The 144,179-nt window shown below is 37.9% G+C and overlaps 1 protein-coding gene across 1 annotated transcript; it reads right to left on the bottom strand.

The window, feature by feature from the left end:
* Positions 1 to 52,111: 52,111 nt before the first annotated feature.
* On the bottom strand, positions 52,112 to 54,528 carry LOC145012758 (transcription factor BHLH094-like). The gene is made up of 6 exons (XM_078971547.1): positions 53,851 to 54,528; positions 53,349 to 53,543; positions 53,134 to 53,199; positions 52,990 to 53,058; positions 52,837 to 52,908; positions 52,112 to 52,582 (listed from the first exon to the last, which is right to left on the bottom strand). Exons 1-6 carry the CDS (start codon positions 54,196 to 54,198, stop codon positions 52,454 to 52,456), a joined length of 879 nt encoding a protein of 292 aa, XP_078827673.1. The 5' UTR covers positions 54,199 to 54,528; the 3' UTR covers positions 52,112 to 52,453.
* Positions 54,529 to 144,179: the final 89,651 nt, after the last annotated feature.

Consider the following 144,179-nt stretch of genomic DNA (forward strand, 5'->3'; position numbering starts at 1 on the left):
ACTGATATCTAGAACAGAGGATTATATGATCACTTATCTTAAATGGCGTACCATCATCTTCTCAAGTTTCGAGAAACCTTGTAAAGAGCTACGATTGCCGATCGGTTCCTGAAGTCATACTTGCAGTAATAGTTACTAGACTTATCCAAGTGGGAGACTGTTGGATAAGGTGTCTAAGTCCATAACTATTTCTGGTATGTACTTGACCCGACCCGGCATGGTCCATTTGGGTTGCATGGCACCATGCAATTGGATAGACTAAATGAGAGAAATAACGCTTGGAGATTATTAATATATTATAAGTTCTAATATATTAATAATATTATTTGATTAGTTTGATCAAGAATTAATTTAGAATTAATTAAGTGATCAAAAGATAACTAATTAAATATATGGGTTGATTAAGTAAATCATCCGTATCTTGTATAGTGGGCTAAAAGGCTCCATGGATCATCAAGTTGGGTTCCACCCATAGGATGCTCCATGGATGCTCCATGGGAGTTACAAACCCATGGGTCATGGAAATGAAGAGTCATGACACATTAGGGTTTAACCCTAGATGTGTCAACACTATATAAGTAATATGATCTCCTCCCAAATCGGTTACACACATGCACACTAAGTAATAGAGGGCTTGGCCGATTTTTGAAGAGTGTGTATTCTCTCATAAGTTCTTCCAAGAGCATTTGGTGTTGTGTGAAGCATTTGAGGCATCACCACTTGGGGTGCTAGGCTCACAAGGTTTCAAGGAACACAAGCAACAACAAGGTAAGTTATTCTATCTATACTTTATGTTTAAATTGTTCCCCATATATGCTAGATAGGAATATAACCTTGGAAATCAACTTTGCATGACAAATTAGACAAACATAGATCCAAGGTTATTAGGGTTGCATGTACACTTAGGAAGTGTTAGAATGCTCAAAACCCATCAAGAATATGTAGCAGCCACAACATCGGGCGTTGTGCGGACCTCCTCCGCTATCAAATGGAAGGCTCTCCTGCGAGCCTTCGATAATTCGGCCTTCACTAGCTGACTCTCAGTAGTTCATGCAGCAGCAAGGGGAAAACCGTGTGTTGATCCATGTAACATTTGCGGGAACACGGCCTTCCGATGGCCTGTCTGGTTGCAATGAAAGCAAACCATAAACCCATTGGGGAAGTCCTTGGGTATATGCCCCTCCTTGCCAAATTTGTATCAAGCACCGAACAGACAGACTCCATCATTTCCCTTGCCACACTTCCCGCACGTGCGGCCCTTCTTGCCTCCGGATCTAGTATCAGTGGGCTTACCCCACTTGGCTATTGACTGAGACTGTATCAGCCGCCTATCCTTCCCCTGAGACTCAGCCTCCTCCTTGGCTTGAGTGTCTAGCTCAATCTGTCTCTTCCGAGCATTTTTTGGAGCTCAGCAAATGTCCGGTAAGTCGAGTTCGCCATGAACTACCGGATGTCCCTCCTCAGAATGCTCAAATACAGTCTTATGCGTGCCTGCTCAGATGACACGTGCTCAGGTCAAAACAATGCCCTCTCGTGGAACATCCGTGTAAACACAGTCACGTACTCCGTCCCTTGCTTGAGGGACAAAAACTCATGTGCCAACTGTTCCCTCTCCATGGAGGGAACATACTCGTCTCCGAACATGGTGGTGAACCTCTCCCAGGTCACCTCTGAAATCTCTGTAAGAGTGAAGTTCTTCATCAAAAACTTCCACCAGTCCTTCACTCCCAAGCGAAGATGGTTCAGTGCAAACCGAACCCTCAGATGCTCCAGACATGAACAAGTGTAGAAGCATCCCTCGATATCAAAAATCCATCTCATCGCAACAATCGGATCCTGCGTCTTATCAAACTTTGGTGGCTTCGTGTTGTTGAACTCTTAGAACAGCATCGAGTCACCCCCCTGAGGTCTAGCAGCATCCACAGCCTCAGTAACCGCTGCATATCTGTCGTCAAATGTCTCAATCAAAGTTGTCTTGATAGACCCAAAAATCACCGGTATCTCTGCTCTGATGGCCACAGCCACCTCATCGTCGACCATCTGACGAAGCTCCTCGTCACTCACGCTGCTGGTCTCTGGTTTGTGGCGTTTCCTAACCATGATGTCTCTGAAACACAACATAAAAATATCAGAGAATTGCTCAAGCATACATATGCTCCATAACTCAACCTGACTTGCCCCTTAGTACCCAAGTATTTTTACTTTGACTACTTACTGGTCCGGTTTTTTCAGTAGTACGGCCCCTATACTACCGTCCACACTGCATCAGTATTCACCCCAAGTCCTCGTCCTTGGATCCCAAATCATAAGTACTCTACTTCTTATCACAGATAGGCTACTTTCCAGTAGACCTCTTGCAAGCTCCTTACCGCTACCTACTCACTCTCGAAGTATCTCCTAGTAACAATAATTTCCTAGGCTAAGGCTTCCCAATCAGGCCACTCTAGTCCTAGATATGAATACCTAGCCTACTCTAGCATGCATATCATATCACAATATAACTCATAACACATAATGTAAGGGTATTTTGGGAAATCACCGTTCGGGCGCTGGCTGATCGTACACACTGCTCCGTTCTGCCTTTCTCAAAATCTTTTACTCTTTTAGAAAATTTGTTTCTTTTCTGAAAATTTTCCTCAAATCCTTAGTTTGTGTTTAGATACGCATGAAGGTGCATCTGAATCCCTCAAACCAAGGCTTTGTTACCAACTTGTAACGTCGTAAAAGTTAAATCAATTTTTCATTTTTCAAACAACATAAAACTCATTCAATATTCTCAATCTCATGTTTAACAAATGTCATCATGATAAAAACATATCCCAAGATCATAAAATAAATCCTCTGGCAGTGTGTAGGGATCATGTCGGCACCTTCCCGCGATCCTCGCTAGTACCTGAAACACATAACACATAACATGGTAAGCAAAATGCTTAGTGAGTTCCCTAAAATACCACATACAACACATACGCCACTCAAGGCCATAGCTCTATGGGACCTTCCGAACCATGTGTCTCAGGGTACTTTTTTCCGAACCCTAGTAGACCTTCTGGTCCTACACGTAATGACCTTCCAATCCATACAGTATTGACCTTCCGGTCCATAACATGATGACCTTCCGGTCCAAATACATACTACTCATAACATAACATAACACACACATATCGCATATCACTTATCAACATATATCACATACTCTTCATAGCACATAGGACCTTCCAGTCAAACATAATTACCACTCCGATAACGTATAGTGAGAAGACTCACCTTGTATGTTGTCTAGTAACTCACGTCCTTGGTATCCCTGGACCTCGTAACAACGACCTAGCCCCACCTAAACACATAAAAAATAATCTCAAATCAATAACGGCTTTCCAGGCTAGACTAGTCCTTTCCAATGTTCTCTCTGGAGGCTAAAAGACAATTACCCTTCTAATGGTCCAAAAGTCCAAGTGTTGACCAAACCCTAAAAGTCAACGAAAGTCAACTGTAGTCAATGGTCAAACTTTGACCAGACTAGTTGAGTGCACTCTTGTAACTCCATAAGTCCATGTGTGTCCCTATAATCCTCATAAATCCTCATTAGGCTCGTCGAGTTAACCTTTCACTTGACGGGTTAACACTGGACATGAATCGTGGGGCAACCCGACTCGACTCGTCGAGTCTCCTTATGGACTCGACGATTTTCTTCTATGGCAACACCCAAACGACCATCTAAGGTTAGATCTGTTTCTCTAACCTACATATCTGACTTCCCAAGGCTCAATAACTATGTAAAGGTTCAACCTTTACACTCATGCAACACATATAAGACTCCTTTTGGTGAAATAGCTTCTAAAATGCAACCTAGGTTCATATCTCCAATGGAACAACATAAAGCAGGGAGGTTGGGGCTCTTTGGAGCCCTTAAGGTCTAGATCCAGAGCTTAACACTCAAAGGGACATCATCAGCATCATATGCAAGCCAATAAAGGGTAGAGATGTGACAACCCGGAATTTTCATTCGTACAAACTCTAAAGTCAATCACTTCAATTAAAAGTCAATTACATTTCTAATAATTTTTAGCCAATTTAAAAGTTTGTTTGAGCATTTTTTGTGACAAACCAAAATTTTCCATCCAGTACAGTCAAACACTTCAATTAAAAGTTAAATGCTTTTCTGCTAATTTTTAGCCAGTTTAAAGTTCATTTGAGTATTTTAATTAATTATTCACGAATCGGACAGATAAAAGGAAGTGATTTCTAGTTAATCGGGAATGTAATGGAACAAGCAATACCTTGATTTGGTGTTCACGGCCAAACTAAGATTTTTGGGCCGTGAACTCTATTAGGCCAAAAACTCATGCGTTAGGCATGAGTTCACTCTCCGTTATTTCATCTCCTCATTTCCAAACTTAAGAACCAAAGCCATTCTCTCTCATGTAGCATACAGTTCTTCACCCGATTTTACGAGAATGTAAGTATTACTTGACTTGATTTGTTATTACAACCTATCTCCTAGTCATTATACATCATTTCATCCATTCAATTGTTGATTTTCATTAGATCTTCAAAACACCAAGAACACACACTAGTGTTCTTGGACCTTAAACACCCAAACGACCTCCGAACTTGTAAGTGCACTTGCCATAGCTTCTTGTATGCTTAGTATGAATGTTATAACACTTGAAAATCATCAAGAAACCATATAACCAAGGAGTTTACAGCGAAGGATGATCTAGGGCCGTAAACCCCTTTCAAGGTGGTAAATTGGACATTAGCTCGTTCCTATGCCTTGGATGCCAACCTTGAACCATCCTAGAAGTCTTGAAGACTTTAAACAAAAATCAAAACTTGTACCTAAGAGATTTTACAACCATGAACACATAAGTATATAGTCATTTGGCCATAAACTCCACAAGTTGGTCTTATTATGCCCCTAATGCTTTCCCAAGGATTAGACTTGATCATTTGTTGCCCAATCATGACTTGTAAGACCTCAAATCACAATTTGGTACTTATCACCATGAGTTTACGGCCATAAACTCATGGGGAAACGGTCATGGACTGCAAACTCCATAAAGGGGTGGTTTATGGGCCATAAACTCCAATGCCATGTCATACAACCCTTAGGTGCAACCCTTTCGTACCTGTAACACTTTAATCAAAGTGCTTCTATGATCTAGGGTGTATTAACTTGATTAATTAGTTATTAATTAACTAATTAAATACATATATGTTTGATTATATGTTAGCTAGGACCATTGTGTGTGTTCAAGTCCTCACTTGACACCTAGCACCTTGTCCGACACTTCCATCCGATCCGCTCACTACAGGTGAGTTCATACCCCTTAGTTAACCATTTTAAATGTTTTTAAATGATTTATGGGGGGATACAAGTTGAAAAAAGCTAGTTATTGAATCAATCACATGTGATTAATAACTAGCATGAAAATAGATTTACAACACTTTTAGCGGTTTTACCAAACAGATTACTTCAAATGACTTTCCAAAACATTTTTACTAGTTTACAACTCTTTATCAAACTGTCTTACATACTAAATTTTTCTTTTCAAAACTCTATTATAATTGTGTTTCCAAAATAAAGGATTCATTATACTTTAAACTGTTCTTAGCAAATAAACTATTTTCAAACTTACATCAAGTCACCTTTTCTTAGTTCTTAAACTCTTCAAAGGTTTTTACAAAACCTCTTTTATACTTTTATATTATCAATTGCATGCCTAGATATGTATAGTTATACAATTAATGTTTGAAGGACTTAGGAAGGCTAACCCACCTTATTTCCTTTTCCTCATTCGGATGTGGTCTGGTAGGGTATCGGTATCCGTCCGAAGGTCGTTTAACTATTAATTATATATCATGTGTACATATATAGTCATAAAGGTTCTTCCCGTCAATTCAATACCCTTGGGTAGCAAGGGTATACTTCCATGTTCATACATACAAGTTATATTACTAGTAAGCTATAATAGGCATAGTTTAGGGTTTTACTAATATTAATACTAGAACAATGAATTATACAAAAAGTCAGTTCATACATGAGTCATAACTTATAGTCATGAGAAACAAACATAATAGATAGTGATGAGAAACAACCATAATACTTAGTGATGAGAAACAAACATAATACATAGTGATGATAAACAAACATAATACTTAGTGATGAGAAACAAACATAATACTTAGTGATGAGAAACAAACATAATACATAGTGATGAGAAACAAACATAATACATAGTGATGAGAAACAAGCATACAGGATAGACAGAGGAAGAACACACAATACAGCTAGCCCATACATTACATATACATTACATTCAGTTATGTGAGCTATTAAACGGGTCATGTCACTACCTGCCATGACCGTTTTTGTATCCAGAATCTCCTTAAATGGGGAGCGTATGAGTTTGCGTATAGATCTATACTAGATTGACTGTCCTACACCTTGCTGCTCGCTACAGTGGGACTTGCAAGTCTACGGGTGCCAAATGTCATTTCTTACAGCATCTTACATCGCCGTTTTACTATTGAGTTGGTAGGCCTATCACATGTTACATAAAAATTCATTTGGTTTATGGTAGTTAGTACAGCAGTAGTCACTTATTATAAAACTACAGTACATTATTATTTCCCCATTATATTTACTTCGTGAACATTCACACGATGCACGGTAATGTAAATACTATATTTTTGGTTAATGATAGTTAGATTTGGGAAAATACACACTCTTATAAGAGACACAGTCAGATACGAGATGCCTTGGTAGAAGGCTACTTTCAGTAGGAAGCATAGGGTTTTCTAGGTTATTCAAAACTTTTACATACCCATACTTACAAATACAGTCTTACAAATATATTATTACAAATACAGACACTAAAATACTTATGATCTCACCACCTTTAAAGTTGATACTCTCTTTCAAGATAACTTGTATCCTCAGGTCAACAGTAGACAGGATACCGATGCAAGGTTTAGAGACGATGGAGCTCGTTCAAGACTCATCTTTTATTTTTGATTCATACTTTAGTGTCTATTAAACATGTCAGAACACTTAATTTAAAATTACATTATTAATGCAATGGATAATGTTGTTGCTTGTTATTCACTGTTGTGATATTGTACATGACGTCCTCCGCCCCAAAACGTTTCCGCCGTTTCAGGTTTTGGGGTGTGACAGATTGGTATCAGAGCATTGTTTATAGTGAATTAAGTATATCAAGCTATAAAATATATTCTAAATCTAAATACAATGGGATTAAAAATATTATGACCAAGAGTTTATACTTTAAATAATAAAATATTTAACAAAGTATACGTACCTGCATTCATACTAAAATCAGTGTCACTAGGACAGTACAAAAGAATTACAATTGTTGGGCAACACAAGTGGACTTAGAGACATATAGTCAAAACTGGGAAGATATTGCGTGATCAACTATATTATCCGAAGGTTGCAAAAAGTCTAAAATCTTACCAGCAATACCACAATGAGAACAATAGAACATAAACCTAAAATACTATGGGGGTATTTGGTGTTACTATAAGTACTTTATACTTGAGAACTAAAAAGGATCTTCATTACTAAGTTGATAGTTGCTAAGTGGATACACTAAGTCTATATGTAACTAGGACGTTATAGACTTAGAATCTGTGAAAATTTTGCTTTACCCCTATTCTTTGTGAATTTGGAGTTAAGGTCAATTATTCGAAGGCCTATCCTATTGTGATTACATATAACTGGTATGCTCTTCACAAATAGTGATGTAACTAATGAATATTTTCTAAATAATTATCTAGATAATTCATCTAATAGTTATTTTCTTACCCCAATTGTCGCGTAGATAACATGGTTGGACTCCATCCCCAAGGCAACCTGTACCTTCTGAATGAAGTCATTGCTGGATGGTTTGGGGAAGAACCAGAGAATGATCATCCGATCACCATGGTGAAGACCTTTCGGATGGTGCTAACTCCGAACCCGAGGTTGCGAACCTACCCCAGGCAGCTCCCTTTCCAAATCCTGACCCTCGTTTGGCTTTTCATGGCCCGACGCCTCCTTGGGTCGAATGTTTGGAAGCATGGAGCGAAGATCAAGATCAACGTATGGTTTTTAATGGAGACCGAAGCTTCTACAACATAAATGAATGGAGCACAACGGGCAGAATTCTACCAATCCTGATCCGTAGAGTTACCCGAAACAAAATTTAGGGTAGGGCAGCTCTACGTAGTATCGCGGATGTTGACACCAATGGAGGGATGTATATCCTTCGCACCAACCACCTTGAACATGCTCGTGAGAGATCTGAGAGAGACCACTAGTTGAAACCCTGCTGCAAGCACTAGCTGAAACCCGAGCCGAATTCATAGAGCTCCGAGTACGTCAGAGCGTATACGAAAGACACGGGCTTGATATGGAACGTCAACTAGCTAAACTAAGGGTTCACCATAGGGGTGACCGTCGCAAGTAGGAGATACTTTATTTCCTTTCTTTGTTTTTAAGAACCATGTTCCTATCCATGTTCTATGTAGCACTTATCTATGTGACTACCTTGTATTGTAAGTACTTTAGTTAGGTCTTTATGCTGTCAAATACTTTTCCACTCCAGATGTGATCTAAGACCTACTACCAGGTCAATTTTTCCCAAAGTTACTACATCTTAAACATAGAAGATATTGACAGTCGACTAACTCCTGTGTCACTCTTTGTTCAAAAACTTTCGTCATACCTTCATTTGGATTCTATCTGAAACTTGCTTTAGTCAAGTCTTTGGAATATAGTGATTTAACTCCGGGATCATCTTCAAGCCTCTTTCAAAGGTTGGATCATATTATCTACCAACAATTAATACCTTGTCTTGAACGAAAAAACATCTTGAGACCATTCTACGAACTTACTTCCATTCCATACTAGGACCGCATCATAGGGATGTAGGTCAAACCTTCAAGAGCATACTCTTACTCATCTCATGAGCGATCGAACTACATCTAGGTTCAACCATAATAGATCATGAACTCCGTTTCTTCGTGTTACAGAATCACATTGTCATCCGGAAGTATTCAGCCGAACAACAAAACCCCTGCCTTTCCTATGGACGTCGCTACTTTCCAAGTCGTAGTTACAGCTGCCGTGATGGCTGCCGTGACAGCTGTCCTTGCGAACCGTAGCGCTATCAACGCAAATATGACTAATAAAGGAGTTAACAGTTCCGATCGTTGTAACAATCTGAGGAATCAACAAATATTAGCAGTCGCCAACATCTAAAACAACAACTCAGAATTCAAGAAACGAAAACGTCAAGCCCAAGTGGAACGCAAGCGATTTCAGAGGATTGTCATGCAACAGCAACCAGTGGCAACCACTGTCATCACAACGTCGATCAAACAATATGAGGGAACACTCTCGAAGTGTGACTGGTGCCACGATCACCATACAGGAATCTTCCAAGCAAGGCAATGTAACAATTGCAACAAGATAGGGCACATTGCTCGTTTCTATAGAACTACCTCCACCACTGGAGCTAGCCTAGTTTGCTATAGTTGTGGTAAGGTAGGGCAATATTACAGAAATTGCCCAAAAGAGAAGATTGACGAAAGAAACCGTGTCCCCATAACTCCTACTCGACACCACTTCCACCACCAATGTTGTTGTTATCCACGTATGTCACCAATGCGGTGAAATTGGGCACCTCAAGAAGGATTTTCCAATAACAAAGAACTCGGGCGCAGATGGGAAGATTCTCAGGATCACAGCTGCAGGGGAAACTATATCGGAACTTCGTTAGAGTATCTAAGGAGTTCATTGTAACAGACTTATAAACTGTTTAAAACTAGTGCAACTAGAGTCTTATCTTTTGCGAGATCTCGTCAGTAAAGGGGCCCTCATGCTGCGTATACTTGTCTTTTGTAGTATACCTTATTCGCAGCAATATTCTAGTGGTAAATCTAAAGTACTGCAACTTTGTTCAAGGTTGCACTCGGGTGTTTTGTCTGTAACGTCGTATGTTCAAATCTAATGTTTTTAATTCCCATATGATTCCGACATTATCGTACGATTTGAGCCAATTCGATCCTCGCAATACCAGTTTCGTACGCACATCTCTTTTTCCAAAATCGCCTTTCTAGAGAAGCCGTCATATCAGAACACCGAAATACTCATGCATGCAGTACCTCATCTTTCTTTTCCTTTCCGAAGAAATCCTCAAAGTACCACTCGTACAGTACGGCAAGTTCAATCCAAAGACCCATACGGTTTATCTATCACTGAAGAATGCATACAAAAGGGTGGTATATAATCAAGGTTCTACAGGTTAAGAATTGATGATTCAACTTTAACTTCTTTTCCTCATTGGAATGTGAACGTAAAGAAGAATCATTTATTCGACTATCTTTTCAATCTTAATTATATACGACTCATATGCACAAGATTGTGATCGTTAAACCATGTATGAATTCTAATATGAACTTTAGGATGGAGACTGCCCAAGACTACGCGTAATTGCATCGTCATGTGAACAAACTTAGAACCCAGTACGACTCCTGTAACTAGATCACCCTACAGTCTAATCACCCACTGAAATCCAAGAACGATCTGGAAAACTTAGCGAACTACCCAATAGTAGAATTGGAAGACCAGACATCTCACCCTAGAGGGCTCTGGTCTTATTCTTCGATAGTTTCACACCCCCAAACCAGAATGGCGGAATCATTCGGGGGTGGATGACTTCACGTAGTATCACAACAATTGAATATTGTAAAGAAAGTAACACAACCATCATATATATAAAATGAAAACGTATATTGTTGCGTTATACATGTTATCAAAAGAATATTACAATATGATGATAAATGTTCAATAATGAAACATCCTTTGTGTTCCTTCTTCCAAAAGCTGGTAGTTACCCGTATTACTGATTTCCTGAGAAATACAAGTGGTTTTGAAAAGTGTCAACAATTAAGTTGGTGAGTTCATGAGTGTTTTGAGTTGAAAAGTTTATCCTTTTTGGTAGTAAATTGGTAAATGGGGTTTTTAGAAAGTCCAATATTTTCTTGTAAGATGATTCAACCGTTTCCAAAGTTGGAATGCATTAGTATATTTTGTACTCGAATGATAAAAACAACTTAGTATAAAAAAAAATATGTAGAAAACTGCAATGCACATATGAATCTCCTAAATCAAACTTGTTTTATACTTTTTATGTGAGTTTTATAACCATACTATTGACATTGATGGCCTGTAACAACATTCTTCAAGTGTTGCAGTGTTATGACATTTGTCACCCCAGACCTGCCGGTCTAACTATAGCTAGTAGTTTAGGTGCGGGATTGTCAATCCCGTATAGATCTATACAAAAGTATCACGCTCTCCCTCCAAGAGATTATGGTATATAATACAGGACTTGAAATGCATACAAAAATGTACGTTGAAGTTTAAATATCTCACATTGCCTAGTATAAGTAGATTTACATTGAAATGACCTTACTTCTTTTGAAAGTGTTTCGTTTTTTCAAGATGTATAAAAAATGTAGGATTGACTTGCTAACTATTCCCATTATAGTTTTTCAGATAGTATGTTCCATTTAGTAGAAATAACTTAGTGACATAATCGCTCTTGTATACATAAGATGTTTGTATCGATATTCGAAGATAGAAATTTCATTTATGTTTATAAAACGATACTTTTAACGTGTAATGTACTTGTATTCCCCCCCCCCCTAAAACATGAAAAAGAATTGAAAAGTAGGGGTATGAACTCACTTGTTAAGTTTGAAGAGAGAGGTTAGAGTTTGAGTAGAACTTCGATCGCGGATAGTTCCGTCGTCGGGCTCTTCGGGGATCTCTGCAACGTAAATCTTTTGTCGGGGGCTCGAGTACGGAAACCGAGGTGAGGGGAGGGTCTCTGGAGCTTAGAAGTATGAGAGAATGGCTGGGGGATTGTGATTTTTGTGCAAAAACTCGAGTTTAAGCCTTCTATTTATAGGGCTGGAAATCCTCGTACGCGGCGCGTACCTCCGGAGTACGCGGGGCGTAGTCAGTACGCGGGGCGTACTTCGGTTACGCGGGGCGTAATAATGCGTCATGGCTTACGACTCCTGGCTAGCTAGGCGTAGCTTGGGCGGGCCGATGGGACTCGACTCTGGGTCTAGTACGCGGGGCGTAATCTGGCCTGCCCTCTTCTAAATTCCGTAACTTTCGCGTACGAGCTCCGTTTTTTGCGTTCTTTATATCCACGGGTAGGTGAGATTATGTTCTACAACTTTCATTTAGACTCCGTCGGCTAGTTTGGAATTTATTTTTAATGATATAATTTTAATAGGCCGGGCCTCCTAAAGGTCGTTAAAAATTCATAGGTTCTTTATTCGACGTCGGTTTTCGTTTGTCTTTTTATTGTTTTATTACCACTGAGGAGATCTTCAACATCCGTTTAGGTGGCGATAGTTAAATTACACTCGATCTTCAATCCGAGTTTTTAGCCCTCCACTACTGTTGCGAAACTTTGAAAATTCGTAACTTCTTCATACGAGGTCCAATTTGGGCGATCTTTTTATACACGCTCATCTTTCAACGAGATATACGACTTTTGTTTAGATACTTTAAGGCTAAAATGTATTTTATTGAGATTCTACTTTTTACGTCAAATAATGTTTTAACGTCGTGTCGTAAATATACGAGTGGTTATAATTTCTTAAATATATCTCGGTTTTGAGCGCTCTTTATGTTTTTGGAAACCTGGGCATGATATCTAATATTCGATGCATCCCAACTTAGATACTTGAACACTTTATTTTCGAGGTTAATTTCGTTGTTTTTAGCTTTCGAGTGTTTACAATGCTTTTGGGAAAAATAGGGTTGTCACATCATCCCCCTGTTAAGGGAATTTCATCCCGAAATTTAATCTAAGATAGATATTTACAATTTAGGAAAAAGATGCGGGTACTTTTGTTTCATTTGATCCTCTCGTTCCCAGGTGTATTCAGGTCCTAGCTTGGCGTTCCAGCGGACCTTTATGATAGGTATGCGGCTTTGTTTAGTCCTTTTGACTTCCCGATCCATGATCTCTACTGGTTCCTCTACAAATTGGAGGTTTTCATTTATTGCAATTTCGTCTAGAGGGACGACAAGGGTCTCGTCGGATAAGCATTTCTTTAGGTTTGATACGTGAAAGGTAGGGTGTACGTTGTGGAGTTCCTGAGGTAGTCTAAGTTTGTAAGCCATTGGACCGATCCTGGCAAGGATCTCGAATGGTCCGATGTATCTGGGGTTCAGTTTCCCACGTTTTCCGAAGCGTATCAATCCTTTCCAAGGCGAGACTTTTAGTAGGACACGGTCTCCAACCTGGAATTCCAAGGGTTTTCGTCTCTTCACTGCATAACTCTTTTGTCTATCCCTTGATGCCTTTAGACGTTCTCGGATTTGAACAATCTTCTCCGTAGTTTCTCGTATGATTTCTGGCCCAGTAAGTGTGTTGTCAGTCGCTTGTCCTTTTGCTAGTTGTGTGTCCCCTACTTCGGCCCAGCATAAAGGTGACCTGCACTTGCGGCCATAGAGGGCTTCGAACGGGGCAGCTTTGATACTGGTGTGGTAGCTATTGTTGTACGAGAACTCGACCAAGGGTAGATGTGTGTCCCATGCTTTGCCAAAATCAATTACGCAGGCTCTCAGCATGTCTTCTAGGGTTTGTATGGTTCTCTCGCTCTGGCCGTCGGTTTGAGGGTGATAGGCGGTACTCATGTCTAGTCTTGTCCCCAAAGCTTTTTGTAGCGACTGCCAGAACCTTGAGGTGAATCTACTATCTCGGTCTGAGATAATGGATACGGGCACACCGTGCAGTCGTACAATTTCTCTGAGGTATGTCCTTGTTAACTTCTCCAATTTATCCGTCTCTTTGATCGGTAGGAAATGCGCTGATTTAGTTAACCTGTCGACAATTACCCAAATGGTGTCGAGTCCGTTTGTCGTTTTGGGTAACTTGGTTATGAAATCCATAGTTATCCGCTCCCACTTCCATTCGAGTATTTCTGGTTGTTGTAATAAACCTGAAGGCTTTTGGTATTCTATCTTGACCTTAGCGCACGTCAGACATTTACTCACATAGGTAGCAATTTCGGCTTTCATGTTCGGCCACCAGTACAACTTCTTGAGGTCGAGATACATCTTGTCGGAGCCGGGATGTATGGAGTATCGTGTTTTATGGGCTTCGTCCATGACGATTTCTCTGAATCCACCAAACTTTGGTGTCCATATTCGATCCATGAAATAACGAACTCCGTCGTTCTTGGTTTCAAGGTTCTTATCCATTCCTCTTAAGGCTTCTCCTACCACATTTTCAGATTTCAAGGCTTCTATTTGGGCTTCCTTGATTTGCGTGGACAGGTGGGAATGGATCGTCATAGTTAGGGACTTCACTCGGCGACCTGAGTATTCCTTCCGACTGAGTGCATCAGCCACTACATTAGCCTTTCCGGGGTGATATCGAATTTCGCATTCGTAATCACTTAGTAGTTCTACCCACTGTCTTTGTCTCATGTTGAGTTCTTTCTGGTTGAGGATGTGTTGAAGGCTTTTATGGTCAGTGAAGATCGTGCATTTCGTGCCGTAGAGGTAGTGTCTCCATATCTTTAGAGCGAAGACGACTGCTCCTAGCTCAAGATCGTGCGTTGTGTAGTTCACTTCATGCGTCTTTAGTTGTCTTGAGGCATAGGCGATGACCTTCCCTCGTTGCATCAGGACACACCCGAGTCCTTGGTTTGATGCATCACAATAGACCACAAAGTCCTCCGTCCCTTCTGGCAGGGTTAGGATGGGCGCACTAATAATGCTCGTTTTAGCGTGTGAAACGCGACATCTTGTTTTTCTCCCCAGTCGAATGTCACATTCTTCTGAGTTAGTGTGGTGAGTGGTTTGGCAATCTTGGAAAAATTTTGTATGAACCTTCGGTAGTACCCGACGAGTCCTAAAAATTGCCGGATCTCTGTAGGGGTTCTTGGAATCGTCCAATTCTCTATTGCCTTGATCTTCGAGGGATCCACATGTATTCCCTCCTTGCTTACTACGTGTCCTAGGAAATCCACCTCTCGAATCCAAAATTCGCACTTGGAAAATTTTGCGTAAAGTTTCTCTGCCCTTAATGTTTCCAGAACCTGGCGGAGATGTTGGTTGTGTTCTTCCTGGTTTCTAGAATAGATGAGTATATCATCTATGAACACGATCACGAATTTGTCCAGGAAGGGACGACATACTCGGTTCATCAAATCCATGAACACTGCTGGAGCGTTTGTCAATCTGAAGGGCATTACTACAAACTCGTAGTGACCATATCGTGTTCGGAAAGCCGTTTTGGGGATGTCTCCTTCCAGTACTCGTAGTTGGTGATAACCGGATCTTAGGTCGATTTTTGAGAAGTAGCTCGCTCCTTGTAGTTGGTCAAAAAGATCGTCTATACGTGGAAGGGGATATCGGTTCTTGATTGTCAGTTTGTTCAGTTCTCGATAATCGATGCACATGCGAAAAGACCCGTCCTTCTTTTTCACGAATAGGACTGGTGCTCCCCATGGTGAGAAGCTTGGTCTGATGAATCCCTTGCTCAACAGCTCGTTCAATTGACTGGACAATTCCTGAATCTTGGCTGGAGCTAAACGGTAAGGTGAGTTTGCTACTGGGGTTGCTCCGGGAATTAAGTCGATTCTGAATTCGACTTGACGTTCCGGTGGGATTCCTGGAAGATCTTCTGGGAAAATGTCTGGGAAGTTGCAGACTTCTGGAATATCTTTAATGTTCTTTGGTTCTTTCTTCTGGTCTACTAAGTGGGCTAGAAAGGCATGGTATTCCTTGCGAAGATATTTCCGTGCTTTAACACAGGAGATGATTTGCAATTTTGTACTAGGCTTGTCTCCATATATGATAAGATTTTCATCGTTGGGAAGATTGAGACGAACGGCCTTTTCATGGCAAAGAATGTCGGCATGGTGAAGACTCAACCAGTCCATACCGATGATTATATCAAAACTTCTTATCGAAATGGGCATAAGGTTGATTTGAAATAAGTGTTCGTTTAAATTTAATGTGCACCTGACGTACATATCACTTGTGCTTTCTATTTTTCCATTAGCCATTTCTACAGTGAATATTTTATTAAGTGGTTGGGCTCTTTGGTTAAGTAGATGTTTGAATTTATGACTCACAAAACTTCTCTCCGCCCCGCAATCAAAGAGTATGCATGCATAAATGTTGTCGAGGAGAAACGTACCCGTAACTACTGTTGGACCAGTTATTGCTTCATTTTGACCTATCGCCAGCACTCTCCCAATACCACCAACATTCCTTGTCTTGGGGCAGTCCCTCTTGAAATGCCCGGTTTCTCCACATCCAGAACATGCTTGGCTTACCCCAGTACCAGGAACTTGAGTGACTGGCCGCGCTGGCGCTTTACAGAAACGGGTAGTGTGCCCTTTCCTGTCGTAGTTCTTACAATACATCTCGCGGCAATTACCGTAGTAATGGTAGTTGCATTTGCTGCACTTTGGCAAGTTCCCTGCATATTTTTTTGTTGACGTCGGGGTTGTAGGAGTTGTGATGGGAGCAGTAGTAGCATGAACCGCCACCATTTGTTTCTTTAAAGGTTCTTGCGAGGTTTGCCCCTTTCTCTTGTTCCAGAATTTCTTCTTACTGTTGTTGGCATTGTTATTGTTGTCTTTGTTCCCTTTGGTTAGTTCAGCTACGATAGTCGTGACTCCTTGGCAGACACCATGATCAACGAGAGATTGTGCCAGTTCTTTGGCACTGTCGAAGGTCATAGGCTTGGAAGCTAGCACACTTCCTCGCAGTTGGGGTGATAATCCCCAGATGTACCTCTCCACTTTTTGGCTTTCTAGAATCAACATCCCAGGACAAAGTGTTATCAAATCGCTGAACCTATTGGTGTAGCCTGCGATGTCCGACCCTTTCATCGAAAGGTTCCACAATTCTTGTTCCAGCTTCTGAATCTCTCCCCTTGGGCAGTATTCCCGTAGCAGCATTCGCTTCAAATTTTCCCAACCCATGGAGTTCGCCACTACCAGGGTTAGTGTCTTGACGTGGCCGTTCCACCATGTCAAGGCGCGTTCAGAGAATGTACAGGCAGCAAATTTTACTTTGCTTTCTTCCGGGCATGCGCAAATTTCAAATACGGCTTCCGTTTTCTCTATCCATTGGGACAGAGCCAATACTCCTCCAGTTCCATAAAAGGGAATAAGTTTTCCATTGGTGAAGTCTTTGTAAGTGCAGACTCCAGTACGGCCTTGGCTTGGGCCGTTGGTAAAGCTATTTATTCCACCTCCTGACCCATTGTTGCTCATTTGAGCCATCGCCGCGGTTACAGCGGCCGTTACAGCAGTTTGGAACATAGTTGCATCCATAGTTGGAGGAGGTGGTGGATGTGGTGTTGGAGTTGAGTTTCTGCGTGTTGATCTACGAGGAGGCATGTTCTGGTACAGAAAATAAGAACGAATACTATAAGTTTCTAATGTTTTGACAATCGTGTAGTTGAGGGTTAGTCGCATCTTGTAATTTGTTTTGACTTTAGTTTTTGGTTTCAAATTAAATACAACAATTTAATTAATTTCGAGAGGTATATAAAGAAGTACTGCATATTTATATATATGTCACACCTAAGGTGTGTTACATTATGCTTCTAGTTTTAGGAAAATTTGACCTATCTAGAGGTCTCCGTTTACAGATACAAAAGAAAATAAGAGAAAAACTTTATCCGAGGTCCTAGTCTATATCAAAATTGTTGGAGCTTGAACAAACTCTACTTGTGGCGTTTGGAGCTGGATTCGGCATCTGACCGTTTGACTCCCATCAGTCGCCTCTCGAAATCTGCTTGTTGTTCTTTCATCTCTCTTATTTCGTCTAGAGCTGTTATCATTTGGTTCTGAAGTGTCCCCGTGTAGATTTGGATATTCTCATGTAGTCCTTCCAAACGGCTGATGTCAGAGGCGTTACCTTGGGTAGCAGCATTGATCTCTCGAATTCTGGCTGCTTGTTGGTCTGCCTGGTAGTTCTGGTTAGCTATAGCGTTCACGACAACAGGAAGTGCTCGATCAGCTGAGCCTCCCCCACTAACATTGTAAAAATCCCGACACATGCCGAATGGAGGGCGTACACCTTGCTGACGGCTCTAGTAGTAGAGGTGGCTTCCCCAGATGGGAATGGGTCCCGGTTGATGTGGCCTGATCACGGGAGGATGGGGGATGGGAGGGTCGATTACTTCAGGTTCGGAATCTATTCCGCTAGAAATTTCCACGATCTCCTCGTCGACTTCGTATTCTTCTCCGACTTCGATTTCGAATTCTTCTTCGACTTCTTCTTCGATTTCCTCTGGGTCTTCTTCTATCCAGCCGTCGTTACCTTGATTTAGGTAGTAGGGGTCTCCCGGTAAAGGAAATCCGGCCATTTGTCTGTACTGGGATAGTGGTATGAGATTTTTATAAGAAAAGAAATTTCTAATTAACGACTTCCTAAGCCTATTTATATCTTTACTGAGCGCAATGTTTTATCGTTCAATTATTTTTAATAATAGACTTATAGTATTTCAATTTAGCGAATCTAGATTTTATAAGTTTTTGGCTTGTTGACTACTACGACCATTCCTCGACGTACATTGGTCAAATCCAGGATAAATATAGTTGATCAGGCTATATTTATTCTTGATTTGATTACATACCCCAAGGCTCGATCGTGGTATTGCAACTTGCCATACTACTTTTTAGAAAAACTTGTCATGATACGAGGCTGATACGTGCGGGTAAAAATGTATATATTTAAAAGAAAATATATTTCTATGAAAATGTTTTTATCAGAGGGTTTTTGGTTCCCGTTGTATTTATAGTTTGTATATCTTATGTGGTTTGATATACTTAGTTCACTATAAACAATGCTGTGATACAAATATTTCACACCCCCAAACCAGAATGGCGGAATCATTCGGGGGTGGATGACTTCACGTAGCATCACAACAATTGAATATTGTAAAGAAAGTAACACAACCATCATATATATAAAATGAAAACGTATATTGTTGCGTTATACATGTTATCAAAGGAATATTACAATATGATGATAAATGTTCAATAATGAAACATCCTTTGTGTTCCTTCTTCCAAAAGCTGGTAGTTACCTGTATTACTGATTTCCTGAGAAATACAAGTGGTTTTGAAAAGTGTCAACAATTAAGTTGGTGAGTTCATGAGTGTTTTGAGTTGAAAAGTTTATCCTTTTTTGTAATAAATTGGTAAACGGGGTTTTTAGAAAGTCCAATATTTTCTTGTAAGATGATTCAACCGTTTCCAAAGTTGGAATGTATTAGTATATTTTGTACTCGAATGATAAAAACAACTTAGTATAAAAAAAATATGTAGAAAACTGCAATGCACATATGAATCTCGTAAATCAAACTTGTTTCATACTTTTTATGTGAGTTTTATAACCATACTATTGACATTGACGGCCTGTAACAACATTCTTCAAGTGTTGCAGTGTTATGACATTTGTCACCCCAGACCTGCCGGTCTAACTATAAGTAGTAGTTTAGGTGCGGGATTGTCAATCCCGTATAGATCTATACACAAGTATCACGCTCTCCCTCCAAGAGATTATGTTATATAATACAGGACTTGAAATGCATACAAAAATGTACGTTGAAGTTTAAATATCTCACATTGCCTAGTATAAGTAGATTTACAATGAAATGACCTTACTTCTTTTGAAAGTGTTTAGTTTTTTCAAGATGTATAAAAAATGTAGGATTGACTTGCTAACTATACCCATTATAGTTTTTCAGATAGTATGTTCCATTTAGTAGAAATAACTTAGTGACATAATCGCTCTTGTATACATAAGATGTTTGTATCGATATTCGACGATAGAAATTTCATTTATGTTTATAAAACGATACTTTTAACGTGTAATGTACTTGTATTCCCCCCCCCCTAAAACATGAAAAAGAATTGAAAATTAGGGGTATGAACTCACTCGTTAAGTTTGAAGAGAGAGGTTAGAGTTTGAGTAGAACTTCGATCGCGGATAGTTGCGTCGTCGGGCTCTTCGGGGATCTCTGCAACGTAAATCTTTCGTGGGGGCTCGAGTGCGGAAACCGAGGTGAGGGGAGGGTCTCTGGAGCTTAGAAGTATGAGAGAATGGCTGGGGGATTGTGATTTGTGTGCAAAAACTCGAGTTTAAGCCTTCTATTTATAGGGCTGGAAATCCTCGTACGCGGCGCGTACCTCCGGAGTACGCGGGGCGTAGTCAGTACGCGGGGCGTAATAATGCGTCATGGCTTAAGACTCCTGGCTAGCTAGGCGTAGCTTTGGCGGGCCGATGGGACTCGACTCTGGGTCAAGTACGCGGGGCGTACTCCCAGAGTACGCGGGGCGTAATCTGGCCTACCCTCTTCTAAATTCCGTAACTTTCGCGTACGAGATCCGTTTTTCGCGTTCTTTATATCCACGCGTAGGTGAGATTATGCTCTACAACATTCATTTAGACTCCGTCGGCTAGTTTTGATTTTATTTTTCATGATATAATTTTAATAGGCCGGGCCTCCTAAAGTTCGTTAAAAATTCATAGGTTCTTTATTCGACGTCGGTTTTCGTTTGTCTTTTTATTGTTTTATTACCACTGAGGAGATCTTCAACATCCGTTTAGGTGGCGATAGCTAAATTACACTCGATCTTCACACCGAGTTTTTAGCCCTCCACTACTGTTGCGAAACTTTGAAAATTCGTAACTTCTTCATACGAGGTCCAATTTGGGCGATCTTTTTATACACGCTCATCTTTCAACGAGATCTACGACTTTTGTTTAGATACTTTAAGGCTAAAATGTATTTTATTGAGATTCTACTTTTTACATCAAATAATGTTTTAACGTCGTGTCGTAAATATACGAGTGGTTATAATTTCTTCAATATATCTCGGTTTTGAGCGCTCTTTATGTTTTTGGAAACCTGGGCATGATATTTAATATTCGATGCATCCCAACTTAGATACTTGAACACTTTATTGTCGAGGTTAATTTCGTTGTTTTTAGCTTTCGAGTGTTTACAATGCTTTTGGGAAAAATAGGGTTGTCACAGATAGGTAGACGGATTCTATCTTATGTACCTCGACTATCGGGGACTCGTCAAGATTTGAATTGGAAATCATTATCTTTGCCTCTCACGAATGTGTGGGCTAAGAAAACGCAAGGAACGATTTACCTTTCAGAAATGGACCGAGATCCGAATATCATCAATTTCGAGTGTTAGAGAAGGATGTCCCGAAGACTACCTTCCGAACTCGATGCGGACACTTCGTATCCATAGTGATGCCCCTCGGATAGGACCAATACGCCCATAGAATTCATGATCTTAATGGATAGAGTACGCCATTCTTACTTAGATCAGTTCGTCATTAACCTTGTAGATAACTTACTTATCTACCCTTGTAGTAAGAAGGAAATCATAAAGATCACCTACAACAAACCATGGAACCAATACGATCAGAGAAGCGTTACGCAAAGTTCTCTAAATACGAGTTTTGGGATTGAAGAGTCAAAATTTCCAAAGACACACTATTAGTGATGTGGAAATTCATGAGGACCCTTGCAATTTATCGAAACCGTTGAGAATTTGTCAGCACCGAAGACGCCGTCAGGAATTCATCAAATTTTTGGTCTTGCCGACCTACTATTGTAGTCCATTCAGAACTCCTCGTGAATTTCAGAAACCGTTACCACTTTGACCCAGCAAAGGGTGGCCCCTGACTGGGAAGATAAGCAAGGAAAAGAAACCTTGGAATTCCATGTGAGAGACCAAATTCTTTAGGAAGTCTCACTCTGGGAATGGCTTAATACACTTCGTAAAGCGTGGAAAGCTAAATTCAAGATAGTTAGGACCTTCGAGATTCTTGCCAGAATCGGCCCAGTAACTCACAAACCCAACCTACACCGCGAGCTCTATAACATACATTTTACCCTTCACGTCTCGAACTTGAAAACGTACCTTTCCGTCAGGACTCTTGTAATCACAAACGACGAGATCGAGATCAACGAGATCCCCACCTTCGTGGAAGAACCGTAGTGACCATCGATCGAGAGGTCTAGAGGACGAAGCAACGCTGCCTCCCATTAATGAAGGTTCGTTGGGATACCAATCGAGGACCCGAATTCACTTATGAGCGCGAGAACCAATCGATTTGGAAGTTTCCCCACCTCCTTGCTCGATTTTTCATACCTACTCCTCTACCTAAATTGTAATTTCGGGATGAAATTCCCTCTAACGAGAGGGGGGATGATATAACAACCCGAAATTTTCCATCCAGTACAATCAAACACTTCAATTAAAAGTTAAATGATTTTCTACTAATTTTTAGCCAGTTTGAAGTCCGTTTGAGTATTTTAATTAATTATTCACGAATCGGAAAGATAAAAGGAAGTGATTTCTAGTTAATTGGGAATGTAATGGAACGAGCAATACCTTGATTTGGTGTTCATGGCCAAACTAAGAGTTTTGAGCCGTGAACTCTCTTAGGGCCGAAAACTCATGCCTTAGGCATGAGTTTACTCTCCATTCTTTCATTTCCTCATTTAGAAACTCAAGAACCAAAGCCATTCTCTCTCAAGTAGCATACTATCTTCACCCGATTTTACGAGAATGTAAGTATTACTTTACTTGATTTGTTATTATATGTCACACCCCGAAAACCTAAGGCGGAAATGTCTCCGGGGTTGACTACCATGTTGTGTATCAAATCCAATGTACATAGTAATCACAGTAAACAAACATTACATTACATATGTATGAAAGTTTACATTTGTTTCAAAAGTAAAGTTATACAAGATATACATAAGCATCATATTAACAAAAGTTGAGACGAGTCTTCTACGCACTCTGTCTTCACCAAAAGAGATCACCGGGTACCTGTCTAACTTGGACCTGAGAATACAAGCGGTTTGAAAATCAGCATAAAGCTGGTGAGTTCATAAGCGGTTTTGTTTTATGAAAATGTATCAGTTTCCTTTAGTTTCCGAAAAGATTTGTTATCCAAGAAAATCCCATATTTTCTTATGTGAAGTTGTTTTGGTTATCATATGTTACCAATTCGATTATGTTCTGTATTTTACCCCAGGAAAATCCCATATTTTCCTAACTGTAAGATCGGTTGTATAATACGAGTTTAGTTTAACACACAAAACTATATAATGAAAATCTTGGGATCACTATCCCGAAAGACATATAAGATAGTTTGACACATCTGAAAGTACAGGTTTAAGATCATCGGACTATCATCCCGGACTAGACACGAGATAATTTGATGTATATATATAAATATAGATTCAAACCATGGGATCACTATCCCGAATAAGATACAGATTTAGAAAACCATGGGATCACTATCCCATATAAGATATAGATTTAGAAAACCATGGGATCACTATCCCGTATAAGATATAGTTAAAGACACAAAACCTTGGGATCATTATCCCGTATAAGATATAGATTTAGAAAGCCATGGGATCACTATCCCGTATAAGTTATAGTTACAAAACCATGGGATCATTATCCCGTATAAGATATAGTTTAAGACCATGGGGAAAGACATCTCGTACAAGTTGTAAATACAAACCATGGGATCACTATCCCGAACTAGATACAAAATAGTTTGATTAATACCATGGGATCACTATCCCGAAAGAGATATAGAAATAAACCATGGGATCACTATCCCGTATAGGAATTGGATATAAAATAGTTTGATGATACCATGGGATCACTATCCCGAAAGAGATCTAAAAATAACATCATGGGATCACAATCCCGAAAGAGATATAAAATATAGATACAAAACCATGGGATCACTATCCCGAACGAGACGTAGTTTCTGAACCCAAACTATAAATAAGTTGGTATTAATACATATTGTGAGTCGGGTAACCATACTAATACGACAATGTGACCTCCTTGACGTTTGTCAGACGTCGAATGATATCCAGAAATTTGTCACCCTAGGCGTGCCCGCCTAACTGTAGCTAGCAGTTAAGGTGTGGGATTGTCAGTCCCGAATAGATCTATTCACAAATTCCGCGCTCTCCCTCCAGGAGACTCTGGTTACACTTTCGGGGAGGATTTACTGATCATCCATAAAGGGTAGTGACTATCTCACAAACTAGTACTAAACTATTCACAGGGTTCTTGTAAGATATCGACATACAGAAGATTATGAAACATAGTACAGTAAAGTATAGATACATACATGAAATTATCAAATAATACATTCAAATGATACGGAGATAAACTGAAACAGACAAAGTTTCTCTAATAACTTGGTATAGATATCAGTATACGATAGAAAGAACAGTAAAGACCCCCAAATTATTCCCATAATAATTTGATTAGTTTGATTGTTTCCTTAACTAAAATCCATTTAGTTGAAATCGAATAGTCATTCCTTATGCTCAACATAATACATAAGGAGTAAAAGAGTTTATAGGTTTGTCAAAGATTGTTTGAAATACATCAATGCTGTGATTGGAAAACAATTATAGTTTGCTTGTATCCCCCCCCCCCCTGAAAACATTGAAAACAGTGAAAAAGACATAGGGGTATGAACTCACCGGACGAGGTATGAGACGGTTTGGATGCTAAGAGTTGATCCGGAACTTGTAAACGCACGAGGTTCCTAATTATGATGTAAATATACACATTTGTATCTAATTAGGACTTAGATCGATTGTTGGATAGGGACAATTGCTTCAAGTCGCGATAACACTCCGATACAAGTGTTTGGTGGGACCCGGGTGGTGTTTAGAGACATGAATGACACAAGGGACTTAGGAAATGAGTTGGGACATCAAAGGAACACTCCCCTTATGGGATTTTACGGCCTAAACACCCATCCCCATGAGTTTACGGCCGTAAACTCATGATGGGTGGTTTATGGTGCCATTTGGACTTCCAACACTTAGGGGATACTTTCTAGACTTGCTTTAAGGACTTGGACTGATTACAAAACATCAATTTGACCCCCTTTTAGGGATTTTACGGCCTAGCATGGCTCCAAGGCCATAAACCCTTATTTACCCAAGAAAATGATGTTAAATGGTGCTAGAACAAATCACATGTGATTGGTAGAATTAATCCAAGGCCTAACATGAGTTTGCATGGGAATTTTGAGGGATTTATGGAGTTTACGGCCCATGAAACCCCCTTCATGGCCGTAAACTCTAGTATATGGTGTTCCAAGGTGTTTCAAGGTCTAAAACTTGCATGAAAGTACTTCTAAAATTCATCCAAGGGCCTTACGGGTGTGTAGTTTGCATTCTAACACCAATAATTTTGGAGTTTACGGCCTAAGAACAAGTCTTGGCTGTAAACCCTTAGAAACCCCAAGAATGATGTGTTTTTGGCCCTCAAAGTATTTTTGGTTGGTCCCTTGATTTATTCCAAGGCTTTTGGTGGTGTTGGATGGCTTTCTAACACCTTAGATTTGGATTTATGCCATGTTTTGGGGAGTTTACGGCCCAAGAACTCTCCTTGGCCGTAAACTCATCTAAATCCCCCAAAGTTCATGTTTCAAGTGTCCAAATGCTAGAATCAAGGTCCTATAATTCATATCTAAGCCATAGGAGTGATTTGGAAGGGTTTAAGGGCATGAAAACCCTAATTATATGAGTTTACGGCCCAAGAATGATCCTTGGCCGTAAACTCCTCCAAACATCACAAAATTCAAGTTTTACATGTTTAGAATCCATATTTTAAAGTCCCATAGCCATATCCAAGGTCCAAACTAGTCAAGGAAGGGTTTAAAGGCTCAAAACCCACCATCTTTGGTGTTTACGGCCTAGGCATCTTCTTAGGCCATAAACTCATGCATTTTGTCCAATTTCATGTTTAAATCTCGAATTTGAAAGCCAAACATGCTATAGATTAAGGCTAGGAAGGTACCTTAAGGATTTGAAGCCTTAAAATTGAGTTTTGGACACTTAATCTTTGGATTTTGGAGAGAGGTTAGAGAGAGAGAGTAGTGAGAGAAAGAAAAGCTTCAAATGAAAGCTGAAACTCGTTTATATAGTCCCTAAAATTTGCACGCGGTGGAATTCTACCCGATACCGACGCTAAACGCGGCTTTTGGTCGCACCCGATTGAGTTTCCGTCACCCGACGGGAACATTTTTAAAACTTATGAAATAATTGTTTTTGGGCAGATAACATAAGTTCCTGAGTGATTTAGACACTCATTAGAATAAAATAAACATATAAGTTTATATAATTAACTCGAAAGAGAGAACGGAACGAATCCGATAATGGCGACCTTTCGGGTAAAACGGGTTTTGGCGACGGACAATTTCGGGTTGTTACATTATCCCCCCGTTAGAGGGAATTTCATCCCGAAATTCAAAGAATAGGATATAGATCGTGAGTTTGAAATGAAACTTGAATGAATTTGATATTTTGGATCATCACTTTCTCAAGTGGAATCGGGTCTCTACGAAGTTTTCAAAACATACGATGTGGAATTAAACTTTAGACGTTCGAATGAAATTCCCGGAAACTCTTCGGGATAGACCTTTAGTAGAAAGAGCTACTAACTTCTTGTTTCCAAATGATCACAGAAACGAGGAACGTGGTAATTCGTACTAGGAAAACTCTTGGGTTTTAAAGCATGACACAATACGAAAGTTGATGCCGAAGATCATGAGAATTAGGTCGAGGAAGAGATATAGACAGGCGACCCTCTCGAAACGAGGATAACAACATGAATGAGACTCCGTAATTCCATGTTAAACGTAGCATCAAGGTATTATCGCGAAAGGTTTCCCATTTAACAGAATAGAACAGACTAATCCTCTGGATCGAGGATTCAATCTATAGGCACGAAGTTAGTGTTCTCAATCTCATTGGTTAGTCGTCTCGATGATGCACATCTCGATCACACACGAGGAATCGGGCTTAGAAAACGTTCGAATAGATAGATAATAGGTTTCCCTCCAAACATGGGAATCGAAAAGAGTTGCAGGTATATGAGGTATCAAAGAGAAGTATACCTGCGGCGACAGAGGGATCAGTGGTGGTAGTTGCCTTGGGGCAATTCCTTTTGAAATGCCCTGCTTCACCACAATTGTAGCAGGCTGGACTGATTCCTGCTCCCGATGATTGGTTTGTTGACTTGGCCGGTTTTCTGCAGGTTCGAGACAGATGGCCCTTCTTGCCACAGTTGTCGCAACTCCTTTCGCGACATGGACCAGGGATGCGGTGATGGTAGTTGCACTTACCACACCAAGGAAGACTGCCAGTGTATCCACTGGTGGGAGTTTGGGCTGTAGATCCAACAACTGATACAGTAACAGGGGTAGTAGCAGCATGGACTGCTACCGTTTGTTGTTTCTTTGAAGACCCTCTCGTACTCTGGGCCTTTCGCTTGTTCCGAGATTTCTTTTTACTTTCACCTCCACTTGTGTCCGACTCGGGAGTGGTAGTTTCCTCATCATAGTTGTCTTCGTGATCGATCAAGATTTTCGCAAGGCATTTAGCGCTGTCGTACGTGTCTGGCTTCGCAGCCAAGACATTCCCCTTGGTTGGCTGGGTCAATCCCCAGATGAATCTTTCGATCTTTTTACTCTCCTGGGTAACCATTCCCGGACAGAGTAAAGCCAGGTCATTGAATCTTGAAGTATAAGCAGCTATGTTGGAACCCTTCATCTTAAGGTTCCAAAGTTCGTGTTCTAGTTTTTGAATTTCGCCCCGAGGGCAGTACTCTGCAAGTAGAAGCTCCTTCATAGCGTCCCAACCCATGGCATTCGCTACAGGTAGAGTTAAGGATTTGACTCGGCCGTTCCACCAAGTCAGGGCTTTGTCAAGGAAGGTACAGGCAGTAAACTTGACTTTTTCAGACTCCGAACAGGCACATATTTCGAAGATTGACTCGATCTTCTCAAACCATCGAGTCAGGGAAATGACACCTCCAGTGCCATCAAAGGTCGTGGGTTTCGCGTTCATGAAGTCTTTGTAGGAACCCCCTCTTCGGTGTTCCTGGCTGCCTTCTGGGTTTTGAGGTTGGGAACCACCTCCGGAGCCACCGGGATTCATTTGAGACATAGCTGCCACCATTGTAGCAGTCAAAACTGTTTGAAGTGATGCGAGATCAAATTGAGGAGGAGGTGGTGGCGGAGGAGGATTATCGTTGTTCTTTGAACTGGGTCTCTTTCTCGGAGGCATCTTAATCTAAAAAGATCAGGAAAGAGAGGATTATAAGTCCTCTGAATTGAATCAAGAGATATTGAACAGGGGATATCTCATCAAGACAGATATAACATCATACTAAGCGATAAAGCAGGGAAGAGTTATCAAGACAGAACATTTTATCGCTAGTGGAATGATCAAGTAACATCGCATATACGAGGATTTTCTACGAAGGATTGGCTCGAGAAATACTCCCATAGTATTTCATGGTTGCGCTGCAGCGACGATTCGTTGTTTGGGATGTTAGGTAAGTTTTAGGCATGCTGCGTACCACAGTTACTCCCAATCACATGTTGGCCGTGTCTCGAATGAATATAGTTGGCCAGGCTATATTGACCCTAGACACGACTACATAACTGCTCAGGTTTAACCGCAGTGTACAACACCCATTTACTTATGTTGTGTTCTACTTGAAATTACGGATTTCGACGGTTCGGTATACTTGTATACTTTTGAAAATACTTATAGTTTTGAAGATACTTTTAATTCAGAGCACTGAGGCCCTTTAGTGTTTATAGTTTTATACCATGCAAGGTTTGGTATACTCTGTTCACTATAAACAAGGGCTCTGATACCAATCTGTCACACCCCGAAAACCAAAGGCGGAAACGTCTCCGAGGTTGACTACCATGTTGTGTATTAAATCCAATGTACATAGTAATCACAGTAAACAAACATTACATTACATATGTATGAAAGTTTACATTTGTTTCAAAAGTAAAGTTATACAAGATATACATAAGCATCATATTAACAAAAGTTGAGACGAGTCTTCTACGCACTCCGTCTTCACCAAAAGAGATCACCGGGTACCTGTCTAACTTGGACCTGAGAATACAAGCGGTTTGAAAATCAGCATAAAGCTGGTGAGTTCATAAGCGGTTTTGTTTTATGAAAATGTATCAGTTTCCTTTAGTTTCCGAAAAGATTTGTTATCCAAGAAAATCCCATATTTTCTTATGTGAAGTTGTTTTGGTTATAATATGTTACCAATTCGATTATGTTCTGTATTTTACCCTAGGAAAATCCCATATTTTCCTAATTGTAAGATCGGTTGTATAATACGAGTATAGTTTAACACACAAAACTATATAATGAAAATCTTGGGATCACTATCCCGAAAGACATATAAGATAGTTTGACACATCTGAATGTACAGGTTTAAGATCATGGGACTATCATCCCGGACTAGACACGAGATAAGTTGATGTATATATATAAATATAGATTGAAACCATGGGATCACTATCCCGAATAAGATACAGATTTAGAAAACCATGGGATCACTATCCCGTATAAGATATAGATTTAGAAAACCATGGGATCACTATCCCGTATAAGATATAGTTAAAGACACAAAACCTTGGGATCATTATCCCGTATAAGATATAGATTTAGAAAGCCATGGGATCACTATCCCGTATAAGTTATAGTTACAAAACCATGGGATCATTATCCCGTATAAGATATAGTTTAAGACCATGGGGAAAGACATCCCGTACAAGTTGTAAATACAAACCATGGGATCACTATCCCGAACTAGATACAAAATAGTTTGATTAATACCATGGGATCACTATCCCGAAAGAGATATAGAAATAAACCATGGGATCACTATCCCGTATAGGACATGGATATAAAATAGTTTGATGATACCATGGGATCACTATCCCGAAAGAGATCTAAAAATAACATCATGGGATCACAATCCCGAAAGAGATATAAAATATAGATACAAAACCATGGGATCACTATCCCGAACGAGACGTAGTTTCTGAACCCAAACTGTGAATAAGTTGGTATTAATACATATTGTGAGTCGGGTAACCATACTAATACGACAACGTGACCTCCTTGACGTTTGTCAGACGTCGAACGATATCCAGAAATTTGTCACCCTAGGCGTGCCCGCCTAACTGTAGCTAGCAGTTAAGGTGTGGGATTGTCAGTCCCGAATAGATCTATTCACAAATTCCGCGCTCTCCCTCCAGGAGACTCTGGTTACACTTCCGGGGAGGATTTACTGATCATCCATAAAGGGTAGTGACTATCTCACAAACTAGTACTAAACTATTCACAGGGTTCTTGTAAGATATCGACATACAGAAGATTATGAAACATAGTACAGTAAAGTATAGATACATACATGAAATTATCAGATAATACATTCAAATGATACGGAGATAAACTGAAACAGACATAGTTTATCTAATAACTTGGTATAGATATCAGTATACGATAGAAAGAATAGTAAAGACCCCCAAATTATTCCCATAATAATTTGATTAGTTTGATTGTTTCCTTAACTAAAATCCATTTAGTTGAAATCGAATAGTCATTCCTTATGCTCAACATAATACATAAGGAGTAAAAGAGTTTATAGGTTTGTCAAACATTGTTTGAAATACATCAATGTTGTGATTGGAAAACAATTATAGTTTGCTTGTATTCCCCCCCTGAAAACATTGAAAACAGTGAAAAAGCCGTAGGGGTATGAACTCACCGGACGAGGTATGAGACGGTTTGGATGCTAAGAGTTGATCCGGAACTTATAAACGCACGAGGTTCCTAATTATGATGTAAAAATACACATTTGTATCTAATTAGGACTTAGATCGATTGTTGGATAGGGACAATTGCTTCAAGTCGCGATAACACTCCGATACAAGTGTTTGGTGGGACCCGGGTGGCGTTTAGAGACATGAATGACACAAGGGACTTGGGAAATGAGTTGGGACATCAGAGGAACACTCCCCTTATGGGAGTTTATGGCCTAAACACCCATCCCCATGAGTTTACGGCCGTAAACTCATGATGGGTGGTTTATGGTGCCATTTGGACTTCCAACACTTAGGGGATACTTTCTAGACTTGCTTTAAGGACTTGGACTGATTACAAAACATCAATTTGACCCCCTTTAAGGGATTTTACGGCCTAGCATGGCTCCAAGGCCGTAAACCCTTATTTACCCAAGAAAATGATGTTAAATGGTGCTAGAACAAATCACATGTGATTGGTAGAATTAATCCAAGGCCTAACATGAGTTTGCATGGGACTTTTGAGGGATTTATGGAGTTTACGGCCCATGAAACCCCCTTCATGGCCGTAAACTCTAGTATATGGTGTTCCAAGGTGTTTCAAGGTCTAAAACTTGCATGAAAGTACTTCTAAAATTCATCCAAGGGCCTTAGGGGTGTGTAGTTTGCATTCTAACACCAATAATTTTGGAGTTTACGGCCCAAGAATAAGTCTTGGCCGTAAACCCTTAGAAACCCCAAGAATGATGTGTTTTTGGCCCTCAAAGTATTTTTGGTTGGTCCCTTGATTTATTCCAAGGCTTTTGGTGGTGTTGGATGGCTTTCTAACACCTTAGATTTGGATTTATGTCATGTTTTGGGGAGTTTACGGCCCAAGAACTCTCCTTGGCTGTAAACTCATCTAAATCCCCCAAAGTTCATGTTTCAAGTGTCCAAATGCTAGAATCAAGGTCCTATAATTCATATCTAAGCCATAGGAGTGATTTGGAAGGGTTTAAGGGCATGAAAACCCTAATTATATGAGTTTACGGCCCAAGAATGATCCTTGGCCGTAAAATCCTCCAAACATCACAAAATTCAAGTTTTACATGTTTAGAATCCATATTTTAAAGTCCCATAGCCATATCCAAGGTCCAAAATAGTCAAGGAAGGGTTTAAAGGCTCAAAACCTACCATCTTTGGTGTTTACGGCCTAGGCATATTCTTAGGCCGTAAACTCATGCATTTTGTCCAATTTCATGTTTAAATCTCGAATTTCGAAGCTAAACATGCTATAGATTAAGGCTAGGAAGGTACCTTAAGGATTTGAAGCCTTAAAATTGAGTTTTGGACAATTAATCTTTGGATTTTGGAGAGAGGTTAGAGAGAGAGTAGTGAGAGAAAGAAAAGCTTCAAATGAAAGCTGAAACTCGTTTATATAGTCCCTAAAATTTGCACGCGGTGGAATTCTACCCGATACCGACGCTAAACGCGGCTTTTGGTCGCACCCGATTGAGTTTCCGTCACCCGACGGGAACATTTTTAAAACTTATGAAATAATTGTTTTTGGGCAGATAACATAAGTTCCTGAGTGATTTAGACACTCATTAGAATAAAATAAACATATAAGTTTATATAATTAACTCCAAAGAGAGAACGGAATGAATCCGATAACGGCGACCTTTCCGGTAAAACGGGTTTTGGCGACGGACAATTTCGGGTTGTTACATTATAACCTATCTCTTAGTCATTATACATCATTTCATCCATTCAATTGTTGAGTTTCATTAGATCTTCAAAACACAAAGAACACACACTAGTGTTCTTGGACCTTAAACACCCAACCGAGCTCCAATATTTTAAGTGCACTTGCTATAGCTTCTTGTATGCTTAGTATGGCCCTTATAACACTTGAAAATCATCAAGAACCATAGAATCAAGGAGTTTATGGCCAAGGATGATCTTGGGCCATAAACCCCTTTCAAGGTGGTAAATTGGACCTTAGCTCCTTCCTATGCCTTTGATGCCAACCTTGAACCTTCCTAGAAGTGTTTAACACTTTAAAAAACAATCAAAACATGTCCCTAAGAGAGTTTACAACCGTAAACACATAAGAATATGGTCATTTGGTCGTAAACTCCACAAGGTGCTCTTATTATGCCCCTAATGCTTTCCTAAGGCTTGGACTTGATCATTTGATGCCCAATCATGACTTGTAAGACCTCAAAACACAGTTTGGCACTTAGTACCATGAGTTTACGGCCTTAAACTCATGATGAAATTTTTTTGGGCCGAAAACTCCATAAAGCAGTGGTTCATGGGCCATAAACTCCAATGCCATGTCATATAACCCTTAGGTGCACCCCTTTCGTACCTGTAACACTTGAATCAAAGTGTTTCTATGATCTAGGGTGTATTAACTTGATTAATTAGTTATTAATTAACTAATTAGATACATATATGTTTGATTATATGTTAACTAGGACCATTGTGTGTGTTCAAGTCCTCACTTGACACCTAACACCTTGTCTGACACTTCCATCCGATCCGCTCACTACAGGTGAGTTCATACCCCTTAATTAACATTTTTAAATGTTTTTAAATCAATCACATGTGATTAATAACTATCATGCGAATAGATTTACTACACTTTTAGCGGTTTTACCAAACAGATTACTTCAAATGACTTTGCAAAACATTTTCACTAGTTTACAACTATTTATCAAACTGTCTTACATACAAAATGTTTCTTTTCAAAACTCTGTTACAATTGTGTTTCCAACACAAAAGGATTCATTATACTTTAAATTGTTATTATCAAATAAACTGTTTTCAAACTGTTTTACAAACTGACATCAAGTCACCTTTTCTTAGTTCTTAAACTCTTCAAAGGTTTTTACAAAACTTCTTTTATACTTTTATATTGTCAATTGCATGCCTAGATATTTATAGTTATATAATTAATGTTTGAAGGACTTAGGAAGGCTAAACCGCCTCATTTCCTTTCCCTCGTTGGGATGCGGTCTAGTAAGGTATCGGGTATCCGTCCGAAGGTCGTTTAACTATTAATTAAATATCATGTGTACATATATATTCATAAAGCTTCATCCAGTCAATTCAATACCCTTGGGTAGCAAGGGTATATTTCCATGTTCATACATAGAAGTTATATTACTAGTAAGCTACAATAGCCATAGTTTAGGGTTTTATTAATACTAATACTATAACAATGAATCATACAAAGAGTTAGATCATACATGAGTCATAACTTATAGTGATGAGAAACAAACATAATATATAGTGATGAGAAACAAATATAATACATAGTGATGAGAAACAAACATAATACTTAGTGATAAGAAACAAACATAATACATAGTGATGAGAAACAAACATAATATATAGTGATGAGAAACAAACAGACAGGCTAGACAGAGGAAGAACACACAATACAGCTAGCCCATACATTACATATACATTACATTCAGTTATGAGAGCTATTAAATGGGTCATGGCACTACCTGCTATGACTATTTTTGTATCCAGAATCTCCTTAAATGGGGAGCGTATGAGTTTGCGTATAGATCTATACTGGATTGACTATCCTACACCTTGCTGCTCGCTACAGTGGGACTTGCAAGTCTACGGGTGGCAAATGTAATTTCTTACGGCATCTTACATCGTCATTTTACTATTGAGTCGGTTGTCAGATATAGGCCGATCACATGTTACTTAAAAATTCCTTTTGTTTAAGGTAGTTAGTACAGCAGTAGTCACTTATTACAAAACTACAGTACATTATTATTTCCCTATTACATTCACTTCGTGAACATTCACACGATGCACGGTAATGTAAATACTATATTTTTGGTAATGATAGTTAGATTTGGGAAAATACACACTCTTACAAGAGACACAGTCAGATACGAGATGCCTTGGTAGAAGGCTACTTTCAGTAGGAAGCATAGGGTTTTCTAGGTTATTCAAAACTTTTACATACTTATACTTACAAATACAGTCTTACAAATACATTCTTACTTGTGTGCTTAATATGAACTTTATAACACTTGAAAATCATCAAATAACATAAGAACAAGGGAGTTTACGGCTAAGGATGTTCTTATGCCGTAAACCCCTTTTAAAGTGGTAAAATGGACATTAGTCCCTTCCTAAGCCTTGGATGCCAACCTTGATCCTTCCTAGAAGTGGTTAAGACCTTAAACAACAATCAAAACATGTCCCTAAGAGAGTTTATGGCCGTGAACACCAAATTATATGGTCCTTTGGCCGTAAACTCCACAAAGGAGACTTAATGTGCCCCTAATGCTTTCCTAAGGCTTGGACTTGATCTTTAGATGTGAAATGATGACTTTTAAGGCCTTAAAAAACAATTTGGCACTTAGTACCATGAGTTTACGGCCATAAACTCATGGGGAAATGGTCATGGGTTGTAAACTCCATAAGGGGGTGGTTCATGGGCCATAAACTCCAATGCCATGCCATACAACCCTTAGATGCAACCCTTTGGTACCTATACCACTTGAATCAAAGTGTTTCCATGACCTAGGGTGTCTTAACATGATTAATTAGTTGTTAATTGACTAATACATATATGTTTATTATATGATAACTAGGATCATTTTGTGTGTTTAAGTCCTCACTTAACACCTAGCACCATGTCCGACACTTCCAAACAAACCACTCACTGCAGGTGAGTTCATACCCCTTAATTAACCTTAGAAATGCTTTTAAATGTTTTTAAATGCTTTATGGGGGGAATACAATTTGAACATGTTAGTTATTAGATCAATCACATGTGATTAATAACTAACATGCAAATGGATTTTCCATGCTTTAAACTGTTTTACCAAACAAATGACTTCAAACTGTTTATCAAACTATTTTACACATCAAACTCTTTATCAAATTTACTTTTGTATACTAAATTTTTCTATTACAGTTTTCAAACTTATATATTGTTAAAACCATGTCTACTAAATATATAGTTGTATAAATAAGGCTTGAAGGACTTAGGAGAGATAACTCACTTTACTTCCTGTCCTTGTTTGGTTGTGGTCTTAAAGTGCCCAGTTGTTTGTCCGAGTGTCATTGAATCCTTAGTGATATATTATGTATATATGTATAGATATAAAGACTTTCATCTCAGTTCAGTACATTCAATCATTCAAACAAGTTTACTAATAAACTATAATAGGTATAGTTTAGAGTTATACTACTTACTACTTCTAGTCCAATGAAGCAAACAAGAGTCAGTTCATTCATTAGTCATTACTTATTACTATGAGAACATATACAACTATACTAAGGATTAGAACATATACAACTATACTAGGATGAGAACATATACAACTATACTAGAATGAGAACATATACAATGATACTATGATGAGTAACAATACATTACATATACTAGAAAACGCTAACATAAATTTGATCCACTATATCGGAGCATGCCTTCATTGTCATGGCCCGAGTTGTAACCCGAATCTCCTGGAAGGAGCGCATGAGTTTGCATATAGATCTATACTAGATCGACTAACCTACACCTTGCTACTAGCTACATCTGGACCTACAGGTCTGCGGGTGCTAAACATCATACCTTTTGACGACTTACGTTATTGTGTTTTCCGTCAATAGTATGGTACAATTAATCATATAATACCTTGATATAAATATGTTTTAAGGTAGTTAGTACAACAGTAGTTCTTATAATATGAAACTGCAGTACTACATTAATTTACCCTTTACATTTATTTTGGTGATTACTTCACTTAAACATTAATGTACAAACTATATTTTGATAATGATAGTTACACTTGGGATAACTTACATACTTTTACATGGAATAAACATACAAAATAGTTGTGCCTTGGTAGAAGGCTACTTTTAGTAGAAAATATAGCATTTTCTAGGAGTTTCAAACTTTTACAAATACTTATAAACATTCACATACTTTTACTACAAACGTTTACAAACTCGTACTTCAAACATTGTTTCAAACATTTTGATACAAACATAGACACTAAATACCTATGAACTCACCAGCTTTAATCCTAATAAACTCTTTCAAAAATAACTTGTATTCTCAGGTCATTAATAGACAAGTACCGATGCTAGCTTTTGAGAATATGGAGCGCATACAAGACTCCTCTTATATTTTGATTAATTTTTTGGTGTCTTATATACTACAGAACACACTTGTATTAAAATTATATATTTAATGCAATGGATGATGTTGTTTACTTGTTACTATTATACTGTGTTGTGATACTTTACATGACGTCCTCCGCCCCATAACGTTTCCGTTGTTCTCGGTTTTGGGGTGTGACAAGAGAAAACCCTAGATTCAAGGGTTCTTCACCAAAATAGAAGAATGTTCGATTTAATACCACAACTATGGAGTTCCTTGCTTGAAACCACATAATAACAATCCTCTTGACCTTCTTTTGCTGGAATCTCCTTCTTCATTGCAAAAACCACACCAACAAGGATCGAAATAGCCCTTCTTCTCACACCACACGCTCAAGCTCACTAGGGTTTCTCTCTTTAGATTGTTAGCCGCAAATGAGGTCCACAGGGTCCTTCAAATAGGGCACATGCTCGAGGATTTATGGTTTCCACCCACAATACGGAATCGTCGAGTCCATCCATCGACTCATTGAGTCCATTCATTAATCCAATCAGCAAATTGTGATCCTACTCAACGAGTCTAGGCGTAAACTCATTGAGTCACTCCTCATATATGAAAATAAACAATTTAAATATGGTACCGAGAAATCCGAATGTTACACTCGGCGAGTCAGCTCTCTGACTCGTCGAGTCCAATCATTAAATCCCACACGGCACCCAACCCTACCCGGCGAGTTGGACTCCAAACTCATCGAGTCGCTCCATAAACTTCAAAAATTCAATGATAAAATAATCTACATGCAATTCCAGATGTTACACTAGCATCTACATCAAGTTGAGTCATTGTTGGTGTCTCAAAGGTTCCATGTTCTTCATCAACTTCCAAGCCCCCCAAGAGGATCCAAAGAACAACACAGGTTGTTATTTCTTAATTCTTTGGAGATCCTTGGTGGATATAAAATATTATGTTATGTTCAAATTGTTAAGTCTTCCGTTGACACATTTTTAAAGTTTATGAAACCTTTCTAAACTAAAACCCAACACGAGTACGCCCCGTGTTCAGCTAGGAATGCTCAACATACTTAACTGGTTGACTCAGTTGGGTTGTTGACTTTGACCTTTGACCAATTTTGACCAAAGGGTATTTTGGGTAATTTAATAATAAAATTAATGTGTGCATTGATTTGAATAAAAGGAGGTGATGGGTAGACCTGGTATTCGGAGAAGATATTTATTTAGCTTATGTTCGTAATAAGCATTGAGTTTTCCTCACTGCACTTACGGGTCAAAGGCACCAAGGTCGGCCCATTGGTTGATAACCTGTTTCATACTGTTTGTTAATGTTGAGCATGTGGTAGATAACATGTTTCATACTGTTTGTTAATGTTGAGCACGTCGTAGATCTGTATGACTATATGATAGATGTTATATATGTTATACTGGTAGACCTGTAGGACTACTTGTGATTATTGGTTGTATGATTATCTATTTGGTGAGTATGCTTGTTGTCTATTATATGTCGACATGTTATGTGGGTTGAGACTACTCTTTGTGTTGTCAGTTAATAGACTGGGGCAATCCAACCTGGAGGTTGTGGGCCAGGGTTTTCCAACCGGGAGGTTGTGGGCAAGGGTAATCCAACTAGGAGGTTGTGGACCCAGTATATGGTATACAAGGGAATCCAACCATGAGGTTGTCGGTCATGGTAATCCAACCGAGAGGTTATGGGTCCAGCATGCTAAATTTTAGGTATATTATATGTTGTGTGGTGGTACTTTGGGGGAACTCACTAAGCTTTGGCTTGTAGTTGCATTTTATTATTTCAAGTACTTCTAATTATCGTGGAAAGAGAAATTATGTCTGTGCGCATCCTCCTATTTTCATAATATTTTATTTTGGGGACACTGAGCTATGACTTTACTTTTGAAACAATGGTTCCTTTTTGTAAACAATTATGGATAATGTATGTTTTTGAAAATTTTAAATTTTTATGATTTTTGGAGTGTTACATCAAGTGGATATGAAGTAACGTGAACAGATTTTTTGTAAGGTAACTGATGGCTTTTAGAACATTGGCAACCATCACACACTGAATGTTTATTATTATAGAACATCCTAATTTATTTGACTTTAAAATGGATTTAACTACTTTAGAAGTTTGATGGAATAGATGTTGTAGCCATTGAGATTGAGACACTCGATAACTTCAGCACACCTGATGAGGAATGACTGATTAGTACCGAGTAAAGGCCTCACTTTCTTTTACCGAGGATGAGGGTTTTCTTCATGACCTTGTCCTTAACAAAGAAAGCATTTTAGTGAATTTCAATGAATAAATCATTATCAGAAACAAGTTTACAAGCAGAAAGAAGATGTTTATTAATTTAAGGAACACACAAAAACTTTTTAAAAATGAGAGGTTTGCCTAAGCCAAGGATTTTACAATGAGTACTATGATAAATTTGCGAATATGCTTCATTGGCTACCTCTAGCTGATCTTTTCCTTAATATCGTTTCTAGACCGTTAGACAATCAAGATAATTTGTGAGATGATCCATTGCACCAGTGTCAAGGTACCAATTTTGACCATTGAAGTAGCTTCCGATAGTAGGATTGTTTCCCCCATGATAGTCCTTAGCCCAATGGGCATGGTTGTAAGAACCTGAAATTGTCTATCTTGTACAAACCCTACAGTCAATCTAGTCAAACATACTTCTGCTAACTTTTAGCATAATTTAGAGTCTATTTGAGCATTCTGAGCTTATATTCATCAAAAGAATAAGTGAAAGGAAGTGCCAATTGAAGATGTAAACTATCAAACAAGCCCTAGCCATCATTGTGTGGAGTTTATGGCTACAGCATGTGGGTTTACAACCATCAACACATGGTGGCTGTAAACCCCTAGTATATATATGACATTTAGTCATTTTCACTCATTCTTCACCTTCCAAGCTAGAGAAATCAGATTCTCTCCCAAGGATCTTCAAGATTTTCTTCAAATCTTCACTAACGTAAGCCAACCCTTCCACCTATGTGTTATTACATCAGTTATTCTTGATTCGTCTTTGAATCCATCCACAAATTCCATCTTTTGATCTAGATCTTCAAGATCCTCAAGAACACCAAGAACACAAAGGTGTTTTAGGCCGAATACTCCCATCTTTAGCATTCAAATGGTAAGTCCTTATATCCTTTACATGTTTATTAGTTAGGATAATGAAATAGGGACTTGAAAACACCAAGAATCCAACAACCAAGGGAGTTTACGGCCAATGAAATCTCCCTTGGTCGTAAACCCTAATGATGGATGCAATGTTGCCCTAAACTCCTTCCTAAGGCTTAGAACTTGGTCTAGAACACTTCCATCTTGAACTAAGGACCTTAAACATCAAATGGTAGAAGCCACCATGGGTTTACGGTCATAAACACATAAGGGCCGCAAACCCAGGCCGTAAACTCATGGAGAGTTGGCTCTATGGCCGTGAACTCAAGGGTACACCTCTACAACCCTTAGATGCAATCCTTTAGTACTTATAACACTTGAATCAAAGTGTTTTCTATGTTCTAGAGTGCCTTTACTTGCTTAATTAGTGTTATAATCACTAATTAGATACATATATGTGTCTTTATATGTTAAATAGGATTAGTGTGTGTGTGTGTGTGTGTTCAAGTCTTCACTTGACACCTAGCATCTAATCCAACACTTTCATCCAAACCACTCACTACAAGTGAGTTCATACCCCTTAATCAACCTTTTTAAATGATTTTAAATGCTTTTATGTTGGGGGGGGGGGGGGGGGAATACAAGTTGAAACTTATAGTTATTATATCAATCAAATGTGATTAATAACTATCAAACAATGGATTTACTATGCTTTTAATTGTTTTATCAACCAACTACTTCAAACTAGTTATCAAACTCTTTTACATGTTAAACTCTTTACTAAACTCACTTTTATATGCCAAACCTTGACTTTTACTACTTTCAAACTTATATTTTGTCAAAATCATGTCTAAGACATATATAGTTATATAAGTAAGGATTGAAGGACTTAGGACTGACAACTCACTTTATTTCATATTCCTTGTTTTGTTGTGGACTTAGAGTACCATGTTGTTTGTCCAAGTGTCATTGGATCCTTAGTTATATATATATATATATATATATATATATATATATATATATATATGTATGTATGTATGTATAGATATAAATACTTTCATCTCATTTCAATACATTCATTCATACAAACAATTCTACTAGTAAACTATAATAGGTGTAATTTAGGGATATACTACTCATTACTTCTAGTTCACTGAAGCATACAACGAGTTAGTTCATTCATGAGTCAATACTTACTATTATGATAAACTATACAACTATACTATGATGAGAAACTAAGAGAACTTACTATTATGAGAAACTATACAACTATATTATGATGAGAAACTAAGAGAACTTACTATTATGAGAAACTACACAACCATACTATGATGAGAAACTAAGAGAACTTACAATTATGAGAAACATTACATATACTACATACTAGACAGAGAGAACATACAATACATCTAGTACATACAATACATATACAAGTATACTATAACATAAATATGACCCACTGTTTCGGGGCATGTCATCACTACCATGGCCTGACTTGTAGCCTGAGTCTCCTGGAGGGAAAGCGTGAATTTACGTATAGATCTATACTAGATTGACGATCCTACACCTTGCTGCTATCTATAATAGGACCTGCATGTCTTCGGGTGCCAAATGTCATTACTTCAGACGTCTTTCATCATCGTGTTTATAGCCGATAGTATGGTACAATCAAATCACATTATACCTTGATAATAATCCGGTTTTAAGGTAGTTAGTACAACAGTAGTTACTATAATACAACACTACAATACTACATTATTTTCCCTTTTGCATTCACTTTGTGATCATTTCACATAAATGATAATATATAAACTATGTTTTCTTAATGATAGTTACACTTGGGAAAGTTACACACTTTTACAAGAAACGAGCATACAAAACAGTCGGGCCTTGGTAGAAGGCTACTTTTAGTAGAAAATATAGGATTTTATATGAGTTACAAACATTTACAAACATTCACATACTTTTAATACAACAGTTACAACTCATACTTCAAACATTGTTACAAACATTTTAATACAGACAATGACACTAAAATACTTATGAACTTACCATCTTTAAAGCTGATAAACTCTTTCAAAATAACTTGTATTCTCAGGTCATTAGTAGATAGGTACCGATGCCAGCTTTTGAGAAGATGGAGCGCATTTAAGACACATCTTGTATTTTGATTCATATTTTGGTGTCTTATAAACTATACAGAACACACTTGTATTAAATTATTTTATTAATGCAATGAATGATGATCTTTACTTGTTTACTATTATTCAGTGTTGTGATACTTTACATGACGTCCTCTACCCCCGAACGTTTCCGTCGTTCCGGTTTTGGGGTGTGATAATGGTTGAACCTGTTTCGACAATTTAACATTGTATGACGAGGGATGTCACATACCTAACATTGGGGACCTCCATTAACCTTGCCTTGGCCTTGTCTATGGCCATAATTGTTCCTTCCACCTCTGTTGTTTCCACATTAATCGTTGTAAGAAGCATTGTTGTTATAATTCCCACGTGAAGGATTTTGCGATTGACGTGTCACATTGTTGGCAGAGGTAGAGAATTTTGTTACATTATTTATGGTTCTGACATGCGGTTCATTAGCATTCAAATGCGAATAGAAATTAGGAAGGGTTAGAGCTTGTTGGTTACTTAGCACAGTGATGACGGTGAAGAGATCGTCATGTCTTGGTCCCAAACCTACCAGGATGTATCCTTTAACCTCTTCATCAATCATGGGGTGGCCTATATTAGCCATAGTATCAGTGAGAGTGGTCATCTTTCGATAGTATTATGATGCAGTGATATCTCTTTTCTTTATAGTGGAAAGTTGAGTGCATAATTGGATGGAGTTGCCACGATGTTGAGCAGAAAACATTATGTGAAGGGAAGTATATAACTTGTTGGATGTGTTTCTGTTGGATTAGTGTCTAAGTCCATAACTGTTTTGGTATGTACTTGACCCGATTATGAGCATGGTCCTTTTGGGTTGCCTTCACCATAGCAATATGTAGGATGATTTAAGAAGAGAAAGGTTTAAATATGATTTATTAATATATTATGAGAATAATATATTAAAGGAGAAATCATATTGTTTAATTAATATTGGTCAAGAATTAATTAAGAATTAATTATGTGGCTAAAAGAGATTAATTAAACTTAGGGGACTGAAGTTGTAATTATAAGATAATTATAATTAGGCTATGGATCACCTAATAATATATAGGTTGAACGAATTCTATGGGAAGCCCATTAGAAATCGTCCAAGGGATATGTTTAAGGAGTCCATGGGCTGCTTAGGCCCTAAGCAGTCAGATTAGGGTTTCCCAGTTGTAAACCCTAATAGCCTACATGTATAAAAGGGACCCTTAAGCCCCAAAAACGTGAACAACACTTCCATTAGGGTTTCCAGCCGTTTTTGGTGCCTCCTTTTCTTCTCTTCTTCTCCTCTTCATCCAAGTTGCATATGGTGTTTGTGACTCCATTAGAGGTACTACACTTGTGGTACTTGCTTTCAAGAGCTAAGGAAATTCAAGGAACTAGTTGTTATTGCTATATAATAACAAAAGGTATGTATTCTACCATTATATATGAATTTCGAAAATTATAGTAGCATGCCAGGTTTCTTTTTGTGTTCATAAAGTTGTATAACTAATAGTGAAAACATAGATCCAATACTAGGGTTTCATGCACACATAGGATTGTTTGTATAAGACCCATCAGTGGTATCAGAGCCATTGGTTTTTGTTTTCAATTAGATTTTATTCAAATTTGTGAACTTGACATATTAGGGTTTATGGCTAATAAACCCTAAAGGCTAGGTAATTTTCGCAATTAGGGTTGCAAAACCCTAGATGGCGATTTTTGCTAGGGTTTCCCAAATCCTTTCCTTAGCCTCCAAGATTTTGAAATCTAGGGTTATCCAACCCTTGGATTTCGAAATTACCTCCTTCCCCAAGGTTAGATCCTAAATTTTAGGGATTTGGATAATCCCATATCTTGTAATTATCTTTTAATTGTTAAATATGGTAATTAAAGATCATGAATTTTCCCATCCCTTATTTTCGAGATTTAGAGAGGGATTCAAGGGATTAGGATATCTTAGATGTATAATTGGTAATTATCCTCATGATCTAGATAATCCCTTGTGATTTAATAATTTAAATTAATTGGTTAATTTATGGTAATTATTAAATCAAGAGTTTTAATATTTAAAATTTTGATTTAAATGTCTTAAATTCGAAAATTTTAAGTGAGATTAAAACCTAATTGTTTTGAAGAGTTTCAAAACTTGCCCTCAAGTTTTGGAATTTAAATTGTTGATTAAAAGTTAATTTTGAAAGTCTAAATTCCAAAACCCTGATTTTGAAAAGTTCAAATTAAACCCTTATGGTTTTATTAAATTAAATAAGTGTATAATTAAAAGAGAGTTAATAAATCCATAATGATTTTGGTTAATTAAAAGTATAATTTAAGCCACCTAGTATTTTAAAAGTGTAAAATACACCCTTATACTATATATAACATTAAAAGTTTAATATTATATATGTATAACCAAAAAGTCAGTCTTACCGTTAGTAGGCCTCATTCACGAAGCTAGTCTATAAGGGGTGTTTAAGGAAATTGCCTATAAAATGGCGATTGAATGGGTATCCACTCTTACCCACCGCACTCTTGACTAGTGGAGGGTCGTTAGCCGAACGGGTAGGATAGGACAGAAACCTTCCATTATAAGTATAATGAAGTACAAAGTAACTAAATGCTTTTTCAAATTCCCAAATCATAGTTACTTTAGGCAAAATGTGAAATTGTATGCTAACCCATGGAGTTACACTTCGTACCCTTGTCAAACGTTAGTGGAGCGTGTGTGGTTAACCGGCACACTAATTTGGGGATGACATTGGTGGCAAAGGGTGGCTCGATGCTTATCATAGATCAATGGAGCGTGTGTGGCTAACCGGCACATTGATTAGGTGATAGTAGCATTGGGTGCACCACGTGATTCGTATGGTTATTTACACCTTGTTTGTGATCCTCGGCTTCCCAGTCACGAATAGTAGGGCATAATCGAGATTAAACATACCATTGAAGGGTTCAATGAGTCTCAAAAGATCTAGGAGTTTCAATTCATTTAAAACTTAAACTTCTTTTTCGTTTTTCATGGTGGAAATTGGTAAATCGTCATTTACCTACCTTCAAATATTCTGCAACTAGATTACGGCATCCTTCTTCTAGGTTGTAGAGTATTGTGTTGGATCCTAGCTTGATGTTTCATTTGGGTGTTACATCAAGAATTCTAATCAACTTATCTTGAATTTTCTCCCGTTTTGTAGATGTCTGAATCTTACAATGGTCTTCCCAAATCCTTTGGAACAAGCTTTCCAAATGAAGATGACGTTCCGAGATACGATCAAGGAAATGAGAGTCATGCTTCACTTCCTCCACCTCCTCCAATTATTCTCCCTGACCCACAAGTTCAAAGGCTTGAAAAGTTCAAGCTCACTCAATCCCTTTTGGCAAGTAAACACGAAGATGGGAAACCTGTGTGTGCGCACGTCTTAGAGATGAAGTCATACATTCATAGGTTAAACATGTTGGGTGTCGAGATTTCAAGTGAGTTGGCTGTTGACTGGGTTCTTCAGTCACTTCCTGAATCATATAGTGAGTTCGTTAGAGAGTACTATATGATGGACCACGACGTGACCCTAATTGATCTCACTTATTTGCTTATAGCTGCTGAATCAGCAATGATTTGGCGTGCTGGTCAAGCAAATTTGTCTAGTGAATCAAACTCCCAAACTTTAATGCACACTGGCAACATTGGAAGTCCAGAAAGAACTAAGTCTGTGATTGTCCGATGTGTTGTGCCAAAGGAGTCTATTTGCTTTTATTTCCAAGAGAAGGGGCATTGGAGACGAAGCTGCCCTAATTACCTGAGAGATCTAAGAGATGGGAGAGTCAAGACGTATGGCTCTGCTTCAGGTAAAATCCATTAACTAACTCTTTTAAGTTCCTATTCTAGATTCTTAATACATGATGTGATAAGATTACATTTTGATGTTTTGAAGGATCGAGGAAAAGAGAGGAAGCTTGAGAAAAGAAGTGAGCTGAATCTAATCATGAAGAAATGGATGTCGATCGCATTACTTGAAGAATGGATTCTTGAGCTACTACTTGGAGTTAGAATAGATTGTTAAGAAATATGTAATAACATAGTTTTTCAATTGAATTACATTGTAAGGACAAATTTTTCCGCAATAAAATAAATTTTGATTTTATCTTATTTGTTTATCCTTGCGATGGCATGTATGAAAAAATTGATGTTTGAATGTTTCTATTATTAGAAATAATGGATTTGATTCTTAATTGTATTATTTGTGGAAGTGTCAAGAGTTTACCAAGTAAGGAGAGTTTCTCATCGCCCAAGTTTCAATTGGACAGAAACTTGGAATCATGCAATGTGTATTGTATGATGAATGGAAAAACTTTCACATTTGGGAAACTTAGACTAATTCTTTGGCAAAATGTCAGTTGAAGGACTAGGAGATCAAGTACACTAGGTTGTGCGTTGATCAAGTCCACCACAAGAGTGACAAAGATATTCGTCATGATTTACTAAAGTTTAGTAAATGTGATTATACTTATAAGATTAAGTGTAATTCTGAGATTGATTGAAAGAGTTTCAATGAATAGTAGAACGAATAAAGAAGAATCGAGTAGGCAGAAAGATAAAAGTTTCTCTTTTCTAGGAAGAAGGGAGAGTACCTTTTATTGTGTTTTATGATAAGTCTTAAAGATTAAGAACCATGTCTCAATAGATCCTCTAAGTGAGTCTTAGTGCAATTGCATGTCTAAGAAGAGGAATCAAGTATTGTAGAAATGGTTAAATCAAGAAGTCAATCATACTTCGTTCCAATATCAAGTCTTAAAGTCAAGATTGTGACATTGAGTGAAAAGCCTTAAGTAGGTTTATAACACTCATCAAATGTGGAATTTGGAAAAGTTTTTCTTATTCTTGCACATTTGAAATTGGTAAGTTGTGCTGTCTTGGATAAGACAAAGACCAACTAGGACCAATTGTGTGAAGTGTTTTGTCTTGATAAATGCTTCACTAACTCTTGAATATTTGTTTGTCAAGAAATGTTTCTTGACAAGAGAATCTTATATATCAAGAAGTCAGTGGGAGTCTTATTGGTCTTGAAAAGTTTCAAGAACAAATCAAGAATAAACCTTATCGATCATCACTAGCACACGACTTGAGGTTTACAACCTATCGTGTTGATATTGTTTTGTTTCTGTGCCATTCCAATTGAGTTAATTGTGTATATGAGTTCTATGAGTTCTCATTTGAATACACACTAAAGCCTTAGTCGATGGAAAGTAAATTGATATGTAAGGACAAGTTACTAAACTACTTGGAAGGCATGGTGGGCACTCGTGTTACCATAGGGCAAGAAATCAAGATTAAGAAAGTTCAGTCCATATGAGTTTGGATTTGTCGCAAACCTTATTTTTGGCAAATTCACATGGATAGGAACTCATACACCATAAAATCTAAGTGTCATAAGATTCCCTCCTTCATGAAAATGACTGTGAGGAAATGCTTCCACTAAGAGAGATTTTAATAAGATAGCAATTGTGAAAATTGTATTCTCAAATCGATTATGGTTACAGCATCCCTTTCCATAGTTCGAATTGTGAGATTTGGCAATTAGTTTCAACATTTGGAACTTAGTAACATAAGTTATGAATTGTTTAAACACACATATGAGCTATCTAAGGCAAAGGTGTATAAGGTTAAGAAGCTTAGATAAAGGCTTATCGAAGCATCTGGTATTAGAAATATGAATTTTAGAAATTCAATAGGCATTGTTTTCTGGAAGTTCATTTGTTTTCTGAATACATGTCAAAGCTAGTGGGAGCATAAATGTTATGCTTATATGATAATCATCATGATAGTGGGAGCATAAGTGTTATGCTTGTATGATTGTTATAGCGAGTATTGCAAGTTAGCAATATTAATTATAGAAAAACAAAGATTCCATTTGCAAAGTTGCATGGGTTGAAAAGTTGTTTGCTATAATTAAGGGAGAGAATATTATACTCCATTTCAAAATCTAAAGCTTAGATTAAGAAATTTTAATATTTTCAGTCAAAGGATACATTGTGTGTTCTTAAAATTCGATTATGATTACGGCATCCCTCTTCATAGTTCGAATTGTGAGAACATGACACATAAAATATTATGGCAAAAGATTAGTAAAGTATCATATCTTTATGTAAGACATTATGCATCGTGTCCCATACGCTTCGGGTATAGGATCGATTGTAAATGCTATAGTATTTTACCATTCTAAAATTTTCCAAATGTCTAGCGCATTAAGAGGGAAAAAGGAATAGAATTGGTTTTGACTGAAAGAATTTAACAACTATCAAAGGACGATCCAAAGTTCGCTGAGGATTGATCGCTTGTAAGTAGTTGGAAGTATGGTATTGGATGGACCATATCGACATTATTATGAATAGATAAGATTCTATTAAGAATGAGTTGTCATATGGCAAATGTGGAAATGTTTCCATATTGGGAGTTGGATATTGAGAGTCTATGCCTAGATTAGAAACTTTTATGCAAGAAGGATGTTCAAAGGAATGTACTTTGAATGTGAGACTTCACATCTATGGAATTGTCTTGTAACAATTTCTAAGAAAGTACTTTGTAATTTCATTAGCTACGTCTTGGTGACTTTTGTGCTATGATTTTGCAAAGGGATCGTTACATAAAATGTTAGAATCTAGCATATTCTAGTAGTGGCAAGAACCTTGTGTTCTTACACTAATAATTAGGATTAAGGAATTGTGAAATGAGCATCATTGGAAAAGTTTTCAGGTGATCTATTTCGCAAAGCATGGACCATAGGAAACAAAGTGTGCATGTTTAGAGCATGGGACAATTGTTGGTATAATTCAAGTAATGAGTTGATTATCCGAAACATTAAATGATAAATAATGAGTAATCAATATGGTGGATAAATAGAAGGGTTTTATTTACTCTCACAAGTTTGGGGCCATATAGGATTAAGTATTGTTTTCATGTTTCAATTTGCATGTTTTGACTTCCTGAATAACTAGGTTATTCAAACATCCATAGTTGGTCATACGTTGGGAGTAAGTATGAATAAAGACTGTCATGAATCTGTCTGTAGATTGTCTGAAGTGTTTAGACATGGCACAAGTTTGCTGCAGAGTTCGTGAGTGCTTTGATAAGATTAAAGTATTGGATTAAACCCACGCTCACTTGGATCACTTCACGGTTTTATCACGAGTGATTAGTGAGACGATAATATTGTATATTCTTGAAACCGAGACGTGTGAGTTGTTATTTGTTGGTCAGTTACACATTGATAATAAGTAAACGCACCAGTAACTTGGTGTTATAAAACTTATTGTTGTGTGTGATTCAATCAGTAAATGCAAGCGAGCATTTGAGTCGAAGTTTATCCATTCCTTTTACCCAAAGTGGGATAAAAGCGATATATGTGGGCCTCTCGATGATTTAGTGATGGCACCTAAGCGCTTGGCCAAGCCGGGACTAAGTTGATGTGTTCAATTGTAGTCTGTTATCAGTCGTCATGAATCGGAAGTCGGGAAATAGTATAGAGAGAATGATTGAAATTCTTGTCTTTTGTCTATACGATATCTTGAGAATGGAGGAATATATAATCCCTTATCTAGAGGACACACTATCTGATAAGATCAGAGTTGACAGCGGCTTTTGAAAGCTACGATTGCTGATCAGGTTCTGAAGTCATACGGAAAATAGTTATTAGACTTATCCAAGTGGGAGACTGTTGGATTAGTGTCTAAGTCCATAACTGTTTTGGTATGTACTTGACCCGATTATGAGCATGGTCCTTTTGGGTTGCCTTCACCATAGCAATATGTAGGATGATTTAAGAAGAGAAAGGTTTAAATATGATTTATTAATATATTTTGAGAATAATATATTAAAGGAGAAATCATATTGTTTAATTAATATTGGTCAAGAATTAATTAAGAATTAATTATGTGGCTAAAAGAGATTAATTAAACTTAGGGGACTGAAGTTGTAATTATAAGATAATTATAATTGGGCTATGGATCACCTAATAATATATAGGTTGAACGAATTCTATGGGAAGCCCATTAGAAATCGTCCAAGGGATATGTTTAAGGAGTCCATGGGCTGCTTAGGCCCTAAGCAGTCAGATTAGGGTTTCCCAGTTGTAAACCCTAATAGCCTACATGTATAAAAGGGACCCTTAAGCCCCAAAAACGTGAACAACACTTCCATTAGGGTTTCCAGCCGTTTTTGGTGCCTCCTTTTCTTCTCTTCTTCTCCTCTTCATCCAAGTTGCATATGGTGTTTGTGACTCCATTAGAGGTACTACACTTGTGGTACTTGCTTTCAAGAGCTAAGGAAATTCAAGGAACTAGTTGTTATTGCTATATAACAACAAAAGGTATGTATTCTACCATTATATATGAATTTCGAAAATTATAGTAGCATGCCAGGTTTCTTTTTGTGTTCATAAAGTTGTATAACTAATAGTGAAAACATAGATCCAATACTAGGGTTGCATGCACACATAGGATTGTTTGTATAAGACCCATCAGTTTCTGCATCTCATGAGTTGATAAAGCACATCTTCTGTCATGGAGGACATAAGAGCCCTGATAACTGCTTAATCTTGAATAAACCATGTACTATATAGAGGATTATCTATTTCTTTGACTTCTATGCACGTTCCAGAAGTTATTTTTGCACTAGGTTTTGGTATGGTGCCATCGAGGTATTCATAGAGTTGGACACCTCCTAGTATTGGTATGACTTGGGTCTTCTCCAGTGGTGATTTTAGAGGAAGTAATGGCAGACATGGATTTGACGAATCTAAGATAGAGGATCAGAAGGCAGAAATAGGTAGAGAAAAGTCGTAGCCCTAGGATAGCTCTAATACCAAGTTGAAATTGAGTCAATTGTCGTAAATCATCCATAGGTTTTGGTATACATTATGTAGATACATATTACATGAAAGAGACAAACACTAGGGGTGTGTTCGGCATAATTAGCTAGTAGCTAATAACTTGTATGAGTAGCAGGAGCTTATAGCTTATTGCTGGTAGCGTTTAGTTAAAAGCTACGTGAAGTAGCATTTGGATTTGGATCATTTTTTTAAATTAAATGCTAGAAGCATGTAGTGTCAAACAATGTTTTCTATTCAAAACAAAACATTTTGTCAAATGCTAGAAGCTCTAAGCTCTCTAACGTTCCCAAACGCTCTGTTCCCAACACGTCCTAGATCCTAAATACATGGATCTTATGATCACAATAATACATTTGAATTGTATCCTATCTCTATTTCTTATCTATACCTTTACACTCTCATCTTCGATTTCCATTCCGGTCGGTTTTTAAAATATTTAATGTCATAGGTATGTCAATCGTAAATCTAACAAGAGTATCACTATTTCAATAAATCTATTCATTTAGTAGTATGCTAACGATCCATTTGTATAGTCTCTACTTTGTTTTAGTGAAATACACTACCCTTCTCACCTTTTGTTTGAACGTAATCTATCACATCAATAGTAAAACCACACAAATCCTGTGTGCTTGATTTACTTGTTCATAATTGTTGAACTCGTCTCGACCTATTTGTTACGCATTACTACTCACCACACCCGTAAAAACATATATTTACGAATTACAGATGTAAAAGAAGCAAAACGACATGGAATAAACAAATCGAAATACGATTACGAGTAGTGCCAATTGTGAATATTATTATTCATGACAATAATACACATTATCACTTATATGTAAACAAACAACATTAACCAATATGACTAATATTTTTCTTTTTATTTCAAAAAAGAAAAGAAGATTATGTTCTAAACCACAGAAAGGCTTGTGTCTGTTGTCTAACACGTCATATTCTTTTATCAACATTTCTACTAGATACTTTTAAGGACCACATAACCAAGTACAAAAAAGTAAACACAAAAAGTAAAAGTATATTGGAGTTTACTTTATACGATGAATCTTTATTTTCTTAGTACAAACCCTAATTCTTATTACACAAATTATATGATTTCTGTTTTAAAAAATCTCACATACTTTATAGATAGAGGTATACAATATGAAAACAACTATACCACATGGTGTGCATGTAAAGAAATTGTGCCTAAATATTTTAACACACAAACTAAATGAAGATATATTTAGTTTCAAGATTTTTTCTTCAAGTTTTTGTAGTAGTAACTAAGCTATTCACCCATAATTTTATGGATTCCTTTAAATGGGTCTTATTGTTGTTGATAATGGATTATATTCAAACTATGTTGTTCTTTCGAAGTTGCCACCAATTTGCATGTGTAACCATTCCGGTGATGATCCCCTATTAAACTCTCTTGTTGGTTGTGAAACGAACGGCATGCTAACCATGTCATACGTTTGGTGACCATACTGCAAACACCAACCATCGACTCATAAGACAAAATATATAGATAAAGATACACGTACATGTACAGTTTTACAATTACAGTTCCAGGTTCAGATTCAGGTTAAGGTTAAGGTTAAGGTCTTTGAGGTCGCCCACAGACTCATTTTATCTTTTGTTTGTGAGAAAGGTGTATCATTATCGAAAATAGTTTTAGAAAGTCAGTCTAGTCTTGTCCTGTCTAGTTTGATGTAATAGTATTCCTGGAAGTAGGACTCACGTCTTTTGAAGGGAATTGTTCGGAGTTGTGGTGTGATTTTGAAGTGACAGCTTCAAGCTTCATCGATAAGAACTATGAAAAGCAAAAACAAGTTAATTAGCGTATAATTCAACATTTTGAGTATTGGAAAATTAAGTCATGATGCAATAATACCTCAACTTGTCGTTGTAATGCTTGGATGTAATTGATTATTTCATCTAGGACCATTGCTTTCCCAATAACCTAAAATCATATAACTTATTCTTTAGTTTTAGGAATATTCTTATCTTTTGGAATAAGAAAAATGATAAATCATACCTTATTACAGCCGGGAACCAGATCTTGAAGAATTTTCATCCGCTCGCTTATCTTTTCTCTTCTAGCCTGTGTCCATCAATATAGATCAAAAGATCAACAAAAACTTTATGTAGAAAACCTTTTGGATTTGATATTTAAAAGTAATTATTACATCATTCGAATGAAGCTTTATATAAAAAACCCAATTTTAATGAAAAAGTTAGAAGCAAATTTACTCTTTCTGCTAGACTGTGGCTATCAGTGGCTTGACCTCTTCGAGCTCTCACATGGATGTAATCTTGTTTAGGTGGCTCAGATGATTTCATGTTGTTCTCTGTTTGTTTTCCAGAACTTCTATCGGCTTTGACATTAGCTTCGAATATTTCATATTCAGTCCCCATGGATTTAAGGCGTTTACCTTCACAATCACTCTATTAAAAATTAAGAACATGAACCTAGTTCAGATTACCGATTACAATCAGAATACTAGCATTGATCAAATCCGCAGTTGAAGAAAGAAACGAAATTCAAGTAATTGACGAAATAAGAAAAAATTATGAGTTCCTGTTGAACTTTTTGTGATTTTGTAATGAGAGTGAGAGATTACGACAGCAATTGCAGCTACACAAATTCAAAATCAATAACGGTTGATCATCTATTCATCTACAAACGATATCTATTATCGTTTCTCAGAATATGATCAAAACGATAATTAAAAGGTTTGAGTAAATTGATTACCTTGCAATTGCCATTGTTATTGCTAGGGCTATTGATTGAAACTCGTTTAGACGAATCATCTTCTTCACGTCGTTTCTTACTGTGAAAATTACTCCCTCTCTGATCCAAATCCATCGGATCATCAACAGAAACATGACCTCCAGTCTTCATAAACGCATCAACACTACTACCGCTATTATTATCATCGTCGCTGTTCCCAATCAAATGTCCCAAACCAAATGACGCCACATTACCGACGCCACCACCGAAATTGACATGGTACGGCAGGATCTCCGTCATACTACAAAACGACGACGCGGTGTTACTTGATCGGAAATCACCTCCGTTCATCATCACCGGCGGATCCATCTCACAAACATAACAAAAGCAGTGAATTTCAAACTGCAACAACGATACGAATGAAGAATCTCAATCCTCCAACCTCTTCAACCAAATTCATGTGAATTAATAGTGTCCCATTGTCAGAGAATGATACCGTCAACTAAAAGTCTCGAAACTAGATTTTATAAGTTGATAACTCTATCCCCGGGGACCATGGAGAGTACTTTAATGGATGGATACGGATATAGATAGAGATAGAGAATCTGTATGTAGAGAGAGAGAGAGAGAGAGAGAGAGAGAGAGATCTGTTTGTGTGTGTGAATTGGGATCTCCTTCGACAATGGAGGGTGGTGGTTTGGTGCGTAATGCGCCCCTACCATTATATGATTCGGCGTACGTTAGTGAAGGATATATTGGGATTTGAAAGAAGTGACTTTTGAGTGAGGTATTCTTGGAGTGTCCATCGTTTCTTTGTCGAGGGTCTTTCTAAAACCCAGCCTTTCTTTTCCACAACTCAAATTATAGAATTCACAACAATACATGCATTTCACTAATTTTCCTAACCTTAGGCATCGTATATTTCTCTAACTTTAGCAATTTTAGCTTGGGAAAACACATTATAAAATGTGATATATTGACTTATTTAGGGTTCACGATCAATAATAATAATAATAATAATAATAATAATAATAATAATAAATAAATAAATAAATAAATAAAACACTGTGATAAATTTTGCAATTATGATATCACCCGTATGACTTTTTTAAGACTTAGACTAAACCTGGATACGTAGTGACGGAGATAGATGGATCGTTGGGGTATTTCAGTACCCTTAAAAAATTGTTTTATATATATATAAAAAATATATTATTTGTAAACTTGTTTCATGTTATTTTACTTCCAACTAAAGAGATTATAACATATTTTTTAATATCTGATATTAGATAATTACATATAACATATATTTACAATGTTTGTACCCCTATATTAAATTTAATGTTTGTACCCCTATATTAAAATTTCTAGTTCCGCCACTATCATACAAACAAAAGTGCAATTTACTCCTATTAATTAGATTTTTTATGAGTCATGATATAAGTACTTTCTTAACCAAATTTATGGGTTTTAAACTCAAACTAATCATTTTAAAAAAAAAAAAAAAACACAATATAATCAATTTTTTGACATTTGATTTGACATATTTTTATTATTTTTTTTAAAAACTTAATTTGACATCATTAAACTTTATATATATATATATATATATATATATATATATATATATATATATATAATGCTGCCCGATTTTAAACACCAATTTATAAGATGTAAAATAAAAAACAATTAAAAACCGATTTTATATAGCCGCTAGAATTTTATAACGTCGTCCGAGTTATAAATATTTTTTTCGGAATTTATAATAATAATAATAATAATAATAATAATAATAATAATAACAAAAAAAAAAACAACAACAACAAAAGACAAAAAATCAAATTAGGAATGGTGGAATTGAAAAATAGAAGGGTACTTATAGAAAACCTTTTTTTAGTTACATATAAATATATTGTTAAACTATCTAAACTTTAACAAAATGTTCAATTTTTTTTATAATTTTTGAAGTTTTTTAACCAAGTATCAAGCACTTCTATTATTTTATATATTAAATCATATAAGATAGTTTTTATGATTTTTTATGGACATGGAAAATCACAAATCTATTATTGAGTTATTTATGTTTAAATTATATTAAATTAAGCATATATATATATATATATATATATATATATATATATATATATATATATATATATATATACGTTACGTAAAGTTAATATAACAATTAACAAGGTAGAGAATTTGTATTTCGAAAGAGACTTATATTGAAAATATGACATATCAGTGACTTCTAATTTATTATTTCTTTGAAAAACACAAAACAAATAATCGTATATCAAAAGGTCCTATGTACCTTGGGTTCAACTTCACGCGCTTTCTAAAGCGTAGCATGCCTTTCCAGGGCGAGAACTTGTATCCCCCCATAAAAGCATTTAAAATAATTTAAAAGATAGATTAAGGGGTATGAACTCACCTGTAGTGAGTGGTACGGATGAATTGAAGTTGTTGGATTGTTAGGTGTCAAGTGAAGTCTTGAACACACTCTATGATCCTAGTTAACATATAATATTACATATATGTATCAAATTAGCCTTTTAACAACTAATAAACAATTTTAAGACACCCTAGGACATGCTAATCACTTTATACAAGTGTTATAAGTCCCAAGGATTACATCTAAGTGTTGTAGGGCAAGGCTAATGTGTTTGAGGTTTAAGGAAAACTCCATTAGGGAGTTTACGGTTTTGTGGTCACAAACCAAAGAGTTTATGGTCATAAACTCTTGAGTTTACTACAGTAAGCTCACACACTTTTGACTATTTGTTGTTTGAAGCCTTAAAAGTCCTTAGAAGCTTTTCTACTTGAAGTATGTGACTAAGGAAGGAACTAGGGAACCATTTCATTCCTATTTGGAGTTTACGGTTTCTAAACCATTTTCCTTTGAGTTTACTACCGTAAACTCATAAGGTTTATGGTATTTTGGGGGTTTTCAAGTCCTTAATTCATCAAAGAATGGATCCATGTTAGTTACTAAGGGATAGGAAGGAAATATGGGTCATTTATACCCACATTGGGGTGTTATTGTTTTGGGAGCTCCCCAAACCATAAACACATATAAATGGGATATTTTTGTGCATTTTCATGTGATCAACAGATCAAGGAAGGATCTAGATGTATCACCAAGGCATTATCAAGGACTAAGGCACCTTAGGGCAACCTTTGGCACCTTACTTGGTGTTTATGGTTTTGGGAGCTTCGAAAACCGTGAACACCTTCTTATTGGTGTTATTGGGACATTTCCTTGATGTAAAGTTGTATATCAAGCTTTATAAGACTCTAGGATAGAGGTACTTACTAATAGTCCAAGAACACTAGTGTATGTTCCTGGTGTTTTGGAAATCTAATCAAAACATGAAATTCGATAGATTAAAAGATGTATAATCACTACTTGTTATGATATAACAACAAATCAAGCCAAGAAGTACTTACGTTCTCAGGAAATCGGGTGAAAGACAGGATGGTAGTTGAGAGTGTTTGGAGTTTTCTCTTGAGGTTGCAAGTAAGAAGTGTGGTAATTTGGGGAGTAAACTCATGCTTATGGCATGAGTTTACTATTTTTGGAATAATTTTCGGTCCAAACATAAAAGTTTGGCCTTGAATTCCTTAAATTCGTGGTACCTGCAGTTTTGAAATATCAAAACTCGAGACGACACTTCCTTTCACCCGTTCGTTTAAAGATTAATTACTAAAATAATCACACGAACTTTAAATTTGCTAAAAACAAATAAAAATGATCTTGACTTATAATTTGGAATGATTGACTTTAGGGTTTGACCGAATGAAAATTTCAGGTTGTCACATCATCCCCCTGTTAAAGGGAATTTTGTCTCGAAATTAAAGTTTAAGCAATTAAGTTATTACAAATAACTAAGTAAAAAGATGAGGATATTTCAGTTTCATCTGATCCTCTCGCTCCGAAGTAAATTCAGCTCCCCGCTTGGTGTTCCAGCGAACCTTCACTATCGGGATACGACTTTGTTTCGTTTGATTGACCTCTCGGTCCATGATCTCTACTGGTTCTTCCACGAATTTGAGGCTCTCATTGATCTCGATCTTGTTGAGTGGGATTACAAGAGTCTCATCGGACAGACAGTTTTTCAAGTTCGATACGTGGAAGGTAGAATGTACATTACTAAGTTCGCGTGGTAAGTTAAGTTTGTAAGCTACAAGGCCGATTCTTGCGAGAATCTCGAAAGGCCCAATGTAACTTGGATTTAGCTTTCCATGCTTTTCAAAGCGCATCAAGCCATTCCCAGAGTGAGACTCCCTATAGAATTTGGTCTCTCACTTGGAATTCCAAGGTTTCTTTTCCTTGCTTATCTTCCCAGTCAGGGGCCACCCCTTGCTCGGTCAAAGTCGTAAGGGTTTTTGAAATTCACGATGAGTTCTGAATGGACTACGATAGTAGGTCTAGAAGAACTAAAATTTGACAAATTACTGACGGCGTCTTCGGTGCTGACAAATTCTCAACGGTTTTGATAAATTGCAAGGATCCTCCAGAATTTCCAAACCACTAATAATGTGTCTTAGGAAAATTTTGACTCTTCAATTCCAAACCTCATATTCAGAGGACTTTATGTAACGCTCCTCTGATCGTATTGGTTCCATGGTTTGTTGTAGGTGCTCTTGATGATTTCCTTCTTACTACGAGGGTAGATAAGTAAGTCATTTACAAGGAGAATGACAAACTGATCCAAGCAAGAATGGCGTACTCTATCCATTAAATTCATGAGTACTACGAGCATATTGGTCCTATCCGAGGGGTATCACTACGGACTCGTAGTGTCCGTATCGAGTTTTTGAAGGTCGTCTTCGGGACATCCGTCTCTAATGCTCAAAACTGGTGATATTCGGATCTCAGGTCCATTTCTGAAAAGTAATTCGTTTCTTGCGTTTGCTCAACCAACTCATCCATGCGAGGCAGAGATAATGATTTCCAATGAGGAAAAGAAGTTAAAGTGGAATCATCAATTCTAAACCTATAGAACCTTGATTATATACCACCCCTATTTATACATTCTTCAGCGATAGATCAACCGTATGGATCCTTGGATTGTACTTGACGTATCGTACGGGTGGTACTTCGGGGAGGTTTGTTGGGATTTCTTTGGAAGGGCTAAGAAACATGAGGTACTCCATGCATGAGTACTTTGGTGACCTATTATGACGGCTTCGCTGGAAAGGCGATTTCGGAGGAAGTGATGTACGTAAGGAGCTGGTATTGTATGGATCAAATTGAATGTAGTTGTATGATAACGTTGGAATCATATGGCAACTAAAGACATTAGATTTGAACATCAAGCGTTACAGACAAAACACAACCGTGCAACCATCAACAGAGTTACAGTACCTTAGACTTACTACAAGACTATTGCTGCAAACAAGGTATACTACAAAAGACAAGTATATGCAGCACGGGGGTCGCTTAACTGATGGGCTTACGCAAAAGGTAAGACTCGAGTCGCACAAATTTAAAATGATTTATAAGTCTGTTACATTGAAATGCCTTAATTACTTTTGCGTGGGTTCGAAGTAGTCTACCCTGCGACAGTGGTCCTCAGAATTCTGCCGTCTGCGCCGGAGTTCTTTGTTATAGGACAATCCTTCTTGAAGTGCTTTATCTCACTGCATTGGTGGCATGACTGTCTAGTACTGGCATTGGTGGTGGGAGTGAGGTGTTTAGTCAGAGTTACGTGGACACGAGTGCCTTCCTCATTAGTCCACTTCGAAAATTTCCTTTTAAAGAGTCCGACCTTATCACTACTTTTGTGTGTAGGGTTGGTCCCGATGCCAGGGAATGGAGGAATGGGTTGTGCCGATGTTGAAGGGGTAGGAGTTGCCACTTGCTGCTGTTGCATGGCAAGTATTTGGAATCACTTTCGCTCACTTCTGGCTTAGCGATATCGTCTCCTCTTTTTGGTCTTATGGCTTCACAATTCCGCGACTGTTGTCATTTGTTGACTTCCCAGATTGGTACTACAATCGGAACTCTCGACTCCTTTATCAGTCTTGTTTGTGTTGTCGGAGTTGATGTGTGTAAGGAAAGTTGTCACAACAGTTTCTACTGCAGCTTGTAACGTAGCGGTGTCTATATGGAGGATAGGGGTTTCGTTGCTTGACTGATTGTTTTCGGAGGACGACATGATTCTATAACATGAAAGATAAGGATTTTGTGAGCGATTTTGGTTGACCCTAAATTGTGATAACCCGATATTTTGAGACAATGAAATGTAACACCAGCCAAGCATAGGTAAAAGTTTAACTTTCCTAATACCTTATTTGGGTTAAATAAAGTGGTAGGAATCGTATAAAGGTTTTCGTGCATATAAAGAACACTAAAATCCGAGTTATAATGAAGAAATTATGACCAATCTAAGATTCGCAGCAAAAATCGGCAATACTGATAGACGTAAAATGCGAAGTTTCAATACAATAATTTTTATCGTTAGGTATCTAAATGAAAGTTTTAGATATCGGAAAACCGTAAGCATACATAAAAAGAATGCCCAAATCTGACTTCATATGAGGAAGTTATGATTTTTCGAAGTTTCAGACATAGCAGTAGATAGCTAAAAACTTGAAATCAAGATCGAGTGGCTTTTTGCCAACATGACCTAAACGAGAATCGAAGATCTCATCAATGGTATTACAATAGTAAAAAGTCTGGCAAAAAAATACATCGGATGAAGGAGTTATGGAATTTTAACGGACTTTTCCTGTCCCAGCCTATTAAAAATATAATATTAAAAATAAATTCAAAATTAGCTGACGGTAGAAAGCTGTAGATCGTAGTCTCACCTACGCATGGATATAAAGAACGTCGAAAACGGAGTTAGTATGAGGAAGATATGAATTTTTGAAGTTTATTAAATAATTAAAATATTTAATTTAATTATAAATACCGATATTATCCGTAGGAGGAGGAGTCACCGGTCTGATCCGGATTACGCCCAGCGTAATTCGATGATTCAGACCCTATATAAAGGGTGCGAGGGCTCCGGGGTTATTTGCTCATTTCTTCTCTTTCTCATGCCGAAGCTCTGTGTTTAAGCCCTCGGAGCCATCCCGAAGTCCCGATTGTCATATCCAAGTTTGGAAGGAAGTTTTATGCTCCCGAGATTCTCGAGAATCCCGAGAAATCCGCTTTCTCGAGTACAAGTTCTGCTCGGTTTTCATCTCGCTTTCTTCAATCTATCAAGTGAGTTCATACCCCTACAATTATATTTTTCAAATACTTTATAAATGCTTTTATACACTTTTAAGGGGGGGGGGGGGAATACACGTAAACATACGATTAATATCGTACGAAAAACATCAATCTTTTTCTATACTTGCTATTAATTAATCAATCATATGGGATTTATAACTAGTTTACACATGGATTTACTACATGTTTAGCAGTTTTACCAAACATATTACTTCAAACGACCTTCTTAAACATTTCTACATGTTTAAAACTCTTTATCAAACTGTCTTATAGACTGTAAGTTCCTTTCAAACTTTGTTACAAAGGTGTTTTCAAACAAAGGTTTTCCTTATACTTGAACTGTCTTATCAAACAAAATACTTTCAATCGTTTTATAAACTGACATCAAGTCGATCTTTTCTTAGATATTAATATTTTTCAAAGGTTCTACAAAACTTCTTTTATGCTTTTATATTATCAAATGAATGCCCATATATGTATAGTTATATATGTAATGTTTAAAGGACTTAGGGAGGCTAACTCACTCTATTTCCTTTTCCTTGTTGGGATGTGGTTATGGGATACCGGTTAACCGTCCAAATGTCGTCTAAATATTTGTTATATATCATGTGTACATATGTAGACATAAAAGACTTCCTCAGTCAGTTTAGTACCTTTGCGTAGCAAAGGCATACTTCAGGTTATACACGTACATTACTAGTAACTATAATAGGTATAGTTAGGGGATACTATTTACTATTCCAAGTACAAGGAATCACACAAGAGTCAGTTCATTCATGAGTCTATACAATAAATTACATGCTACATGAATATGTTTACATAGATACGCTTAGATGAATCCTCTTACATGGATACTTTTACGTAGATACTATATGATGAGATACTATTACATATTATACATGTAGATTAGATCTATCTATCCTAGTAAAAATGGATACTTTGTGGGGCTAACCATTCCTATAACCTCTGTTAGATACAGAGGTAAATGCACATCTACGGATGTCTACGGTTGATACCATTATAGGTACACCTTAAGGGACTAACAATTCCTACACCCAGCTGTTAGCAACAGAGGTAAATGTACATCTTCGGATGACTACAGTTAATACCATTCGATAATTCCTATGCCGTGCTTATCCTAGTACCAAAGGATAATATTTAAGTTATTAGTTCATTTCCTTTACTTTGTGATACATTCGCACAAACGACGAGGTAGAATAACACTTATATAATTATATTACTACCATTATTTTGAGACACATTTACATAATCGATGAGGTAGACTATAGTTTTATAACAATAGTTAAACAGGGAAAAACCGTCACATTTACAGTGATGCGTACTTTCAAAATAGTTAGGACTTGGTAGAACACTACTCTTTATACTAATAGAAATCATTAGGATTTGCTAGGGTGTTCAAACGTTTTCAACTACTTTCAAACAGTTCATACTTATACATACATTTTCCAAATGTTTACAAGTCTTTACTTTCTAGTTTTACAAATCAAAGACACATTAATACTTATGAATTTACCAGCTTTATTGCTGATACTTGCTTTCAAAATACTTGTATTCTCAGGTCACAAATAGACAGGTACGATGACCAGGTTCTATGAAGACGGAGAAATCAAGACTCCTCTTTTATATTGATTGTTCATTATGTTGTCTTATACTATGAAAGAACACACTTGTAATTAAAATTATCCTATTAATGCAATGGATGTTGTTGTTGCTTGTTTACTACTTTGCATTGTTGTGATACATTACATGACGTCCTCCGCCCCATAACGTTTCCGGCGTTCTCGGTTTTGGGGTGTGACATAAATGTACTTCGATTGCTTTAGTAAAGTGTAAGAGTATGTTCTCGAAAGTTTGACCTACATCCCTATGATGCAGTCCTAGTACGGAATTGAAGTATGTTCATGCAGGTTTGACCTACATCTCTATGATGTAGTCCTAGAAAGAGCAGAAGTAAGTTCGTAGAATGGTCTCAAGACGTTTGTCATTCAACCCGAGGTACTAATGGTTGGAAGATAATATGATCCAATCCTTTAAAAGAGGCTTGAAGACGATCCCAGATTTAAATTACTATAGTCCAAAGACTTGACTAAACCAAATTTCAGATAGACTCAAATGAAGGTATGATAAAATTATTTGAACATAGAATAACTCAGGAGTTAGTCGACTGTCAATATCATCGATGTTTAAGATGTAATAAATTCGGGAAAAAAAATGACCTTGTAGTAGGTCTTACATCACATATGGGGTAGAGAAGACTTTGACAGCATAAAGACCTAACTAAAGTACATACAGTACAAGGTAATCACATAGATAAGTGCTACACAAAACATAGATATGAACATGGTTCTTAAAAACAAAGGAAGGAAGTAAAGTATCTTCTACTGGCAACGGTCACCCCTATGGTGAACCCTTAGTTCAACTAGTTGATGTTCCATATCAAGCAGGTATCTTTCTTATACCCTCGGACGTACTCGGAGCTCTATGACTTCAGCTTGGGTTTCAGCTAGTGCTTGCAGCAGGGTTTTGTGGTCTCTCTTAGATCTCTCTTGGGCATGTTCAAGGTGGTTGGTGCGAAGGACATGCATTCCTTCATTGGTGTCAACTTCTACGATACGATGTAGAGCGGTCTTGCCGTGAATTTTGTTTCGGGCAACTCTACGGATCAGGATTGGTAGAACTCTGAAGGTAAAGTCCAGCCATGTTACCTACGCGAGAATTGGGGTAAGAAAATAATTAATAGACGAGGTAACTAGATAATTATAAGGTGATATTTATCAGTTACCCAATACTTGTCTAGGACATACCAATAAAGACCTTTAGTTCTCAGATAAGTAATTATAGTAGACAAAATACTCCTATAGTATCTTAAGTTTAATGTTATGTTCTAATGTTCTCATTGTGGTAGTGTTGGTAGGTTTTTACACTTGTTGTAAACTCACAACCATCCTTAGGCACATGCTAGTCACCCGTCGGATAATGTAGTTGATCAGGCTAAATCTACCCAAGGTTGACCATATGTCTCTAAATCTACTTGTGCTGTCTAACAATCATAATACTTTTGTTCTGTCCTAGTGACACTGATTTAATATGAATGCAGGTATGTATACTTGGTTAAATATTTTATTATTTAAAAGTATAAACTCTTAATCAGAGTATTTTAATCCCATTTGTGTTTATAGTTTGTATATCTTTTATGGGTTGATACACTCAATTCACTATAAACAATGCTCTGATACCAATCTGTCACGCCCCAGAACCGAGAACGGCGGAAACGTTCTGGGGCAGAGGACGTCATGTACAATATCACAACAATGAATAGTTGTAAACAAGCAACAACATCATCCATTGCATTAATAATATAATTTTAATACAAGTGTTCTGACATGTTTAATACACACTAAATTATGAATCAAAAATGAAAGATGAGTCTTGAACGAGCTCCATCTTCTCTAAACCTTGCATCGGTACCTGTCTACTGTTTACCTGAGGATACAAGTTATTTTGAAAGAGAGTATCTGCTTTAAAGTTGGTGAGATCATAAGTATTTTAGTGTCTGTATTGGTAATAATGTATTTGTAGGATTGTTTTTGAAGAATGTATTTGTAAGACTATATATGTAAAAGTTTTGAATAACCTAGAAAACCCTATGCTTCCTACTAAAAGTAGCCTTCTACACAGGCATCTAGTATCTGACTGTGTCTCTTGTAAGAGTGTGTATTTTCCCAAATCTAACTATCATTAACCAAAAATATAGTATTTACATTACCGTGCATCGTATGAATGTTCACGAAGTGAATGTAATGCGGAAATGATAATGTACTCTAGTTTTATAATAAGTGACTACTGTTGTACTAACTACCTTAAACCAATTGAAATTTAAAGTAACATGTGATCGGCATGTATCCTACTACCGAGTCAATAGTAAAACGATGATGTAAGACGCCGTAAGAAATGACATTTGGCACCCGTAGACTTGCAAGTCCCACTGTAGCGAGCAGCAAGGTGTACGATAGTCAATCCAGTATAGATCTATATGCAAACTCATACGCTCCCCAATTAAGGAGATTCTGGATACAAAAACGGTCGTGGCAGGTAGTGTCATGACCCGTTTAATGGCTCACATAACTGAATGTAATGTATATGTAATGTATGTGCTAGCTGTATTGTGTGTTCTTCCTCTGTCTAGCCTGTATGTTTGTTTCTCATCACTATGTATTATGTTTGTTTCTCATCACTAAGTATTATGTTTGTTTCTCATCACTATGTATTATGTTTGTTTCCCATCACTATGTATTATGTTTGTTTCTTATCACTATGTATTATGTTTGTTTCTCATCACTATAAGTTATGATTCATGTATGAATGGACTCTTTGTATGATTCATTGTTCTAGTATTAGTATTAGTAAAAGCCTAAACTACGCCTATTGTAGTTTACTAGTAATATAACTTGTACATATGAACATGGGAGTATACCCCTGCTACCCAGGGTATTGAATTTGTAATAACCCGAGATTTTTCCATCGCCGAAAACCCGTTCTACCCGTAAAACTTGCTGTTTATCGATTCATTTCGATTTCATTTTTGGGCTAAATTATTTAAACTTATATGTTTATTTAATACTAATGAGTGTGCAAACCCTTTAGGAACTCACAAAATTAGCCCAACATGTTTATTTTAGAAATTTTAGAAACGTCGCCGCCGAGTAACGGCAACTTAATCGGGTGCGACCAAAAGCCCCGTTTAATGCCGGTATCGGGTAAAATTCTACCGTGTCCAAGTTTTGGGACCTATTTAAACGTGTTTAAACATTCATTTGAAGCTTTTGCTTCCTCTCTCTACTCTCCCTCTAACCTCTCTCCTAAATCCAAGTTTAAGGGTCTAAATCTCAAATTTAAGGCTTCTAATCACCAAGGTACCTTCTCTAGCTTATTATGCAACCCCTCTAGCCTTCAAATTCGAGTTCAAATCATGGAATAGGACCACATTCATGAGTTTACAGCCCTGGAACAGTCCTAGGCCTTGAACTCATATAAAATGGGTTTTGGAGCCCAAAAACCCTTCCAATCGACCTTTGGAGCTTAGATATGGCTTAATGGCTTAATGGACTGGACTTAGAATGCATTTAACATGGATTTTTAAGATTAAACATGAGTTTACTGCCCAAGAACATACTTGGGCCGTAAACTCATATAAATGGGGTTTTTATGCTCTTAAACCCTTCCAAAACACCAACAAGGCTTAGATACGACTTGTAGAATTATGGAATTGGCCTTGGAACACCTTGAACATCAATTTAGAGGAGTAAACTTGAGTTTACTGCCCAAGAACATGCTTGGGCCGTAAACTCATTGTTCTTGGAGAGTAAACTCCTCTAAATGTGTTAAAATGCCACTTTAACACACCTAAAGGCTTGGGATAAATTCTAGAAGTGTTTACAAACAAGTATTGGACCTTAAAACAGATAAAATCACCCTTTCATAAGAGTTCACGGCCATGAGGGTGTTCATGGGTAAGCCTGGCAATCGTGTCGTGTTCGGGTTGGCGTGTCGCGGGTTGGCGGGTCAAAATATGTCAACCCAAACATGACCCATTTGAATATACAGGTCACGGGTTGGCGGGTCACGTGTTGGCGGGTTTGGAACATAAACCCATATATGACCCGCCAACCCATTTATCTATACGGGTTCGTAGGTTGGCTAGTTTGTGGGTCAAATTTGCGTTCGTGGGTCCGAATTTTAGACATTTAAGTCTTAAACATCCAAATGAAAATTATAAGCATTCATAGAAACATGTTACAGACTTAGCCTTATAGGTTACGACTTACGACCTTAGACCATTCACCACGACTTAAAATGTCAAAACAGTCAAATTGTCTATGAATCAATGGTATATATTATATAGTACTTATTAAATATTTATACTTGATACATAAATACATTTAAAAATAAAATAATTTTTTTTATTAAGAATATAAACGGGTTGGCGGGTCAACCCATTTATTTTTTTAGAAACCCATATATGACCCGTTTAATAAACAGGTTGGCGGGTTGACGGGTTAGCGGGTTGGCGGGTTGAAAAACTCAACCCAAACCCATTTATTTCGTGTCGTGTCGCGGGTCGTGTCGCGTGTCGTGTTGAGAATTGCCAGCCCTATTCATGGGCCGTAAACTCCTAAAAGTATGCCAAAAGTCCCTTAAAAATTCATACAAGGCTTGGGAAAAATCATTAGAATCACATATGATTGTTTAAGGACGAAAACATTAAGGATTTGAAGTGAGGGGGATTTTACGGCCGTAAACTCCATGTTTACAGCCGTAAACTCCAGTAAATGGTCCCTATGTGTGTTATAATCCATTCCAAAGCCAAAAACCCAAGTCTAACAATTATTCCCGAGTGTTATGAAGCCATTTTGCACCCAAAATCAACCTCCATGAGTTCACGGCCGTTAACTCATATGGATGAGGTGTTTAGGGTAGTAAACTCCCTAAAACGTCTACTCTTGAAGAGTAAACTAAATTCCCACGTCCCACGCATCAATACACATCCGTAGATGTCACCTGGGTGACTCCAAACACTTGTTTTGAAGTGTTTTCGCTGATTGGAGTGTAATATCCTATCTAAATAGAATTTATAAATCTAATTAGATATATTTTTATACCACTTCGTATTACATAGGAATCTTGTGCGTTTCCAAACCCAGAACCGACGTTTAGGATCCAAACCGACACGCTCTTCAACCGGTGAGTTCATACCCCTACCCTTTTTCAATGGTTTTCAAATGTTTTCAAGGGGGGAATACAAGAAAAAGTACAAGGACATCTTGTACTTAAATTCATTACTTAATTTTAAATGGTTTCATAATTCACATGCTTTTAAGAATTGAAAACCCACTAACAAACTGTTTTAACTTGTAGAGTTGTTTGTTCAAACGATTTCAATTCTTGTTATATACTGTTATGTTTTATAATCACAATTGATTGTTCACATTTATACTAATAGAGATTATAAAACATTTGTAATGTTTGTAATAAAACACCTAGGCTCGAGTGTAAGGGACAGACACCATTAGAAAACATAAAACAATCGTAATGTCCTTAATAAAACACCTAGGCTCGAGTGTAAAGGACAGGATGCATTAGAACTTAGATAGTCATAGATACTACTTCCCTAGGCACGAGAAGTAAAGGGAAATCTTAAAGATTGGAGACACGTGGTCTATAACACTTCCTTGGCATGAGAGAGTGGAGGACTACCCCTGAAACCAGAATCTCCGAACGTAGGAGAGCGTGGCTTGAGTGTATAGATCTATATGGGACTGACAATCCCACACCTGGCTGCTAGCTACAGTCGAACCGAAAGGTTCAAGGGTGACGAAAATCATAAAAAGGATACTGGCCCTGGCCGGAGTCATATCTAGTCTGAAGTATGGTTAACACTTTACACTTATGTATTAGTTTTATGTACATAATAAAACTAATGTACATTTAAGGATAATCGGAATCGGTAACAGTTCACACACCCACACATTCAGGAAAACATGGGGTTTTCCTGGGGATAACATTGAACATAATCGGAATCGATAACAGTTCGCACACACAGAATCGGTAATAGTACACACACATGTAGGAAAATATGGGATTTTCCTGAGTAACAATAGTACGTAACCAGAAAAGTATAACATGTTAGATAACTAAACTTTACAATTCATGAGAACAATTACGATTTCAGTGTACATCTTTTACATTACAATTTGGATTTGGTAAACATTACTTTTAAGAAAATATGGGATTTTCTTGGATAACCGCTTTTTCAGGAAACCAAAGGAATTCGTAAAACTTTCAGAAAACTAACCACTTATGAACTCACCAGCTTTATGCTGATTTTCAAACCGCTTGTATTCTCAGGTCTGCATTAGACAGGTAGCTGACGATCACTTTTGGCGAAGACGGAGTGCGTACAAGACTCGTATCATTTTGTTCATATATGTTATGTATCACACTTGTACAATTTACTTTTGAGACAAATGTAAACTTTTATATATGTAATGTAATGGTTGTCTACTTTGCTTATTATGTGCATTGGTTTGATACTCAACGTGTAGTCCGCCCCAGAAATGTTTCCGCCTTTGGTTTTCGGGGTGTGACAGAATTGACTGGATGAACCTTTATGACTATATATGTACACATGATATATAATTAATAGTTAAACGACCTTCGGACGGATACCCAATATCCTACCAGACCACATCCCAACGGGGAAAAGGAAATAAGGCGGGTTAGCCTTCCTAAGCCCTTCGAACATTACTTATATAACTATACATATTTAGGCATGATATTGACAAAATAAAAGTATAAAAGAAGTTTTGTAAAATCTTTGAAAAGTTTTATAACTAGGAAAAGATGACTTGATGTCAGTTTGTAAAACAGTTTGAAAACAGTTTATTTGATAAGAAAAGTTTCATGTATAATGAATCCTTTGTTTTGGAAACCCAATTGTAACAGAGTTTTGAAAAGAATCATTCAGTATGTAAGACAATTTGTGACAACCCGAAATTTTCAATCGGTGAAACCCTAAACGTCAATCACTTCAATTTATAGGTCAATTACTTTATTACTTATTTTTAGCAAATTTAAAGTTTGTTTGATTATTTTAATATTATTCTTTAAACGAACGGGTGAAAGGAAGTGTCGTCTCGTGTCTTGAAATTGCTAAACCGCAAACACCTCGTATCTTAGAACTTCGCGGCCAAACTTTTATGTTTGGGCCGAAAAATCTTCCTAAAAACCATGAACTCAAGCTTTAAGCATGAGTTTACTCCTCAAACTATTCATTTTATGTTTACTCCCCAATCATCAAAAAGAGTAAAGTCAAAAACACTCTAAAGTATCATCTAAGATTTAATTCAAGATCTTCAAACTTGTAAGTGTTCTAGCCATTTCAAGTTGATATAACACTTAATCTAGTGATTGTACACCTTTTCATCCATCCGTTTTTGTGTTTTGATTAGATTTCCAAAAACACCAAGAACACCAACAACACACACTAAGTGTTCTTGGACTTTTAGCTCAATTCAAGCTTCCTTATAGTAAGTACTTCCATCCTTGAGTCTTATTAAGCTTGTATTACATGTTAGCATAAAAAAGTCCCAAGAACACCAAGATAAACGTGTTCACGGTTTTGGGACATCCCAAAACCGTAAACACCAAGATTAGGTGCAAAGTGGTGCCTTAGGGTGCCTAGATGCTTCACAATGCCTTAGGGACTTGTCTAGATTCATCCTTGATGAGTTTATCACACAAAAAGCACCAAAACCTTACATTTTTATGTGGTTACGGTTTGGGGATCTCCCAAAGCCGTACACACCTGAAAAGTGTATAAATGTCCCATAAAAGTCCCATGGTTATTCCTTATGTCTAAATCTAGCCTAGACTATCGCTATGATTGAGCGAAGGACTTGAAAAACCCAAATACCATAAACTTATGAGTTTAAGGTAGAAGACTCATGAGTTTAAGGTAGTAAACTCATGGGGAAATCGTCCTTAGACAGTAAACACCATTTAGAAGTCTTCAAAGCAACAAATGGTCAAAAGTTTAGGAGTTTACTGTCATAAACTCAAGAGTTTACGACCATAAACTCAAGGGGTGTTGGTCTTTAGGGAGTAAACTCATTTTAGGAGTGTTCCTCGAACCCCAAACACACTAGCTCTTCCCTACAAACATTTGGATGCAACCCTTGTGATCTTTAAACAATTAAATCAAAGTGTTACCATGTTCTAGAGTGTCTTAACTTATATTACTAGAGATAAAGTGCCTAATTAGTTATATATGTTGATTATATGATAACTAGGCTCGTTGTGTATGTACAAGTCTCCACTTGTCACCTGACATCGTGTCCGACACTTCAATCTAATCCACTCACTACAGGTGAGTTCATACCCCTAAATTAACCTTTTAAATGTTTTTAAATGTTTATAAATACTTTTATAGGGGGGAATACAAGTAAGTTACGATGGTTATTATCTCAATCACATGTGATTAATAACTATCGACAAGTGAATCTCTTACTTTCAAACCGTTCTACCAAATTGTTTTACTTCAAATTGTCTTAAAAACTCTTTTACATATCAAATGCTTTTACGAAACTTCTTTTATACTTTTATATTATCAATTGCATGTCTATGCATGTATAGTTATATAATCAATGTTTAAAAGGCTTAGGAAGGCCTATCCGCCCTATTTCCTTTTCGTGCTTGAGATGTGGTCTGGTAGGATATCGGGTACCCCTCCGAAGGCCGTTTAAATATTAGTTATATATCATGTGTACATATATAGTAATAAAGGTTCTTCCAGTTCATTCAGTACCCTTGGGTAGCAAGGGTATACTCTCATGTTCATAGGTACAAGTTATATTACTAGTAAACTACAATAGGCGTAGTTTAGGGTTTTTCTAATACTAATACTAGAACAATGAATCATACAAAGAGTCAGTTCATACATGAGTCATAACTTATAGTAATAAGATACAAACATAGAACAGAGTGATGAGAAACAAACATAATACATAGTGATGAGAAACAAACATAATACATAATGATGAGAAACAAACATAATACATAGTGATGAGAAACAAACATACATGCTAGACAGAGAAAGAACACGCAATACAGCTAGCACATACATTACATATACGTTACATTCAGTTCTGTGAGCCATTAAACGGATCATGGCACTACCTACCATGACCATTTTTATATCCAGAATCTCCTTAATTGGGCAGCGTATGAGTTTCGGTATAGATCTATACTGGATTGGCTATCCTACACCTTGTTGCTTGCTACAGTGGGACTTGCAAGTCTACAGGTGCCAAATGTCATTTCTTACGGCGTCTTACATCGTCGTCTTACTATTGAGTCAGTAGTAGGGTATAGGCCGATTACAAGTTACTTTAAATAACAATTGGTTTAAGGTAGTCAGTACAACAGTAGTTACTTAATACAACACTACGGTACTATAATATTTTTCCTATTACATTCACTTCATGAATATTCACACGATGCACGGTAATTTAAAAACTATATTTTTGGTTATGATAGTCGGATTTGGGAAAATACACACTCTTACAAGAAAAAGACACAATTACTAGATGCCTTGGTAGAAGGCTACTTTTAGTAGGAAACATAGGGTTTTCTAGGATAGTTCGAACTAAATCAAAATTTACAAAACTTATACATTACATCTTACAAGCATCTTACAAATGCTTTCATACAAACACATACACTAATATACTTATGATCTCACCAGCATTAAGCTGATGCTCACTTTCAAAATAACTTGTATTCTCAGGGCACCACTAGATAGGTACGGGTGCCGGGCTTTTAAGAAGATGGAGTTCGTTCAAGACTCATCTTTTATTTTGATATGTATATTTTTGGTGTCTATAACTCTGATAGAGCACACATGTATGAAATTATATTATTAATGCAATGGATGATGTTGTTGCTTGTTTACCACTATTCATTGTTGTGATACTGTACACGACGTCCTCCACCCCGAACGATTCCGCTGTTCAGGTTTTGGGGTGTGACAGATTGGTATCAGAGCACTGTTTATAGTGAATTGAGTGTATCAACCCATAAAAGATATACGAACTATAAACACAAGCGGGATTAAAATACTCTGATAAAGAGTTTATACTTTTAAATAATAAATGTATTACAATTGTTGGACAGCACAAGTAGACTTAAAAACATATGGTCAACCATGGGAAGATGTAGCCTGATCAACTACATTATCCGTGGAGTGACTTGCATGTTCCTAAGGATGGTTGTGAAGTTGCAACAAGTCTAAAAACATACCAACACTACCACAATAAGAATAGTAGAACATAACATGAAACTTAAAATACTATAGGAGTATTTGTGTTACTATAGTTACTTATCTAAGAATTAAAAGTCTTTATTGGTATTCTCTAGACAAGTATTGGACTAACTGATAAAGATCACCTTATAATTACCTAGTTAGTCCGTCTATTAATTATTTCCTTACCCCTTTTCTCGCATAGATATCATGGTTGGATTCCATCATCATGACAACTCGTACTTTCCATCCAATGGTAATGCTGGATGGCTTGAAGCAGAGTTTGATGATGAGCATCAAATCCCTTTGGATGATCATCAAGCAGAAGGCTTCTCGGATGAATCTTACTCCGAGCCCGAAGTCAACAACCTACCTCAAGTAGGTCAAGCCTCGAATAACAACCCCCGACCCACATTTCAAGGACCCACACCTCTGTGGGCAACAAACTTGAATACATGGAGCCAGGAACAGGGTCAACCCATTCCCTATAATGGGGACAAAAGTTTCTACAACCTCACTGAAGGAGGTTCTGCAAACAGGGTCCTACCTGTCATGGTTCATAGGATTTCCCGGAACACGATACTGGGTCAATCCACTATCAATCGAGTCTTGGAGATTGACGCCAACTATGGTGTTAACACCATCCGCATTCGCCAACTAGAGTTTTCTCACGAAAGGGCTCTGGTTTACAACACAGCTCTTCGGAAGGAACTCGCTGAAACCCGAGCTGGAGTCAGAAATTTCGAGCTCAGCAAGCAAGAGCTGATAGGCACATGAGGGACATAGAACATCTCCTGTCGGGATCAAGAACTCACTCTGGCAGTTCTCGTCGCCAATAGATTCTCAACAACTTCTCTCTTTTAGATATAACCTAGTTATGTAAAACTTTGGTCTAATTCCTTATCTTGTAAATCATAGGCTCGTTAGGTCTTGGTTAGGTTGTAATGTTGTCATAATTTTCCATTTTGGTTAATGTAAGGCCCCTTACTATAGGCCGTTTTTCCCGAACTTGTTACATCTGTAATCCCATTAATATTGACAGGTACCTAATCTTATGGGAATTATTATCCAAATGTGATCATCTATTATTTTTAAGATCTACATTCAATCGTATTGTTGGGCTATGAGGAGTTAGTCCATGAGTCATTCTTATAAATTCTTCCATTAAATTCTTATCAATGCTTTCATCTTCATAAACTTATAGATCAAAGATGCGCCTCGCAGAAATCCACGGAGAAACCCTAATAACGAAACACCACCTCCTCCACCTCCTCAACCACCTACTCCTTAGTTTGACACAATAGCTCTAAATGTTGTCGTAGCTGCGGTTGTGGCTACAACCATGGCTCAATATCAACCATCTGGTTCCACTGAAGGAGGAACCCCTGTTCAGTCTGTTCACGTTGAAGCTCCTGCGCACTCGAGAGCGTGCTCCTATAAGGACTTCACGAACTGCAAGCCATTGTCCTTCAAAGGGACTGGCGGAGTTATTGCCCTCTCGCAATGGTTCGAGAAAACCGAATCGGTTTTCGAAATCTGCTCTTGTCCCTAGGAGAGCAAGGTGAAATACGTTGCTTGCACCTTCGAAACTAAAGCCGTAACATGGTGGAATAGCCATGTTAAGTCACTATCTCTTATAGTGGCTAATGCTATGGGCTGGGATACCTTGAAGGACCTCATGATTGAGGAGTACTGCCTGAGGGTCAAGATCCAGAAGCTACATTTGATAGTCCCAAGCGATTGGCACAGCGACACATAGACCATGGGGTTCGTACCCCATCCGCAACAACTACCCTGGCCATCTCAGAACCTGCAAAAACCGTTGATTCCAAGCAGAAGTTATGGGATGACAAGAAGAAAGCTAAGGCTACCAAAAAGCAGCAGGTCGTGGCAGTGCATGCTGCGATAGCACCTGCCGGTGCTGCTCCAGTAAAGCAGTATTCTGGAAGTTTGCCCAAGTGCAACAAATGCAACTTCCATCACCTCGGCGCCTTCCGGGAAATGCAGTGTATGAACTATAACAGGAAGGGGCACACTGCCCGTTTCTGTAAAGCTCCGATGAAGCCAATCAACCAAGTCCCTGGTGTAGGAGTGGGCCAAGCTTGCTACGGATGTGGTGAGGTAGGCCACTACAAAAGGAACTGCCCGAAGGCAGGGTTTGCCGGTGGAGCGGCAAGAGTTTTGGCCCTAGGCCATGAGGAAGTGGTTGCCGACCCCACAGTGGTTATTGGTACGTTTCTCCTCGATAACGCTTATGCATGTATAATATTTGATAGTGGAGCGGAGAGAAGTTTCGTGAACCAAAAATTTGCTCAATTACTTAAGCAAAAATCATGAGCACTTAAAGAACCGTTCACTGTAGAAATGGCTAATGGCAAGACAGAGAGCACTAAGAGTATATTCATAGGGTGTACCCTAACATTGGATAACCATTCATTTTCGATCGATGTCATGTCGATCTCAATTAAAAATTTCGACATCATTATCAACATGGATTGGTTGAGTCTTCATCGTGCCGATATCATGTGTTACGAAAAGGTTGTTCGCCTAAATCTGCTGTCTGGCGAAACCTTAATAGTATACGGCGACAAACCTGGCACGAACCTTCGTATTATCTCGAGCATTCAAGATTAGAAATTCTTGCAAAAGGAATGTCGAGCATTCCTTGCTCATGTGGTTGATGTGAGCCAAGAAACGAAGGACATTCAGAACATTCCAGTAGTACGCGACTTTCCTGACATTTTTCCAGAAGAACTCCCACGATTACCTCCGCAACGTCAAGTCGAGTTCCGAATCGACTTAGTTCGAGGGGCTACCCTCGTAGCCAAATCGCCCTATCGTTTAGCACCTGCAGAGATGCAAGAACTATCCGGTAAACTTAACGAACCGCTCAGTAAGGGCTTTATAAGACCAAGCTTCTCACCCTGCGGAGCTCCAATCTTGTTCGTCAAGAAGAAAGACAGATCGTTTCATATGTGCATCGACTACAGGGAGCTGGACAAGCTGACGGTCAAAAATCGTTATCCTTTGCCTCAGATCGACGACTTGTTTAACCAACTTCAAGGGGCGAACTTATTTTCAAAAATAGGCTTGAGATCCGGATATCACCAACTACGAGTGCTAGGGGAGGATGTTCCAAAGACAGCCTTCTGAACTCGTTATGGACACTACGAATTCATAGTGATGCCGTTCGGATTGACAAACGCGCCCGCAGTATTCATGGACTTAATGAATTGGGTGTGTCGTCCTTACTTGAATCAGTTGGTCATCGTCTTCATCGATCAAATACTTATCTACTCTCGTAGTAAGGAGGAGCACGGTCAACATCTGCAACAAGTACTCGAAACATTACGTCCAGAAAAGCTCTACGTGAAGTTCTCGAAATGTGAATTTTGGATTCGACGAGTTGAATTTTTAGGGCACGTGGTTAGCGAGGAAGGAATACACGTGGACCCTTCCAAAATCAAAGCCATTGAGAACTGGTCAGCACTGAAGACGCCTACAGAAATTCGTCAATTTCTAGGCCTTGATGGCTACTACCTCAGGTTCATTCAGAACTTCTCCCGCATAGCGAAACCTCTTACATCACTGAACCAGAAGGGCATGGCCTTTGACAGGGAAGAGCAGCAACAAAGAGCGTTCCAAAAGCTCAAACGAGCCTTGTGCACCGCACCAGTACTATCCCTCCCTGAAGGGATAGAAGACTTCGTAGTCAATTGCGATGCATCTAATCAAGGGCTCGGATGTAATCTGATGCAATGAGGTAAGGTCATCGCCTATGCCTCGAGGCAGCTGAGGACACATGAGGTAAATTACACGACCCACAATCTTGAACTTGGAGCAGTTGTGTTTGCTCTGAAGATCTGGAGACATTACTTGTATGGTACGAAGAGCACGATCTTTACAGATCATAATAGCCTACAACACATTTTCGACTAGAAGGAGCTCAACATGAGACAACGACGGTGGGTCAAGCTACTCAGTGACTACGAATGTGAAATTCATTATCATTCGGGTAAAGCCAATGCAGTAGCTAACGCCCTAAGTCGAAAAGAATGTTCTGGTCGTAGAGTCAAATCATTGAATATGACTATCCATTCACACTTGTCCACACAAATTAAGGTTGCTCAGCTCGACGCTTTGAAGCCTGAAAACGTGGTAGGTGAATCCCTGAGAGGTATGGATAAGAACTTGGAGGTTAAGGGTGGAGGAGCTTATCATTTCATGGGTCGGATTTGGACCACGAAACTAGGTGGTTTCAAAGACTTGGTCATGAACGAGGTGCAGAACACTCGTTATTCCGTGCACCTGGGTTAAGATAAGATGTATCTGGATGTTAAAAAGTTATACTGGTGGCCTAACATGAAAGCAAAATTTGCTACCTTCGTGAGTACATGCCTTACTTACGCCAAGGTCAAGGTCGAATACCAAAAACCATCTGGTCTACTACAACAACCGGAAATACCGGAATGGAAGTGGGAGCGGATAACTATGGATTTTATAACTAAGTTGCCCAAGACAACGGGTGGACTTGATACCATATGGGTCATCGTCGACAGATTAACCAAGTCTGCACACTTCCTGCCGATTAAAGAAACAGACAAGATAGAGAATCTTACAAGAACTTACATTAGGGAGATAGTACGACTGCACGGTGTTCCCTTATCCATTATCTCGGATAGAGATAGTAGATTCACTTCGAGGTTCTGGCAGTCGTTACAAAGTTCCTTAGGAACTAGGCTGGACATGAGTACAGCCTACCATCCACAGAAAAACGGGTAAAGTGAGAGAATGATACAAAACTTGGAAGATATGTTGCGAGCCTGTGTGATCGACTTTGGGAGAGCATGGGATACTCATTTACCCATTGTCGAATTTTCCAACAACAACAGTTATCACACAAGCATTAAGGCTGCTCCATTCGAGGCCCTCTATGGCCAAAAGTGCAGATCCCCTCTGTGTGGGGCTGAGGTTGGTGATACCTAGTTAGCTAAAGGATGAGTCCCTGAAAGCACTCTCACAGGTCCTCAAATCATATGGGAAACAACAGAGAAGATCGTTCAGATCCACGAATGGCTGAAAGCCTCCAGCGACCGACAGAAAAGCTACGCTGATAAACGTAGGAAACTGTTGGAATTCCAAGTTGGTGACCGTGTTCTATTGAAGGTATCACCCTGGAAGGGCTTGATATGCTTCGGAAAGCGTGGAAAGCTAAATCCAAGGTACATTGGGCCTTTCGAGATTCTCGCAACAATCGGCCATGTAGCTTACAAACTTAACTTACCGCGCGAACTCAGTAACGTACATTCTACATTCCATGTCTCTAACTGGAAAAAGTGTCTGTCCGATGAGACTCTTGTAATCCCACTCGACGAGATCAAGATCAATGAGAGCCTTAACTTTGTGGAAGAACCAGTAGAGATCATGGACCGTGAGGTCAAGCAGACGAAGCAAAGCTGCATCCCGATTGTGAAGGTTCGCTGGAACGCCAAGCGAGGACCGGAATTCATGTGGGAGCGCAACGATCAAATGAAATTGAAATATCCTCATCTATTCTCTTAGTTATCTATAAACACCTTATTTGCTTAGACTTTAATTTCAGGACGAAATTCCCTTTAACGGGGGGATGCCGTGACAACTCGAAATTTTCAATCGGTCAAACCCTAAACGTCAATCACTTCAATTTATAAGTCAATTACTTTATTAATTATTTTTAGCAAATTAAAAGTTCGTTTGATTATATTAATATTATTCTTTAAACGAACGGGTGAAAGGAAGTGTCGTCTTGGGTCTTGAAATTGCTAAACCGCAAACACCTCGTGTCTTAGAAGTTCACGGCCAAACTTTTATGTTTGGGCTGAAAAATCTTCCCAAAAACCATGAACTCATGCGTTAAGCATGAGTTTACTCCTCAAACTAGTCATTTTATGTTTACTCCCCAATCACCAAAAAGAGTAAACTCAAAAATACTCTCAAGTATCATCCAAGATTTAATTAAAGATCTTCAAACTTCTAAGTGTTCTAGCCATTACAAGTTGATATAACACTTAATGTAGTGATTGTACACCTTTTCATCCATCCATTTTTGTGTTTTTATTAGATTTCCAAAAACACCAAGTACACCAAGAACACACACTAAGTGTTCTTGGACTTTTAGCTCAATTCAAGCATCCTTATAGTAAGTACTTCCATCCTTGAGTCTTATTAAGCTTGTATTACATGTTAGCATCAAAGAAAAGTCCCAAGAACACCAATATAAAGTTGTTCATGGTTTTGGGAGGTCCCAAAACCGTAAACACCAAGATTAGGTGCAAAGTGATGCCTTAGGGTGCCTAGATGCTTTACAATGCCTTAAGGACTTGTCTAGATTCATCGTTGATGAGTTTATCACACAAAAAGCACCAAAACCTTACATTTTTATGTGTTTACAGTTTGGGGATCTCCTAATGCTGTACACTCCCCAAAAAGTGTATAAATGGCCCATAAAAGTCCCAGGGTTATTCCTTATATCTAAATCTAGCCTAGACTATTGATATGATTGAGCTAAGAACTTGAAAAACCCAAATACCATCAAATTATGAGTTTAAGGTATTAAACTCATGAGTTTAAGGTAGTAAACTCATGGAAAAATGGTCGTTAGACCCTAAATACCATTTAGGAGTGTTTTGATGCCACACAACACTTCCTAAGGCTTAATCATGAAGTAGGAATGCTTGGATTGGCTTTGAAGTCTTCAAAGCAACAAATGGTCAAAAGGTTAGGAGTTTACAACCGTAAAATCAAGAGTTTATGACTGTAAACTCAAGGGGTGTTGGTCTTTAGCGATTAAAATCATTTTAGGAGTGTTCCTCGAACCCCAAACACACTAGCCCTTCCCTACAAACACTTTGATGCAACCCCTGTGATCTTTAAACAATTAAATCAAACTGTTACCATGTTCTATAGTGTCTTAACTTATATTACTAGAGATAAAGTGCCTAACTTGTTATATATATATATATATATATATATATATATATATATATATATATATATATATACATTGATTATATGATAGCTAGGCTCGTTGTGTGTGTACAAGTCTCCACTTGTCACCTATCATCGTACCCGACACTTCAATCTAATCCACTCACTACAAGTGAGTTCATAACCCTAAATTAACCTTTTAAATGTTTTCAAATGTTTATAAATACTTTTATGGGGGGAATACAAGTAAAGTTACGATAGTTATTATCTCAATCGCATGTGGTTAATAACTATTGTCACACCCCAAAACCAAGAATGGAGGAAACGTTCCGGGGTGGAGGACGTCATGTGAAGTATCATAACAGTGTAAAGTAGTAAACAAGCAACAACATCATCCATTGCATTAAAACTAAAGTTTTAATACATGTGTGTTCTTTCATAATGTACAACAATAAAATAAATAATCAAAATAAGATGAGTCATGACTGTGCTCCGTCTTCTCAAAAACCAGGCCATCGCACCTGTCTAAACGATGACCTGAGAATACAAGTTATTTTGAAAGCGAGTATCAGCTTTAAAGCTGGTGAATTCATAAGTATTTAGGTGTTATTGTCCTGTTTTGGAATGCTGTTAAGAATGTTGTATAAATCTTTAAATAGAACAGTTGATATAAGTATGAAATGTGGTCTTCTACCAAGACCCGAATGTCTTGTAAGTAAAATGATGGCTTTTCCTTTCTATTGACTAGTATTAAAAGTACTTAGTCTAACTCTTTTTTTATGTGAATGTATCACAAAATGAAGTAAAATCGGAAAATGATATGATAGTCTTCTACCAAGACCTAAATTTTCTGTAAGTAAAATGATCGTTTTATCCTTTCTATTAACTAGTACTAAAAATACGTAGTCTAACTCATCGTTTATGTGAATATATCACAAAATAAAGTAAAATAGGAAAATAATATGATAGTGTTCTACCAAGATCTAAATGTTCTGTAAGTAAAATGATAGTTTTTCCTTTCTATTGACTAGTACTAAAAGTACGTAGTCTAACTCATCATTTATGTGAATATATCACAAAATAAAGTAAATAGGAAAAATATAATCATGTAAGTGTTATCCCTGGTTACCAGGTTTAACACGCCATCGCAGTAAGCAACATGTACAACCTAATGAACATCCGCAGATTGTCCAATTGTCCTCTGTAGCAGCAGCAGGTTGGAGGAAGGGTTAGTCCCGTGGCCGACTCCTAATATAAGCATTAACCTAATAATCATCCGAAGATTTTCATCTCATCCTCTGTTGCAACCAGTAGGATGGAGGAATGGTTAGTTCCGATATCGATCCACCTATTATAAGTGATAACCTTAGACATTTGTATATGTTCATCACCCAGTGGTTCTAACAGCTGGGTTCCGGAATGGTTAGTCCCGTCTAGACATCCCATCGAACAGGGATAGGCAGGAAAATTTACACAAAGGGTACGAATAAATCTTCCTAATAACTCTAGGTACAAGTATCCAGGTAAGTGAATACAGGATAATGTATCTAAGTAATAGTACTCATGTATGGTATTCATGTAAGCGTATTCAGATAAATGTAGCTATGTAAACGTACTCATGTATCATGTAATTCTAGGTATTTGTACTCATGTATCATGTAAGGTAGTGGTATCGACTCATGAATGAACAGAATCTTGTGTGATTCCTTGTAATAGGAATAATGTTTTGTTTCTTCTAACTATCCCAATGATAATTAAGTGGAAAGTAATTGGTTGTTCAAGTAGATTTATGCACCCTCGATACACCAGGGTGTGGGAAACTGAATGAAGGATGGAAACTATAACATCAATACATATATAAGATCATATGCGTATAAGTGTAGTTTTGCTCAAGAAGGTAAAAATAATGGTTTTGCAAGATATCTAGGAGTATTGAACAATAATTACGAGTGACTTGATGTCGTTTTAATAAACATTTCAAAACTAATACTTTTGTTATCAAGGTATTTTAAGATAGAAAACCATTTCATGTGTCACCTTTTGAAGTATGTGAAATCTACTGAGTGAAAACATAGTTATAAAATACATAAGATTGATTTAATAACATACTGTTTTCTACTTGTATTCTCCCCTATTAAAGCATTTAAAATCATTTAAAACATTGATTAAGGTTTATGAACTCACCTATTGTGAGTGGTTCTAGCGGGTACGCGTGTATGGATGAGAAGTTCCACGGATGAAGTTCCGAGACACAATAAGTCCTAAGTCAACATAGGAAGGTATAAAGGCACACATATGGTCACTCATGGGTTTATAAGAAAGGAAACACCTTCCGGGACTAGGTAACACCTTGACCAAGTGTTGGAATCACATGTGATTCAACATAGGAACGTATAAAGGCACACATATGGTCACTCATGAGTTTGTGTAAGTATGAAAGCTAGGGAATGATTTAGGGCCATTAGCTTTATCCTGGGATGAGAAATACCACTTCTTTTGGCACTTTTGGGGTGTTAAACTCATGTCCAAATATGTTTATGAGGGTCTTAAAGGTCATAATGAAGCATTCTAAATTCATGCCTAAGCCTTAGGAAGTGTTTGTGGCACCAAAACACCCCTATCATGAGTTTTCGGCCCATAGACCATTTGGTCATGTGTTTGTGGCCGTAAACACTTGTGGGTGTTGGTATTTTGGTTGTTTTGGGTCTTAGACATATTAGGACACATATTGACATTAATACAGTGTTTATAACATATATATGAAAGGAAACACCTTCCGGGACTAGGTAACACCTTGACCAAGTGTTGGAATCACATGTGATTCAACATAGGAAGGTATAAAGGCACACATATGGTCACTCATGGGTTTTTGTAAGTATGAAAGCTAGGGAATGATTTAGGGCCATTAGCTTTAGCCTAGGATGAGAAATACCACATCTTTTGGCACTTTTGGGGTGTTCACGGCCCAAATGAGTTTACAAACGTAAACTCATGTCCAAATCTGTTTATGACGGTCGTAAAAGTCATAAGGAAGCATTCTAAATTCATGCCTACGCCTTAGGAAGTGTTTGTGGCACCAAAACACCCCTATCTTGAGTTTTCGGCCCATAGACCAATTGGTCATGTGTTTGTGGCCGTAAACACTTGTGGGTGTTGGTATTTTGGTTGTTTTGGGTCTTAGACACATCAAGGTAAAAAGCTATGATGGTCTCTTGGCTTAAGGGTGGCATTTAGGGCATTTTGACACCCTAAAATGGAGTTCACGGCCCAAGAACTTCCTTGGCCGTGAACCCACTTTCAACCCTTGATTCTATTTGTTTTCGATGTCTAAACATGTCATAGGTAGTCTCAAGGTTCATTTCCAAGGCTTTGAGGGACATTAGGACACTTTTGGCCCTTAAAATGGAGTTTACTCTCCAAGATGTTCTTAGGCGGCAAACTCTCAAATCTTGTTGTTTTGAGTTTGATTTCTGTCCCTAAACTCATTTGTGTACAAGGCCTAACTAGTTTCATGGCTTAAGGAAGGACTAGGCACCATTTGGCTTTTGAAAAGGAGTTTACTCTCCAAGATGTTCTTGGGCAGTAAACTCATCGATCTTGCTGTTCTGATGTTATTTTGATGTTATTAAGAACAATCTAAGCTATATAATACAACCATATTGAAGTACTCACAATTTGGGTTAAAAACCCGAAGATCCGTGAGTGAAAATTTGGCTTTTCTCTAATTGGAAATGTAATTAATGAATTATTTGGTTCATATTTCTATATATAGTCCTGAGATTTTTGGGCATAAAATATTTTATTCTCGGAATGAACTCTAATATCCCAGAGTATTGGAATAACAGTGTTGCACAAAACCCTAGTGCATCCACTCTCCTGATATCTCCTTAAGTGTAAATCGTGAAAAACTCAAACCTATACCAAAAGTCTGGAATTTCCCTGTAACTGTTCTAACTTTTATTAGCTTGATTTGGTTTGTTCAGAATGGAAATTTCAGGTTGTCACATCATCCCCCTTTTAAAGGGAATTTCATCCTGAAATTAGACTTTAGATAAGGAAGTAGGTACGAATGATCAAGTCGTTATGTGAACTTCCTAATCTATTGGTTCTCGCGTTCCTAAGTGAAATCGGGTTCACAGTTAGTATTCCAACAAACCTTCACTAATGGGCGACGGCGTTGCTTCGTCCGCTTGGCCACTCAGTCGAGGGTCACTACGGTTCTAATACGAAGGCAAGGATCTCGTAAATCTTGATCTCGTGGAGAGGGCTTACGAAAGTCCTAACAGAAAGATATTGTTTCAAGTTCGAGATGCGAAGGGGAAGATGTATGTTATTGAGTTCGCTGAGTAGGTCTAGTTTGTGAAATGCAAGACTGATTTTGGTAAGAATCTCGGAGGTCCTAACTATATTGGATTTTAGCTTTCCACGATTTACGAAGTGTATTAAGCCGTTTCTAGAGTGAGGTTTCCTAAAGATTTTGGTTTCTCACTTGGAATTCCAAAGGTTCTTTCTCTTGCTTACTTCACAGTCAAGGGCCATCCCTTGCTGGGTTAAAGTTGAAAGGGTTTCTGAAATTTGCGGGGAGTTCCGAATGGACTATGATAGTAGGTCTGTAAGACCTAGAATTCAGCGAATTTTCCATCGGTGACTACGGTGCCAACAAATTCCCAACGGTTTTGGATAATTTGACAGAGTAGTCAAGATTTTTCACATCACTAATAGTGTGTCCCTGTAAATTTGACTCTTTAATTCCAAAACTCATGTTCAGAGAACTTTGTGAAAAGTATCTCCGAGGGTAATGTGTCTATGGGTTCTTTCTTACTAAGAGGGTAGATAAGTAACTCATTACATGGAGAAATGACGAACTGATCCTAGCTCATGAATATTATGGGTGTATAGGTCCTATCCAAGGTGTAACACTACAGACTCCAAGTGTCCGCATCAAGTTCGAAGGGTAGTCTATATGACATCCTTCCCTAACACTTGAACTGGTGATATTCGGATTTCAGGTCCATTTCTGAATGTAATTCTTTCCCTGCGTTTGTTCAATCAACTCATCTAAGCGAGGCAGAGATAATGATTTCGAAAGGAAATCTTAATGAAGTCCCCGGTCATCGAGGTACATAGGATGCACTCTGTCGACTTCTGGTAAGAATAAGACCGGAGCTCTCAAGGGTGAGTAGCCTAGTCTTCCAATTCGATTGTTGAGTAGTTCATTGTGTTGTCCGGACTATTCTTGTATCTTCCGTAGGTGTTTAGACTGAAGGCGATATGGTTATAAGAGTCATACTGGCTTCTAAGTTTGTTCCTATGCCAATGCAATTACTCGTACTACTGGACAGTCTCCATCCTGAAGTTCACATTAGAATTCATACGTGATTCAATGATTGCAATTTCGTATATACGAGTCGTATATAATTAAGACTGAAAAGGTAGTCGAATAACTAATTCTTCCTTAATCTCACATCCTATCGAGGGAAAAGAAGTTAAAGTGGAATCATCAATTTTAAACCTTTAGAACATTGATTATATATCACTCTCATGTATACATTCTTCTATGATAGATCGACCGTATGAATCCTGGAATTAAACTTGATGTACTGCATGAGTAATACTGTGGGGATTCCTTCGGAAGGAAAAGAACTATAAGATACTCCTTGTATGAGTACTTCGGTGTTCTGATATGACGGCTTCGCTAAAAGACGATTTCTGAGAAGAGATGTACTTAGAAAGCTGGTATTGCGAGGATTGAGTTTAATCAAGTTGTATGATAAAGTCGGAAACATATGGGTACTAAAGACATTAGATTTGAACATAAGGCGTTAGAGACAAAACAAAACACAGCAACCATTAACATAGTTACTGTACTTAGGATTTACTACAAGACTATTTCTGCGAACAAGGTATACTACAAAAGACAAGTATACGCAGCACGAGCATCCCTAAACGGATGGGATCCTGCAAAAGATAAGACTCTGGTTACACTAGTGTTGGGATGGTTCATAAGTCTGTTACAACGAAACGCCTAAATTACATTAACGTGGGTGCGAAGTAGACTCTCATGCGGTGGTGGTTGGTAGTAGACTTTCGTCTATCCCAGCAATTGCTGCCTCTGGGCAGTTCCTTTTGTAGTGACCTACTTTGCCACAACTGTAGCAAGTCTGGTTCACACTAGTTTTTGGCACTTGGGCGGGTTGAGCTGTTGGAGTCTTGCAGTAACGGGCTGTATGCCCCTTGCTGTTGCAGTGTGAGCACTGCATCTCCCTACAAGGTCCATGGTGGTGAAAACTGCATTTAATGCATTTTGGGAGATTTCCAGCAAAAAGTTTGGCTGGTTTAGGGACAATTGGGATGCCCGAAGGGATGGTAGTAGGAGGTACTGATGTCGTGGCTGTGAAGGTTGTTACTGGTGGTTGTTTCCTGTTCACCCTTCGAAGCGACTTATCCTTAGGTTTATTCCAAGACTTCTATTTGTTAATCTTGGTCTTGGAATTCGGGGTATCGTGGTAGGTTGTTGCTCGTTGCGGTGATGGATTGTTACTTGGATTGGAATGGTTGTTAACAATCCTGCTAACACTTGCGTTGTTAGCATTCAGATGGGTCAAAATATCTGACACGGCAGCCGAGACTGCAGCTTGAAAGGTAGCTCCATCAATCTGAAGAGTTGGTGGTTGGTTGATGGGCTGGTCGTTTTTCTTCGGTGACATGATTCTGTTACACACAAAGAAAATGAATTTGTGAGCGAGAATGGTTTAACTTAGACGTAGTTCAATCGCTCATGTAAAGAATAGAAGTATGTTATCTAAGGTTCGACCTACATGCCTATGATCCAATCCTATTACAGAATGGAAGTATGTTCACGAAGGTTTGACCTACATCCATATGATGCAGTCCTAGCAAAGATCAGAAGTGAGTTCATACAATGGTATCAAGATGTTTGTCGCTCTAGCCGAGGTATCGTTGGTTGGTGAATAACATGATCCAACCATTACTAGAGACTTGGAGATGTCTCCGGAGTTAAATTGATATAGTCCAATGACTTGACTAGAGCATGTTTCAAAGAGGCTCTAATGAAAGTATGATAAGAGTATTCGAATAAAAAATGACACAGAAGTTAGCCGACTGTCAATATCTTTGATATTCATGATGTACAAGTTCGGGAAAATGACCTTGTAAAAAGTTCTTACATCATATCCAGAGAAGATAGTTCCTGACAGTATAAAGACCTAACCAAAGTACATACAGTACAAGATAGTTTCATAGAAAATGCCACAACGGGAATAGACAGGAACACGATTCCTTTCTAACAAGGAATATAAAGTAAAGTATCTACTACTAGTGACGGTCATCCCTCTGGTGAAGTCTCAGTTCATCCAGTTGACGTTCCACATCAAGTAGCTGTCTTTCGTACACTCTCTGGCGTACTCGAAGTTCCATGACTTCGGCTCATGATTCAGCCAATGCTTGTAGTAGGGTTAAATGGTCTCTCTCAGATCTCTCACGAGCATGTTCAAGGCGACTGGTGCGAAGCATATACATTTCTCCATTTGTATCAACTTCTGCGATACGTTGTAGAGCTGTCCTTCCCTGAATTTCATTTGGGCAACTCTTCAGATTAGAATTGGCATGATTCTGTCTGCTAAGCCCCCATTGCTCAGGTCATAGAAGCTTCGGTCACCATTAAATGGCATGGGCTGATCTTGTCCTTGGCTCCATGTTTCCAAATATTCCACCCACTCAGGCGTTGGGCCATGAAAAGCCGGACGAGGGTTAGGAATTGGAAAGGGAGCTGCTTGGGGTAGGTCCTCAACCTCGGGTTTGGAGATGGCATCGTCTGAAAGGTCTTTAGCATGGTGATCATTCAGAGGGATTAGATGATCATTATCTGGTTCTTCTCCAAACCATCCAACAATAATTGCGTTCGGAAGGAACAGGTTGTCGTGGGGATGGAATCCAACCATGTTATCTACACAAGAATTTGGGGTAAGAAAATAATTATTAGACGAACTATTTAGATAATTATTTAGGAAATATTCATTAGTTCCATCGCTATTTTTAAAGAGCATACCAGTTATATGTAATCAACACAGGATAGGGCTTCGAATAAGTGACCTTAGCTCCAAATTCACAAGGAATAGGGGTAAAGCAAAAATTTCACCGATTCTAAGTTTATGACATCCTAGTTACATATAACTTTAGCGTATCCACTTAGCAATTATCAACTTAGGAATGAGGATTCCATTTTAGTTCTCAAGTATAAAGTACTTATAGTAACACAAAACAGCCCTATGGTATTTTAGACTTAGGTTCTGTTAAAATGTTCTCATTGTGGTATTGTTGGTAAGTTTTTAGACATGTTGCCATAGCACAACCATTCTTGGGCATGTGCTAATCACTCCTTGGAACAACATAGTTGATCAGGATATGCCACTCCCAAGACTGATCATACATCCCCGAGCTTACCTGTGATATTCAACAATCTCAATACTTTTGTTCTTGTCATTGTGACATGGATTTTAGTATGAATGCAGGCACGTATACTTTGTTAAATATTTTATTATTTAAAAGTATAAACTCTTAGACAGAGTGTTTTAATCCCAATGTGTTTATAGTTAGTATATCTTTTATGGGTTGATATATTTAATTCACTATAAACAATGCTCTGATACCAATCTATCACACCCCAAAACCAAGAACAGCGGAAACATTCCGGGGTGGAGGACATCATGTGAAGTATTATAACAGTGTAAAGTAGTAAACAAGCAACAACATCATCCATTGCATTAAAAGTAAAGTTTTAATACATGTGTGTTCTTTCATAATGTACAAAAATAAAATAAATAATCAAAATAAGATGACTCTTGACTGTGCTCCGTCTTCTCAAAAACCTGGCCATCACACCTGTCTAACTGATGACCTGAGAATACAAGTTATTTTGAAAGCGAGTATCAGCTTTAAAGCTGGTGAATTCATAAGTATTTATATGTTATTGTCCTGTTTTGGAATGCTGTTAAGAATGTCGTATAAATCTTTAAATAGAACAGTTGACATAAGTATGAAATGTGGTCTTCAACCAAGACCCAATGTTTTGTAAGTAAAATGATGGCTTTTCCTTTCTATTGACTAGTACGAAAAGTACTTAGTCTAACTCTTTGTTTATGTAAATGTATCACAAAATTAAGTAAAATAGGAAAATGATATGATAGTCTTCTACCAAGACCTAAATGTTCGGTAAGTAAAATGATAGTTTTTCCTTTATATTGACTGGTACTAAAAATACGTAGTCTAACTCATTGTTTATGTGAATATATCACAAAATAAAGTACAATAGGAAAATAATATGATAGTCTTCTACCAAGACCTAAATGTTTTGTAAGTAAAATGATAGTTTTCCTTTCTATTGATTAGTACTAAAAATATGTAGTCTAACTCATCGTTTATGTGAATATATCACAAAATAAAGTGAAATAGGAAAATAATATGATAGTCTTCTACCAAGACCTAAACGTTCTGTAAGTAAATGATAGTTTTTTCTTTTTTATTGACAAGTACTAAAAATACGTAGTCTAACTCATCGTTTATGTCAATATATCACAAAATAAAGTAAATAGGAAAAATATAATCATGTAAGTGTTATCCCTGGTTACCAGGACTAACACGCCATCGCAGTAAGCAACATGTATAACCTAATGAACATCCGCAGATTGTCCAATTGTCCTCTGTAGCAGCAGCAGGTTGGAGGAAGGGTTAGTCCCGTGGCCGACTCCTAATATAATCGTTAACCTAATAATCACCCGAAGATTTTCATCTCATCCTCTGTTGCAACCAGTAGGATGCAGGAATTGTTAGTTCCGATATCGATCCACCTATTATAAGTGATAACCTTAGACATCTGTAGATGTTCATCACCCAGTGTTGGTAACAGCTGGGTTCCGGAATGGTTAGTCCCATCTAGACATCCCATCGAATAGGGATAGGCAGGAAAATTTACACAGAAGGTACGAATAAATCTTCCTAATAACTCTAAGTACAAGTATCCAGGTAAGTGAATACAGGATAATGTATCTAAGTAATAGTACTCATGTATGGTATTCATGTAAGCGTATTCAGTTAAATGTAGCTATGTAAACGTACTCATATATCATGTAATACTAGGTATTTGTACTCATGTATCATGTAAGGTACTGGTATAGACTCATGAATGAACTGACTCTTGTGTGATTCCTTGTAATAGGAATAATGTTTTGTTTCTTCTAACAATCCCTATGATAATTAACTGGAAAGTAATTGGTTGTTCAAGTAGATTTATGCACCCTCGATACACCAGGGTGTGGGAAACTGAACGAAGGATGGAAACTATAACATCAATACATATATAAGATCATATGCGTATAAGTGTAGTTTTGCTCAAGAAGGTAAAAATAATGGTGTTGCAAGATATATAATAGTTTTGAAAAATAATTAAGAGTGACTTGATGTCGTTTTAATAAACATTTCAAAACTAATACTTTTGTTATCAAGGTATTTTAAGATAGAAAACCATTTCACATGTCACCTTTTGAAGTATGTGAAATCTAATGAGTGAAAACACAATTATAAAACATATAAGATTGATTTAATAACATATTGTTTTCTACTTGTATCCCCCCCATTAATTCATTTAAAAATCATTTACAACATTGATTAAGGGGTATGAACTCACCTGTTGTGAGTGGTTCTAGCGGGTACGCGTGTATGGATGAGAAGTTCGACGGATGAAGTCCCAAGACACAGTAAGTCCTAAGTGACATATAAGGACACATATTGACATGAATATTGTGTTTATAACATCTATATGAAAGGAAACACCTTCCGCGACTAGGTAACACCTTGACCAAGTGTTGGAATCACATGTGATTCAACATAGGAAGGTATAAAGGCACACATATGAGTTTACTACCATCAGTTCACGGCCCAAGGGAGTTTACAGCCGTAAACTCATGGGTTTGTGTAAGTATTGAAGCTAGGGAATGATTTAGGGCCATTAGCTTTAGCCTGGGATGAGAAAGACCACTTCTTTTGGCACTTTTGGGATTTTCACGGCCCAAATGAGTTTACAACCGTAAACTCATGTCCAAATATGTTTATGAGGGTATTAAAGGTCATAAGGAAGCATTCTAAATTCATGCCTAAGCCTTAGGAAGTGTTTGTGGCACCAAAACACCCCTATCTTGAGTTTTCGGCCCATAGACCATTTGATCATGTGTTTGCGGCCGTAAATACTTGTGGGTGGTAGTGTTTTTCTTGCTTTGGGTCTTAGACACATCAATGTAAAAAGCTATGCTAGTCTCTTGGCTTAAGGGTGGTATTTAGTGCATTTTGACACCCTAAAATGGAGTTCACGGCCCAAGAACTTCCTTGGCCGTGAACCCACTTTCAACCCTTGATTCTATTTGTTTTAGATGTCTAAACTTGTCATAGGTAGTCTCAAGGTTCATTTCCAAGGCTTTGAGGGACATTGGGACACTTTTGGCCGTTAAAATGGAGTTTACTCTCCCAGATGTTCTTGGGCGGTAAACTCTCAAATCTTGTTGTTTTGTGTTTGTTTTTTGTCCCTAAACTCATTTGTCTACAATACCTAACTAGTTTCATGGCTTAAGGAAGGACTAGGCACCATTTGGCTTTTGAAAAGGAGTTTACTCTCCAAGATGTTCTTGTGGAGTAAGCTCACAGATCTTGCTATTCTGACGTTATTTTGATGTTGTTAAGCACAATCTAAGCTATATAATACAACTATATTGAAGTACTCACGATTTGGGATAAAAACCCAAAGATCCATGTGAGAAAATTTGGCTTTTCTCTAATTGGAAATGTAACTAATGAATTATTTGGTTCAGATTTCTATATATAGTCCTGAGATTTTTGGGCAGAAAATATTTTATTCTCGGAACGAACTCTAATATCCCAGAGTATTGGAATAACAGTGCTGCACAAAACCCTAGTGCATCCACTCTGCTGATATCTCCTTAAATGTAAATCGTGAAAAACTCAAACTTACACCCAATGTCTGGAATTTCCCTGTAACTGTTCTAACTCTATTGGCTTGATTTGGTTTGTTCAGAATGGAAATTTCGGGTTGTCACAACTATCGACAAGTGAATCTCTTACTTTCAAACCGTTTTACCAAACTGTTTAACTTCAAATTATCTTAAAAACTCTTTTACATATCAAATGCTTTTATGAAACTTCTTTTATACTTTTATATTATCAATTTTCATGTCTATGTATGTATAGTTATATAAGCAATGTTTAAAAGGCTTAGGAAGCCCTATCCGCCCTATTTCTTTTTCGCGCTTGAGATGTGGTCTGGTGGGATATATGGTACCCATCCGAAGGCTGTTTAAATATTAGTTATATATCATGTGTACATATATAGTCATAAAGGTTCTTCCAGTTCATTCAGTACCCTAGGGTAGCAAGGGTATACTCCCATGTTCATACGTACAAGTTATATTACTAGTAAACTAAAATAGGCGGAGTTTAGGGTTTTACTAATACTAATACTAGAACAATGAATCATACAAAGAGTCAGTTCATACATGAGTCATAACTTATAGTAAGGAGAAACAAACATCGAACAGAGTGATGAGAAAAAAACATAATACATAGTGATGTGAAACAAACATAATACATAGTGATGAGAAACAAACATAATATATAGTGATGAGAAACAAACATAATACATAGTGATGAGAAACAAACATACAAGGTAGACAGAGAAAGAACACACAATACAGCTAGCACATACATTACATATACATTACATTCAGTTATGTGAGCCATTAAACAGGTCATGGCACTACCTTCCATGACCGTTTTTGTATCCAGAATCTCCTTAATTAGGGAGCGTATGAGTTTCGGTATAGATCTATACTGGATTGACTATCCTACACCTTGTTGCTTGCTACAGTGGGACTTGCAAGTCTACGGGTGCCAAATGTCATTTCTTACGGCGTCTTACATCGTCATTTTACTATTGAGTCGGTAGCAGGGTACAGGCCGATCACAAGTTACTTTAAATAACAAGTGGTTTAAGGTAGTTAGTACAACAATAGTTACTTAATACAACACTACGGTACTATAATATTTTTCCTATTACATTCACTTCGTGAACATTCAGACGATGCACGGTAATGTAAAAACTATATTTTTGGTTAATGATAGTCAGATTTGGGAAAATACACACTCTTACAAGAAACACACATAGTTACTAGATGCCTTGGTAGAAGGCTACTTTAGGTAGGAAACATAGGGTTTTCTAGGATAGTTCAAACTAATACAAACTTTAGAAAACTTATACATTGCATCTTACAAACATTTTACAAATGCTTTCATACAAACACAAACACTAATATACTTTTGATCTCACCAGCATTAAGCTGATACTCGCTTTCAAAATAACTTGTATTCTCAGGTCACCACTAGACAGGTACATGTGTCGGGCTTTTGAGAAGATGGAGTTCGTTCAAGAGTCATCTTTTGTTTTGATATGTATATTTTTGGTGTCTATAACTTTGATAGAACACACATGTATGAAATTATATTATTAATGCAATGGATGATGTTGTTGCTTTTTTACTACTATTCATTTTTGTGATACTACACATGACGTCTTCCACACCCGAACGATTCCGCCGTTCATGTTTTGGGGTGTGACACAATTCGATAAAGAGTTGTAAACTAGTAAAAATGTTTTGGAAAGTCATTTGAACTAATCTGTTTGGTAAAACAGCTAAAAGAGTAGTAATTCTATTTTTATGCTAGTTATCAATCACATGTGATTGATATAATAACTAGCATGATTCAACTTGTATCCCCCCATAAAAGCATTTAAAAGATAGATTAAGGTGTATGAACTCACCGGTAGTGAGTGGTACAGATGAACTGAAGATGTAGGATTGTTAGGTGTCAAGTGAAGTCTTGAACACACTCCATGATCCTATGTCACATATAATATCACATATATGTATCAAATTAGTCTTTTAACAACAAATAAACAAAGTTAAGACACCCTAGGACATGCTAAACACCTTATACAAGTGTTATAAGTCTCAAGGATTACATCTAAGTGTTTTAGGGAAGGCTAGTGTGTTTGTGGTTCAAGGAAAACTCCATTAGGGAGTTTACAGTTTTGTGGTCATAAAGAAAAGAGTTTACGGTCATAAACTCTTGAGTTTTCTACCATAAGCTCACACACTTTTGACCATTTGTTGTTTGAAGCCTTAAAAGTCCTTAGAAGCATTTCTACTTGAAGTATGTGACTAAGGAAGGAACTAGGGAACCATTTCACTCCTATTTGGAGTTTATAGATTCTAAACCATTTTCCTTTGAGTTTACTACCGTAAACTCATAAGGTTTATTTTTGGGGGTTTTAAAGTCCTTAATTCATCAAAGAATGGATCCATGTTAGTTACTAAGGCATAGTAAGGAAATGTAGGTCATTTATACGCACTTTGGGGTGTTTATGGTTTTGGGAGATCCCCAAACCGTAAACACATATAAATGGGAGATTTTTGTGCCTTTTCATGTGATAAACACAACAAGGAAGGATCTAGACGTATCCCCAAGGCATTGTCAAGAACTAAGGTACCTTAGGGCACCCTTTGGCACCTTACTTGGTGTTTATGGTTTTGGGAGCTTCCAAAACTGTGAACACCTTGTTCTTGGTGTTATTGGGACATTTCCTTGATGTAAAGTTGTATATCAAGCTTTATAAGACTCTAGGATAGAGGTACTTACTATATGGAAGCTTGAAATGAGCTAAAAGTCCAAGAACACTAGTGTGTGTTCTTGGTGTTCTTGTTGTTTTGGAAATCTAATCAAAACATGAAATTTAATGGATTAAAAGATGTATAATCACTAGTTGTTATGATATAACAACAAATAAAGCCAAGAAGTACTTACGTTCTCAGGAAATCGGGTGAAAGATGGGATGGTAGTTGAGAGTGTTTGGAGTTTGCTCTTGAGGTTGCAAGTAAGAAGTGTGGTAATTTGGGGAGTAAACTCATGCTTATGGCATGAGTTTACAGTTTTTGGAAGAATTTTCAGCCCAAACATAAAAGTTTGCCCGTGAATTCCTTAACTACGTGGTACTTGCGGTTTTGAACTTTCAAGACTCAAGACGGCACTTCCTTTGACCCGTTCGTTTAAAGATTAATTATTAAAATAATCACACAAACTTTAAATTTTCTAAAAACAAATAAAAATGATCTTGACTTATAATTTGGAATGATTGACTTTAGGGTTTGACCGAATGAAAATTTTGGGTTGTGACATTCTTGGAGGCATCTTGATCTAAAATGATCAGGAAAGAGAGGATGGTAAATCCTCTGAATTGAATAAAGAGATATGGAACAAGAGATATCTCATTATGACAGATAGAGTGTTCTACTTGTTGAATTAATGTCTAAGTCCATAACTATAATTGGTAAGACTTGACCCGACCCGGCATGGTCCATTTGGGTTGCATGGCATCATTCACTTGGATAGACTAAAAAGAGAGAAATAAGACACTTATGGTTATTAATATATTATAAATTCTAGTATATTAATAATAAGAATAATAAGATTATTTAATTAGTATTGATCAAGAATTAATCTAGGATTAATTAAGTGATCAAAAGAAGACTAATTAAATATATGGGTTGATTGTGTAAATCATCCATACTTGTATAGTGGGCTAATGCTCCATGGATTATCTAGTTGGGCCAAAACCCATATGATGCTCCATGGATGCTCCGTGGTGTATTTGAACCCATGGATCTAAGGAAATGGAAAGTCATGACAATTAGGGTTTGCCCTAATCGTAACACTATATAAAGATATTATTGTTGACAAAATCGGCACTAGTATTATTCTAGAGAGGGCTAGCCGATTTTCATGAAGTGTAGAATTATCTCAAGTTATTCCAAGTGTATTTGGTGTTGTGTGAACCATTTGAGGTGTCACACTTGGGGCACTAGGCACGCAAGCTTCATGAAGACATTCTACATCAAAGAGGTATGTATTCTATCTTGTTATATTGATAATTTTGTATGCTAGATTAGGATAATACCTTGGATGTTCATATTTGCATGTATAATAGAGAAAACATAGATCCAAGGTATTTAGGGTTGCATGTACACTTAGGAGTGTTAGAATGCTCAAAACCCAACAGTGGTATCAGAGCCTAGGCTTGTTTTCTTGTTATACCTGCAATAGAAGCTGAAAAAACGAATTTGTTGCTGTCTGATCATCAGACTCGGCGAGTCCATCAGGAGACTCGGCGAGTCCATGCCTAAAATGTGATCAATTCGATCCAACTCGCCGAGTTGGTTCATGCACTCGACAAGTTGGACCCCAGACAACATATTTTCGAGGTTTTTGGCTAGAAATGGACTAGGAACATTACCCTAAGTTGTTTTTGAACTTATAAACTTGTTTTTTAATGTGGTAATGTTCATGCTAATCCATTTTCAAAGATAATTGTCAATAGATTCATGTTTTGTATTAGTTTAAGGTTTAGACTAATTACATGAAAAAGTTTGATTTGAATTATCTTGTTCTTATGAGTTGCTTAGATTAATAGAAAAGTTAATTGAAATAGTTGCTTTCAATCCATTTTAATCTAAGAGTTGAGTATAAAATGTGTTTGTGTAACTTGTCCTCAAGTTACATGAAGAGTCACATTAAAGACTCATAAAACTCATAAAAGTTGGTAATGGTTACAAAATGAAGAGTCTTGTATCATTGAATATTTTTTTATGACTCCATAACTTGTCCTCAAGTTATGGAAGTTCAAGAGTCACTTCATTAAAGAGTAAAAGTGTAACCTTAATTAATTCCATAAGTTATAAAAATAAAGAAAAGTTAATTCTTTTATTAGTTTAAAGTCTTCCATAAGTTATGGAACTTGAAGAGTTTTTTGGATTAAAACTACTTTAAACACATAAGTTATGGAATTAATTAGTTTTGAATACTTTCAAAACTTGCCCTCAAGTTTTGGAATTTGTAAAGCTTTCTCTTATGAATACTTTAATTCCAAGTTAGCCCTTAGAATTTTAAAAGGTAAAATTCAACCCTTATACTTTATAATATTATAAGTTAATAATATATATATGTATAAGAGTAAAGTCGGTCTTACCGCTAGTACGCCTCATTCACGAAGCCGGTCTATAAGGTGGGTATAAGGTTGTTTCCTATAAAATGGCAACTTAATGGGTGTCCACTCTCACCCACCGCTTGCTTGACTGGTGGTGGGTCGTTAGCCGAACGGGTTTGACAGGACTATAATTCTCCCTTCATTAAAAGTATTAATGATAAATACTAAGTAACTAAACTCTTAATAATACCCAATCTTAGTTACTTAGGAAAATGTGAATAAGGTACTAATCCATGAAATTACACTTTGCACTTTGTTTAAGTCAGTTAGTGGAGCGTGTGTGGTTAACCGGCACACTAACTCGTACTTAACAAGGTAGGCAAAGGGTAACTTAATGTTTATCATAGTATCGATGGAGCGTGTGTGGTTAACCGTCACATCGATTGAGGGGTAAACTCTTAAGGGTACCAAGTAATTTGCATGGTTACTTCACACCTTGTTTTGTGATCCTCGGCATCCCAGTCACAAAACCTGAAGGGCACACTCGATATTGAAACATGCCATTGAATAGTTCAATGAATCTCAAAGATCTAGGAGTTTCAAATCCAATTAAAACCTAATAATACATTTCGTTTATCTTGGTGGAAATTGGTGAATCGTCATTCACCTACCTTCAAATTGTTTTATAGCTTGGATTACGGCATACCTCTTCTAAGTTATAAAATAGTTTGTTGGGTCCTAGCCTTAATATTTCATATTGGGTGTCATATTAAGGACTTTAAAATCAACTATCTTGAATATCTCCCATAACATGTCTGGTTTAGACATTTATGGTCTTCCCAAATCTCTTGAAACAAGCTTTCCTAAATGAAGATGATGTTCCAATGGAAATCATACTTCATTCACCTCCTCCAATTATTCTCCCTAACCCACAAGTTCTTGAAAAGTTTAAGGTCGCTCAAGCCCTATTGGCAAGGCAAGGTCTAGGTGTGATCACATCTTGGAGATCTAGTCACATATTGACAAGTCGGGAGATTTGGGTGTCAAAGTCTTGAGAAAGTTGTAGGTTTAGCTACTTTCTAAGTCACATAGTGAGTTCTTTTGGAACACCTATGAAACAAACTATGACAAGACCCTTAATGATCTTATCTATTTGTTAAGATCAACTTTCTCAAAACTTGATGGACATTGACAATAATGACACAGGAAATCCAGAAAAGCATTCTCTTCCCAATGGAAAGGGATCGGCCATAGTCAACTCGGTTGAACAAATGGTAAAGAGAAAAGCTAAGTCTGTGCTAGTCCCGTGTACCATTATCAAAGGGTCCATATGTTTATATTGCCAAAGGAAGGGTCATTAGTTGCGAAGCTGCTAAATTTACCTAAGGATGTTAAAGTCAATAAGTCTGACTCTACTTCAGGTAAAGTCCACTATCTAACTCTGCTAAGTTCCTATTCTGAGATTTTTATTATATGATGTGACTGGGTCACATGTTGATGTTTTAAGAATCAAAGAAAAGTAAAGGAACTTAAAGAAAGAATATGCTGAATCTGATCGCGTAGATGGATTTCTATCGCGTAGTTTGAAGATCGGATTCTTGAGCTACTTCTTAGGAGTTATGAGGTATTGCTTAGGAATAGATAACAACAAGTTTTCATATAGATTGTAAGGACAAGTTTTTCCGCATAGTTTTAAAATAAAAGGAAATTTTTGATTTTATTTATTTTAAAATATCCTTACAATGGCATTTGAGAAAAAAATGTTGCTTATATGATTCCATTAATAGCAAGAGTGGAAATATGAAATTTATTCTTTCATTTGTGGTAATGTCTAAATTAACCAAATAAAAGAGAGATTCCTATCACCCAAGTCTCAATTGGACCGGAACTTGGAATCATGCAAGGTGTATAGCATGATGAATGAGAACTTTCAAGTATTGGAAAATTAATACTAATTACTTGTTCACATGGATGTGTGAGTAATGTGAAGGACTAAGGGATTGAGTACACATTCTTGTGCACTGGTCAAGTCCACCACAAAAGATCGATAAGACTATTCGTCATAGTTTACTAAAGCTTAGTAAATATGGTTATACTTACAAGCTTAAGTGTAACTCTGAGACATTGGAAAAGGTTCCAATGTAAGGCAGAGCGAATAAGAAGAATCAAATTAGGCAGAAGGATAAAAGTTTCTCAAATCTGAAAAGATGGGAGAGTACTTTAGTATCAGTTTTGTGATCATCTTAATGATTAAGAAACCATATCAAAATTAGTTCTCTAAGGAAGTCTTAGTGCATTCTTATGACTAAGAAGATGGGATCTTGAATTGTTGAAATGGTTAAATCAAGAAGATGAGTCATACTTCGTTCCAGTACAATTCTTAGAGTCATACTCCAAGATTGTAATTTGAGTGACATGTCTTAAAGAAGGTTTAAAACACTTGTCAAATGTAAGAGTAAAAGTTTTCTACTCTTGTACATTTGAAATTGGTAAGTTGTGATGTTTTGGATAAAACAAAGACCAACTAAGGCCAATTGTATGTAGTGTTTGTCTTGATTAGAATCCGCACTATCCCTTGAATATTTGACAAGAGAGTCTTATATGTCAAGAGGACTGTGGGAGTCTTAAAGGTCTTGAAAGTCTCAAGAACTAATCAAGAATAAAACCTGAAGTTCTTCACTAGCACACGACTTAAGGTTTATAGCCTATCGTGTTGACATATTCTGTGCCCATTCCAATCAAAGTTGGCTTTGCATATGAGTTCTTAGAGTTCTCAATTGGTTGCACAACAACTTGGAAGCAATGGCAGGCCCTTGAGCTGGCAGGTGGCAAGAAATTAAGATTGAGTTCAATCCATATCTTTTTGGATTTGTCATTATCTTTGTCTTGTGATTATGGTTTTGACAAATTCATATGGGTAGGAACTCATACACCATATGTCACACCCAAAAACCAAGAACGGCGGAAACGTTCTGGGGCAGAGGACGTCATGTAAGTATCACAACACAGTAAATGTAAATAAGCAAACAACATCATCCATTGCATTAAATATATAATTTTAATACAAGCGTGCTCTGTATAGTATAGACACCAAAAATAACGTATATCAAAATAATAAGATGAGTCTTGAATGCACTCCATCTTCTCAAAAGCTGGCCTCGGTACCTGTCTACTGATGACCTGAGAATACAAGTTATTTTGAAAGAGTTTAACAGCATTAAGCTGGTGAGTTCATAAGTATTTTAGTGTCTGTATTTGTCATTCAAAAATGTTTGAACATGAATCAAGTATAAGTTTGTAAAATGTATGAAAAGGTTTGCAATTGTTTGTAAAAGTTTGAATCTCTCAGAAAAACCTATATTTTCTATTAAAGTAGCCTTCTACCAAGGCTTAACTGTTTTGTATGCTCGTTTGATGTAAAAGTGTGTAATTTCCCAAGTGTAACTATCATTTAACAAAATATAGTTTGTACATTTACGTTTAAGTGAGGTTATCACTAAAATATATAATGGGTAAATCATTGTAGTACTGTAGTCTTGTATTATAAGAACTACTGTTGTACTAACTACCTTAAATCGGATTTATATTAAGGCATTTACGTGATAAATTGCACCATACTATCGACAAGTAACAACGGCATAATGAATGGTCGTAATAACGGAATGACGTCTGGCACCCGCAGACCTGCAGGTCCGGCTGTAGCTAGTAGCAAGGTGTAGGATTGTCAATCCAGTATAGATCTATACACAAACTCACGCTCTCCCTTCAAGAGAATTCTGGCTACAACTCGAGCCATGACAATTAAGTCATGCTCCGATTTAAATCACAATAAATAAAGTATTCATGTATATGTATTGTTTCTAGTATAGTTGTATATGTATTGTTTCTAGCATCATTGTATATGTATTGTTTCTTGCATCATTGTATATGTATTGTTTCTAGCATCACTATATATGTATTGTTTCTAGCATCATTGTATATGTATTGTTTCTAGTATAGTTGTATATGCATTGTTTCTAGCATCATTGTATATGTATTGTTTCTAGCATCATTGTATATGTATTGTTTCTAGCATCATTGTATATGTATTATTTCTAGCATCATTGTATATGTATTGTTTCTAGTATGGTTGTATATGTATTGTTTCTAGCATCATTGTATATGTATTGTTTCTAGTATAGTTGTATATGTATTGTTTCTAGCATCATTGTATATGTATTGTTTCTAGTATAATTGTATATGTATTGTGTTACCCCGATGGTAACTAGCTATTGATGTACTGATAAATATGAATATGGAAGTACTTTTATGTCTATACATGTATATATGATATATAACTAATATGGAAAATACCCTCGGATGGTCACCCGAAATCCCACCAGACCACATCCAAATCGACGAAAAGGAAATAGGGCGGATGGCTTTCCTAAGCCCTTTAAACATTACTTATATATATATATATACATATATATATATATATATACATATATGGGCATGCAATTTATAAGAAGTAAAACAAAGTTTAATAAAAGCATTTGATAAGTAAAAAGAGTTTGTAGAACATTTGAAGTGAAACAGTATGATAAACAGTTGAACAGTGATAAAATCATTGGTTTTCTAGTTATTAATCACATGTGATTAATGCAATCACATGTGATTGATGTAATAACTATAAGTATTTGACTTGTATTCCCCCCCATAAAGTATTTAAAACATTTAAAAGTATTTCAAAGGTTGATTAAAGCGGTATAAACTCACTTGTGGTGAGTAGATTAGATTGATGTATCGGGTACCGTGCTATGTGGCAAACGGAGACTTGTTCACACGTTCGAGCCTAGTTATCATATAAGAAGCATATATATAACTAATTAGCCAAATAATAACTTAAAAATGTAAGTTAAGACACTTAGGAACATGTATACACTTTATATAAGTGTTATAGGTCCTAATGGTTGCATCTAAGATGATACGGGACAAGGAAAAAGGGGTTTAAAGCACAAATGGCCTTGTATATGAGTTCACCACCCAACAAACCCCACCCATTGGAGTTTACGGCCATGAACCCATGGGTTTACGGCCGTAAACTCCTCACATGGTGGTTTTGGGTGTTTTGAGGTGTTATCTTGGTCCTAGAATAAGTCTAGCCTTGTTGGAACAATCCTTGAAGTAGTTTAAGGCCTTGGAATGCTCCTTTGGGGAGTTTACGGCCAAAGGACCATATCCCCTAGCGTTTACGGCTGTAAACTCCTATGGGGTGTTGTTTTAAATTCATTTGAGGCCCTTGCATATGTAGGATAGCTTCCATGCTTTTATCAAAGGCTAAAGGGGACAAGAGGCACACATTTGTGCCTTCACTTGGAGTTTACGGCCCAAGATATGTTCCTTGGCCGTAAACTCCCTTTAAGGAGTGATTATGATGTCTTCTGATCCCCATTGAAGTCCTAGGTATTCAAGGGTAATAGTCTTAAGGCCTTAGGGGTGTTTGTAGTGCATTTTACCCTTAGAAAAGGGGTTTACGGCCCAAGAGATATTGTTGGCCATAAACTCCTATAAATATATGATTTTGAAGTGTTTTGAAGTCCAAAATAAGCACAAGTATTAGTGGGTAAAGTCCTTAGGCTTAAGGAGGTGAGTTAGGGCATTTATGACCCTTAAAAAAGGGGTTTACGGCCCAAGGAAGTTCCTTGGCTGTAAACTCCTATAACTTGTGTTTCTTGATTGATTTTTAGTCCTAAATGTTTATACACTAACCCCTAAACAAGTTATCTAACAAGGAATCGGGACTAGGAAGCCTTTAGGCTCCGTTTTGGAGTTTACTCCCCAAGAATGTTCTTGGGCGGTAAACTCTTGGATCTTGCAGTTTAGACGTATAATTGATGTTATAAAGCATATAAAAAGTATTGAAACACGTTTAGGAAAACCCGAAGATCCGTCAGAGAGAATTGGCTTTTCTCTAGTTGGAATTGTGAATAATGAATTAATTAAATTTAGAAATCTATTTATAGTTCTGAAATATTTTGACAGAAAATATTTTTATTCCGGAAGTCGGACTATAACATTATGAAACTTACAATGTTCAAGTTTCACAATTACAGGAGCATCCACTCTCCTGATATGTCCAGAAACGTAAACCCTAAAGTACGCAAACTTGTTCGGACAAGTCTGAAAATTACAGAAACTGGACTAGCTTCTATTGAATAGATAATGCTCGTACAAATGGAAATTTCGGGTTGTCACATCATCCCCCCGTTAGAAGGAATTTCGTCCCGAAATTAGAATTTAAGCAAATAAGAAGTTACAAATAACTAAGCGAAAAGATGAGGATATTTCAGTTTCATCTGATCCTCGCGTTCCCAAGTGAATTCTGGTCCTCGCTTGGCGTTCTAGCGAACCTTCACAATAGGGATACGGCTTTGCTTTGTCTACTTGTCCTCACGGTCCATGATCTCTACAGGTTCTTCCACGAAGTTGAGGCTCTCGTTGATTTTGATCTCGTCGAGTGGGATTATGAGAGTCTCGTCGGACAGACACTTTTTCAAGTTAGATACGTGGAATGTATAATGTACGTTACGAAGTGTGTCGGGTAGATCAAGTTTGTAAGCTACGGGGCCGACTTTGAGAAGGACTCGGTCTCCCACGCTTACCGAAGCGTATCAAGCCCTTCCAGGGTGAGACTTTGAGAAGGACTCGGTCTCCCACCTAAAATTCCAAAGGTTTTCTTCGTTTATCAGCGTAGCTCTTTTTTTCGGTCTCTAGAGGCTTTCAATCGTTCACGAATCTGAACGATCTTCTCTGTCGTTTCCCGAATGATTTCCAGACTAGTGAGAGTACTGTCGGAAGCTTGCCCCCTAGCTAATTGGGTATCACCCACCTCAGCCTAGCACAAAGGGGACCTGCACTTTCAGCCGTAGAGGGCTTCAAATGGTGCTGCCTTTATGCTCGTGTGATAACTATTGTTGTAGTAAAATTCGACGAGGGGTAAATGGGTATCCCACGCTTTTCCGAAGTCAATTACACAAGCACGCAACATATCTTCTAAAGTCTGGATCGTCCTCTCACTCTGTCCATCGGTCTGTGGATGGTAGGCTGTGCTCATGTCCAGCCATATTCCTAGGGAATTTTGCAGTGATTGCCAAAATCTTGAGGTGAACCTACTATCTCAATCAGAGATAATGGATATAGGTACACCATGTAGTCGTACGATTTCCCTAATGTATGTTCTCGTCAGTTTCTCCATCTTGTCGGTTTCTTTGATAGGCAGGAAGTGTGCAGACTTGGTCAATCTATCAACGATGACCCATATGGTATCAAGTCCACCCATTGTCTTGGGCAACTTGGTTATGAAATCCATAGTGATCCGCTCCCACTTCCATTCTGGGATCTCTGGTTGTTGCAGTAAACCAGAGGGCTTCTGGTACTCGACCTTTACCTTTGCACAAGTAAGGCATTTACTTACGAAGGTAGCAATCTCTGCTTTCATATTAGGCCACCAATATAGCTTTTTAAGATCCAGATACATCTTATCTGAACCTGGGTGGACGGAATACCGAGTGTTGTGCGCCTCGGTAATGACTAAGTCTCGGAAGCCACCGTGTTTCGGTGTCCAGATCCGGTCCATGAAGTATAAGGCTCCGCCACCCTTGGCTTCTAAATTCTTGTCCATTCCTCTTAGATATTCACTCGTCACATTTTCAGGCTTCATGGCTTTAATTTGGGCCGCCTGAATTTGATTAGACAAGTGTGAATGGATAGTTATTGACAATGATTTGACTTTGCGACCAAAATATTCTTTCCGACTCAGGGCATCTGCTACTACGTTGGCTTTACCCGGATGATAACGAATATCGCATTCATAATCACTGAGTAGCTCGACCCACCGTCGTTGTCTCATGTTGAGCTCCTTCTGATCGAATATGTGTTGTAAAATCTTGTGGTCGGTAAAGATAGTGCTCTTCGTTCCATACAAGTAATGTCTCCAGATCTTCAGAGCAAACACCACTGCTCCCAGTTCAAGATCGTGGGTCATATAGTTAACTTCGTGTGTCTTCAACTGTCTGGAGGCGTAGGCGATGACCTTACCTCGCTGCATCAGAACACACCCGAGCCCTTGGTTCGATGCATCGCAATAGACTATGAAGTCTTCTATCCCTTCGGGGAGAGATAGTATTCGTGCGGTGCATAAGGCTCGTTTGAGCGTTTGGAATTCTCTCTCTTGTTTCTCTTCCCAGTCAAAGGCTACGCCTTTCTGGGTCAGGTTTGTAAGAGGTTTCGCTATTCGGGAGAAGTTCTGAATGAATCTGTGGTAGTAGCCAGTAAGACCTAGAAATTGACGAATTTCTTTCGGCGTCTTGGGTGCTGACTAGTTCTCAATGGCTTTAATTTTGGATGGGTCCACATGGATTCTTTCTTCGCTTACCACGTGTCCTAAGAATTCGACTCTTTGGATCCAAAATTCACATTTCGAGAATTTCGTATAAAGTTTCTTCGTTCGTAAAGTTCCTAAAACTAGTCGTAGGTGATCGCCATGCTCTTCCTTACTTCGGGAGTAGATCAGGATGTCGTCAATGAAAACGATGACGAACTAATCCAAGTAAGGTCGGCATACTCTGTTCATCAGGTCCATGAAGACTACTAGTGTATTGGTCAATCCGAATGGCATCACCACGAACTCGTAATGCCCGTAACGAGTTCGGAAGGCTGTCTTTGGGACATCCTCCTCTAGCACTCGTAACTGGTGATATCCGGATCTTAGATCAATTTTGGAAAAATAGTTCGCTCCTTGCAGTTGGTCAAATAGATCGTCTATGCGAGGCCGAGGGTAACGATTTTTGACCGTCAGTTTGTTGAGTTCTCTGTAGTCGATACACATACGGAATGATCCGTCTTTCTTCTTAACGAACAAGACCGGTGCTCCCCAAGGTGAGAAGCTTGGTCTTATAAAGCCCTTGCTGAGTAGTTCGTTAAGTTGACCAGATAATTCCTGCATCTCTGCTGGTGCTAAGCGGTAGGGCGACTTGGCTACTAGGGTAGCTCCTGGGACTAAGTCGATTCTGAACTCAACCTGTCGTTGTGGAGGTAATCCAGGTAGTTCTTCTGGGTAAATGTCGGGGAAGTCGCTCACTACTGGAATGTTCTTCAGTTCTTTCGTCTCGAGGTTTCGTGTCGACGACGTGAGCAAGGAATGCGTGGTATTCTTTGCGCAGATATTTCTGTGCTTGAATACTTGATATAATGCGAAGACTCGCACCAGGCTTGTCGCCGTAGACTATAAGAGTTTCGTTAGACGGAAGGTTTAGTCGGACTGCTTTCTCGAAGCACATGATGTCGGTGCGATGAAGACTCAACCAATCCATGCCGAGGATAACATCGAAGCTTTTTATTGAGACCGGCATGAGGTCGATTGGGAATGAATGGTTATCGAGGGTTAGGATACATCCTAAGTATATGCTACTGGTGTTTTTTGTTTTGCCGTTAGCCATTTCTACTGTGAATTGTTCTTTAAGTGCGTGTGGTTGTTGTTATAGCATGAGAGCAAATTTGTGGTTCACGAAGCTTCGCTCCGCTCCATTATCGAATAGAATGCATGCATAGGAGTTATCGAGGAGGAACGTACCAGTCACCACTGTCGGGTCAGCGACTGCTTCCCCGTGGCCTATAGCTAGTACCCTCCCTGCTCCTCCAGCATTTCTCGCTTTGGGGCAGTCCCTCTTATAGTGGCCTGTTTCGCCATATCCATAGCAAGTTGGGCTCGCGCCAGAGCAAGGGACTTGCATGATCGGTTGCGCAAGGAATTTACAGAAACGGACCGTGTGTCCTTTCCTGTTGCAGTTAGAGCACTGGATTTCACGGCAGGGGCCGTTGTGGTGGAAGTTGCATTTGTTGCACTTCGGCAAACTTCCAGCATATTGCTTCGTCGGAGCAGTAGCAGGGGTTACCGCGACATGTACTGCCACAATTTGCTGCTTCTTGGCAGCTCGCTGCCTCTTCTTTTCATCCCAGAACTTCCGCTTGGTGTCAGCGGGTTTGGAGGTTTCTGAGATGGCTAGAGTTGTTGTGGTTGCAGGGGTTTTGAAACCATGGTCGATGAGTCGTTGTGCCAGTCGCTTGGCACTGTCGAAGGTAGCGTGGTTTGATGATAAGACACTCCCCTGATACGGAGGCACTAGCCCCCATATGTACCTTTCAATCTTCTTCCCTTCAGTGGGAACCATATTAGGGCAGAGGGCCACCAGTTCACTAAATCGGCCAGTGTAAGCAATAATGTTGGTGCCCTTCATGGTCAGGCTCCAAAGCTCCTGCTCTAGTTTCTGGATCTTGCCCCTCGGGCAATATTCCTCAATCATGAGGTCTTTCATCGTATCCCAGCCTATGTTGTTGGCCACGACAAGAGTTAGAGATTTAACGTGGTTGTTCCACCACGTTAGTGCCTTCCCTTCGAAGGTGCATTCGGCATATTTGACTTTGCTCGCAGCAGGGCAAGAACAAATTTCGAAGACTGATTCTGTCTTCTCGAAGCATTGCGAGAGAGCAATGACTCCGCCGGTCCCATGGAAGGGTTTCAGCTTACAGTTGGTGAAATCCTTGTAAGAGCACTCTCTCGAGCGCACAGGAGTTTCAACCGGAATGGAGTTAACCGGGGTTCCACCTCTGCTGGCATTAGTAGAGTGATACTATGCCATGGCAGTTGCCACTGCTGCAGCTACGACACCATTTAGGGCTACTGTATCGATGACCGGAGGTGGTGGAGGTGTAGGGTTATTACGGGTAGATTTGCGAGGAGGCATCTTTCAACTATAAGTTTATAAAGATGAGAAAAGTGGTAAGAATCAATTTGTAAGTAATGTGCAAATGACACATGGACTAACTAACCATAGGCCAACAATTGAATGAGTGTTTATGTTCATAACCAGAAAGATATGTAGGAAAACCCAAATGTAAAGATTCTTCCCACAGAGTAAGTAGTTATCATTAATACTGGTATTACTGATGTAACGAGTTCAATGAAAATTGACCTAACAGTAGGTCTTACATCATACCATACGGAAAGTTTGACAGTTCTTAGATTCCTAATTAGAGTACTGAAAGTTAGGAATATTTTACAGATAGTGCTACTTAGAGCACAGATGTTAAAGGCTAATCCTTAACCCAAAAGATAATGATGTACTAGACATCATCTAACGGCGATGAGTATTCCTCGGGAGAACCCTGAGGTCTCTCATTTGACGTACCACCTCTTGAAGGTGTCATTCATGAACCCTTTGACGAGCTCGAAGTTCCATGACTTCTGCTTGAGAGGCAACCAGACGTTGTTGTAGGGTTTCGTTGATTCTCCGGGTCCGTTCCATATCTTCTTCGAGACGGCGAATGCGGACTGTATTGACACCAGAGTTGGCATCAATCTCCACGACCCGGTCGATGGCTGCTCGACCTTGCTCAACATTACGAGCTATTCTGCAGATAATGACACGTAGAGCTCGGTCAGCAGAGCCACCATCGCTGATGTTGTAAAAGGTTTGGTCCCCAAAGTATGGTAAGGGTTGACCCTGTTCGTCACTCCAGCGATTCAAGTTATCTACCCACAAGGGAGTGGGACCTAGAAAAGCTGGTCGAGGGTTGTTGTTCGGGGCTTGACCTACTGGAGGTAGGTTGTTGACTTCGGGCTCAGAGTCTGATCCATCTGAGAAGCCTTCAGCTTGATGATCATCTAACGGGATGGGGTGTTCATCGTCAGACTCTGCTTCGAGCCATCCTGCATTGCCTTCATTTGGAAAGTACGGGTCGCCGTGATGGAATCCAGTGATTTAAATCTACGCGAGAAGAGAGGTATAAAGATATAGTATACAAGTAGTTGGTAGTACAAAATACACCTATAGTATTTTAATTTAGGTTCTATTGATCTTCTTGTGGTATTGTTGGTAAGTTTTTAGACTTGTTAACACATCACAACCATTCTAGGGCATATGCTAATCACTCCTCAGACCAGCATAGTTGATCAGGCTATGCCATTCCCAGGACTGACCATATAACCCCGAGCTTACCTGTGATATTTAACAATCGGAATACTTTTGTTCTTGTCGTTGTGACACGGGTTTTAGTATGAATGTAGACTAGTATAGTTAATTAAATATTTTAGTATTTTAAGTATAGACTCTTGGTCAGAGTGTTTTAATCCCAACTGGGTTTATAGTTTAGTATATCTTTGATGGGTCGATACACTTGATTCACTATAAACAATGCTCTGATACCAATCTGTCACACCCCAAAACCAAGAACGACGGAAACATTCTGGGGCGGAGGAAGTCATGTAAGTATCACAACACAGTAAATGTAAATAAGCAAACAACATCATCCATTGCATTAAATATATAATTTTAATACAAGCGTGTTCTGTACAGTATAGACACCAAAAATAACGTATATCAAAATAATAAGATGAGTCTTGAATGCGCTCCATCTTCTCAAAAGCTGGCCTGAGTACCTGTCTACTGATGACCTGAGAATACAAGTTATTTTGAAAGAGTTTATTAGCATTAAGCTGGTGAGTTCATATGTATTTTAGTGTCGGTATTTGTCATCCAAAAATGTTTGAACATGTATCAAATATAAGTTTGTAAAATGTATGAAAAGGTTTGCAATTGTTTGTAACAGTTTGAATCTCTCAGGAAAAACCTATATTTTCTATTAAAGCAGCCTTCTACCAAGGCTTAACTTTTTTGTATGCTCGTTTGATGTAAAAGTGTGTAATTTCCCAAGTGTAACTATCATATAACAAAATATAGTTTGTACATTTACGTTTAAGTGAGGTTATCACTAAAATATGTAATGGGTAAATCGTTGTAGTACTGTAGTCTTGTATTATAAGAACTACTGTTGTACTAACTACCTTAAACCAGATTTATATTAAGGCATTTACGTGATAAATTGCACCATACTATCGACAAGTAACAATGACATAATGAATGGTCGTAATAACGGAATGACGTTTGGCACCCGCAGACCTACAGGTCCGGCTGTAGCTAGCAGCAAGGTGTAGGATTGTCAATCCAGTATAGATCTATACGCAAACTCACGCTCTCCCTTCAAGAGAATTCTGGCTACAACTCGAGCCATGACAATTAAGTCATGCTCCGATTTAAATCACAATAAATAAAGTATTCATGTATATGTATTGTTTCTAGTATAGTTGTATATGTATTGTTTCTAGCATCATTGTATATGTATTGTTTCTAGCATCATTGTATATGTATTGTTTCTAGCATCACTGTATATGTATTGTTTCTAGCATCATTGTATATGTATTGTTTCTAGTATAGTTGTATATGTATTGTTTCTAGCATCATTGTATATGTATTGTTTCTAGCATCATTGTATATGTATTGTTTCTAGCATCACTGTATATGTATTATTTCTACCATCATTGTATATGTATTGTTTCTAGTATAGTTGTATATGTATTGTTTCTAGTATCATTGTATATGTATTGTTTCTAGTATAGTTGTATATGTATTGTTTCTAGCATCATTGTATATGTATTGTTTCTAGTATAGTTGTATATGTATTGTGTTACTAGCTATTGATGTACTGATAAATATGAATATCGAAGTACTTTTATGTCTATACATGTATATATGATATATAACTAATATGGAAACGACCCTCGGATGGTCACCCGAAATCCCACCAGACCACATCCAAATCGAGGAAAAGGAAATAGGGCGGATGGCTTTCCTAAGCCCTTTAAACATTACTTATATATATATACATATATGGGCATGCAATTTATAAGAAGTAAAACAAAGTTTAATAAAAGCATTTGATAAGTAAAAAGAGTTTGTAAAACATTTGAAGTGAAACAGTTTGATAAACAGTTGAACAGTGATAAAATCATTGGTTTTCTAGTTATTAATCACATGTGATTAATGCAATCACATGTGATTGATGTAATAACTATAAGTATTTGACTTGTATTCCCCCCATAAAGTATTTAAAACATTTAAAAGTATTTCAAAGGTTGATTAAAGGGGTACAAACTCACTTGTGGTGAGTAGATTGGATTGATGTATCGGGTACCGTGCTATGTGGCAAACGGAGACTTGTTCACACGTTCGAGCCTAGTTATCATATAATAAGCATATATATAACTAATTAGCCAAATAATAACTTAACAAAGTAAGTTAAGAAACTTAGGAACATGTATACACTTTATATAAGTGTTATAGGTCCTAATGGTTGCATCTAAGTTGATACGGGACAAGGCAAAAGGGGTTTAAAGCACAAATGGCCTTGTATATGAGTTCACCACCCAACAAACCCCACCCATTGGAGTTTACGGCCATGAACCCATGGGTTTACGGCCGTGAACTCCTCACATGGTGGTTTTGGGTGTTTTGAGGTGTTATCTTGGTCCTACAATAAGTCTAGCCTTGTTGGAACAACCCTTGAAGTAGTTTAAGGCCTTGGAATACTCCTTTAGGGAGTTTATGGCCAAAGGACCATATCCCCTAGAGTTTACGGACGTAAAATCCTATGGGGTGTTGTTTTAAATTCATTTGAGGCCCTTGCATATGTAGGATAGCTTCCATGCTTTTATCTAAGGCTAAAGGTGACAAGAGGCACACATTTGTGCCTTCACTTGGAGTTTACGGCCCAAGATATGTTCCTTGGCTGTAAACTCCCTTTAAGTAGTGATTATGATGTCTTTTGATCCCCATTCAAGTCCTAGGTATTCAAGGGTAATAGTCTTAAGGCCTTAGGGGTGTTTGTAGTGCATTTTACCCTTTGAAAAGGGGTTTACGACCCATGAGATATTCTTGGCCGTAAACTCCTATAAATCTATGATTTTGAAGTGTTTTGAAGTCCAAAATAAGCACAAGTATGAGTGGGTAAAGTCCTTAGGCTTAAGGAGGTGAGTTAGGGCATTTATGACCCTTAAAAAAGAGGTTTACGGCCCAAGAAAGTTCCTTGGCCGTAAACTCCTATAACTTGTGTTTCTTGATTGATTTTTAGTCCTAAATGTTTATACACTAACCCCTAAACAAGTTGTCTAACAAGGAATCAGGACTAGGAAGCCTTTAGTCTCCGTTTTGGAGTTTACTCCCCAAGAACGTTCTTGGGCGGTAAACTCTCGGATCTTGCAGTTTAGACATATAATTGATGTTATAAAGCATATAACAAGTATTGAAACACGTTTAGGAAAGTAGACTCATAATCCGGGATGAAAACCCGAAGATCTGTCAGAGAGAATTGGCTTTTCTCTAGTTGGAATTGTGAATAATGCATTAATTAAATTCAGAAATCTATTTATAATCCTGAAATATTTTGACAGAAAATATTTTTATTCCGGAAGTTGGACTATAACATTATGAAACTTACAATGTTCAAGTTTCACAATTACAGGAGCATCCACTCTCCTGATATGTCCAGAAACGTAAACCCTAAAGTACGCAAACTTGTTCAGACAAGTCTAAAAATTACAGAAACTGGACTAGCTTCTATTGAATAGATAATGTTCATACAAATGGAAATTCCGGGTTGTCGCACCATATAAATCTAAGTGTTATAAGGTTTCTCTCCGATTCATGAAAATGATGGTGAGGAAACACTTTCACTAAGTAGATTTTAGTTAGATATCAATTGTGATATTTGCATTCTCAAAGTCCTTAGTAGAGCGTGTGTGGTTTACCGGCACACTAACCTGGACTTGCGAGAAGTGGAAAAAAGGTCTAACCATTATGATTACGGCATCCCTCTTCATAATTGTTTAGACACACAAGTGTGCTATCTAAGGGAAGGTGTATGTTTTTGATAAAGTCTTATTAAAACAATCTAGTATCAGAAATCTGAACTTTGGTAAGAAAGTCAATAAAGTATTGATTTCTAGAAGTCGAGCTTTCTGAGTACATGTCAAAGCTATTGGGAGCATAAGTGTTATGCTAATAATCATCATGTTAGTGGGAGCATGATAATTATGATAAAGATTGCAAGTTAGCAATGTTAATTATAGAAAACAAAAGGTTTCAATTGGGAAAGAGTTGTTTTGCTATAATTAAGGGAGAGGAAATTATACTTCATCTCAAATCTATAAGCTTAGATCGTGAGGCTTTAATCATTTAGTCAATGAGATATATATGAATTTCATGTTGGAATGGTTCAACATAAGGAAATTCTATATATGGGTCCATTATTTGCATTCTAAAATTCGATTATGATTACGACATCCCTTTTCATAATCTGAATTATGAGAACTTGGCAAATAGAAATGGAAATGTTATAGCAAAAGACTGGTTTAGTATTTATGTGAGACATCATGAATTGTGTCCCATATGCTTCGGATATAGGATCGATTACATGTGCTATAGTTATCCGTTCTAAAAGTTTCCAAATGCCTGGGGCATTAAGAAGGGAAAAGCTTTAGAACTGGATATGACTAAAAGGATTAAACAATTGTCGAGGACAATCTAAGGTTTACCAAATATTGGTTGCTCAAGGACAATTGGAAGTATAGTGATAATACTGGAAGGACCATATTGACATAATCTGTAAGGAGGCAACTCTTGTTCAAAAGTGATTGTCAAAATGGAATCTGGAAATGTTTCAAAGTCAGAAATTTCAATCTGTGTAAGATTAAGGGAACTTAATGCAAGACGGATGTTTCCAAGGAGTTGATCCCCTCTGGAATACTCTGTAATGATTGTTGCCAAGTCTTTGTGAATTTGTGCATAATCGTTACAAGAGGATCAATGCATATAAGTTTAGAATCTAACAGATTTCAGTAAATGGCATGAATTTGGAATTCTTGCATTTGCAGTAAGGATTTGGGAGTGTGAAAATAGAATCATTGAAGTTATGTACAATTGATCTAGTTCACAAAGTAAAGATCATAGACAAACATAGTATGCATACTTGGTGTATGGGATGACTAGTGTTTAGAAAACATAGTGTATATGCTTGGAGCATGGGACAACTATTGTTTTAAAATTCAAGAATAAAGTTGATAGCTAAAACAGTATACAATGAATAATGTGTAATCATATGGTGATAAATAAAAGGTGTTTTATTTATGTTCATAGGTTTTGATACCATTTTGGATTCAATTATAATTATGTTTCACTTTGCATGTTTTGACTTCCCGAATAAACTAGGTTATTCTTCTGGAATGACTAAGTTATTCAAACCATCCACAGTCGGTCATATGTTGGAAGTATATATGAATTAAGACTATTATGGGTTGGCTTGTAGAGGTCTAAGGTGTTGGACAAAGGGTTACAACACTCATGAGTGCTCATAAGTTCTGAGTATTCGATTCAACCCGCGCTCATTGGAATCACTTCATGGATTTTATCACGAGTGATCATGAGACTATAATATCTTATATTCTTTAAACCTAGAGATATGAGTTGTTACTATGAGTTGGTTGTACATTGATTGCACGAAACCGCATTTGGTAACTCGGTGCTATAAGACGTGCCTTTGTGTATGATTCAACAAGTAGTAGAACAAGCCATATGAGTCGAAGTTTATCCATTCCTTTTACCTTCGGGATAAAAGCGATATCTGTGGGCCCCTCGATGATTTGATGATGAAAAATGGAAGTGCTCGGCCGGGCCAGGACTGATTTGATTTGTTCAATTAGTCAGTCGTCATAAATCGGAAATCGGGAAACAACAAATGGACAGAGAGAATGATTATAATCCATGTCTCAGTCCATATGATATCTAGAATGGAGGAATATATGATCCCTTATCTAATGGAAAAGTCATTGACAAAGGTCAAAGTTCATCGACAAGGTCAGAGTTCGACAGAAGCTTTTGAGAGCTAGGATTGTCAGTTGGTTCCTGAAGTCATAGGCAATAATAGTTTTAGACTTATCCAAGTGGGAGACTATTGGATTAATGTCTAAGTCCATAACTATAATTGGTAAGAATTGACCCGACCCGGCATGGTCCATTTGGGTTGCATGGGATCATGCACTTGGATAAACTAAAAAGAGAGAAATAAGACACTTATGGTTATTAATATATTATAAGTTCTAGTATATTAATAATAAGAATAATAAGATTATTTAATTAGTATTGATCAAGAATTAATCTAGGATTAATTAAGTGATCAAAAGAAGACTAATTAAATATATGGGTTGATTGTGTAAATCATCCATACTTGTATAGTGGGCTAATGCTCCATGGATTATCTAGTTGGGCCAAAACCCATATGATGCTCCATGGATGCTCCATGGTGTATTTGAATCCATGGATCCAAGGAAATGGAAAGTCATGACAATTAGGGTTTGCCCTAATCGTAACACTATATAAAGATATTATTCTTGACAAAATCGGCACTAGTATTATTCTAGAGAGGGATAGCCGATTTTCATGAAGTGTAGAATTCTCTCAAGTTATTCCAAGTGTATTTGGTGTTGTGTGAACCATTTGAGGTGTCACACTTGGGGCACTAGGCACTCAAGCTTCATGAAGACATTCTACATCAAAGAGGTATGTATTCTATCTTGTTATATTGATAATTTTGTATGCTAGATTAGGATAATACCTTGGATGTTCATATTTGCATGTATAATAGAGAAAACATAGATCCAAGGTATTTAGGGTTGCATGTACACTTAGGAGTGTTAGAATGCTCAAAACCCAACATTACTATGTGATAATATATATGAAAGCTACCAAAGCAAGGGAATTTATCTCTAAGGGAAATGAGTAGCAACACCTGAATCAGGATTTCTATAGCGAAATTGGCTATAGAAAATACTCGCATAGTATTTTATGTTTCGTTGCGACTATGCCTCATTGTTTGAATATTTGGTAACTTTTAGGCATCTTGTACACCATAGCCACTCCCAAGCACATGTTGGCCATGTCTCGAATGAATATAATTGATCAGGCTATATTGACCCTAGACACGACTACATAACTGCCCAGGTTTAACCGCAGTGCACAACACCTAATTACTTATGTTTTGTTCTACTCGTGGTTATGGTTTATGGTGTTTAGGTATTCATGTATACTTTTGAAAACTACTTATATTTTAAAGTATACTTTTAATTCAGAGCGCTTCGGCCCCTTAGTGTTTATAGTTATAGACCATGTAAGGTTCGATATACTTAGTTCACTATAAACAAGGGCTCTGATACCAATCTGTCACACCCCGAAACCGACGATGGAAACGTTCAGGGGTGGAGGATGTCATGTGTAGTATCACAACCAATGTACATAGAAAACATGGTAAACACAACCATTACATTACATAGGAATATTTACATTTGTTTGAAAGTAAGGAAATACATGTTATATATATACATCAGTTTGAACAAAAGTAAGGATGAGACTTCTATACGCTCCATCTTCTCCAAAAGAATGCGGGATACTTGTCTAACGAGAAGCTGAGAATACAAGCAGTTTTAAAATATTGGCATAAACCTGGTGAGTTCATAAGCATGTTTTATTTCTGGTAAAAGAATAAGTTTCCTTTGGTTTTATGAAAAGTTGGTTTCCCAAGAAAATCCCATATTTTCTTATAAAAGTAGTTTGGTTATTCATTTGTTAAACAACCTATTCATGAAAAGTAAAGTTATCCCAAGAAAAACCATTATTTTCCTTAAAATTTTTGTGGTTGGATATCGATTCGGAATGAAGTGTACAAGTATCTACCATAATTGTATTGTTAAGTGAAGTATCCCTGAAAGCTTGGTTATCCTTGAAATGTTCATTAGTTTTAACACATATATAAAACTAATAGGTAGGTAGTGAACTAAATCCTAAGGGAATTACTGATACCCTCTAGTAATTAAAATATTTATTACTTTGAGGTGAGTTCACTAGGTTCATTATTACTAAAAGTAAATCACCATTATCTAAGTTACGAGCTCTATAACCATACGATAAACTGGATATGGCGGGTAACTGGGCCAGTATCATTTATGACTTTTGTCACCCATGGACCTTTCGGTCCCACTGAAGCTTGCAGCAAGTTGCGGGGTAGACAGCCCCGTATAGATCTATACACTCACGTCACCTTCTCCCTCCAATAGATTCTGGTTACAAGGATGGTCCTCCACTCGCGTATCTTCGGGGAGTGTTACAGAGGACGTGTCTCCAATCTTAAGAATAACGAATTTACATGTAATAATATGGAAACTCCTGTTTTATGAATAGCATGAATTCCTTTGTGAAATATAAAATATATCATTTTATAATGAGTTTCACAATTAGTTTGAAAACCAACTCTGCAAGTTAAACGGTTGGTAATACGGTTTTCTATGTTAAAAGCATATTGAATATGTAACATTTCATACGAAATAATAAGTTTGAGTACAAGATTCCTTAGTACGTTTTCTTGTATTCCCCCGTAAAAACATGAAAAACACGGAAAAAGGTGTAGGGGTATGAACTCACCGGATGAGAATGTGCCGGGTAGGATGCTAAGTGTCAATTTAGGGCTTGAACACGCATGAGGATCCTATGTAACATGAGGAGATACATAATTGTATCTAATCAGACATTAAACTACTAATTAAGTATGATAATACACTCCGATGCATGAAAACACTTTATCTCAAGTGTTGGAAGTGATATAGGTTGCATCTAAGGAGTGTAGGGCCTTGATAAGGAGTTTGCTCTTCAAGAGTAAACCCTTATGGAAGATTATGGCCCAAAGACCTTATCCCCACGAGTTTGCAGCTGTAAACTCATGGGTGGGGTGTTTTTGGGTGTTCAATGGTCTTATATTGCACAAGGGAAGGTTCTAGGGTTGATTCAAGGGCTTATGAAGTGATCAGCACTTGAAATGACCTTGGAAATGGAGTTTGCGGTTCTTGAAGGACACTTGGTAAGTTTACTAACATAAGCACATGGGTTTACGACCGTAAACTAATGCTTGGCCCATTCTTTCATGATTTAGGGTCTCAAGTGAAAGGATACAAGCTTCTATGCATTAATCCAAGCCATAGGGGGAAGTTAGGGAACCATTTGACCTCCTTAAGGGAGTTTACGACCAAAGGACCAAACCCTTTGGGGTTCAACGTCGTAATCTCTATAAGGTCTTAGTTTCTTTGATGTTTAAGGTCCCTACTTTGATGGTGGTTGATTCCATGTTGAGTTCTAGGCCTAAGGAAGGAAGAAAGGGCAACTTTGCACCCTTTATGGGACTTTACGGCCCAAGAACATTCATTGGCCGTAAACTCTCATTCATAGGCCGTAAAATCATGTTTACTCCCATTAAGAAATGATTTTGGGGTTCTAAGCTCATGCATGCTAGAGGGGTTTTGGGGCTTCAAAACCCACTTATGGGTGTTTATGGTTTTGTGGTTATTCCTTTGCTATAAACACATGATTTTGAGGCTTTTGAATGATTTAAACATGAATTTGCATGCATAATAAGCTAAACAACAATCTAGGAAGGATCACTTATGATTTTAGAGCTTGAAAGGGGCGTTTTTGGATCAAAATCGACTTGTAGAGAGAGAGAGAGAGTAGACAGAGAGAGTGTGTGTGTGTGTGTTATGAGTGGGAAAAGCTTCAAATGGTGAATACTCAATCCCTTATATAGGGGTTGAGTTTGCGGCCCGGTAGGAATCTACCCGATCCCGACATTAAACGGAGTTTATGGTCGTACCCGATTAAACGTTCGTAACCCGACTTGGTCGTAAATTGGAAATCCTTCTAAAAGAATTCGAGGCTGTTTCACGTGTTTCTAATTCGTTCCGACACTTATGAAGTCATAATAAAAGTCTCAATTTAATTAATCTATTTCAAAATGTTAACGAAAAAATTTAATAAAAAAAAGCGAGTTTTATTAATGGAAATGGGTTACAGTGACGGAATAAATTTCAGGTTGTCACAACTTCGCCCTTGAAGTCCGCTGGAATAAACAATGCCAGGTAACGGTCGCACATCTCCGCCTCCCATGTCCACTCAGATCCCTTCCGATGTTCCCACTGTACCTTTACTAAAGGTGTTTCCTTATTCCGCATAATCTTCTTCTTCCTTTCCATAATAGCCGCAGGCCTGTCCCTTTCCAAAATAGCCACTGGTCTATCTACATTGTTCAGGCGCTCATCGATCTGAATATACTCCAAGGATACCACTACGCTCTCATCCAATACGCACTTCCGCAGCTACAAAACATGGAAAGCGTTGTAAATAAAACTGAGCAGCTCAAGAATATCCAATCTATAAGTAACCTTTCCAACCCTGACGATGACCCGGAATAGCCCATTATATTGGGGAAGGAATTTTTCCTCTTCCTGAAGTGGATCACACCTTTCCAAAGTGAGACCATCAACAATACCATGTTGCCGGCCAGAAATGCTAAATCGGATATGCGCCGGTCGACATAGCTCTTCAGCCGACTTTGAGCAATCTGTAACATATGTTTGATTTGTTGAATCATCTAAGTAGTCTAGAGGACTGCTTCGGTCTGACCCATTACTTGCTAACCAACCTCTTACCAACAAACAAGGGTACGGCATCTCCGCTCATATAAGAGCACAAAAGCTGGCACATCAATGCTGGAGTGATAACTGTTGTTCTAAGGCAACTCTCCGAGAGGTAGGTAAGAGTCCCAACTCAGACCAAAATCAATGACATAGTCCCACACCATATCCTCGAGGGTCTGTATCATTTGTTCACTTTGTCGTCGGTCTGCGGATGATAAGTTGTGTTGAAGTGTAACCTTGTGCGTACTTCCTCATGGAAATTCTTCCAAAACAGGAAGTGAACGGATAATCATGGTTTAGAAAAATGGAGTCCGAAACTCCATGGCAAAGAACTCTCCCAAATCACGAGGAAGTGATCACTCTTGGTCAATCAATCCACGTTCACCCAAATAGCATCGAATCGCTTTGTCGTCTTCGGCAACTTGGTAATGAAATCCATAAAATTATGCTCCCATATCCACATGGGATCCTCCAGAGGCTGCAACTTTCCATGCAGCTTGATACTCATCCTTGACCATCTTGTAGGTCATGCACCTCTCCAAGTAGTCGGTTATATCCCTATTCATACATGGCCATTAATAGCTCAATATTAGATCCCGATACATCTTGGTGGCCCCCGAATGGATAGAAAAATGAGACTTATAAGCCTCCTCCAACACAATCCGTCTGACCAGACAAGACATAGGAACCCATACCCGACCATAATGGGTCAACAACTTACGACTACCCGGACTGAATCTGGCGATCTCACCCATGATCCTCATTATCTTTGAATTCTCTTCCCTAACACCCTTGGCCTGAGCCTCCCTAAACAATCCTAAAAGCGGAGAATCCACTTATATCCTCATACATGAAGCCCCACCTAAATACCAAGCTAACTTGCAGCTCAAAGCATCCATCACCATATTCGCTTTACCCGGATGGTAAAGCATCTTGTAGTGATAATCCTTGACTATGTCTAGCCACCTATGCTGCCTCATGTTCAAGTTCGGCATATTGGTAATATGTCTCAAACTCTTGCGATCCATGTAGATAGTACAATTGACCCCATAGAGATAATTCCTCCAAATTATAAGGGAAAAAACAACAACCCCAACTCCAGATCATGCAAGGGATATCTCGTCTCGTGCAGCTTCAGCTTCCATGAATCATAAGCTATCACCTGTCCTCTCTACATGAGGACCACCCCAAACCAGTGATGGATGCATCACAGAAAACCACAAAATCCTTAATTCCTTTAAGGAGCATCAAAACCGTGGCCTCGCATAGCTTCTAACAAAGCGTCACAAATGTTGATTTTTGATTAGGGCCCCACCATAAATCCACCCCTTCCTCATCAGATGAGTGAGGGGTACTGTGTTCTTGGAGAAATCCAAAATAAATCTCCGATAGTACCGTATCAACCCCAAGAAACTCCTGATATTTGAGGTAGATTTCGGAACCTCGCACTGCATCATCTCCTCAATCTTGGCCGAATCAATGTATATCCCGTCGTGGTTTACAAGGTGTCCAAGGAAATGAACCTCTCGTAACCAAAATTCGCACTTCAAGAACATAGCATAAAGCTTTTCTAGCCTCAAAACCCCTAGAAGCTAGCAAAGATGCTTCTCATGGTGTTCGCTGGTCTTGGAATACACCAAAATATCATCACTAACACAATAACTGAACATTCGATCATCAACTTGCATACTCGATTCATCAAATCTACAAATACCAAAAACACATTGGTGAGCCTGAATGGCATAACCATGAACTTAGAATGCCCATAACGAGTTCGGAATGTGGTCTTCTCTTCATCCTCCTCTCTCAATTTGACCTAATGGTACCCATACCTCAGATCTATCTTGGATGACCAAGATGTGCCCTATAACTGATTAGAGATATCATCAATCCGCGGAAGCGGATAACGGTTCTTCACTGTGAGCTTCTAAACTACTGGTAATAAATACACATCTAGTGTGAACCATCCTTCTTCTTGACGAACAAAATCGACGCTCCCTCTAGAGACCTACTCGAGCTGATTAACTGCTTGCCTCGTAGCTCCTGCAACTGAGATGAGAACTCCTGTATCTCGGGCGATGCCAAGCGATATGACACCTTGGCAATCAGGGCCACACCTAATATGAGGTCAATCTTGAATTCAACCTACCTCTTAGGTGGCACACCTGTTAACTCCTATGGAAACATATCAGCAAACTCCCTGACAACCGGGACCTCTGAAACTGAAACCTGATGCCCAACACGTGTATCCACCACATAAGAAAAATAACCTGCACACTTGTGCTAAATATATTTTCCAGCTATAGCTGCAGAACAAAACCCTACCCCCATCCTGGTACCCTCTCCATAGTTAACCAGTTCCTCCCCCCCCCCCCCCCCCCCACATAGTGTTTGATCTATCATGTGCTAGCCATTACAATTCACCATAACACTAAAACGACCCAGCCACTCCATACCCACAATCAAGTAGACATCTGCCATGGAGATAGGGATCAAATTGATCAGAAAGGATACCACGAAGATCTCCAAGACACAACCCTAATATATTGAAGAAGCAAAAACCCCATGTTCATTAGCAACAGAAACTCACAATTGACACTCCAACTCCCCAATATGCATATTAAACCCTTTACTAAACGACCGAGAAACAAAGGACCGACCTGCACCCGAGTTAATAACACTAAAGTAGGCAACAATTTCACTAAGAACGTACCTAACAGAGGTACAAATATATAAGCAGAACACAAAACATCATCAACAAGATGAAAAATAGAAACATGCCATTGGCAACTTGTGGAGCTACTCTAGCGTCCTCGATAGTGATCAGAAAAACGTGACCTCATAACCTTGGGGGCTCTGTCTTCCCCTGGTACCCAACTGTGATCTTCAAAGTAGCTGGCGCAAGGGTCTGCCTCGGCTTGGCGGCGAGCAACGGATAGTTAACCTTCACATAGCCAACCTTATCACAATGATAGCAAATCTAAGTAGTGGTATCCGGTGTTGCCCTCCCTCCTTGAGTTCAAGGGTTCAAGTCTAATGAGGGACATAGGTGTTGAATTAGGATTAGTGACATAGGTGGTGAATTAGGAGTAGTGTAGGAGTATAATGGATTTTTCATTCCAAAAAAAATAATGATAAATCTTTCTAGAAGCAATTGATTGACTACTAGGATCCCAATTCTTTTCCCTAGTGATTATGAAGTGTGAGCACTAGACTTTGAAGACTATGTTCTAGGATCACAATCATTTATATGTGTTTACGGTTTGGGGATCTCCCAAAACGGTAAACACCCTAAAAGTTGTTTAATTGTCCCATATTTACTCCTAATGCCTAGAATCAAACATAGACTATTTACATGATGAGCTAAGGATGTGAAAACACCAAAATACCTAAGTCCATGAGATTTTACGGTACTAAACTCATGGAGAAATGGTCCATAGACCGTAAACTCCATTTAGGAGTGTTTTGATGCCACACAACACTTCCTAAGGCTTAAACATGAAGTAGGAATGCTTGGATTGGCTTAGAAAGCTTCAAACATGAAATGGTCACAAAGGGGGGGAGCTTATGACATTAAACCCAACGGTTTACGACCGTAAACCCTTTTTCGAGTGACCATTAAACCTTAAACTCCTTAAATGAGTGTTCCTTAGACCGCAAACACACTAGCCTTTTCCTACAACACTTACATGAAACCCTTGAGACTTATAACAATTTTATAAGGTGTTTAGCATGTCATAGGTTGTCTTAAATTTGTTTATTAGTTGTTTAAAGACTAACTGTATACATATATGTGATATTATATGTTAACTAGGATCATAGAGTGTGTTGAAGACTTCACTTGACACCTAGCAATCCAACACTTTCAGTTCATCCATAGCACTCACTATAGGTGAGTTCATACCCCTAAATTAACCTTTTAAATGTTTTTCAAATATTTATAAATACTTTAATGAGGGTGGGGGGAATACAAGTAGAAAACAGTGTGATATAGAATTAATCACATGTGATTTATAACTGTGTTTTCATCCAACTGATTTCACATGCTTCAAAATGTGATGTATGAAATGGTTTTCTATCTTAAAAATACTTTGTTATCAAATGTATTACTTTTGAAATGTATATTAAAATGACATCAAGTCATTGTTAATGATGAGATTTAAGAATCTTTTAATCTATGAAGATCGATTAGATCATAAACAAGTAAGTAAATAAAGACGATAAAAACACAATAATAGGAATGAGACAAGATTGAATCAAACGTGCCGAATGATTAAACAAAATCCTCAGAAGAGCTCGATTAAGAACATCAACTGTAGAGGATTGGAAGGTTACAAGAACGATCAAAGAAACCTGTTGTCGTCTAGATGTATCGCTGTACTCAGATCTCTGAAAACCTTAACCTAATGTGCATGCAAGCAAAAACATATATACAAAACATAAAAGGTTCACGGTTGGACAGGCCCAAACGGGTACACAAAAAGCCTTAGGCTATGCGAGCCCAAAAGACGCAATCAACACAAAAATGATCTTCAGCCCAACAATCTCCCCCTTTGCGTCAATTTGGAGCGAGACCTTCACTTATTACTTGGGCCAGCAGCTAAAACCGGTACCTTCTTCACGGTACTAAACAGACATTTGGTTATTGAAAGAATGGTCTGTCTAAACCGGATGTACCAGTTAATCATATCTTCAAAATACTTGACATCATCGGCCAAGTTCTCTTTACACCGTTTGACAATGAACAGCACATGCTCCAAACAGGTTGTGGTGTAAAGATGCTTGTCAGCTAAAGCGAAGAGACATTTCTGTCCTTCCGCTCGAGTGAACATAACTGTGTTGCGTCTCGGGTCGATCCTGCCCAGTAGCATTTGATTGAGATCACTGGCCGATCCCACAGGAGCAATTTTGGGTTTCTTCTTGAAGACTGTGGCGACCTCCTGATCCATTAGGGCAACCTCCATGATGTAGCAGATTAACATCCTTTTGACATGGTCTAGAATGGGACCATATTCAGCTTCATTAGTCAAAAGGATATTATACAAGACGATCCAATCATGAGGATTTAGATTCGGTAGATCTGCCAGGGAGATAAGATGAGCAGTCTTTGCAGATCCCCGAATCAATTTGAACCGAACGTTTATAAAACGTCCCTCAGTATAAGGTTTTAGCACCCTAACGTTGACAATCTTCTGGGCGCTCCATGTAAGGAATTGTGGACGAGCAGCCGCCAGATAGAATTCAATGAGCTCCCTGTCAAGCTCAGCGTTTGGGTGAGGGACTTCCAAGATGTTAGAGAAGACGTGGAAGATGAACGCCTTTCGAGTCAGCGGCATATCGAACTACGAATCGACAGTGTTGCTGCAGTCGAACGATATAACCGGCTCGAGCCATAAGATGCTGGGAGTTTTAATGGCCTCTTTGATTAAGCGTTCCCTGGTCCAGGCAGGGAAGAGAGTCTTTCGGCTTTCAAGGAGATCGTGGGCTTCTTTTTGTTTGCGTTCGGCTTCGGCAGCCTCAAGCGCCACACGACTGGCATCTTCACCAACCTTGCGACTGTTCTTTCGTTTTAAAATGTCAGCAATGGTCTCCTTGTTGCCTTCTTCATCTTCGTCCTCAGCTATGTTTTTGCCTTTGTTCTTCACACCCGAACCTAAAGTTTGATCAGTTGGAGATGGTTCGGTCGTGTGAGTAGCTTTGGAGGAAGGAGGTGGTTTTGATCCTATCTTCTCATCTCCCCCTTGTTTCGGAATGGACACAAAACTTGGGAGGCCTTCGACTTTGTTGAGAAGATCGATGGCTGGAGAGAGCTTCTCAGCAAGGGAACGCCTCACCGAAAAGTTGAGGATGGGATCGTGTGCTTCCAGAATGTTGGATATAACAGCGTGGACATCCGAAACACACGTCTTGACCACCTCCCGTTCAGATCGAAGATCTTCCAGTTGTTGGTGGGATTGAGAGAGTTGAGTTGTCTTGACTTCAAGTGCAGTTGTTTTGATGGCCAGATCGTCCATTAACGAACGCTCGGTTGCCAGATCTTCTTGTAGCTTGGCGAGGTGAGCATCAATGGAGGCAGAAAATGCCGAGTTGTCGTCGCTTATGGTTTGACGTAGAGTTGCGAACGAAGGCAACTCCGATGAGACAAAATTGACCAATTGTTGGACAATTGGTTCCAAAGATGCCTTTGTGGCATCCGCACTTTCCTGCAAGGACTGCAGCAGGGTAGAGGCATCAGAGAATAGTTTATCGACTTTTTCGGTTGCTGCCTCACATGCCCTAGTAGATGCCTGAATGGCCGCAGTTGCTGAGGCTGCTGAATCATGTTGAGCCCTGGAGAAGGCATCAACAATCTTCTGATGGGCAGCTTCAGACAAAGTGGATTGTTGGTTAGACGAGGAGGCGAGAAGTAGGTCAATCTTCTCGTTGATCTGTTTGAGATGTTTCTTGGTTACTGGAGCATCATCCTCCTCGTCACTTTGAACTTGAAATGGACTATAGTAGACCGAATCAAAGATCATGTTTTCTCCCCCAAGATAAGGTTGTTCACCCTCAGATGCATTTCCATGAGATGAAGAGGGTGGAGAGGTTGGGGGTGTTGAGGGTTTGGTAGGAGCAGGTTAAGTGGGTGATGGGATAGTTTCGGTTGGTGGTTGAGTATGAGTAGTTTTGGTTCTGTGGGTTTTGGGTTGAGGAGGTTCGGTTACATGTGGTGATTCGGTTGCAGTTGTAAAAATTGGTGGAGGAGAAGGAATTGGGAAAATGGGTAGTTCAATCTCTGGGGTAGGGGACAGAGGTGGTGTATTGCCTCGTTGAGGAGATGCATGCCCTTGAGAGTCGTCAGAACCCGAACTCTCACCCTCAGAGTCACTCGAAGAAGAGGGTATAACAAGCTTTCGCTTCGGTTGGGTCTTCCTCTTCTTCGGTGGTGGGGAAGGTGCGGCTTTCGGCTGTTTCCTCTTTTTAGGTGAAGGTCCCTTTGAAGCTTTGGAGGCTTGCTTTCCTTTTTCTGCCTTTTTACCCCTGCTCACCGGTTTATCTGCATCATGAATAGACCTGAGCATATCCGGGGTCAGATCCCTTGGACCAGATGGCCTTAGCTCCTTGAGCTGCCGAATCAACCTGCTATCCGAAGGCACATCACCATACATTAACTCCGGGATAGAGCCAATAAAGGAGAATTTTGATGCATCTGAGACGATGATCTTCTTGGTATGGAAAGTACCAACAGAAGACATCGATGCACCTTCAGCAGTGGGAACATCGAATCTGTCCATGGCCCATTTAGTTATCAGTATCCAGAATCGGGCCAACGAAACTTCAGAGTGTCGGGATGAAGAAGAGAGGCTTTGAATAAGTTGTTGCCACAGAACAAACCCATAATCCAGGTTGATCCCATTGTAAACTCCGTACATGATGGTGAGGAACAGACGACTTGCACCATCTGAACCTGAACTTCTCTCCGACAATCCCTTGAAAAGGACTGTAAATAAACTATTCCATTGTGGCGGCAAGCATGACTTTTTGAATCTTGCAACTGATGTAAGAACCTCTGTGTATCCCATGTTGTAAAACATGTTATATAGATGACCAATTTGTATCGATTCCGGATGAATTCGGGAATGGTCAGTAGCAAATCCGAGCAAAGTGCAGAAACGCGGGCGAGAGACAGAGGTTTTGTGGTCTCCAATCTCGAAAAATACCCGGTCGACGGCCTTGTCATAATATGCAGTCGCGTAGACCTGCGATAGGGCCGCCATCGGCACCGATTCGATTCTGGAAAGTGCTGGAACGAGCTGGGAATACTTTAAGCACTCTATGATCGGCGACATGTAGGAGTCGTATGCCTTTGGGTTAAGATCAATGACCAAACATTGCTGTGGTCGAATGGGAAGAATCTGTGAGGTATCATGAACTGAAGAGGTGTCAGCCATTGATGCAGGTGAGAAGAAGATGATGAATATGAAACTGTATGGGAGTGTTTGCGTTTCGGAAATTTTGAAAGTGGTAAAGAGGTAAAAGGAGGTGTAACGGGCTATTTATAGTGGGTGATAAGAGAGAGAAAAATCGGGTCAAATCTCTTATGGATGACAGTTGGAACGTGCGATGATCACGTAGGAGAGAGAGTGTCAGGTTCCTAGGACCACGCCGCCCAATAAGCGCCGTTCCATAGGGACAAGCCTTTACTGTTTAACCACGCGCATTAAATGCCACAGGACAAGAAAGAACTTAAGGTTTTAAAAGAATGTCCGTTGAAATTACAATCAACCATTTATAAAGAAATGTTGAAAGGCTTCTTTTAATTAGGCTAAAAACGACTAGCTTGAAAATAAAATCTCAGAAAGAAAAATAAGAACGAGATCCCAAGGGAAGAAATGTTATGGGTTTGTAACAATTTCATAGGAATCACATAAAATTGGAGATTTTAATAGGGTACTTTCATCAATTCTTTAGTGAGAACTTGAGCAATTTAATTGTTCACCGTCAATTCGTTAGGTGTGGAATTTTGGGTTTCACTTAGTTCGTAGTGACACAATACTAAGATCATAAACACAGATGTTGTGTAACCATAAACCTCAGTGGTAATTTCTGAGAGTCTCAAGGGTTACCATGATGGAATGAGTGAAGTGGAGAAGTAATGAAGAGATGGTGTAAGAGAACAAAGTACCTCTACTGCGAAAAGAAGGACAAAGCATGAAACTCTGAACTCATGTGAGAAAAGAGTGAGGTAGCTCACCATTAGAATAAATGAATTGGCCTTATTGGGAAGACAAGGTTTGTGTATACCAGGTCATGAAGGCCATTATTCAAAATCTTATGAGGCTTGAGACACATATAGCAGCATGCTTCTAGGGACATTTAGGTATTGCATCAAATGTATCCCCATAAACCAACATTAACACACAAAAAAATTTGGAATTTTTGTGATAAACCGAACCCGAACCTTCGGTTGGTTTCGGTTGAGAAAAGATTTGAAAAACCGAACCCGAACCTTCGGTTGATTTCGGTTCTAGAAAATTCTGAAAAACCGAACCCGAACCTTTGGTTGGTTTCGGTTCTAGAAAATTTTGAAAAACCTGGAAATGAAAGAAAACAAGTATATTTTTTATTTTTTTTTTATTTTGTTTTTTGAATCAAACGAGGAAAAACAGAATTGTACAATAATTATACAACATTGAAAAACTATCTTTGAAGAAGTGAGTGGGTCAGATAGTTGAACCGAACCCGAACGTTCGGTTGGTTTCGGTTCTTATGTTTGAGTTTGAGAGTTAGCGTGAGGTACTGACTCTGATTCCATCATACCTAGTCCTTGGAATATTTTATTGAATGATGCTTCAGGAAGAGCTTTTGTAAAGACGTCAGCCAGTTGATCAGTGGTTCTTACGAAGTGAACTTCGACGTTTCCATCTTCCACGTGATCTTTGATGAAGTGATACCTCAGTGCTATGTGTTTGGTTTTGGAGTGTTGCACTGGGCTATGACAGATCCTAATTGCACTTTCAGAGTCACAATATAGTGGGATCTTCTTCATATTGAGTCCGTAGTCTCGAAGTTGACTTTGGATCCAAATCACTTGTGACGTGCATGATGCAGCTGCAATGTATTCCGCTTCGGCAGTAGATAGCGATACACACGTTTGTTTCTTGGATTGCCAGCTGACTAACTTCCCGTCAAGAAATTGACAGCCACCAGTTGTGCTTTTACGGTCGAGTCCACATCCTCCAAGGTCAGCATCAGAATAGGCTTGAAAAAAGAAGCCTGAGTTGGATGGATACCATAGACCTAAGGAGGTGGTTCGCTTGAGGTAGCGTAGGATGTTCTTCACTGCAAGCATGTGAGGTTCGCGTGGGTTTGCCTGAAATCGAGCACAGTAACAAACAGAAAACATGATATCAGGTCTGCTAGCGGTTAGATACATTAATGAGCCAATCATTTGACGATAGAGCGTGATATCAATAGCCGATTTGTCTAGGGATGGGGTAAGCTTGGTGTCGAATGCCATTGGGACTTTGACTTTTGAGTCTCCCATCATTCCAAACTTTGCTAAGAGGGTCTTCGTGTAAGCTTCCTGATTACTAAAGATGCCTTCGGGTCCCTGTCTTATGTTTAAACCAAGGAAAAAGTTAATTGGACCCATTGAGCTCATTTCAAACTTAGTCTCCATCAGCTTTCTGAATTCAGCCGTTAAGCTAGGATTCGTGGAGCCAAAGATGATGTCATCGACATAAATTTGAACTATCATAAGGTGGTTACCTTCCTTTTTGCGAAAGAAGGTTGGGTCAACCGAACCTTGTTTGAATTTAGACATCTTTAAAAATTTTGTAAGCGTTTCATACCAGGCTCTCGGAGCTTGTTTAAGGTCGTACACAGCTTTATCCAGAATATAGCAATGATTTGGATGCTTTTCGTTCACGAACCCAGGAGGTTGCTCCACATACACTGTTTCTTCGAGTTCTCCATTGAGAAATGCACACTTGACGTCCATTTGGAAAACCTCAAAGTTCTTGTGAGCAGCTTAAGCCAGAAATATTCTAACAGATTCTAGCCGAGCTACTGGAGCGAAAGTCTCTTCATAGTCTATCCCTTCCTCCTGACAATATCCCTTTACCACCAGACGAGCCTTGTTCCGTATAACATTACCTTCCTTGTCCATTTTGTTCCTAAATACCCATTTGAGACCAACGACCGAAGCATCTGGAGGAGTTGGAATGAGGCGCCAGACTTTGTTCCTTTCAAATTCGTTCAGCTCGTCTTGCATTGCTTGAACCCAATCAGAGTGATCGAGGGCAGTATTAACTGTCTTTGGTTCAACTTTTGATACGAATGAGTTGAACATACAAAACTCAACCTTTGAAAATAAGGAAGTCTGTTTTGCTTTCAGTTGTGATCGGGTCAAGACCTTTTCAGAGACATCTCCAACTACTTGAGAGACAGGATGATCTCTGGTCCATTTGATAAGAGGAGGGTAATTCGGATCAAAGGTTGGGTCTAGTTCAACATTAATTATTTCTTCTGGCTCAGATTGGCTATCGTAACCGAGCGTCATATCATTATGTTCCCCCTCAATTGATGAGCTTTGAAAAACATGAGGTTCAGGTGTTTCTTGTGGTACTGAGCTTCCTGGTGTTGAGGCCTCTTTGGTTGATGAAGGACCTTCGGTTGAAGATTTAGAATTTGGCTCCCCCTGGACTTGTGAGCTTGTCTCCCCCTCGACTTGTGAGCTTGGCTCCCCCTAGACTTGAGCACTGTTGGATGGAGAGTTGTCAGATGTTGATTCTCCTTCATGCATTCTTCTTGCAGCATCTTCGACAATCTGCTTCATGTGATCAACTTTGTTGTCTGCTGCACCTGCTTCGGAGAGTGAAGCTTTCTCTGGTTCGTCAAAGAGCTCCAGAAATTTCTCGTATAAATTGGCGACCGAGACTGTGATTTGGCCAGTTAGAGGAAAGATTTCCCCTGCGGTGTCTTCTTTGGCCTGTAGCTTCTTGACATAGGTGTCGTCAAAGGTCACATAGTATGTCTCTTCAATCTTTCTCGAACGCTTGTTTAGGACCCTGTATGCCTTGGATGTGAGCGAGTAACCCATAAATATTCCCTCGTCGGCTTTGACATCAAACTTGTTGCGTTGTTCTTTAGAATTAAAGATGAAACACCTTGAGCCGAACACATGGAAAAATTTCACATTTGGCTTTCTGTTGTTCAGTATCTCATATGGAGTTAGCGTGAACCTCTTGTTGAGATATGACCTGTTCTGTGTAAAACAAGCAGCTGAAATAGCGTCAGCCCAAAAATAAAGAGGTAAGGAAGCGAAACTTAGCATGGTTCGGGCAGCTTCACACAAAGATCGGTTTCGTCTTTCGACTATTCTGTTCTGTTGTGGTGTGTAGGGAGCTGAGAAATTGTGACTTATTCCTTTTTCTGCAAGAAACTCTTCAAACTCCCTGTTCTTGAATTTGAGACCATTGTCGCTTCTGATGTTGCGAACAACCTTCTTAAGCTGTACTTCAATTTGCTTGATAAACACTTTCAGCTTTTGAGTCGCTTCAGATTTGAGCTTTAGAAAGAAGCCCCATGTAAATCGTGAAAAGTCATCAACAATAACAAGAATATACTTGCTACCACCGATGCTTTCGATAGATGAAGGACCACACAAATCGATATGAAGTAATTCGAGTGGTTCAACAACTTTTGTGTTGATTAGAGATGGATGACTTTGACCACTCTGCTTCCCCATTTCGCATGCCGCGCACAGATGATCCCTGTCGAACTTGAGCAATGGAAGGCCCCTAACATGACCTCCAGTAACAAGACAGTTGACATCTTTAAAATTAAGATGAGATAATCTTCGGTGCCACAACCAACTTTCATCGGATTGAGCTTTTGACAACAAGCATATAGTTGGGTTTCCTTTGATGGGTTTAAGGTTTAAGGGAAACATTTCACCCTTTCGCTCTGACTTGAGAATCACTTTCTTTGACTTTTTCTCTATGATTTCTGAACCTTCATCATCGAACGAGACTTTGAGACCTGTACCTCCAACAAGCTGAGATACACTAATGAGGTTGTGTTGGAGTCCTTCCACATAAGCCACCTTCCTTATAGTAAAGTCTCCATTTGTTATCATCCCGTATCCCTTTATAGTGCCAAAAGAATTGTTTCCAAACTTGACGTTGCCACCATTTGCAAGAGATCTGTATTCCTTAAGCTCCTCTTTCCTCCCTGTCATGTGACGTGAGCAGCCACTATCGATGTACCATTCTTCGTCGAACTGCTCGTCACTTATAACCTGCAAAAATTAGACAGATTTAGGAACCCAAAATTTCTTGGGTCCACGTGAGCTTTGCATGGGAACGGGAACAATAAGAGAGACATCAACAAGATAAGTTCGTTTTATAAGAGTTGTTGCATCTTTCCTTTTAATGGTAAAAACTTTTATTTTGTTAGGATTGGGTGAATTAGGTTTAGATTCTGGTTGGGATTCATTGACCTTTTTCTTCCACTTTTGCTTAGTTGACAAATGAGATTTTTGAAAACAAGAGAAATTAGATTTAGAGTAAGATGGAGACGAATCGGTGGGAGTAGAAGAATTATGAGACTGAGAAGAGGAATTAGAAGAACGAGAAGAATTTGAACAAGAGGGTTTGGATTGAGAGAAGTTCCGGGCTTGAGACTCTAGGTGACCCTTTTGCTTTTGATCATTGGAGGGAATGACCTTAGAGTTTTGTTTTCTTTTGACTTCAGAACCGAACCTTTGTGTTTGGTTGGAACTGTCCTTGGAACCGAACCTTTGGCTTCGGTTGAAGTCCTTTTCAGAACCGAACTTTTGCCTTCGGTTGATATCTTTTTGTGAACCGAACCTTGGCTTTCGGTTTTTGTGACATTCAAGCTTTCCTACAGGATTGTTTTCATACTTTAGATTCTTGTCTTGATGAGAGAAATATGCATTCTGGGAATGCCAGAATTGTTTCCTTTCAGAAAGATTCTTCCTGTATCTATTGTTCCTTTCTATCTTCCTATTCCTCATCTGAGAAGGTTGATGATGAACATTTGCTTTCGTTTTTGGTGACTCCTTGGCTGGTTCCTTTTGAACTGCAGGAGTTTTACTTTGAGCTGAAGGAGCCGAGGGAATGTCTTCTTTTGCCGAGTGATCATTCTTCTGAGGAATATCTTTTGTACCACTGGTGCTCGGCTCATCGAAGTTGTTCGGCTTATTCAAGGGTTCAGGTATGTATCTTCCTTTGCTCTTCCAGGAAGTTCTTTCAGATAAACCAATGGTTTCATCTGCATTATCAATTGGAGCTTCCCAGAAGTACTCATCACAACCATCAGCATTGTCTTCGTTTACATTGGCTACAAGTTCAGCTGTTTGATGTTCGGTTACTCCTGTTACCTTGTATACTTGATTTGGAGTGGTCCTGACCTTTTGATACACAACAGCTTTCTCAACTAATTTTGGGGACTTTTGATGGGACAATCGAGCGAACTCCACTGAATTTTCAGAAATTAGATTCTTGTGATTTTCAGGCTCGGTTTTAATAAATTCTGAGCAGTCAACCGTGTCCTCTACAGAAATTTCACTCATGTTATCGTCCTCGTTAAGCTCAGATGCATTTTCAACATCAATTTTGTTTTCTGAGCTTATGTTGGCGTTTAAAGAGTCAAATTTTTGCATGGTTTCGGTTCTCAGTTTAAGTCTGTCATTTTCATCCAAAAGATTTTTAAGCATGTTCTTGTGGTCTTTGGATTTAATGAAGGACTCAATTTTGTCCAGTCCATACATGTAGGTTGGATTGACATCATCAGACGATATCACACTCTCACAATTATAGGCTTCGGCATCGATTTCATCTTCCTTAAACTCTAGGAAGGGCAAGATCATGCGGTGAATCCTTTGTCCTATTTCACAATCCAAGTGAAGCTGAGTAATATTAGAATACAGACGTTTAGCAATTAAACAAAAAACATTTCGTTGTTTTAACAATTTCAAATTGTCTCTTTGCAAATAAATGTTTTCATCTTTAACTTTGACTAATTCCGACTCCTTTAACTCTATCCACATTCTCCGCTCCTCACTCTTCGATGCCGCCCTGCTCAATTGATCGGTTAGGTTAGAATTTGTGACCCGAGTTTGAGTTAAGCTACTATCTAGATGAGATATTCTTGTATTGACGTTTTTTAGTTCTTTCTCATAAGAGGATGATGGTACTTCGCATGAAATAAAAACAGATTGTACCTTCTTTATCAGTTCATCGAGCTCATTGAACTGCTGGCTGAGTGGTTTGGCTGTAAAGCACATGTCCTCCTTTGCTTTCTGTCCATCAATGCCTCCATCGGTGTTGTATCCCCTCATTTGAGATACGTCAGAAACCATGAGGCATTTTCCACCACTGCTTTCTTCCTTAGACAAGTAGGCCTTTCCATGAGTAGGCTACCTCACTTCCTCGTCTTCTGAGTCGGTAGACCAAACTTCCGTGCTACCGAACTCATCACCTAGAACAGAACCCTGCACAATAAGAGCATTAATAGGCGGGTTAGCAGCAGACTTCTTCTTTCTCAACTCATCCAATCTTTTCTGCAACACGGCTTCCTCGTCGTTCCCATCATCTTTTTCAGCCATTTTCTTAAGGACACAGTCCTTAGCATAATGATTTTTCCCACCACAATAGAAACAGCTCACTCCAGAGTCGCCATCCACCTTCGGTTCCTTCTTGTGCTCCTCAGCTTTCGGTTCATTAATCACCTTTTCGGAGCTGTAACTCCCCTGCCAGTTTCGGTTTTTGTTGCTGGGGAATCTCTTCTTTATGAACCTTTTGGGATTGGACACCATCAAGGCATAATCCTCTGATGTGAGATCATATTCTTCCAGGTTGAGGTCTTCATCCTCCATAACAGCTTTACTTTTTGACAGGAGGGCCAACGAACCAAGACTGGAAACGACGTTCTTTTCTTGCACCACGATCTTCTCTTGAGACTTGAGAATTCCCACCAGTTTCGCCAAAGAGTATGATTTAAACTGCTCATGGTCTTTAACTGTGGAAACTACTGCTCTCCATTCAGACCTCAGACCATTCAGGAATGTAACCTTCTGTTCGATGAGCTTCCTTTCAATATCGTGTTTGATCATCTTGCTGAGAAGATGATTGAAGCGATCGAACGTCTGGGTCACAGATTCTTCAACCCCTTGCCTGAATTCTCCAAACTCAGATAGAAGCAAAGTTTGAATCGAATGTTCAAGATCTTCGTCTGTAGAATACAGTTCGCGAAGTCTATCCCAAACATCCTTTGCCGTCGTGCATGAGCTAACCAATCTGAATGTATCGGACTGAAGGGCGAACCGAATCAATCTTAATGCCTTGATATTGCATTGGAACTTATCCTTTTCATCTTGTGCAATATCTTTCACGTCCTTTAGCAGATCATTGTATTCTTTTTGAGTCTTGATGATTCTGGACGTTGCAGAATGAGAAAACGGTCCATTGGTGATGGCTTCCCAAATCAGATACCCATTCTCCTCCGATCCAATAACATAGTATTCGAAGTGATGTGCCCATACTTCATAGTCATGGGTGTATAGGATCGGAATCTTTGTCGTCGAACCAATGCTGTTGGAAATATTAATAAGGTTTGATTGTGCCGCATCCATTATGATCGTAAAAACCTGTTCAAAGATCAGACTTGTAATAAAGCAGATTAGGGCAAAGTAATAAATATCAAGATACATCAATAAAGAGATGATGGCTCAATAAATATTGTTGATTGCGGAAAAACCCTAATGGAAATCTTTTTCACAGAAAAGATGTGTATCAATTACACAGCCTCCTTGCTCTGATACCAATTGATGAGATTTAAGAATCTTTTAATCTATGAAGATCGATTAGATCTTGAACAAGTAAGTAAACAAAGACGATAAAAACACAATAATAGGAATGAGACAAGATTGAATCAAACGTGCCGAATGATTAAACAAAATCTTCAGAAGAGCTCGATTAAGAACATCAACTGTAGAGGATTGGAAGGTTACAAGAACGATCAAAGAAGCCTGTTGTCGTCTAGATGTATCGCTGTACTCAGATCTCTAAAAACCTTAACCTAATGTGCATGCAAGCAAAAACATATATACAAAACATAAAAGGTTCACGGTTGGATAGGCCCAAACCGGTACATAAAAAGCCTTAGGCTAAGCGAGCCCAAAAGACGCAATCAACACAAAAATGATCTTCAGCTCAACAGTTAATTATTGTTCAAAACTCTTAAATGTCTTACAAAAACATTTTCATCTTCTTAAACAAAACTATATCTATACACTTATGTTCTTATATATGTATTGATATGATAGCTTTCATCCTTCATTCAGTTTCCCACACTCTTGTGTAACAAGGGTGTATAAACCAGCTTGGACAATCAATTTCCTTCCAGTTAGCTATTATAGGGATAGTTGGAGATACAAAACATTATTCCTATTACAAGGAATTACACAAGAGTCAGTTCATTCATGAGTCTATACTATACATTACATGTTACATCAATACGTCTACATCGATACACTTACATGAATACATTTACATATATGCATTTATTTGTATACACTTACATGGATACTTGTGTTGGGTTTTGGTCATAAGACATCCTATGTGCTCATACAAACCCTAATGCTTGGATCTAGGTTTCTCTATTGTACATGCTTTGAATCCAAGACTATAAACCCTAATTCTAGTATATGAAATCGATATTAACATATGAATGGGTTTAAGAACATACCTTGATTATTATATAGCAATAACAATCCTAATTCCACCTTGAATTAGCTTTGGAATTCTGAGAGTCACAAGTGTCACTCCTCTAATGGCTTACAAACACCAAAAGCAAATGGAGAAGGTATAAAGAGAGAGGAGAGAGGTTAGAATTCATCCTTAACACTTCTTGGGAACAAGTACACGAATTCTAAGGTCAGTCATTATATAGGTGTACAGATAGGGTTTCAGTCATTATCCTTATGTAGTTGCTTATCCACAAAGCAACCATAAGATAAGGCTTGAAAACTATTTTACCATATTTTGTAACTATCACATAATTACAATTCAGCCCCTCTAGTTTAATTAATTACACTTGATCACAAAATTAATTCCTAATTAATTATAGACCAATATTAATTAAGCAAATATGATTTCTCCTTTAATATATTATTCTTATAACATATTAATAAATCATAATAACCTCTCTCTCTTTATTTATTTCTCCAATCAAGTTGCTTTGGTGAAGGCAACCCAAAAGGACCACGCACCATCGGGTCAAGTACATACCAAAATAGTTATGGACTTAGACACTAATCAAACAGTCTCCCACTTGGATAAGTCTAATAACTATTCTGCGTATGACTTCAGATCCTGATCTGCAATTGTAGCTTTCCAAAGCCGCTGTCAACTCTGATCCTATCAGATACGCGTGTCCTTAGATAAGGGATCATATATTCCTCCATTCTAGATATCGTATGAGATATGATTTCAAATCATTCTCTTTGTACTACTTCTTGATTTCCGATTTATGATGACAGACTAATTGAACAAATCAAATTAGCCCTAGCCCGGCCGAGCATTTACGTTTGTCATCACTAAACCATCGAGGGGCCCAAAAGATATCGCTTTTATCCTTCTTTAGATAAAAGGAATGGATAAACTTTGATACAATGCTTTCTTGCACTCACTAACCAAATCACACACAACAATATGTTTTATAACACCAAGTTACTAGTGCGTTTACATATTATCAATGTGCAACCGATTCGCAAGATACAACTCACACATCTCAGTTTCAAGAATATAAGATGTTATCGTCTCACCAATCACTCGTGATACAATTCATGGAGTGATCCAAGTGAGCGTGGGTTTAATCCAATGCTCAAATTCATATTCATAAGCACTCATGAATGTTGCAGCAAACATTTGCTTATGTCTAATACTCTTTTAGACAATCCACACACCAATTCACGACAGTCTTCATTCATATGTACTTCCAACATATGAACGACTGTGGCCCGTTTGAATAATTCGATTATTCTTAATAAACTCAATTATTCTGGAAGTCAAAACATGTAAAGTGAAACACAAGAATAATACTAATCCCATATAGCCTCAACCCTTTGAGCATAAATAAAACACGTTTTATTTATCACCATATCGATTACTCATTATTTGTCATTTCGGGTAATCAACTTCTTACTTGAATTATTACACTTGTCCCATGCTCCTAGCATGCACACAATGTTTACCTATGGTTCTTAGTTTTGTGAAATAGACAAATTGAACACATTTCCAATCATTCTCATTTTACAACTCCAAATCCATTTTCTTAAGTGTAATAATATCAAATTCTTGTTACTTGTAGAATAAAATAGATTCTAACACTTTATGCAACGATCCTTTTGTAATGTCACTGCACCAAAGTCTCAAAGACTATTGCCAATGATATTACAAAGTCCTCTAACGTAGATTGTTACAAGACAATTCCTTAGATATGATGTCTCTCACTCAAAGTACATTCCTTTGAACATCCTTTTGCATAAAAGTTTCTAATCTAGACATAGATTTTCAATATTTACTTCCCAATACGGACACGCTTCCATATGTTCCATATGACAACTTATTCTTAATAGAATCTTATCTATTTGTAATGATGTCGATATTGTCCATCCAATATGGAAACATTTCCATATTTTCCAATACTATACTTCCAACTACTCACAAGCGACCAATCCTCGTCGAACTTTGGATTGTCCTTTGATAGTTGTTTAATTATTTTAGTCAAAACCAATTCTAGTCCCTTTTCCCTCTAAATGCGCTAGAAATTTGGAAAATTTTAGAATGGTCAAACATTAAAGCATTTGCAATCGATCCTATACCCAAAGCGTATGGGACATGACGCATAATGTTTTATTTGCTATGTTCTCAAAATTCGAATTGTGAAGAGGAATGCCGTAATCATAATCGAAATTTTAAGAACACACTATGTACCTTTGACTAAATTTATCAACATTTTTCAACCTAATCCTTTAGATTTCAAATGAAGCATAATATTCTCTCCCTTAATTATAGCAAAACAACTTTACAACCCTTACGACTTTGCAAGGTATAACTCTTGTTTTTCTATAATTAATATTGCCAACTTGCAATACTTTCTATAATAATCATACAATCATAATTTTTATGCTCCCACTATCATGATGATTACTATAAAACATAACACTTATGCTCCCACAAGCTTCTACGTGTATTCATAAACATCTTAACTTTCAGAAAGACAATACCTATCGAATTTCTTAAGTCCATGTTTCTAATACTTAGTGCTTTGATAATCTTTTATCAAGGCTTCTTCAACTTATACACCTTTGCCTTTAGATAGTTCATATGTGTGTCTCAGCAATGAAGACTAATTGCCAAACCTCACAATTCAAATTATGGAAAGGGATACCGTAACCATGATCGAATTCGAGAATGCAATTTTACAATCACTATCTTCTTAAAATCTTTCTTAGTGAAAGCATTTCCTCACAATCATTTTCATGAAGGATTTAAATGGTGTATTTGTTCCTATCCATGTGAATTTGTTAAAACCAAAAATTTACGACAAATTCAAACTCATATGGACCGAGCCTTTTTTAATCTTGATTTCTTGCCTTATGGTAGCACAGCTGCCCACCACGTCTTTCAACTAGTTAAGCATCTCACCCTTTTCCTATCAATGTACCTTTCATTGATCAAGGTGCTTTGCCTTTTATGCGTTCAAAATGAGTACTCATAGGATTTACATGCATAATTAACTCAATTGGAACAGCACTGAATCAAAATATCGTCAACACGATATGTTGTAAAACTCAACTCGTGTGCTAGTGATGATCGATAAGGTTTATTTGATTTGTTCTTGAAACTTTTCAAGACCATTAAGACTCCCACTGACTCCTTGACATATAAGATTCTCTTGTCAATAAACATTTGTTGACAACCAAATACTCAAGAGTTAGTATAGCTTTTATCAAAACACTTCATAAATTGGTCTAAGTTGGTCTTTGTCTTATTCAAGACATCACAACTTTCCACATTTTATGAATGTTATAAACCTTTAATATTTTTCACTCATTGCCACAATCTTAACTTTAAGACTTGTTATTGGAACGAATTATGATTGACTTTTGATTTAACCATTTCTTCAATTCTTGATTCCTCTTCTTAAACATACAATTGTACTAAGACTTACTTAGAGGATCAATTGAGATATGGTTCTTAATCATAAACACCTATCATAAAGCATAAAAGGTACTCTCCCTTCTTCTTAGAATGGAGAAACTTTTATCTTTCTGCCTACTTGATTCTTATTCATTTTGCTATTGATTTAAACCCTTTTAATCAATTCCGAATTATACTTAATCTTGTAAGTGTAATCATATTTACTAAGCCTTTAGTAAATCATGACGAATATCTTTGTTACTCTTATGGTGAACTTGATCAACACACAACTTTGTGTACTCGATCTCCTAGTCCTTCACTTGATACTTTGTCAACGAATTTGTCTAATTTCCAAATTTGTAATTTCTCATTCATCATGCAACCAAGTTGTGTGATTCCAAATTTCAGTCCAATTGAAACTTTGGGCAATGAGAAACTCTCCCTATTTGGTAAATTCTCGACATTTCCATAAGTAACATAACTAAGAATCATATCCATTCGTTGTAGAAATATGCAAACATCAATTTTCATAACGATTTCATTGCAAGGAAGTAAACAAATAAATAAATAAGTCACACCAAAATTTATATTATTTATAAAAACAGCGGATAAACATTTGTCCTTACAATGCAAAATCTATTGAAAACTATGCAAAAGGAAAATTTCTATCATAACTATCTATAGCTCAAAATCCAATCTTCAAGTCCATACGATCGAGATCCATCTCTTGTGATTAGATTCATCTTGCTCTCTTATCAAGCTTCCTTTCTTTTTACCGATCCTGCAAAACATTCAAATGCAATCTTATCACATCATGTATTAAGAATCAATGAATAGGAACTTAACGGAGTTAGATAGTGGATTTTACCTGAAGCGTAGTCATACTTTTGACTCTCCCATCTCTTGGATCTCTTAGGTAAATAGGGCAAGTTCGTCTCCAATGCCCCTTCTCTTGGCAATAAAAGCAAATTGACTCTTTTGGAACACCACATGGAACTACTTCAGACATCGCCTTTCTCTTATGTTCAAACTTTTCGATCATTGCATGTCTTTCATTGCCATTGTCTATATCCATAGAGGTCCTGAAGGCAGATTCACCAATCAACTTTGCTTTTCTATTGCGCCAAACCATTGCTGATTCAGCAGCAATAAGCATATAGGTGAGATCTATAAGGGTCACGTCGTGGTTTATCATATAGTACTCTCTTGCGAACTCACTATACGAGTTAGGAAGTGACTGAAAAACCCAATCAACAGTCATTTCCTCACAGACAACGGATCCCAACATTCTTATTCTATCAATGTGTGACTTCATCCCTAGGACGTGTGCACACACCGACTTTCCTTCTTTATGTTCACTTGCCAAAAGGGCTTGAGTGATCTTGAACTTTTCAAGCCTTTGAACTTGTGGGTTAGGGAGAATAATTGGAGGAGGAGGAGGAAGTGAAGCATGATTTCTTGTTCCTCGATCGAATCATGGAATATCATCTTCATGTGGAATGCTTGTTCCACGGGATTTGGGAAGACCATAGTTGTCGAACTTTGACATCTACAAAACGGGAGAAAAATGAATTCAAGTTAGTTGATAGATTGAGTCCTTAGTAAATCACTCAAATGAAATACTAAGGCTAGGACCCAACACAATATTCTACAACTCGGGAGAGGGATGCCGTAACCCTAATTGTAGAATATTTGAAGGTAAGTGAATGACAATTCACTAATTTCCACCACGAAAAACGAAAAAGTAATTTATGTTTTAAATCTATGAAAACTCCTAGATCCTTTGAGATTCATTGAACTTTCAATGGCATGTTTCCATCTCGATATGCCCCTCTTGTTTGTGACTGGGATGTCGAGGATCACAAAGCGGGTATGAATAACCATGAAAAATTACATGGTGCCCTCACATGTTACAATCACCCATTTGATGTGCTGGTAAACCACACATGCTCCACCAAACTATGACAAACATTGAGTCACCCTTTGCAACCTTTGCTTAGAACCATTTAGTGTGCCGGTAAACCACACACGCTCCACTAACGTCTTCGCAAGGGCACAAAGTGTAATTTCATGGAATTGCATCAATTCACTTTTGCCTAAGTAACTAAGATTAGGAATTAGAAAAAACATTTAGTTACTTTGTATTTCATTATACTTATAATGGAAGGCTTCGTCCTATCCTACCCGTTCAGCTAATGACCCTCCACTAGTCAAGAGTGCGGTGGGTAAGAGTGGATACCCATTCAATCGCCATTTTATAGGCAATTTCCTTAAACACCCCTTATAGACCAGCTTCGTGAATGAGGCCTACTAACTGTAAGACTGACTTTTACTCATACATATATATAATGTTAGACTTTTAATGTGTTATATATAGTATAGGGTGCATTTCATACTTTTAAAATACTATGTGGTTAACTTTAACAATTACACTTTTAATTCAGTTAAATGGTTAACCTAAACTTTTATGGATTTATTAAATCTCTTTTAATTATACTCCTTAATTAATTAATAAAACCATAAGGGTGTATTTGAACTTTTCAAAACTAGGGTTTAAGAATTTAACATTCCTAATCAACTTTTAATCAACTTTTAAATTCCAAAACTTGAGGGCATGTTTTGAAACATTTCAAAACAATTTAGTTTTAATCTATCTTAAAATTTCGAATTTATGACATTTAAATTTAAAATTTTAAATATTAAAACTCTTGATTTAACAATTATCTTAAATTAGACTATTAATTTAATTATTAAATCATTAGGGATTATCTAAATAATGAGGATAATTACCATTTATACATTTAAGTTATCCTAATCCCTTAAATATCTTTATAGATTTCGAAAATATGGATGGATAATGCAAGATCTTGAATTACCATATATAACAATTAGAGGATAATTACAAGATATGGGATAATCCAAATCCCTAAAAATTTGGATCTTATCTTGGAGAGGAGGCAAATTTCGAAAATCAAGGGATTATAACAAACCCTAGATTTCAAAATTTAAGGGTTTAAGGAAAGGATTTGAAGATCTTATTCAAACTCTTGTAAATTAGGGTTTGCAAACCCTAACCTCCTAGGGTTTATTGGCAATAAACCCTAATATATCAAGTTCATACAATTGAAACCAAACCAATGGCTCTGATACCACTGATGGGTTTTGGTCATAAGACATCCTATGTGCTCATACAAACCCTAATGCTTGGATCTAGGTTTCTCTATTGTACATGCTTTGAATCCAAGACTATAAACCCTAAATCTAGTATATGAAATCCATATTAACATATGAATGGGTTTAAGAACATACCTTGATTGTTATATAGCAATAACAATCCTAATTCCACCTTCAATTAGCTTTGGAATGCTTAGAGTCAGAAGTGTCACTCCTCTAATGGCTTACAAACACCAAAAGCAAATGGAGAAGGTATTAAGAGAGAGGAGAGAGGTTAGAATTCTTCCTTAGGACTTCATGGGAACAAGTACACGAATTCTAAGTCCTTAGGGTCTTTATATAGGTGTAGAGATAGGGTTTCAGTCATTATCCTTATCTAGTTGCTTATCCACAAAGCAACCATAAGATAAGCCTTGAAAAGCGTTATCCTTTATCCTTTGGACGATTTCAAGGATCCTTATCTCCTTGAATTCCTTCAACCCATATTTAGGATAGCCATTACCATATTTTGTAACTATCACATAATTACAATTCAGCCCCTCTAGTTTAATTAATTACACTTGATCACAAAATTAATTCCTAATTAATTATTGACCAATATTAATTAAGCAAATATGATTTCTCCTTTAATATATTATTCTTATAACATATTAATAAATCATAATAACCTCTCTCTCTTTATTTATTTCTCCAATCAAGTTGCTTTGGTGAAGGGAACACAAAAGGACCATGCACGTACATACCAAAATATTTATGGACTTAGACACTAATCCACAAACTTGTACCTAGATTCACTATGATAAGTTACTAGTACATTATGTGTA

The sequence above is a fragment of the Lactuca saligna genome, chromosome 8, assembly GCF_052625555.1.
Source record: "Lactuca saligna cultivar CGN05327 chromosome 8, ASM5262555v1, whole genome shotgun sequence".
NCBI lineage: Eukaryota > Viridiplantae > Streptophyta > Magnoliopsida > Asterales > Asteraceae > Lactuca > Lactuca saligna.

What these genes read in the sequence shown, in the direction of transcription:
- LOC145012758 (XM_078971547.1), bottom strand. Translation starts at nt 54,198, where the DNA reads ATGGATCCGCCGGTGATGATGAACGGAGGTGATTTCCGATCAAGTAAC. An exon ending in ATAACAATGGCAATTGCAAG is followed by an intron (nt 53,544 to 53,850) that starts GTAATCAATTTA and finishes AATTTTTAATAG; the next exon opens with AGTGATTGTGAAGGTAAACG. An exon ending in CATTACAACGACAAGTTGAG is followed by an intron (nt 52,909 to 52,989) that starts GTATTATTGCAT and finishes TGCTTTTCATAG; the next exon opens with TTCTTATCGATGAAGCTTGA.